This window comes from Antechinus flavipes, chromosome 2 (genome assembly GCF_016432865.1).
Source record: "Antechinus flavipes isolate AdamAnt ecotype Samford, QLD, Australia chromosome 2, AdamAnt_v2, whole genome shotgun sequence".
Taxonomy (NCBI): Eukaryota; Metazoa; Chordata; class Mammalia; order Dasyuromorphia; family Dasyuridae; genus Antechinus; species Antechinus flavipes.
In genome coordinates, this window is record NC_067399.1 from 82,306,912 (window position 1) to 82,425,599 (window position 118,688).

Consider the following 118,688-nt stretch of genomic DNA (forward strand, 5'->3'; position numbering starts at 1 on the left):
ATAAATTCCCATGATGGGTTCTTATTCCTTACCAGGACTTTCTTTAAAAATTTTTCAATTAATGAAAATCTGTCTTTTTTTTTCTTCTTATCTCCCTACACCCAACTGAGAAGGAAAGAGGAAACAAAACATATATATTATATATATATGAAATCAAGAAAAAACTCATTTCTATTTTTATATTATACTGGTTATATGCTCCAAAAATCATCTCTATACCAGGAGATGGATAGCATGATTCATAAGAAGTTCTCTAGAATGTAGTTTGTCATTGTATTGATCAGAATATTATTGTGCTGCAAGTATTCTATTACTTTTATATACCATGACTTGTTCAGCCATTCCCCTATTGATTGATATTTCCTCCATTTCTAATTCTTTGCCACTACAAAAAGAACTACTATAGAATCAAGATTTTTAGTGCTTTGAAATATTAGCATTTTAAGTTATTATTAATAATTCAATATTGGTCATCTCTATCAAGTTTATTAATCCTTTGATTATCATTATCCAGTAAGGCATAAAAAGGGATGCATATGTTCTTTAAAGGTATCCATCACTTTTATGAAGAATATATTGTGTAAAATTTAAATAAAAGACCATAATTTTGTTTAGCCATTCTCCCGTTGAACAAATTATGGTCTTTAATCACATGGGAAATTTGTTGAATAAATTATGGCACACAAACATAGTAGAATACAATTATGCCATTAAAAAATGATAGAAGGGATAGTTTCAGAGGAACTTGGGAAGATTTGTTTGATCTGAAGCAGAGACAAGTGAGCAAAACCAGGAAATCAATTTATACCATAATTAACAACAAACAACTTGACTATGCATGTTTGCTACAAGGATTTTGTTTTTCTTTCTTCCTTTTTGTCCAAAGGAAAGGGTTTGCTAAGAGAGAAAAGAAATGTTTTTTAATTGAAAATAAAATGATATTTTGAAAGAAGAAAAAAAGAATTCAAGCCGAAGAGAGATTTCCTAAGTATGACAATGCTATATGCAAATAAGCTCAGTACTGATGACCTTGCTCTAGCTGAATCTAGCATCAGAATACTACAGGACCTCTTTAATGATTTCCATGGCCATTCCAAAGAGATCGGCCTAGAAAACCACACAGGAATACCTAAGAGAGTTGAAAAATGTGCATTGCTTCGATTATAGTAATTAAGTGAACGGACAGCCCATTGAACTAATCCATCAGTCCAAATGTATTTCTTAGACAAGCACTGCAGATGGAATGGAAGCAAGGGAAAAGCTAAAATGTTTCCAAGCCAGTCTCTGACACCAAAGTCCATCTTTTCCACAAAATATTCTCCTCGTGATGCTGTTTGGCTCTGGTTCCTGGCACACTACAATATCCAAAGGATCAAAGTTGCAAATAACCCAAAGAGTAATAGAGTTGCATAGTGATTATAAGTAGGTTACACAACATTACTAATGATGATTTGTGTCCAGGATTTTCTGTAAAAAAAAAAAAAAAATCAAGGACAAATATGATTGGGATAGAAGATGGGCTGCTCACTATTAACACATGAAAAAACAGACTGACCATCCCAATGTTACACTGGGTATTGATGAAATGTTAAAAGACTTGTAGAAAGGTTTTGTTGAAAGTTAGACTGACTTGGTAACCCATTGTTCTCAGGCTTACTTGTCAATCAGTATTGGGAAGAGATGTCACCTAGTCTATAGCTTTGTACTGCTCTCCATTTTTCACATATCAAATTACCATCTATCTGTTTGTATCTATTGAACATCACATAGCCCTCATGTACCTGTTACCTTGGGGAGGTTCTGAGAAGTAATGGTCCATTCCCTTTACTAACAGAAACCTATCCCAACTGGCTATATCTCATTAACAAAGTTATCAGTAAAAGCTGGCTCTATCTTGAATCCCTTTCTGATCTCCAGTTGCTACCTTGACATGCCTTTAATAATCTTCTTTTAATTCTATTTGTCCTGAATTTGGGTGAAAGCCCAAAGAATTTTCCTTTTAACAGTTTCCAGCACATTGGGTGAATCATCTATGGAAAGACCCCAAGGTCTTTCCCAAGAAGAATCACAGAGATTGAAAAAGCATGGTTGGGTTGAAATGTGTGCCTATGAAAGGAAAACCTGCATTGATGAGATCATGGAATGGAATAAATACACATTTATTAAGCACCTACTATGTGCCAGAGACTGTGTTAATTATTTTATAAATATTCTTATTTGATTATAGGATGGGTTTAATAATAGCACCAACTTCCCAGAATTGTTATGAGGATCAAATGAAATAATATTTGTAAAGTGGTATGCATTTCTTAAAACACTAGATAAATGTTACCTAGTAGCAGAAGAAAAACCACTACAACAACAAAAAGCTTTATCAAGTGGTTTGAAAAGGTGAAGAAAAAAAGGAGAAATTCAGCTGCAATCTAGATACTGAAGATGAATATACAAAATGACTCACTAAACACTGAGCCTAATTCTATAAAATGTCCCTTGGGGCAGATTCAAGTTCTAGGTTGCCACTGACTTCAAAGTGACATGTACTCATTTCTGGGAAATAAGTAACAAAGGGAGAAATTAGCTCAAAACAATTTCATCTCAGCCACCTACACTAAGATATAAGTAGGCAGAAACCCAGAGTATGTTTGGTTTCACTGTGGAAACAGCATTAAATATTTTGTCAATGCCCATCTTGGGGGCACTGTATGAATTCAGTGTTAGGCGTAAGAACTGAAACTCAGTGATGACTTTAGCATCAAGCAATGATGCCATATAAAAAGAGATTTTTATCTATTTTGGTAAGATATGGTGGGAGGACAGATATTAAAATCTATGTCCAAATATTTTAGTAATTCAATACTTTGGCTATTCAATAGTTTTCCCCATTAGATAGATGATTAAAAGCTATTTTGACTTGCCCAAGGTCACAAGTCAGCAAGTACCTAAGGCAAGATTTGATCTCCAGTCCTCTGGACTCCACTTCCTGAGCCTATCCATAAATTGTGCTGCCTACAAGTTCTTGAGTTCCTGACTTGAAACCATTTAAAGTGGACAGCTAGCTAGCAGCACTCTTATTTTTTATTTTTTTCCCAATCTTGGATTTCCAATTTCTTTTCGGCTGTGTGTGTCCTATTTTTTCTAGTCTAAAGATTCTTGACAGTGATTTATGAGTGAAGTAATTCTATCATCATTACTATTATATCTCCCCAAGCAATGGACTATTCCTTTCTTAGTTTGCTCTTACTCCTAATGTGACCCAATAAAGTCTCTTTTGGGAATTTGGCCTTTTACACAAGTGTCAATCCATTCTGGACCTTAGCTTCCTGACATTCTTTTTACAGGTTCAGCTCCTGTCCATTTTTTTTTTTTTTTTTTACAGCCAGCCCTGGTTAGCCCATGGTCCTCCTTCCATCCTCTGAAAGGTTATTTTTTTCTTTTTTTTTAATTTTTATTTTATTATAACTTTTTATTGACAGTACATATGCATGGGTAATTTTTTATAACATTATCCTTTGCACTCACTTCTGTTCCGATTTTTCCCCTCCCTCTCTCCACCCTCTCCCCTAGATGGCAGGCAGTCTTATACATGTTAAATATGTCACAGTATATCCTAGATACAATGTATGTGTGCAGAACCGAACAGTTCTCTTGTTGCACAGGGAGAATTGGATTCAGAAGACAAAAATAACCTGGGAAGAAAAACAAAAATGCAAACAGTTTACATTCATCTGAAGGGTTATTTTAAAATCCAAGGTCATTACAGAAGTTTCTGCTATACCACATCATAATTTCTACAGTTGCTTCATCTTTTCTTCCTCATCCTGACCATTTGTGGCTTTCTTGTGAAACTGGTATGTTTTAGGACCTTCTCAGCCCCCTTTCAAGATCACCAATCACATCTCTGAACGTTTTAAAATATGCCTTCCTAAAAGTCGAAAGGTTGGCGACGATAGTATTTCACATTTCCTTCCTTCATTAATACAAACTCTGAGATCACAAGGTCACTTTCATTCAAGATGCCAGTTCCTGTTTGCTGTTCAGATTTTATTTCAGAATTGGCAGCTGCCCTTGGGTTTTTGCCAACTTTCTTAAAGATAAAAGTATCAGCAAGGCAAGAATTTATCATAGAATGGACATTCAATAGCAATGTCTATTCAATGAATGACAGATACAGAAAGGGACCTTAGAGATGATCTAGTCATAGCCCACCTCATTTTACAGATGGTAAGCTAAGGACCATGGAGGGTACCTGTCCCAAGATGACTCAATAATTAGGAACAAAACTGGGAAAATAATTCCTGTGCCTTTTCAGCTACCTCACACTGTGTCTTGGATGTTCAGTTTTCAACAAAACAAGACTAATCAAGTCTAAGTCCTAACAGTTGAGGTTTTTCCCAGAATATACTATCTTATCATTTTTGACCAGGTGGAGAAAAGGATGATGTAATATGTATTTCAAAAGCAGCATTAAAGATAAGATAGTATAGTTTGGGGGAGCCTCAACTGTTGGAACATAGAATTGATTAGTCTTGTTTTGCTAAAAACTGAACATTCAAGAGGTAGTCAGTGTGGTGTAGTTAGGTAGTGCAGTGGGTACAGTATTGAGCCAAGAGACAGAAAGACCTGAGTTCAAATCTAGTCTTAGACACTTAGAAATTTTCTTACTACCCCTATTTGCTTCAGCTTTCTCATCTGCAAAATGAGCTGGACAAGGAAGTGGCAAACTACTCTAGAGCTCTGCCCAAAAAGTCCAAATAGGGTCATGAAGAACAGGACATGACTGAAAGAATTGAACTGAAAGAACAAATTGAATTATTTTAGGGGAAATTATTCAGAATTTTCAGTGGTTTCAAGCTGTGCCTTAACACAAAATTGATCTTTTCAAAGCACTTATTTATTAAGTGCTCACTATGTGCTAGACATTGTTGTAAGTTCTTTACAAATATCTTACTTGATCCTTAAAACAAATTTGGGAGGCAAGTCCTATTATTATCCTCATTTTATAATTGAGGAAACTGAGGCAGACAAGGAGTAAATGACTTGTTCAAGGTGACACAAACTCTTTAAGTATTTAAAGCCAGATTTGGACTCAGATGGAATGCTCTATCTCAACATCTTTTCAACATAAATATTCTCCCAGTGATAATTTATGACTGTGATTCAAGGAACAACAAAGTCTCCAAGCGAACAATCATTGCTGCTGCTGGACACCAGGAATACAAGGACAAAGGTGACAACTGCTAGAATTCGTTATCTTACTTCATCCTCACAACAGCCTCCTATGATGGATGGTACAAATATTATTATCCCCATTTTACAGATTTAAAAACTGAGGCTCAGAGAAATCAAATGACTTGCCTCAAGTCACAAAACTAATAAGTAGTAAAAACTTCCTCCTGACCCTAAGTGATCTGATTTTAAATCTAGTGCTCTTTGACATGTATGATTTTGATGTATTGGTGATCTCACTGATGTGGAACTCCCTCAAATAAAGACAGATTTTAATCCAGCCACATCTTCTTAGGCTCCATACTAGGAAGATTTCTTTAAATGTTTTTCCATTATATGGATGCTAGTTGTTTTTGTTGAATTGTGTCTGTTTCTTCCTGACCCCATTTGAGATTTTCTTGGCAAAGATACTGGAGAGATTTGCCATTTCTTTCTCCAGCTCATTTGACAGATGGGAAAACTAAGGTAAACAGGGTTAAGTGATCTGCCTAGAGTCACATATCTAATAAATGTCTGAGGTTATATTTGAACAGGCCTTCCTAACTCCAGGCCCGGACTTTTTCCCTTTGTACCATCTAACCACTCCACAAAATGATAGACCTTTCCATTGGGGCAAATATGCAGCATCTCCTAGAATGAGACTACCTTCAAAGCAAGGAGGTGGGAGGTCAGGCAGGTGTGATGGAATCAAACCCACTGGCATTTCCATAGAGCCTGTAAAGAGTGTGACCACAGATGATTCCACTGTACTAGCCAAAAAATGGTAGAAATTCTCCAGGTAACTAATATCTATTTTTTTTGGGGGGGGGAGGGGTGAGGCAATTGAGGTTAAGTGACTCGCCCTGGGTCACACAGCTTGAAGTGTTAAGTGTCTGAGATCAGATTTGAATTCAGGTCCTACTGACTTCAGGGCTGGTGCTCTATCTACTGCACTATCTACTAATAGTTTTTTTAAGTGGTAGAATTTAGTATATCTATTGAACCAGAAAATTAAATTAATACCATGAGTGAACATAATCCTCATGCTTCTGAATTTGGTATGGGGAGACAGAGGGAGAAACGGGAGGAGGAAAAAAATGTGGAAGAGGAGGAAGAAGAGGAGGATGAGGAAGAGAAGGAGGAAAAGAAGGACAAGGAGGAGAAGGAAGAAAAGAAAGAGGAGGAAGATGAAAAAGAAGAAGAGGAAAAAGAGGAGAAAGAGAAAAAGGAGGAGGAAAGGGGGATCAGGGGAGGGTTAGGTGTCATTAAATTAAACTATGGAATACCTGGAAACACTAAACTCTCTACCTTTGCCTTGAAAGCTTACAAGAGTCTAGATCCTATGATTTGCTCCTTTAAGAGTGATGTGAAGGAAATTGTATCTTTGCTCTAAGATTTTCCTCTTCCCAATACAAAGGATGTGTTATTGCTAAACAAGAATCTGTCAAGGTCATGTGTTCTGATTTTATGTGCTACAAAACTTGGGCCAAAATTATGTGACAAAGATGCCAGCAATGCTGAATAAAGGCTTGGCACTAGAATTTGTTTAGATTGGTGCTCTAGGAACAGAAGGAAGATTGCAACCAGAGGAGACTGGGGAAGGAAGGGGAAGAGAGGGAGGTGCAGGTTACTTTCTTTCCTGTAGGAAAACCCTGACACAGAACAGATGCAGACCTATCTTAAAGGAAAGTCATGCAGAAAGTTTCCATGATGGAAAGGCAAGAAGGATTTTCTCCATCTCTGTTACCAAGGAGACACTGAAAGTCAGAGCTAGAAGAAACCTGAGTGATCACCTAATACCAGGGCTTTTTAACTTGGGGGCCATGAACTTGCTTTTTAAAAATATCTTGATAACTGCATCTCAGTACATTTGATTTCTTTGGTAATCTGGTGTATTTGCATTTAAAAACATCTCTTTGAGGAGGAGATCCACAGATTTCAGTAGACTGCCAGAGGCGTCTGGCATTTTAAAGAAGCTAATTGGGGGCAGGTAGATGGTACAATGGACAGAGAACCAGCCCTGGAGTCTGAAGGACCTGAGTTCAAATATGATTTCAGACACTTAACCCTTATTAGTTATGTGACTCTGGGCAAGTCACTTAACTCCAATTGCCTCACAAAAAAGTTAATTAAACCCTTGATCTAGTTTGATAGATTAATTTTAAAGGTGAGGAAAGTAAAGCCATTTATATTGCCTTTCATGGAGGAGAACATGTTTGAATTCTAGATTTAGAGAATAAAGCAAGTGGTAATTTGTTATGGGCCAGAACTCTGAAACAAGGATTCTTACAAGGTATTAAATCAGTGGAATTGATGAGACAATTGTTATCTAGTCTAGCATGGTGATTAATAATTCTCTAAGTTCAGTATGATTGATTTGATCTTAACAACAAATAATAGTTTCCTAGTAATATAATGATTGGTTTATACTCAGTGTAGAGTATATAAGCTGGTTTGCAGAGCCAGAGAAGAGAAGCGGACTGGAGGCGGGAGCTCAACCTCTCAGAGCCAAGGAGAGAGATTCATTCCATCATCCACCTTTCTGGTAGCTGGAGGCTGAAGCACAAACCCTCAGACTCAGAGATTCCTTCTATCTTCAACAGCCTCATGGTGGCTGACCTGTCCTCCTGCTCCCCTCACTGAGACCAAGGCCCATCTGAAGGGTCTCAAGAAAGCTAACCTGGACCCAGGCAAGGAGACAATAAAGAATTTGGACTTTGGACTTTAATACCTGGCTATTCTTGTGGTGATTAATCTACTGAAAAGAAAGCTGCTCCAAAGACCTCCAGAAAACCAAATGAGAACATTACAGTAATTTAAGAAAAAGTTTTTAAATCATGCAAAAGCTTCCTGATAATCTTAAAGTTTATGAGACAGAATTTAAAATTATCCCATTCCACAAGAATCACAAATAACTTTGAATGTGAATGGTGTGTGTATAGAGGCTCTCTTTGTGTTGGCAAAGAACTGGAAATGTAGAAATCCCCATCAGTTGGGGAATGGCTGAAAAAGTTGTGGTGGAATACCACCGTGCTAAGAAATGATGAGTTCAATGACCTTAGAAAGGCTTGCATGAAATGATGAAGAGCAAGGTGGACAGAACCAGAAGAACACTGTGTACAGTAACAATATTATTTTAAGACTTGACTTTGAGTGAATAAGTCATTTTAATTATTCTAAATACACAAATTAAAAATAAAAGGTAAATGAAGAAAGTAACTATCTGCAATCCAGAAAAAATGACAAATAGAAATATGTGTAAAATAATTTTACTTTTATTTCTATTTGTGTCTAATAGTAGCTAAATCTAGGACAGAGTTGGGGGGGCAGAGAAGAAAAAAGTGAAAAAAAAAAGGAAATTTTTATGATAACTTTGTTATTATATAGATTTGCAGTTTCATGTACAATCATCTTTTTTTTATTGAACTGTGTTAAGGAAATATTTCTTTTGTTCCATGAATTGAGAATTGCACACACACACACACACACACACACATAAACACACATACATACATATATACAGATATACATATGTATTTATATATATAATAAATTCAATCATTCATGACTGCAAATTGGCTTCTAAGGTATCATATGATATATTGGCACACAGACAAAGAATCTTGCCCATACACTAGATAACTCATTGGGAAGAACAAGGCTTTGTTCTTATTCTAAGGCCTTGGGTAATCCCTTTATATAAAGATATTAATTGTAAAGAACTTATAGTATCATTCCTCCAAAGGTAGTTTTTTTTTTTTAATATGGTCTTCAGAAGATCAAAAAGCCTTCAAAATCAGAAGGAAAGACTCTATGATACTAGAATTTTTAGAAAATATGACTATCTGAGAAAGGAAATTTGGAGAACAAGAGCTTTTCTAGAACTTTTAAAATAAGAATACATAGATAGATGCAAATACTCCCTTACTTGTAATTCTATTCTATTTTGTCTGCATTGCCACAAAAAAAATTAGCCAACAACTGGGGGGATTTTTATCCTTTGTATATGGCTATTAAAAAGTATCCTCAAGCTACCAAGAAATTACTTTACAGAACTAGAAAAAATAACAAAAGGTCAAGAATTTCAAGGGAACTAATAAAAAAATTGCAAATAAAGGTGGCCTAGCTGTACCAGACCTAAAACTATATTATAAAACAGAGCTCATTAAAATCATGGTACTGGCTAAGAAATAGAGTAGCTGATCAGTGGAATTGATTGGGTTCACAATACACAATAGTCAAGGACTACAATAATCTGATGTTTGATAAATCCAAGACTACAGCTTCTGGAATAAGAATTCACTATTTGATAAAAATTGCTGAGAAAATTGGAAAATAGTATGGCAGAAACTAGACACTGACCAATACCTAATCTCCTATACCAGAGTAAGGTCAAAATGGATTCATGATTTAGACATAAAAGGATGATACCATAAGCAAATTAAGAGAACAAGAAATAGTCTGCCTCTCAGTTCTATAGAGAAGAAAAGAATTTATGACCAAAAAAGAATTAAAGAACATTATGCAATGCAAAATGGATAATTTTGGTTATATTAAATTAAAAAGGTTTTGTACAAACAAAACCAATACAGTCAAGATTAGAAGGGAAGCAGAAAACTGGGAAATTTTTCCCATACAAGGATTCTGATAAAAGTCTCATTTCTAAGATATATAGAGAATTGACTCAAATTTATAAGAGTACAAGACAGTCTCCAATTGATAAATTGTGAAAGGATATGAACAGACAATTTTCAGATGAAGAAATTAAAACCATTTCTTCTCATATGAAAAAATGCTCTAAATCATTATTGATTAAAGAAATGCAAATTAAGACAGCTCTGAGATACCACTACACACCTCTCAGATTGGCTAAAATGACAGGAAAAGATAATGATAAATCTTGAAGGGGATGTGGGAAAACTGGGATACTAATATATTATTGGTGGAGTTGTGAACTGATCCAACTATTCTGGAGAGCAATTGGAACTCTGCCCAAAAGGCTATGAAATAGAGCATACCCTTTGATTTAGCAGTGTTTCTACTGGGTCTGTATCCCAAAGAGATCATAAAAAAGGGAAAAGGATCCACGTGTACAAAAATGCTTGTAGCAGCCTTGCTTGTAGTAGCAAGGAACTGGAAACTGAATGGATGCTCTTCAGTTGGGGAATGGCTGAATAAGTTATGATATATGTATGTTATGGAATATTACTGTTCTATAAGAAATACCCAGCAGGATGACTTCAGAAAGGCCTGGAGAGACTTATATGAACATGAACATGCTAAGTGAAGTGAGTAGAACCAGAATATTGTACAGAGTGGCAACAAAATTATGAGATGATCAATTGTGATGGACTTGGCTCTTTTCAACAATGAGATGATTCAGGCCAATTTCAAAAAACTTGTGATGGAGAAAACCATCTGCATCCAGAGAGAGGACTAGGGGAATTAAATGTGGATCAAAACATAATATTTTTACCTTTTTTGTTGTTGTTTGCTGGCTTTTTTTTCTTTCTTTCTCTTTTCTTCCCTTTTTCATCTGATTTTTCTTGTGCAGCATGATAAATGTGGAAATTTGTATAGCAGAATTGCACATTAACATATATTGGATTACTTGCTGTCTAGAGAAGAGGGTGGGGAAAAATTATGTAAATTTTGTTCCCTTTAGCCTTTTGGGGGGCCCTGAAAGAGGACAGGATTTTTCTCAGCTCCTTAAGTGATCTCCCTAAGTTTGTCATAATTAATCTACTTCTTAATTCCTCTCTTCATACCTCCAGTGAGGCAGGTTAAAAAGTGATCCCTTTTCTTTCTATCACTATTCCCCTCCTGGTAGTTCCACCCGGGGATTGAGACAGGCACAGCAACAGTCCCTGGGAGGTATCTACCAGAAGAAGAGGAAGGAGCCATGTCATCCCCATCATCCCCAAACTTTTGGGTCAGAGGAGGAGATAATGATATTAACATCTCCCCAGGAACAGTCGAATTGGAAGGCAATGGCTTTAAACCCCTCAATATACTTCATGGAGTCCTCAGAAAGACCAGCCCAGTCTTTCCTTAATTTGAGAAAGATTTGACATTGAGAAGGGCATTTGTACTCTCAGTGTCCCTCCCTGAGAGTCTATTACTTCCCTCAAGGGCAGAGGTTAGAAGGGGTGGCTGAATCAGGCTCCTGAGGAGGAGAAAGAGGGTTTCCACTCTCTGTATGAGAAGGGAGCGGGCAGCCTCAGAATCTGGTTCAAGACATGAGGGGGATTGGGTATTGTGGGACTCAAGGTCCTGTTTTTGATAAGGGGGTGATTTTGGAAGGGATTTGCAGGCCTTCTGATAAGGGCTGCAATGGGGAGCAGAAGAAGGATCTCGTGCCCCCAACAGAGTGAAAAGGAGGGGGTCATCTAGAAGGTCATTATTTACCTTCAGTTCCCCTGCAGTAAATCTTACCATCAGCATTCTTCAATGCTGTCTTAATTCAGGAGCTTGAGATAAGGCCATAAAGGCTTGGACATTGGGAACTTCAGTCCACTTGCTTTGCATTTGGCAAAACAAATCAAGCTTCTAGATAGTGCTGTAGTTAATTGAGTCATTAATGAGCCATTTTTCCTGGTTCTCCAAGATATATTGAGACCATGTAGCATCGCAAAAGTAAATGAGTTTTTTTAGTCTTGAAATCTTTCAAGCCAAATTTGTCTTTTTTAAAGAGGCAGCTTAAAGGAGAATCTTTAGAAATGGAGATGGACTGCCCCATTTTGCCACAAGCCCCAGATTTCCTGATTCTATAGCTCCTTATTCTCCCAATCTTCCCTAGAGAGAGAGAGAGGTGACAGAAACGTTCCCTGATTAAGGGACTTTTTGTGGAAGCATAGGAATTCTAGCCTAAGCATCCTCAAACAGATATTCTCCTGGGGGTGGAGCCCCAGACAACCCAAATTTTCCCCAGAATTTGGGCCTTCCTAGCTATAGAATAGACCATCAGCAAAAAGGGGCTTACCTGTAAAGAACCAGAACTCTGGAGAAGAATACTTGAAACAAGGTGTTAACTCAGTGGAATTGATGAGATCATGATTCTCTAGTTCACATATATACTCAGCACTTAGTACGGTGATGCAATGTTCTCTATTTCACACATGTTCAGTATGCTGTAATGATGTTATTATACTAAGGTATATAAGGGCTGAGAAGGACTGGAAATGAGACATTTCATCTTTGACCAGCCTCTTGGTGACTCTCCTGCCTCCTGCAATAAAATCAAAACTGGGCTAGAATAAAGACTCTAGACTCTATTCCTGACTATTCTTGCGGTGTCTAGATCAAGGCCCTTCCAGAGGACCTCCAGAAAGCTAGCCCAGACATTACGCTTACCTTAATCAGGCTCTCAGGGATCCCCGTAAGAACCACCAAATGATGAGGTGCGAGAACAAGGGATAAGAGATCCCCTCTGATCAGAGCCACAGGTTTTTTGTGAAAGAATTCACAACCAGATGTCAATGTGGCAAAAGGGAATTTTTATTTAATCACTAAGAAGAAAGCTTTCTTAGTGTTGGCAAAGGTGGGTTAACAGACCTTATATCAGGTAAATCTTGGTCAGGAGGCTGGGGATCAGTTTGAGCCACTCAATAAAGAATTATTAACTGGGCCTCTGGATGAGATCTCTAATTGAATGAGACCACTTAACTTGGGAAGGGTTTGTCTGGGACCACTTAACTTGGGAAGGGTATTGTCTAGGAAAGATATGCTTTTCCCAGGGTTTGAGAGTCTCCCCCAAGGGGACACAGTTTACATCCAGTCCCACCCCAAAGGTTACATCATTTTCCCCAAAAAAGATCTGTTTACATCAAAAGGAAGGGAGAAAAAACTGGAACACAAGGTTTTGCAAAGGTAACTATCTTTAAAAATATTTTGAAAATAGCTACTATATATATGGATATTGTGTTTAAATTTAGACACACTTGGAAGTAGAGTTACATTGATAAGGAAGCCAGAAAGAAAAATAGCTGTGTGAGCAGATACTTTGCCTGCAAGTTTACCTTCTGCTGTGGGGACATAATACATTCAAGGTACAGCTAGGTGATGCAATGGATAGAGCACAGGAACCAAAATAAGAAAAAACTGACTTCACAGGTCACAGATACTTACCAGCTGTGTGAGCCTGGGCACTAGTTGTGTAACTGTTTGCCTCAATTTCTGTATCTAGAAAAGGAGCTAGAAAAAGAAATGGCAATCCACTCCAATATCTTTGCCAAGAAAATTGGGGGAGGATTCTGGGAAGATGGTGTAGTAAATTTCAAGCTCTCCCAATTTTCCCCACAAACAGTACAAATTTGCACCTCAGGGAGAATATAGACTAGAGAAAAATCATGACTTGAGGCAGAACAGGGAGCTGAAGAAAGACCCCAGGTTGGGATTAACCTGTCCAAAGTGCAAATGCCTCTGGGTTAGCTCTGCAGAGACATCAAGTGGGTAACCCCTTGTGTGTGACTGGAGCTTCAGCCGGATCACAGAGACTCTCACCTCCCCGACTGTTTGTTGAGTGGGAATTTGAGTCCAGGAAGACAAAGTAGGCCTTGGCTGATTGGGTATGCCAGGTCCAGGTGTGCTGCTAAGATGGGGCCCTGGGCAGAAGGAACCAGTCCTAGGTGGGACACTGTTGGCTTGGGCACTTGTAGGAGGGTGGATCTCTTGGTTTGGGGTTCCTGCTCAGAGTGGAGAAGAGATGGAAAAGAAGGAAGAAGTGAAGCTTGAGGCATCATCCCTCCACCCCACAATAAGAGGTGCTTACATTAATACTTCTTATTAAAAAAACAAACAAACAAACAATGAACCAGCAAAGAAGAAAGAACCCTACCTTTGAAACATATTTTGAGAACAGAGAAGACTAGGATTCATCTTCAGAAGAGGACACTTTAGCTTCTACTCAAAGAGTAATATGAAATGGTTCCCTGCCCACAGAGAATTTATAGAACTCAAAAAAGAATTCAAAAATCAAATAAGAGACATTAAGGAAAAACTAAAGATAAAAATTAAAACCATCCAAGAAAAACAAGAAGATTATCAAAAAAAGTTAACTAGAAAAGGAGGTACAGAGTCTCAAAGATGAAAAAACTCTTAAAAAATTAGAATCCGGCAAGGGGAAACCAATGAAGACATGAGACCAAAAAATAATGAAGCCTTATAAAGAGAAAATAGAACAGAATGTGAAACATCTCATAAGAAAAACAACAGATCTGGAAAACAAATCAAAAAGAGAAAATATAAGAATAATTGTACTGCCAGAAATTTGTGACCAAAAAGAGAACCTTAATACAATAATGTAGGAAATAATCCTAGAAAATTGTTCTGGAGTGATAGAACATGAGGGGAAAGTAGAAATAAAAAAAATCCACCAGTTACCACCTCAAAGACATCCTTTGTGGAAAACACATAGAAATATTATTGACAAATTTTGAAACCCCAAAGTTAAATAGAAAATTTTTCAAGAAACAAGGAAAAAATAATTCAAATATGCTGGAGCTACAACCAGAATTGTATAAGACTTCTCAGCAGCTACAACAAAAGACGGCAGGTCTTGAAATCATATCTATAGACAATCAAAAGAACTAGACCTGCAGCCAAAAATATCATATCCACCAAAATTATCTGTAATTTTGAAGGAGGAAAAACAGACATTCAACAAATTTGCAGACTTTCAGGACTTTCTATCAACTAAACCCAAACTTAATGGAAAATTTAGCATATAAGATCCAATATCAAAGAGTAATTTTAAGAAATTCAACATAGACAAACTGTTTAAACATGGACAAATTGTTTTGTTTGTTTTTTAAGGAAATGTATACTTTATGTTTAAGATTTATATCAACAATAGGGTAAGTTCAAAAGAAAGACTTGTAAAAATAGTAGCCATGTTATACAAATGAGGTGCAAAGGAAGAATAGACACAGAGGCATTAGAAGAGGGAGAAGGGCTCATGGTTCTGAAAACCTACTCATATTGGAAATGGGTTCATATATATATCACGAAGAATATAGTACCCTCCAAAATCTATAAAGAAATAAGGGAGGAGACGGTGAATGGGGAAGGAAAGGGTGAGGGAAGAAGACGAGGAAGAGATCTCTGGGTGGGAAGAGAGTAGTAATAAGCCAAGTTATGGATCAGAATTTAATGAAAGAGTCATCAGGGATAGGAAAGACATGTGTGTATGTGTGGTATGTATGTGTGTTAGCACATGTATATATTTATATAGCTACATATGTATCCATAAATAATATCTTTTCTTAACTGCAGCTTGCTTAGGGAGTGGAGGATGAAAGAGAGGTGTGTGTGCGTGTGTGTGTGTGTGTGTGTGTGTGTGTCTGTATATATCTACATATGTATATATAAATATATCCTTTCTTAACTATAGTCTGCTTGGGAGTTAGGAGGGATTGACGGGAAAAAAGAATAAAGTAAATAAGGTGCACATTCATGAATATAGTTTCTTCTTCTAATATACATATTTTCTTAAATTGGTATTTATTATATATTTTGAATCCTCCCTGATGTTCTGCTGGGCACATGATAATGTTCTCTTTTGCTTTGTTTCATTTTATTTTTTATTGTTTTTCTATTTTACTGTCTGCTTATTCTGTTTCTTCAAATAAAATAAATTTGGGGGGAAAAAAGAAAATTTTAAATAGGGAGATGGAGAGTCAAACTTGAATGAAACAACTGAACAACAACATATATATTCAAAGCAACAAATAAAGATAATGTGCAAAATAAGTGATTTTTAAAGATCTCTCTAACAAAAGAGGAAAATCTGAAAAATTTCTGGAAGGCTTGGAATAATTCCTGAAGGGAGCTAGAGTTTCCAAAAGGAGGAGATAAGTAAGGAAAGCATTTCCAAGAATGACAAACAGCCTGTTCACATGCACAGAGATAGAATAACAAGGTTGAGGAATAATGAGAAAGTCAATGTTTTCTGGAACAGACTACACATAAAAGGAAGTAATGTGCAATTATCTTGTAAAGAGACTGGAACCAAATTGTGGAATACTTTAAATGTCAAATAAAGGAGATTAATTTTTTTGAATGTTAGAATTGTATTATTGTTTGTTTTAATAGTATTTTATTTTTCCAAATACAAGCAAAGGTAGCTTTCAATATTCAATATTTGAAAGAGATACTACATTAGTAATATTAGCTCAGATTTGCCTAGCATTTAGGGGCATTGAGGATGCACAATGAAAAACCCTGAGTTCAAATTCTGCCTCAGACAGTTACTAACTGTGTGATCCTGGACAAGTCATTTAAAAGCCCCTGTTTCCTCATCTCTAAAATGGGAATAATAATAGTACCTACCTCCCAGGACGGTTGAAAAGATTAAATGAATTAACATACATAAAGCATTTTTCAAATCTTAAAGTGGTAGATAAGGTGTTATTGTTAATAAGTATACAAAGCACTTTCCTTATAAAAAATCTCTAGAGAGTTGGGTATTTTTCTCTATATTTTAAAGCTGAAGAAACTAAAGCATAGAAAGATCATGTGACTTGCCCAGCTACTAAGTGTCAGAATCAAGAATTAAGAATTAAGGTTTTTTCACTCTGGGTTCAGCATGCTCTCCACTAAATCATGATGACTATCTTCAGTTTGCAGCATAACTATACATCGGATAAATCATGTCAAGAAAATATAGATGTGGGAAATTAAATCAGCAAGTATCTTTTTCAAATTAATTTTCTTTCAATCAATAAAAACTCACTTTTTCTGCCTCTCTACCCCATCTCTCCACGTGTTAAAAAATTTTTTGTTTATTTATTGCTTTTTTTAGCATTCATTTTGAAAATTTTGAATTCCATATTCTTTTCTTCCCTCCAGACTTTCCTCCACTCATTGAGAAGGCAAGTTAATATACCCATTATACATATGGAGTTATGCAAAGCATATTTCCATATTAGCTATCTTGCAAAAAAAAGAATTAAGAAAAATAAAGATAGTATGCTTTAATCTGCCTTCAGAATTTATCAGTTTTTTCTCTGACGTTATATATTTTTTTCATCATAAGTGTTTTGGAATTGTCATTATCTGTATGAGAATAACTAAGTTCCAGTTGATCAATGTTACAATTTTTTCTATTACTGTATACAATGTTCTCCTGGTTCTGCTCCTTTCACTTTGCGCCAGTTAATAAAAGTTCCCAGGTTTTTCTGAAACCAAACCCTTTATCATTTCTAATAGCACAATTGTATTCCATCACAGTCATATGTAATGGGGCAGAATTTTGGAGAAATGTACTTGAAACAGGAATTTGTACAAAATGTTAACTCAGTGGAATTGATAAGACAATGGTTACCTAGTTTAACATGTGAGTTATCTAATTCAGTATGATTGATTTAATCCTACAACAAGGTGTAACTCAGTAAAATTAAGAAAATGATTCTCTAGTACTTAGTGTAGTTCTACAAGTTGATTTTACAAGATTGACCCTTATGATGATGTACTTATAATAGTGTATATAAGAGCCAACAAGGACTGGGAAATTTTCATCAGCCTCATGGTGGCTCTCCTGCCTCCTGCACTGAAATCAAGACCCATTCCAGAGGGCCTCCAGAAAGCTAGTTGGGCTGGGTGAAGGAGACAGAAGAAGATAATAAAGACTTTGGACTTTATTCCTGATATTCTCGTGATGAGTATTCTACTGAAACAAAGCCTGGTCCCAAGACCTCCAGAAAGCTAACCAGAACATTACAGTCATGTACCACAACCTGTTCGGTATTTTCCACCAGATAGGCATCTCCTCAGTTTCCAATCTTTGACACTACAAAAAGAGTGCTATAAATATTTGTGTATGTACAATTCCTTCTCCTCAGATACCAGACCCTGAGGTTCTTTCTTTAGCTAAATTGTCAAGCATTTAAACTCTACTACAACTCCAATGGGTTGGCCCTATTGTTTGAATGTTAAACATCTGTTTTCCCAAAAGACTATTTTATGGAGACTTACACAAGGCAAGAGCTCACGTGGGTATCAGGAGAAATGATACAAGGACACTCTCGAAAACTCTCTGAAGAACTCTGGAATTGATGTGAAACATGGACACTGGCACCATGCCTGCATCAAAAAAAGGTGCTGTGCTCTCTGAGTGAAGTAAAATTATAGAAACTCAAAGGAAATGTGATTTGTACAAATTTAGAGACATCCCTATGCCAAATGTCCACGTAGATTATTTGTGACCAACCTGTGATAGAACCTTCCAAGCTTATATTGGACATATCAGCTGCAATCAGACAAATTGTCCTTTGGCTCCAGCATATTGATGTGATTTTGGTCCTTTCTGAGGATGAAGACAACAATCACCATAATTTCTTTGCCACTCCTCCACAGTGAGAAAGAAAAAAAAAAAAACTAAAACTCTCGTTGGGATATGTATTGTCAAAAAATTAGCTTCTTGCCTTGGCCATGAACCCCCTCAGCCTTCAATCTGAATCTGTCAATTCTCTTCCAGTAGGCGTTTATAGTTCATCATGAGTCATCTGGAATCATGGAGCAAGTATCCAATATAGATGGAATATTGTGCTAAATACTGTGATGAGGTGGAGATGGAGAGAAAAGCATAGGACAAAAAACTGGAAGGGACTTTAAGGATCATTTGATCTAATCCCCTCACTTTAGAGAAGAAACTGAAGCCTCAGAAATGAAGGGATTGCCTAATGTCATGGAATAATAAGTAGAGTCAGGATTTGAAGACAAAATTTCTAATTCCAAATCCAGTGCTCTTTCCATTGTACTGCACAGCAGAAAAGTGTTGTGGTGAGGATTAAGGGAGGAAATGGAAACAGGATATCAGGCTTTTACTCCAGATCAGCCAGGCAAGTCAGAAGAAAGAGATAAGCTTCAAATATGTAAACTCTACTGGAACAGAGGCTAGGGATAATTGTGATGGAGGTCTTTATAATACTGAATGAGCAACTAAAAATTTCTCCTTACCTTTCCAAGTAGAACCTCTGATAAATTCTTGACTTGTTTCATTAATAATTTCATCATTTAGAAACCAGAATTGTAAATGCAATTCTGACCCTGATCCAGAACCTTTAAGATCAAAGTAGTCTTGAAGTAATAATCATAATTTTCCTAAGTTCATGATAGATAAGGAAGGAAAAGTTCTTGATAGATAAGGAAGGGAAATTATATGACTGCTAAGGAATGGAACATTGAGTTTGATGAATTCCTTTGACTTTAGGAGAGCAGATTTCAGAGTTCCAAGATGAGTTTTATATAATGTAAACTTATTCCAAAGGAGGATGTGCAATGTACAATGCCAAGGCCTGAGATTCTAAAAAGCAGTATATTACTGTCTTGTGTTTTGTTCTGGGCACCACAGTTAAAAAGGACATTATCAAGATTGGAACATACAAAAGCAGTATGAGATAACTTGAAACAATGCCATTCCTAAGTACAAGCCTAATTGTCTGGAAATGACTACCCTAAATAAGAAAAGACAATTCAACAAATCCAAAACACAGTTTATTAAGTAAGAATCTGCTTTGAAATTCACTGTGCTAAGAATTAGTAATACACAATGACCAAAATAAAACTTCTTGACCTCATGGACTTTATATTCTTCTTAAGGGATGCAGGCTATCTATGTTAAAGAGTCTGAAGGACTATGATATGGAAGGGGAGGTGAAACTTGTTCTAATTGGCCAAAAAAGGCCAATAAGACTACTGAGTAGTAACTACATGGAGACAGATTTTGACTCAATATTAAGTTATTTGTTCCCAGATCAATTGATCAAATGGGTTAATTTACTTATTGCATTATAAATTAATAAAACTACCAAAGAATTAAGTCTGTTGGAATTTCCTTGGATCACCTCATTATTGAAAAGAGCAAAGTCCATCACAGTTGATCATCACATAATTTTCTTTTTACAATATACAGTATTTTCTTGTTTGCTTAGCATCAGTTCAGAATTCTATTTTTAAATTCATAAAATAAAATCCATATGGTTACAAAAGAAACTCATTTTATTGAATGGGTTGCCTTAGTAGGTAATAAGTTTTTTATCATAATTCATCAAATGGCACTTTTCAGGGTTGCTATAGAAATAAAACATTCCTTAGATAGTGGTTGGTCTAAACTAAAGGTTTTTAATTGTGTGTGTGTGTGTGTGTGTGTGTGTGTGTGTGTGTGTGTATGTGTGTGTGTGTGTGTGTGGTTTTGGCAGTTTGGGAATCTATAGATTCCCTTCTCAGAATAATACTTTATTTTTCCAAATATATGCAATATATACAAAGACAGTCAACATCCACCTTTGCAAAACTTTGTTTTACACATTTTCCTTCCTCTCTTCCCCTTCCCTACCCCCCAAGACATCAAGCAATGCAATATAGGTTAAATTTGTGCAATTCTTCTAAACATATTTCCATATTCATCATGCTGCATAAGTAAAATCAGATCAAAAGGGAAAGAGAGGAAAAAACAAGCAAGCAAACAAACAAACAAACAACAACAAAAGATGAAAATATTATGCTTTGATTCACATTTAGTCTCCATAGTTCTCTCTCTGGATGTGGATGGCATTTTCCATCACAAGCCTATTGGAATTATGTTTAACATATTTTGGATTACTTGCCATCTAGGAGAGGAAAGGAGGGAAAGAAGAGGAAATTAGAACACAAGGTTTTGCAAGAGTCAATGGTGGAAAATTATCCTTGCATATGTTTTGAAAATAAAATGCTTCAATTAAAAAATAACAACAGGCAATATAAAATATTTAGGAGTCTCCCTGTCAAGACAAACTAAGGAATTGTATTAATAGAATTATAAAACACTTTTCATATAGGTAAAAACACAACTAAACAGTTCAAGAAATAGTAATTGCTTATGGGTAGAATGAACCAATATTACAAAATGAAAATTCTGCAAAAATTAATTTATTTATTTAATAATAAAACTACCAAAGAATTTTTTAAAAAACCAAGTCCATTAGAATTGCCTTGAATCACTTCGTTGTTGAAAAGAGCAAAGTCCATCACAATTGATAATCACATAATTTTCTTGTTATAGTGTACAGTGTTTTCTTGTTTACTTAGCATCAGTTCAGAATATTTTTAAATTCGTAAAATAAAATCCATATGATTACAAAGGAAACCCATTTTACTGAAATACAATCATCAAAAAAAAACTTTCTCCCCTAACTTTCTGGGTCCCAGGTTAAGAATCCCTGGAATAAATGATCTCTGAGATTCCTTCCAACTCTGAGATTCAATGATTTCATGAAGGCATTAAAAATATTCTCCCAAATAAATTTATTGGAGATTATATTATAACCCCTATTTAAATGTGTACCAAAAAAATTTCTTTCAGAGAGTTTGTAAGCTAAACTCAGAGTTGATTGATAGACAAGAGGATAAGACTAACACCTTGGCCATCTATGTGGGCTGATGACCTAGAGTAGAAAAGAAAGATAAGGAAAAAAGGAAACATTCTGGGAAATGTTCGGTTTCAGTTCAGACAACAAGATGATTGGATGCAAGCTGGAAGACTACAGACATATATAGAAATACATTAATTGACAGAAGTTAGTTAGGAAAAGCTGGAGGTTTAGGAAACAAAAAACAACTATACAGGAGAAATTATCTAGGCAAGCAGAAAAGACTTAGGGACATGAAATCAATTAAAGAGGCACTGGACCAAATAGGGGATTGAGAAAAACTAGGAGGATCTGTCTAAAGTAGCCAATATGGATATACAAGATCCTCGATGCAGACATATATAGAAGCTGGAAGAAAGGGTAAATAACCTAAGACGAATACAAAAATATAGACTTTAATAATGGCATCAGGCATGCAAAATGTCAGAGTTGAGGAAGATTAAAAAAGAAAGCTAAGAAGAACATTAAAGGATTATTGTTATAGCTATATTGGAGAAAAGATGATCAAAAGGGAAAGCACTACCACTTAGGGTGAATGGGAATGATGATAACTTATATGAAAGAACAAATAGATTGACTTTTCTTGTGCAGCATGATAAATGTGAAAATATGTATAGAAGAATTGCACATGAATATATATTGGATTACTTGCTATCTAAGGGGAGGAGGGTGAGGGAAAGGGAGGAAGAAAAATTTAGAATACAAGGTTTTGTAAGAATGAATGCTGAAAATTATCTTTGTATGTATTTTGAAAATTAAAAAGCTATTATGAATAATAATTTTAAAAACAGATAGAGCTGCTTATCTTTTATTTTGCTTCTATTTGATGATCCTGGGATTAAAAAAAAATGACAATGAAAATGGTGAATGGGGAGCTGATGCCTAAGGTAAGGAATGATATGATCACAGAACACTGGCATTTTCCTCATGAGTTCAGGTCACCTCCTGGACTAGGTGAACTTTATCCAAGGGTAAAAGTCTTAATAATCTTTACAAAATTGTGGAAATTTGGAAATGTACCACAGGATTGGAAAAGGCAAATGTCTGCAAACTATAAGACAATGGATTTTACATCAATTCCTGTCAAGATTTGAGTTCATATTATTAAAGGGATGGTTAGTGAGCACCTAGAAAAAGAAATGGTGATCACAAAGAAACAGCATGATTTTATCAAGAATAGATGATGTCACCTTGATGATTTTTTAAGCCAAAAAAAGCTTCCCTTTTTTTTGGCAATATTCCTAAACTGTAAGCTCTCCTCAGAGCTAAGAATGTCTTTTTAATCTTTCTCAATATCACCAATGCTTAGCATAGTGCTTAAAAAATGCTTGTTGACTGATTGACACACTGGTATGTCAAGGGCTGTAGCCAGTCAGTCAACAAGCATTTATTAAGTACTTATTATGTGTCAGACATTGTGCTAAGTACAAAGAAAATCCAACAAATAAAATGAATGAAAAAAACACCCAGTCCCTGCTCCCAGGGAAAAGGCGAAGGAGGTGAATATGAAAACTAATATGGATATATATACATATATATATATATATATATATATATATATATATATATATATACATACATACAAAACAAGATATAGACTGAATACATTGAAGATAATCAATCAAGGGAAGGCACTTGCCCTGAGGGACCAGATAACGCTTCTAGTAGAAGATGGGATTTTATCTAGGACTAATCAGCAAGTGAAGATAAGGATGGAGAGTATTCCAGACAGTTATAACAGAGCACTAGACAAAATTTTTCATACTATTCTTATGAAAAAGACAAAGATGGGACTACTTGCTAGTACAATTGCTTGAATTCTGCAATGGTTGAATGGGGTGTTTAAAATGTCACAGCTCAATGTAAACTTAGAAGCAGATCTCTAGTATAGTGCCCCAGAGCTCTTGACTTGGTGCAAATTAATGTCTTTGTTAATGACTTGTGAATGGCTTATTCATCAAAACAGAGATTAAGATAAAGTTGGGAGGGATAAGTAGTCAACAAAGTAGATAAAAGAGTGAGGTTCAGAAAATGCCTTGAAAATAAACTTTGAAAGACTTAGAACTCTGCATAGTTCATAGAGAATGGACTTGAGTTCAAATCCAGACTCAGGTATTTAATACTTTACCAACTGTGATCTTGGGCAGGTTATTTAACCCCAATTGCCTTGCTAAAAGAAAAAGAAAAGAAAAAAAAAAAGACTTGGAATTCTGATCAACACAATTACCCACCAGTTCCAAAGCATTCATCAGGAAATATGCTGTCCATCTGCAGATAAAGAAATGATAGACTCATTTTTTTCCCCTTTCTTGCTCTTTTCCCCCTAGAACATGACTAATGAGGAAATTTGTTTTGTCTAACTAAATGTATTGCTAATAGGTCTTGTTTTTCTTGTCTTTTCATTGGAAAAGGGGAAGGGAAGGGCCAGAATCTACAACTGAAAAAATAAAAATAAGAAAGTTTCTCTATTTTAAAAAAGAAAAGGGGAAAAGAGAAAATACTTTGACAGCTCAAACATTAGGCAATATCTAATAAGGTGAAATTGAATGGAGATGATGGAAGGCATCATAATTAGGTTATAAAAATATCTCCCTGATGAGAGAAGTAGGTGAACAGCATCCAAGGACACTAAATTAGCTGTCCAACCTGTGATTGTGGCAACATTATTAGTGATTTTTGCAAAATCATGGAAAACTGAAAAGTTAGGTGACTTCAAACTTCCAAAAACTGATGCAGGTGAAAGTTAGGTAGCAGAGGTGCTGCTAGAGAGCAATATATCTGAAAGATCTAAATGAATGAGTTAGTGGCTTGTAAACTCAATAGAACATCAACAGTGTGACATGACAGTCACCCTAGGAAGAAGTTCACCCCAACACACCATCAGGTAACTAACTTTCTATTTTAACTACTTATTCTTGTATCTTCGTACTAAACTCATTTCTTTGTTGTGGATGGTAGCCGAGTGTAGTCAGAGAGCTCTAAATTCAGCTCCCTGGCCAAAAGCTCTAGTCACCCTGGCCTAGTTATAGCTTAGAGGCTCAAAAAATAATTAATTAATTAAAAGATACCAAATCATACCCCAAAGGCCATGGTTTTTAAAGCAGCAGACCTTGTATCCTTGCAGAGGGTTTATCTTTGGCAGAATACTATTTGCCTCTTTATATCAAAATGGAAAAGCAGCACAGGGGCTGTTTCATAGAAAGTGTTACATAAATGTTGGGTCTTATCATCATTATCATCATCATTATTATCAAGAAATTGATAATTTCTAAAAAAGACAATTGAGGAGACAATTGGAGTCCACAGCCATATATAATCAAGATCAAGTTAGTTTGGTCTAGATCTAAAAGGCAGTAATAAATTGTTTTGATGAATAATTGGTAACTTCTCAACCTCATCTGCACCACCTCCATACTCCCCATTCCTCTGCCACTGAGCATTATCAGGACCATAGGGATGGTTCCCTTGGAATAAGAGTACTTAACCATTTTGTGTCATGAATTCCTTAAGCGACTATCTGGTGAAATCTATGATCTCTCTTCTCAGCACAGTGTTTTAAAATGCATAAGATAAAATACATAGGATTGTAAAGAAAATCTTAATGAACTGAAATATAATTATTCAAATATAAAAAGTTCCAAGCTAATTAACTCTATCCACAAATTCCCTTGGGGATACCTAGGTTAAGAATCATTCTTCTAGGAGGTAGCAAGATTGTCTTAAGCTAAAAAATAAAATAAAACAAAGGCTTCATTCTCTAAGTGGCTCAGCAAGAAGGAGAAAGAAGCCCAGAAGTGGATCAATTTTGTTGTTGTCATTTCAATCATGTCCAACTCATCATAATCCCTTTGGGAGAGGGGGGGAGGGGTTCTTGATAAAGATAATAGAATTGTTTGCCACTCCCTTCTCCAGCTCATTTTACAGATGAGGCACTAAGGTAAACAGGATTAAATGATGTGCCAAGGGTCACAAAGCTAGTTGTGTCCAGATAAATATTTTCAACAAAGAGAAATTGAGGCACAAAATAAAAATCTGCAATAAAGGGAAACTGAGATACAAAATTTCAACCACAATCAATTTATTACTATGGAGAGCAAATATCAATAAATTAGATCCAATATACTTTAGTAGTCAAGAATCTGTCTGATAGTTGGACCAGCTCTTTTGTATAGTTGAAAAGGTAGCAGATTATATAGGTACAAAAATATCTCAATGATGGAAATTGCATCTGCCACTGTGATTGAACTGACCCCAAAATGGAGAGCAGGCTATACTTGGCTTAATTTGGGAGGGAGATTTCCATAACTATTCCATAGTCCAGAGCAACAGGAAAAAACAGAGTTGACTAACATACTCTCAAAAGTCTCATGGGGAACAAATATCTAGTGACCAGACTGACTCATCTCCTCCCATGTCCAGAAAGAGCTCACAGATTTGAATCTTGGTGGCTGCACTTCTGCCCATAGAAACAGGGAAGTTTATTTTGACTATTATAAATACACAAATTACCTACAAAGAACATACAAAGGAAGACCCTATTTGTATTCAGAGAAAAAAACTGATAAATAGTATATATAGAATGGTTATGTATAAATTATATGTGAATGTGTCTAATGGTAGCCATCTCTATAGAGAGAGGGGAAAAAAGAAAAAAAAGACATTTCCATGATAACTTTTTATATATTTGAAAGAAATAGCATGTTCTACATAACAGATTTGTAGTTTCATGTGCAGTCATCTTTTTTATTATGCTATATTATAAAAATGCTTGTTTTATTCCACAAATTAAAAATAAAATAAATAAAATACATATGCATTTTAAAAATATTTGTTATTTAATTTAATGATAAGAGTAAACCCATTATTTGTCCAAATACTAACACATGAAAGATAATAACAAATCATGAAATATCAACTTTCAAATTTCACAATAGGCAACAAAAATTATAGGCACAAGGGAACTCAAACTCATATAATGATGGGACCAATTAAGACATAGTGAACTGATCATTAATACATCATAAAATGAAAATAATACAAAATAAATAGGGTAGCAACTTTCAATTTCATAATAACATTAAAGATCTTCATGTCTGTTTCTCTTCATTTTTCCTAAGTTAGAAAAGCAAGGTGCTACTAATTAGGTAAGTGAATCAAATTTCTAGTTCAGAAAACAAACAAAAAAAGATAAAGGCGATCTACAAAGGTATGCCCACCAAGATAAAAATCTAACTAAAGATTTTTGAGTTTATGGGTCAGGGTTTTTTTGGGTTTGGGGTTTTTTTTAAAGTGTGGTTTCCACAGAAATCCTCTGACATATAGTTTAGTTTGTGTCCAAATAACCACTGGTTTGCCATCTTTCTAGGTGTCTACAAAGGTGTCCAAAGGGTGTCCTGGGTGGGAGGAGATAGGGACATGATCTATTGTTCATGGACTCATAGCAATGGCTGTTGCAGCCCACTTTAAAGACACCAACCATTTTTTTTTTTTTTTTGTCAATGTAGTATAATGGGTGGAGAGGTGGTCTCAGAGCCAGAAACACCTGGGTTCAAGTCACCATTTTGGACACATGTGTAATTCTGAACTGGGTAACCCTGAGCTCAGTATTCTAAACAATTTGCATTGTAAATTGAAAAAAAAAATGCTGAACTGCATTGGTAAAGAGAATTTTCTCCTCTGTGTTTTCCATATGTCAATGAAATCATCATTTCAGTCCCTGTTTCCTACCCCTATTGATCCATAATAAATGGGAAAAGGAACAATTCTTTTGAGAGTAATAAGACTCATTAGCCCCTTTTCCCTGAACTTTTAAAGCTTGATGTCTATTGTTTGTTTCAATTCAACTCCCTAAAGTATAGCCAATGATTTAAAACCTTACAGAGAAAAAAAATGTTACCCCAATTTTTTTTTCATTTATATTTACTCCCTTTTGTCCTTCCTTTGGATTCTGCAATCAGATGCATCCTTTCCACAGAAAATGAGGAAATTCTGACATAGTTGAAATTTTTTTGAAAGAAGGGAGAAAAATGAGGCCATTCAAATTTCATGGAGCCTATATAATGGTAAGTGATAACAGCTTCCAGCAATTATTTTACTCTTAAGAAAAGTAATTACCATAGCAACGGCTTTCTGCATCGAGTGTTTCCTAAAAGCTCTTTCTAAGCTCAGTGCAAAAAGCAGTGAGGGAAAACAGTTATCAGAGATCTCATGTGCTCTGCCTGGAGGTAAGGAGTATGGGGCTAAGAGCAATAGTAACTAACATCTGGCAATATGAAATAGCTTACCTGTCAGGTCTACAGATAAGGGAAGAATTTACGACAAAACAAAAGGTAGAGAGCATTATGAGAAGTAAAATGGATAATTTTGATTACATTAAATTAAAAAGGTTTTGTACAAACAAATTCAAATTCAAGATTAGAAGTAAAGCAGAAAATGGGGTGGGGGGAGGGAAGGTGAGGAAACATGCACAAGGGAGGGGGAGAGGAATTTTACAGAAAGTTGTAAAAGCTCTGATAAAGACCCCATTGCTCAAATATAGAGAGAACTGATTCAAATCTATCAGAATATGAGTCATTCCCCAATTGAGAAATGATCAAAGGACATGAACAAGGCAGTTTTCAGAAGAAGAAATCAAAGGTATTTATACTCATACAAGAAAAAAATGCTTGATTAAATCACTATCATAGAAATACAAATTAAAACAGCTCTGAGGTACACTCATATCTATCAGATTGGATAATAGGACAGAAAAGAGAAATGATAAATGTTGGAGGGGATGTGGAAAAATGGGGACACTAAATGTACTGTTGGTAAAGTGGTAAACTGGTCCAATTATTCTGGAGAACAATTTGGAACTATGCCTAAGGGGGCTATAAAACTGTGTGTTACCCTTTGACCCAACATTACTTTTACCAGGTTTACTCAAAGGGGTCAAAGAAAAAGGAAAGGGACCTAACATACAATAATATATATAGCAATTTTTTTATGGTAGAAAAGAATTGGAAACTGAAAGGATATCCAGCAATATGACTGAACAAATTGTGTTATATAACTATTATGGAAAATTATTGTGCTATAAGAAATGAAGGAAATGGTTTCAGAAAAACCTGATAGGACCTGTATAAACTAATGCAAAGTAAAGTGAGCAAAACCAGGAGAACATCTTATATAGTAACAGCAAAATTGTAATGATAATCAATTGTGAAAGATTACATGGTAACATGATATAGCTTACCTGTTAGATCTACAGGTAAGGGAAGAATTTGTGACAAAACAAAAAGTAGAGAGCATTATGAGAAGTAAAGTGGATAAAATGGATAATTTTGATTACATTAAATTAAAAAGGTTTTATAAAATAAATCCAAAAAAGTCAAGATTAAAAGTAAAGCAGAAAATGGAGGTGAGGTGGGGAAAGAGTGAGGAAAGGAGCACAAGGGAGGGGGATACAATACAATGGTCTACAACAATTTTAAAAGACTCATGAGGAAATATGGTATGCACCTCCTGAGAAAGAACTCATGAACACTTTTTTTTTTACTTTATTTTTTCTTGAGTTTTTTTTCCTGTGTTTTCTTTCATCAATTGGCAAATATGGAAATACTGTTTCACATGACTGCACATGTATAATCTAGATCAAATTGGTTGCCTTCTTAAGAAGGGGGAAAGGGCTTGAGAGGGTGGAAGAGAGTCTAGAGCTCAAAACTTTAAAAAAAGTTTAAATTGTTTTTACATATAATTGGGAAATAAAATGTTTAAATTTAAAAAATTAAATAACAACATCTCATATTTATATACTACAGGATGATTTTATAAAATGCTTTACATATTAGATTCAAAATTAGATACACCTTTGGCAACATCATAAGCTTTAAGAGTCAATAGAACAGAGTGGATGGTGTGGTAGGAATTTGGAACTATGCCTTAAGGGGACAATAAAACTGTGTATTACTCTTTTACTCAACATTTCTTCTACCAGATTTACTCAAAGGGGTCAAAGAAAAAGGAAAGGGACCTAACATACAATAATATATATAGCAATTTTTTTTATGGCAGAAAAGAATTGGAAAATGAGAGGATATCCAGCAATATGATTGAACAAATTGTGTTATATAATTATTATGGAAAATTATTGTGCTATAAGAAATGAAGGAAATAGTTTCAGAAATCAAGCTTAGGAATCAAGAAGTTTTGAGAATTTTAACACTTAGTACCTCTGGGATTCAGGACAAGTCAATTAACCTCTTACCCTTGGTTTCCTTACCTGTAAATGTGCAACTATAGCAAATGCTTTACAAGTTTGTTCTGAAAATAAAATAAGATGACGTATTAAAGCTCTAGATAGGACCACCATGACTAAGTTTAAATACTAAGGCCCCAAGCTAACATTTCAGAATGGATGTGACCTTTGATGACTAGGATCTGTTTTAAGAGGGAAAGTTGGTTGGGGATGAGGAGAGTGAATGATAAATTTTCTTTTGGACATACTGTGCTTGAGATAGTGTGACATCCAAATTTCTGCTTGACTGAGTGTCCAAAAAGTAGTTGAATATAATAATGTTACAATTACATCAGACTTTAAGGTTTAAAAATCACTTTCTTCCCAACAAAATTTCAAAGCAGATAGGATAGGTATTATTATTCCTATTTTGCAGTAGGGGAAACTGAGGCCCATTGCAGTTAACAACAACAATAATAATAATAATAATAACTGACTCATAGGTTTATAAAATGTTTTTATATATTTTATTAGCTCAATCCTATATTTGAAGGAAATGCTCCATACTCCATTGATCTGACCATTGGGCTTATTAATTACAAAGCATCATGGTACATGCAATTAAAAGATATAAGGAGATTTGTGAATCTGCTCTGCTTCTTTTTGGGCCATTTCAGTCCCAAAAGCACTAGCAATAATTCCAAAAAGCTGTCCCTACCCAGAATTTCAGACTAATTCTGACAGCCTATGAGTTAGGGATAGTTTTGCCCATCTAGAAGGACAAAGAGAAAAAATCTTTATAAATATTCCATTACAGAAGAAGCTGATCTTGGTGGTAGGGAATAGAGAACCTCAGAAAGTCTCATCTTGTCGAATTCAAATTTGGCTTCAGGCACTAACTATGTGACCCTGAGTAAATCATTTAACCCTTTTTGGCTCAATTTGCTCATTTGTAAAATGAGCTAGAGAAGGAAATGACAAAGCACTCCAACATCTTTGCCAAGAAAATCCCAAATGAAACATACCTAAAATGACTGAAAAACAACAATCTAACCCACCTAAAAATGTACCAATCCTGAATAAGTTAGATAAGCACAAACACAATATTGAATAAAATTCTTTTGGAATTCTATGTCTATACTTAGATTATTCTATCTCTTCTGCCTTCATCTCCCATCTTCCTCAGGTAAAGAAATTAGTCTGATCACGCTGATCATTCTATCTTATTATTTTATCTGATCCTCACAACTCTATGGAGGCATTGGTTCCATTTTACAGATAAAAAAAACTAACATAAAGATATGACTTGCCCAGTGTTGTTTAGCTAGAAAATGTCAGATGCACATTCACATGCCATATTTCCTAGCTCCGAATTCAGAATTTTTTCCATTCTATCATGCTGTCACTGGGACTAAAGGACAGAAGCTCAAGTGAGAGGATTAGAAACTGAAAAAGCAGAAGGAAAGGAGAACAGATAAATCCCCAACTTAAATAAATGAGAATGCTGCTAAGCTCTTGTTGACCAAGAATTAAACATTTATAAAGTTTGATTTATAAAGTTTCCAGGCGCTGTGCTGAGCACTGGGGATGCAAAGAAAGGGAAAAGATAGACACTTCCCTATTCTGAAAAGATCATAATCTAATAAGAAAGGAAGAAGATAAGGAAGAGAGGAATGGAGGGATGAAGGGAGAGAGGAAAAGGAGGGAAAGGAAAGAGTTGAAGAAAGGAAGGAAAAGAGGAAAGAAGGAAGGAAGAAAAAGAAAAGAAGGAAGGAAGGAAGGAAGGAAGGAAGGAAGGAAAGAAAAAGGGATAAAGAAATGGTTATTTGTTACGTCTTTAAAGATGAAATGAATAGTCAATTTACCTATCAAATTAGCATCTATATTTACATAATTATAGTTTTGAGATAAGAGATGAATATTCAGTGATACAGACTCTATTATTAATTGATCTTGCTCCTAAAATAGAACAGAAAATCTTCAAAGTTAAAATATCTGGCGTAACATCATATAACTTCTATCTGCACATTAGTTGTTGCTTATTTATTTCAGCCATGTCGGAACCTTTGTGACCTCATTTGGGGTTTTCTTGGCAAAAATACTGAAGTTTGCCATTTTCTTCTCCAGCTCATTTTACAGATTGAGGAAACTGAGGCAAACAGGAAAAGTGACTTGCCCAAGTTCACACAGTTATTAAGTTTCTGAGGCCAGATTTGAAGTCAAGGACTCCTGACTGCAGTCCTAGTGCTCTATCCATTGGTCCATCAGCTGTTTATATTTGCACATTAAAAGGTTCCCTAGAATTGGCAAGCTTCCTCACAACATTCCAAGTACAGATTTTCTCAAAGATGTTTGCTCTGCCCATAACTTCTTGAACCTTGAAATCAGAAAAAAACAGGCAGAAAGACAGCTTTTGTTAACTACCAATTTTTGATGTCTTGATGATAACTATAGTTTCCTGTTTTCTGCTCTTATCTAAGAGACAGGTATTAAAACAAAGCAGGATGTGACAACTAAATGAACTATTACAAGGTATGCATGAAAGTATGAGTTGTGAATATCAGCTTTTGTTTTGACTCAGAAGGTTAAAAAAAAAAAAAAACAACATTCATGGGGCAACTTAGTTCTTCTGTTCTCTCATGCTTGAAAACAGAGGATCCTTGATATTTAAATCAAAAAGTCAGCAGGTCACAAGCTTAAAAAAATGAGCTCCTGAGTAGATATTCCAATTAGAATATATCATAAAATGTATTAAATTTTATAATAAAAATCTTTTTTGAATAAATCATTCAGGTTTCTCTACAATGAAAGCATAGTCTACTTTCCCCTGGTGGATGGCACATTTTTTAAACTATTGCTACACTTTTATTAGTATTTTATTTTTTTCCAATTACATGTAAAGACAATTTTTAACATTCATTTTTTATAAAATATTGAGTTCCAATATACAATCCAATAAAACATATTTCCGGATTAGTCAGATTGTGAAAGAAGAAATAGTTTTCAAAAGGGGAAAAAAATTTTTTTTAAAAGAGAATGAAAATAGTATGTTTCCATCTGCATTCAGAGTGCATTGGTTCTTTCTCTGGATGTGAATAACATTTTCCATTATGAGTCTTTTGGAATTGTTTTGGATCACTGTTACTAAGAAGACCTAAGTCAATCATAGCTGATCATCACAAAATGTTACTGTTACTGTGTACAACTGGTTCTGCTCTCTTCACTTCATATAAACATGATGACACTTCTTTTAATATTTTAGAAAATGTAATGTTTTCATTGTTATGGGCACTCCCTTCACTACCTCAAATCTAGCAGAGATTGAGAAGAGAAATTGACTTTCATGATCACCTAATCCATGGAAATCAAGAAAGAGGAAAAGGTCCTACAAAGGTAGAGTAAAACCCTTACCTTTTTAGTAAAAACTGACATTATTAAGAAATATTTTTTTCTTTTTTCAGAACAAAAAAAAGCCCATTGGAAAAATAGATAATAGGTTAAGAACAAAAAGGCTTTTCTTAGGGAAATGGATTGAGTGATATAAAATTTCATAACAGAATAACTTATGTCTTATTTAAATCATTGTCTTCCCCGTTCCAGAAATGGTTTTTATCATTGATCCATCTAAAGACAGTCTCCTCTTTATATGCTGACCTAAAATGATTGGCACACTAGAGCCCATCTTTCTTTAAGATATCAAGAAAAGAAAGGATGTCCTTTTATTTAACCTCAGAAATGAGGAGATAATCAACAATTCTAGAATATTAATCCAGAATGTATCTTACCACATCTTTTCCTTGTTCAAAAATCCTGCAAATGTTAACTGAAATGTTGGGCGGAGAGTCGCGTCAGAGAGCAAGGAAGATTACGTAGTTTGGACTTCTCTCCAAGAAAGAGATGGCATAGATATTAGAATAATGTTGCATTAAATGAAAAGTTGTTTCTGGCAGACCTGTGCAAATATTATTAATTTTTCTTCAACAGTCCTATAGGTACTAAAATATTTATGGCAGCTCTTTTGTGGCAAGAAAAAGCCTAAGGCCATCAATTGTGGAATGACTGAACAAATTATGGTATATGAATATAATGGAATAATATTATATTATAAGATATGATGAAAGAGATGGTTTCAGAGAAATCTGGGAAGACTTGAATGAAATGATGTGAAGTGAAATCAAGTCAACAAGCATATATTGTTGTTATTTATTTTAATCATATCCGTTTCTTCATGACCCCATTCAGGATTCTCTTGACAAAGATAGTGGAATGGTTTGCTATTTTCTTCTCTATCTTATAGATAAGGAAACTCAGGCAAACAGGATTAAATGACTTGTTCAGGGTCATACTAATGTCTGAGGCTGAATTTGAATTTAGGAAGATGAGTCTTCCTACTCCAGGTCCAACACCACCCAGCTGCCAAGCATACATTAAGTACCTCCTATGTGTCAGGCACTGTGCTAAGGCTCCCCCCCCCCAAAAAAAAACAAAATCTAAATAATCCCTGCTCTCAAATAGCTTACAGTCTAATGGGAGAAGAACTAGGAAAATAATTTATACTGTAACATCAACATTATAAAAAGAAACAATTTTGAAAGACTTAAGAACTCTGATCAATGCAATCATCAACTTGATTCCAAAAGAATGATGATGAAAAATGCAACAGAGAAGAAGGTAAAGTACTATTATACAAGAAGCACATTTTTGGACATAGTTAGTATGGGGAATTTCATATATATATATATGTGTGTGTGTGTGTGTGTGTGTGTATACATATATATACACACACATATATACGTATATGTATCTTGACTATACGTATTAATTACAAAGATTTTGCTTTGCTTTTCCTTTTTTACCCATTTGGAGGGAGAAAAAATAAATGCTTGACAATTTGAAAATATGTAATTTAGGTTTTTTTAAAAGTCATCCAGTCCACCCCTCTCATTTTACAGTTGAGGAAATTAAAACCCAAAGAATTTACTTATTTATTTATTTTCTAAGGAAATGTTTGTTTGATTGTTTTTTTTTTTTAATAATTATAACTTTTTATTGACAGAACATATGCATGGGTAATTTTTACAACATTATCCCTTGCACTCACTTCTGTTCCGACTTTTTCCTTCCCTCCCTCCATCCCCTCCCCTAGATGGCAAGCAGTCTTATACATGTTAAATATGTCACAATATATCCTAGATACAATACATGTGTGCAGAATCGAACAGTTCTCTTGTTACACAGGGAGAATTGGATTCAGAAGGTAAAAATAACCTGGGAAGAAAAACAAAAATGCAAACAGTTTATACTCATTTCCCAGTGTTCTTTTTCTGGGTGTAGCTGATTATGTCCATCATTGATCAATTGGAACTGAATTGGATCTTCTCTTTGTTGAAGATACCCATTTCCATCAGAATACATCCTCATACAGTATCGTTGTTAAAGTATATAATGATCTCCTGGTTCTGCTCATTTTACTCAGCATCAGTTCATGTAAGTCTCTCCAGACCTCTCTGTATTCCTCCCGCTGGTCATTTCTTACAGAACAATAATATTCCATAACATTCATATACCACAATTTACCCAGCCATTCTCCAATTAATGGGCTCCATTCATTTTCCAGTTTTTGCCACTACAAGTAGGGCTGCCACAAACATTTTGGCACACACAGGTCCCTTTCCCTTCTTTAATATCTCTTTGGGGTATAAATGCAGTAGTAACACTGCTGGATCAAAGAAAGGCACAGTTTGATAACTTTTTGGGCATAATTCCAGATTGCTCTCCAGAATGGTTAGATTCGCTCACAACTCCACCAACAATGCATCAGTGTCCCAGTTTTCCCACATCCCTTCCAACATTCATCATTATTTTTTCCTTCATCTTAGCCAATCTGACAGGTGTGTAGTGGTATCTCAGAGTTGTCTTAATTTGCATTTCCCTGATCAATAGTGATTTGGAACACTCTTTCATATGAGTGGTAATAGTTTCAATTTCTTCATCTGAAAATTGTCTGTTCATATCCTTTGACCATTTATCAATTGGAGAATGGCTTGATTTCTTATAAATTAGAGTCAATTCTCTATATATTTTGGAAATGAGGACTTTATCAAAACCTTTGACTGTAAAAATGTTTTCCCAGTTTATTGCATCCCTTCTAATCTTGTTTGCATTAGTTTTGTTTGTACAAAGGCTTTTTAATTTGATGTAATCAAAATTTTCTATTTTGTGATCAATGATGATCTCTAGTTCTTCTTTGATCACAAATTCTTTCCTCCTCCACAAGTCTGGGAGATAAACTATCCTATGTTCCTCTAATTTATTTATGCTCTTGTTCTTTATGCCTAAATCATGGACCCATTTTGATCTTATCTTGGTATATGGTGTTAAGTGTGGATTCATGCCTAATTTCTGCCATACTAATTTCCAGTTTTCCCAGCAGTTTTTGTCAGATAGTGAATTCTTATCCCCAAAATTGGGATCTTTGGGTTTGTCAAACACTAGATTTCTATAGTTATTGACTATTTTATCTTGTGAGCCTAACTTATTCCACTGATCAATTAATCTGTTAGATCAGGTACAGCTAGGCTACCTTCATTTGATTTTTTTTCATTAGTTCTCTTGAAATTCTTGACCTTTTGTTCCTCCATATGAATTTTGTTGTTATTTTTTCTAGGTCATTAAAATAGTTTCTTGGGAATCTGATTGTCATAGCACTAAATAAATAGATTAGTTTCATCTTTATTATATTCACTCAGCCTATCCAAGAGAACTTAATATTTTTCCAATTATTTAAATCTGATTTTTGTATTTTGTAATTTTGTGCATGAAATTCCTGACTTTCCTTTGGTAGATAGATTTCCAAATATTTTATGCTATCGACAGTTATTTTGAATGGAATTTTTCTTTGTATCTCTTGCTGTTGGATTTTGTTGGTGATGTATAAAAATGCAAATGACTTATGTGGGTTTATTTTGTATCCTGCAACTTTGCTAAAGTTGTGAATTATTTCTAATAGCTTTTTAATAGAATCTCTGGAGTTCTCTAAGTATACCATCATATCATCTCAAAGAGTGATAAGTTGGTTTCCTCATTACCTACTCTAATTACTTAAATCTCTTTCTCGACTCTGATTACTGAGGCTAAAATCCAAAGAATTTAAATGACTTGCCCAGCATCAATATGTTTCAGAGACAGGCCTTGAACCCAAATCTTGACTCCAAAGACTTGACTTAGTCTTTTAACTTCACTATAATATACTGACTCATCTTGTCCACGGTGCTTTACAACATGCGCTTTACAAATGCTTGTTCAATTGAACTCACTGAAATCCAGAGTGTTGGTTTTTCTCTCATTTGTCTAATTATAACAATTACACAGAATGTACTAGTGCCTAGCAAAATGCCTCCCACATAGTAATAGTTTATGGATTTTTAAACTTTCTCCCTTTCATTGCTCTTCTGTTCCCCACTGCCCCATCCCAGGGGCTTTCCACATTGATGCCAAACTTAGCGTCAATGTCTAATCAATGTTAGCCCCACAGCTCAGATCTCCCAGAACCAAGCAATCAATCAGCCTTAGCCTCCCTAACAGCAGGGATCATAGTTGTGTACCATAATCACTCTTAGTTATGCCATTGTGAATTAATAATAGTAAAAAGACCTTTGGACCCCAAAGAGAAGAACATCCCTGACAAGGCTAAGAGATGATGCTCCATAAAGCAGGTGCAAAGCATGTAATGTCTTATCTCCAGCTTCCCCCAGGACAAGCTGACCATCTGAAATCTCATCACCATCCAGACTGACTCAGTTTTTGATATACAAGGCCCTTTCCACTTCTCCAGTAGCCTCTCCCCTCAGATTGGAGATATGAGAATAAACTCATAAAATAAAATATAGAGAATAAACCCCTTCCAGTCCTTCTTTTTATAGAGAAGTCTGACCTTATCAGGTAACTCTCTGTTTTCCATTAGCAGTTCTGTTTGGTTTCAACTCCATGGAAAATTATGCTCTTGGATTGGGATACTTCCTGATGATGACCTCCATTCTCCTTTTTAACTTTCTTTTGTGTTTTCTTTAGGTTAGATTCTTTAAGGGCAAAAATTAATATTCTTTTTCTTATTTGTATGCTCAGAATTTAGCACAGTGCCTGGCACATAGTAGACAGTTAATAAATGTTTATTGACTGAAATTGAATTTAATTTTAAGTTTATATTTATGATAGGCTTTGTGGAACCCAAATTGAATTCATCTCACATTGAAGATATTAACCACAAATACCAAAGTTGTATCCAGAAGAATGAATCCACATTCTTTGATATAAATTATCTTCTACTTCCCTAGCTTTGTATAATTATCTATTGGAAACTAGAATTGGGTTAAAAATGGGGAAGAATGTGACTCAATTAGGAAGTATGGAATTTTCTTCAGCATTAAAACACAGCTGCCTGAAACACACATTCTAATGTTATTTTATCAAGTGTTTCTATGCTGAGAAACATAGCAACACTATTTTGTGTTAGCAGCAGTTGTGGTGTCAGGAAATTATTTCTGGGGTATCTGGAATTTTTAATAAGAATTTTAAGAAACACTATTGTCGGCTTTGCTTCAAGAGAGACAAGCACATGTCTTTCATTAAAAATATACCCCAGCTGGGGTATGGGAGGAAGAATAATCAGCAGTTGAGGGAGAAGAAGCTATGCTCAAAATGGGAGGAAAACAGGCCTTTGATAAAATACAATACCCATCCTTATTTAAAACACTAGAAAATATAGGAGATTTTCCCAAAAGAACAAATACTATCTATCCAAAATCCAAAGCAAACATTATCTGTAAGAGTGATAAACTTGAAGCCTTCCCAATAAGATTAGGAATGAAGCAAGAATGTTCATTATTACCACGTTACTCAGTATTGTTTTAGAAATGTTAGTTATAGAAAAAAGACAAAGAAAAGAAATTGAAGGTTTTAGAATAGACAATGAGGAAACAAAACTGTCACTCTTTGTGGATATGATGGTATACTTAGAGAAACCTAGAGAACCAACTAAAGAAGTAGTTGAAATGACTAACAACCTCAGCAAGGTTACAGGATAAAAAACAAATCTACATAAATCATCAGCATTTCTATATATTCTCAACAAAACTCAGCAGCAGGAGATGGAAAGAGGTGCATTCACAAAAACACAGTGGTGATATTTATTTACATACTTATATACATAAATATTTTAGTATAGGACTGTTGAAGAAAAATTAATATTACTACTATACTCTGTAAGTGATGTTCAGATCTGCCAGAAACAACTTTTCATTTAATTCAACACTAATATCTATGCCATCTCTTTCTTGGAGAGAAGTCCAAACTACATAATCCCCCTTGCTCTCTGACAAGACTCTCACCCAAGATTTTAGTTAACATTTGCAGGATTCTTGAACAAGGAAAAGAAATGGTAAAATATATTCTGGATTATATTATAGAATCACTGAATATCCCCTCATTTCTGAAGTACATGTGAACTTAGTTACAAAATACTTTTCACAAAAATAAAGATAGATTTAAATAATTGGGAAAATGTTAATTGCTCAAGGTTAGGCTAAGCCAATATAATAAAATGACAATTAAGTAGATCCATGAAAATACCAAACAATAATTTTTATAGAGCTAGAAAAAAGAGAAACAAATTTATCTGGAAGAACATCAAGGGAATCAATAAAAACAATGTTGATGAGGAAACCTAGCAGTTCTACATTTCAGATTATCTAACAAAGAAATATAAATCATCAAAACAAACAAATACAATGGGTAATTAGTAGAATATAAATAAATATAATTAAATTTAAAAGATATAAGGAAAGCAGACATATTCCATTCAGTTTGCAAAGTCTCTACCACTACCCATTGCCTTTGTTCTACATACTGAATCAAGCTAGAGAAAATCACAAAACTGAGTCTACTACAAATGTATGTTACATAACCTCACCTGGGCGCTTGCTGATGTAAAGCAATCTTTTTGTACTTTCCTAGTTAATGCACTACTCCACTCATGGCAGTACTTTTCCAAATTTTTTCATCCCTCCTCAAACTTCCCATGGCTCTCCCTCTCTCAATTCTCTCAGTTCAGGCTTGCCCATCTTTTATTGAAAAAAAAAAAACACCAAAAAACTGAAATCATTTGTTGAGAGGTCTCCTTTCTTCCCTAATCCTCATCTGTTCTCCAGAAAAGTAGACTCAGCTTTAGCAGTTTTAACATAATATTAGTACCACTAAGTTCATATCCAAATGCCAGATTAATCCTTGTTTCAGCTACTGGGAGGGAAGAAGGCGGTGGCAGCCAGGAGGAAATGGGGAGGACAGATCTCCTACCTCCTTAGAATTAGCTGGAAAATCTGTCATAGACTCAGACTCTTAAAATCCTAAACCCTGGGACTTTCCTGATGTTTTGAACCTCAAAAAATCAGAACTTCTAGGTAAATCTCCTTTACTTAAAACCAAAAAATAAATGCAATGACCAAAAACCTAGGTCCATTTTCATGGCACAGTGTGCTGCCCACTCAAAGGACCCAAGGTTTTTCCTTCTACATTGGTACTCTTAGTGAACAAGCGAAATTTACCATGAAAAAGCAGCCAAAGAGAAATAAATATTCAAGGCTAAGGCTTTTAGTCAACCAAAGATTCTGCCATCTACTATATAGTTAGAATGCTTACCCATGCACCACAGTCCCTCTCCAAACACAACCCCATTACATGTTACCCCAATTCATTCTGAAGCAGGCTCCCCATCCTCTTCAACAATTTGCATCACCTGAGCACACTGAAGCATTCTGCCTGGAACACTTCAAAAAGGAGACACACCACAGTTGAATAAGTCGTGGACACTTACTTATGATCCTCTAAGGATCCATGGCTTCCTAAGGAAATGCCCATCTTCCTTTAATGGCACAAGTATGTCAGAGCTCCCAGAACAGATCACTGAAGGAAAAAAAAATACATAATCCTCCTCTTCAAAGAAGAATACTGGAATATGAGGCATCTTTGTCAACAAAGCATTGCTGCCATCCCTCCCCCATCAGAAAAAGGTTCTGTATATCAGAGTTATGGGTGTAAAAGAGGAAGACAGACATTTTTCACAGTTTATGGGAGTTTTTCATAGAAAGCAGCAAACGTTGGCACTCGGTGCTGCCTGAGTACCATATGCAATGCCATTTGTTGTATTTTGATCCCAGAATCGCTGTGTTTTTATTTCACTGGAGACACTTATGAGCTCCCTTTTCCCTTTGCTTTCAGATCTTTGCTTCAAAAGGGAAAGTCAGAGCTTATGGCTGAAATCCTAAACAGACTGTAAAACTGCTCAGATTCTTTGGAAAGGGCAGAGGAGATTGATGCATCCCATTCTGGGAATGCAGTTGTATTTGTCCTAATTCACCGGTTCTACATGTATTTCAGTACTCTTGACAGCTCTCTACATATACCTAGACTAGTGGTTCTCAAACTTTTGTTTTCTGTATCTTTATCCTATTAAAAATTATTGAGGATCTCTCCAAAGCGTATTTGTTTATCTGGATTATATTTATAGACATTTACCATATTGGAAATAAAAACTATTTTTGAATTTGTAGACCCTCTAAAAGGGTTTCAGAGATCCCCAGGATTCTCTAGACCATACTTTGAGAACCACTGACCTAGAGGATTAACTGGAAAACAAAGACTGATTGATTTTGGTCATTGTTGTTTGTCCTTCACTCTGGAAGTTGACCATGACTTTAGGGAGGTGAAACCATGATATGAAAGTGAATTGAATTTAAGTGAGGGAGAACTGTGCAAAGTTGCCAGCCTTAGCTTCTTCTCAGAATCCTAGTGATTTTGGTGCAGAATTGCAGAATGCCCTTCCTTCTGGTCAGCCCCTGAGAAAAGTGGGAAGGAAGTGAAATCTGTCTAGGTGGAGATCTAGCACTTCCTTGGGAGACCTTACTAATGGGTCAGAGCCAAGGGTCTACTTAAAGCTGCAATACCTAGCTAAGGAATGTGGAGGAATAAAACTTCTTATCTTTTGCTCCTTATTTATCTTCTGGGTTGGGGAGGGAACTCATCCTGTCTGATTGACAATATCCTGCTAAAAGACATTCTGTCTCCTTACCAGGATGAAAAGATATCCAGGCTTCTTTCTTACCTCTCTTTTATAATTTCCAACCTTGTAGGTTGTTAGCCTGCTGGGTGAGTCCCAAATTTTCAGTATATAAGACTCCTCAAACTCTCTCTAACTGCTAGACTTCCTTTAGAAACTAGTCTGTCAACTATGGCATAAATAAACTCTTTTGTGACTTTAAGAGAATTTTTAAAAATTCTTTCAAACAAACTTTCACACATTTCATTATTGCTTCATATTCAGGCTTTGTAGGGATCGTTATTTCTCTTCCTAGGTCTCTATCTTACACTTTGTCTATTTATTTCATGCTAACAATGCACAGAAAAGAGAGATCATAAGAGTCAGAGAGAGGACTAGAACTGGAAGTCCTATGTTCACATTTTGCCTCTGACCCATAATAGCTGTATGACTAAGGGTAAGTTACTTAATCTTATTTTTTATATACTCCATATCTCAGCCTTTTTTTGAATTGTCCCCATTTCTTCCTCCCCATTTCTATATTTTGGAATTAAAAGCACCAACTTTTTCTTCTTTTGTATAATATTTTATTTTTTTCCCAATGACATATAAAGGCAATTTTTAAAAATTCATTTTTTAAGTTTTGCATTTTAAATGTTCTCTCTTCTTCCCTCACTGCCCCCTCCCAGAGAAGCAATTTGATATAGACTATGCATATTCAGTCATGAAAAACCTATTACCATATTAATCATGTTGTTAAAAAATGCATAGATTCACACCCCTCCCCCCCAAAAAAGAAAAACACAAGAAGAATACAGAAAGTGAAAAATAGTAGTCTCTGATCTGCATTCAGATTCCATCACTTTTTTCCCTGGGGGTGGATAGCATTTTTCAGCATAGTCCTTTGGATTGTTATGGATCATTGTATTGCTAAGAATAGTTAAGTCATTCACAGTTAATCATTATGCAGTATTTCTGTTACTATGCACAATGTTCTCCTAGCTCTGTTCACTTCATTTTGCATCAGTTCATATAAATGTTTCCAGGTTTTTCTGAAATCATCGTGCACATCCTTTCTTATAGCACAGTAATATTTCATTGCAATCAAATACTACAAGTTGTTTAGCTATTCTCCAACTGATAGTGTAATGCCCCAGAGAAACTGAGGCAAGATAGAGAATAGAGAATTTTTAATATTTTATTTGGATTTCTTAGAGGGAGAGATTTTCTGGGAGTAAAGGATCCATTTTGGTCCCAAGGCTGATGTCTTACAGCATTCAGCATCAATATCAGCATCAAATGTGAGATTCCAATGATTTTTTATGTGGCTCCAAGATCCGGGAGAAAAAGGCAGGGGTGTAGTCCGAGCATTGGTAAATTCTGGAATTTCCAGAAATGGATCATCAGTCCGTTTCTGACAGGGTGGAGGGTGAGAACCATAAATTCTGATAAACTGGGAGTAAAGGGAGTAGTCACTAGAGATAGAAAGTTTGGAACTTGGAGATAGAGGATGCCAACTAGATATCTGATATAGGACATCTGGAGTTTTATCTTTTAGAATGCCAGAGTGGCCAGATTTCTAGAGCCCTAATTATCTCAGCCCTAATGAACAGGAAAGGGGGTTGCAACCAGGGGGATTGAAGCAGAACAATTCAAGAAACTGAGGCAGAACAATTTAGGGAAACGGAGGCAGGACAATAAAAGGAAATTATGGCACAACATGGAGATCCCCTCAATTTCCACTTCTTTCCTACTAAAACTATAAAGATTTTTGTATAAATAGATCTTTTTCCCTTTGATCTCTTTGGGATATAAATCTAATAGTAGTATTGCTGGATCAAAGGGTAGACAGCCTATATTGGACAATATACAAACAATTATATACAAACAAAATTTATGCAAGATAAATAAGAGCTAGTTTCAGAGAGAAAACGATTAAGGAAGGGTGGGAAAGGCTTCTTACATAAGGGGGAACTTTAGCAACAGATTGAATGTGTGGGGTAAGAAAAGAAGGTGTTGAGCATGACTTTGAACTTGGATGATTTGGGAGGATGGTAGTATCCCTGTCAAGAAGAGATAGAAATTAAGAGGGGAGGCTTTGATGAGAGGGAACAACAGTGAACTCAGTTTTGGATATGTTGATTGGAAGATGCTTGTGGGATATCTGAGCAGCCCAAATATGAGACTGGAGGTCTGGAAAGGGATTAGGGATGTATAGATCCGAGAATCATTTCATAGTTATGATAATTGAATCCAAGGGACAGGATAATATAATCAGAGAAGAGAATAGAACCCAAAACAGCCTTGGGGGATACCAAAGGTTAATAAAATTGCCTTTTCTGTGTTCACTCATCTACTCAGTATCCAAGACAGGATTCAAACATAGGTCATCTTCCTCCAGATATACATGATCCTTGAAAGAGAGAGAGAGGGAATTAACAACTGGGAAGTAGAAAAGAGGATATGAGGAAAAGTTTCTCAAAAGAGCTGATACCTAAACTGAGCATTAAAAGCAAGCAAAATTTATAAATGTGGAAAGAGAGTATATAATAATAATAATAATAGTTAGCATTTACATAGCACCTTAAGATTTGCCTCACAAATATTATCTTATTCTATCCTTACAACAATCCTGGAATATAAGTATTATTGTTTTCTCCCATTTACAAAGGAGCAAACAGAGGCAAACAGAAATTAAACAATTTGCCTAGAGTCATATAGCTAGTATGTCTCTGAGGGTAGATTGGAACAGATTTTCCTGACTCCAAGTCCATCCATTTAACGCAACAGTTAGTGTATTTCAGACATTTTAAAAAAAAATCAACCTGGTCAAATCCCAACAACAGAATGGGCAAGTGGATCAATTTGTCTGGAATCTGGAGCATGTAAATAGGCATGGAAGGGCAGGTTGGAGACAAACTGGGAAGGGCTTTAAATGCTAAAGATAGGAGATTCTGTGTGATCCTCAAAATAATAAGGGCCTCTGAAGTTTTCCAAACAAGGGTGTAATGCCAGAGAAACTGAGGCAGGAGAGAGATTAGAGAGTTTTTAATATTTTATTAATGGGAGAGTAAGATTGACTGGACAGAACTCTCGTCTCAAATTATCCAGTCAGACAGAGATAAAGATATACTGGCACCAAGGAATTCATGTTGGTCCCAGGGCTGGAGGAGTCCAGCATACAACTGCCAGCCACCATACTCCAGCAATGAATGGAGGAACCCCAACTTCTTAAATACCTTTTTGGAGACAAAGAAGAGGGAAAGAGCGGGAAAGCCCAGTGGAAAAGGCTGTGAATCAAAGAGGAACCCAGAGACAGGATGTCTGAATACCCAGAGATAAGTTAGTCAAATACCTTGGAATGTTTTAGAGGGATGTTGACAGAAGATAATCAGGAAGTCTACTCTCTTGTTTATCTTGCTTGGGCTAACAATTTATAACCTTAGACTAACTGGTCCTCAGCCTTCATGGACCAGAAGGAGATTTATAGCTTAGGGGAGTAATTAGGGAGACTGGGACAAGGGAAACTTATACAAGGAAACTGAGTCAGGACAGTTAAAGAGAACTGTGGCATAACAGGGAAGAATATAATCAGAGTTGTTCTTTTAGGAAGGTTGCTGCAGCAGCTCTTGCTTCAATTCCTCCTTTTTTATGTTGTTAAAAAAAAGTTCTTAAGAAGAAATATCATTAACTTCTTTCATTTGATTATGCTATCTCCTTAACAAAGGCTTTTCTGATGCTCAAGGACTTTAGAAACTATCCCCACTACTTGTGGTAACCTACCCCATTGGGAATGCTCTTTTCACTAAATTCCTTCAGCACCTATTGGAAGCTTTTTTTCCCCTCATTTTCTTTTATTTTCAATAATATTTTATCTTTCCAAATACACTTAAAGCTAGTATTCAACATTCACCTTTGCAAAACTTTGTGTTCCAAATTTTTCTCTTTCCTTCCCTTCCCTCTCTGTATACAGGCAATCTGATATAGATTAAGTATATGCAATTCTTTTAAACATATTTCCATATTTGTCATGCTGTGTAAGAAAAGGGGAAAAAAACACAAGAAAGAAAAAACAAACAAACAATAACAAGGTGAAAATACTATGCTTCAACCCACATTTAGTTCCCATGGTTCTCTCTTTGTATGTGGATGACATTTTCCATCCCAAGTCTATTGGAATCACCTCATTGTTGAAAAAAGTCAAGTCCAATATAGTTGATCAACACAATCTTCTTGCTACTGTATACAATGTTTTCTTGGTTCTGCTCTCTTTACTCAGCATCAGTTCATAGAAATCTTTCTAGGCTTTTCTGAAATGAGCTTGCTCATCATTTCTTATAGAACAATAGTATTCCCTAATGAAGATTTTTTAACGTCTTTTTCATGTGCTATGCACCTCTCCAACAATCTGGTGAAGTCCATAGATCCTGACAGGGACCGCTGGATGGTAAAAGACATCTACTACTAGCCTTGTAACTAAGGTCAAGTCTCAACCTCTGTTTGCCTCAGCTTCCTCAATTGTAAAATGTAGATAATAATAGGATCTCCTAGTAGAAAAGGAGTCTAAGAGACCACCATCACGTACTTAGCACCAACTCTGAATGAAATAAGAATTGTAAATTGCTTAGCATCTCTCCAAATTTAAATAGTTGATGTTTGTAAAGTGCTTTGCACCTCCCAGATTAATAAGATTGCATTTCCTCGGGATGTAGAGAAGATCCCATTAGATAGCTGTAACGATTGTTGTGGAAACATGTATAGAAGAACTGCACATGTTTAACATATATTGAATTACTTGCCATCTAGAGGAGGACTTGAGGGAAAGAGAGAGAAAAAAATTGGAACACAAGGTTTTGCAAGAGTAGATGTTAAAAATTATCCACGCCTATGTTTTGAAAATAAAAAACTTTAATTTAAAAAAGATATTCGCTGTAAACCACAGCACATCTCCGGACACATAATAAGTTAGCCATTTTTATAGTTTTTAAATAAAAAAATTTTAATTTAAAAAAGATATTAGCTGTAAACCACAGCACATCTCCGGACACACAGTAAGTTAGCCATTTTTATAGTTTTTAAATATCTAAAATCAAATCAATGATATTAGCTGTAACTATTAGTGTGGAAACATGTATAGAAGAATTGCGTATCTTTAACATATATTGAATTACTTGCCATCTAGGGGAGGAGGTGAGGGAAAGAGAGGGGAAAAAATTGGAACATAAGGTTTCGCAAGAGTGGATGTTAAAAATTATGCACGCCTATGTTTTGAAAATAAAAAACTTTAATTTAAAAAAGATATTAGCTGTAAACCACAGCATATCTCTAGATACGTAATAAGTTAGCCATTTTTATAGTTTTTAAATATCTAAAATCAAATCAATGAGCTAACAAAGAAAAACCAATTTTATGGAAATAACTATTATTAAAACGTCATAGTTATCAATAAAACAGTTTAAGGACCCCAGGTTAAGACTCCCCACATAAAGTCTGTGTAACTTGTGACCGCAAAGCCCACTCTACGGGACTCTCTCCTTATTGGTGGAAATGAACGCCCGCCCCCGCGCCAAGTGTTTTCATTTGTTCACTAGGATTGCTCGGACTTGGGACTTCCACTAAACTCTGGTCTTTCTACTCCACCTACGTTGCCAGTGTTTTTCCATCACTCCAGAAACCACCTGGGCGTGGAACGTCCAAAGTCCAAGGCTCACTCTCCGGCCGGAGGGTTCCACCTCCCCGATTAGTTTTGAGCTAGGGGTGGGAAAATCCCCGTTTCTTGGCGTACTCCCAGAAAGCAGTCTCGCCTTTAGAAGACTACCACTCCCAAAATGCAATGCAAGAAAAATTGCAGAAAAGAAGGAAAGCTCGTGCCGCGCCGCTCCTTTGTCTACAAAGTCATCCTAAATCGAGGAGCCGGCCAGATGAAGTGATTTGAGGGCTTTCCCTCCAATCCAGGAGATAGACCAGGCAGCGGGGAGGAGGAGTTTAGCCTCTTTTATAAGGGAACCTCTGCCCTCTTTCCCTCGTGGTGGCTCTGTTCCTAGGTGTTCACCTTACCTGTCTGTCAGCTCGGGCTTTGCAGCTTAGGGACCGTTTCCCTCCGCCCATGGCTTCGGTGACCCGGAGTGTGTTTGGGGAGCTCCCCGACGGAGCGGGGATTGTAGAAAAGTTCCATCTACGGTCAGACCAGCTGAGAGTGGAGATTATCTCCCTGGGCTGCACCGTCACAGCTTTGGAGGTGAAAGACCGAGATGGCAAGTTCTCAGATGTGGTGCTGGGCTTTGCCGAGCTGGAAGGTGGGTCGGAATGCGCTCAGAGGGCTGAGAGCTGGAAGGGACCCGGTGTCCCTAAAGCGCCCCTTTCCCTCGTTCCTTTATTTTAGACTGGGAAACTGGCCTAGAGCGTCCAAAGCACAGGTTCAAAGTCACAAGGAGAGTAGGAAGTGTTGGACGGGGGAATGGAAGCCAAGGTTCCTCGACTCAAGTTCCACACCTCATGGGAAAGATTCAGGGTGGGTTCCATCTCTTTACTCTGGGTCTGATGACCCAACCTAATTTAACTAAGACAAAGATTGCCCTGGCCTTGAGAACCACATGAATATAGGCTTCCAGTTACCCATTCCGCTCACCTAACTGGTCCAGAGTCCACTGAGCGTGAGCTGGAGATTTAAAACATACACAGAACCTGAAAGGGGTCTTTGAACTGTTTAACACTGGGAAAGTTCCATTCTGGAAGGAATACAGGCTAGGAGAAACTGGCTTAGAGGTTCTCTCATGCACAAGGGAAAAAATGATGGTTACTTCCTTCCCCCCCTCCCTCTTTCTTAGTTTTTCTGTAAGAACTGGGCCTATGAATCCAAAATATCGTTTTGGCTGGAATTCTCTGGCACAAGAGTTAGACAGACGCCTTTTTTTTCCTCTGGAAATATCTCTTTTCCACTGTATTGTAAGTCAGTTTGTGGAGTTGGTGGGGGAAGGGGGAATAACTGGGCTAAGTGAATGGGGGAGGGAAGACACCCTTGAGACGGAATTAATTCAGCCTTCTCTGTGGGGATTTGGACCTGAGCTGTCTGCTACTATTTGAGATTTACTCTTTAAATCTATGAATTTTTTTTTTTTTACTTAACAGCTTGGTCTTCCGCCCACCCCACCCACTTCCCTTCACCTCCACTCCTAAAGACCTGATGATAAGAGGTCCAAAAAAAATAAAAAAAATAACGACCTCAGATACTTTATTCTGTGATCCTGTGCAAGTCATTCAAATTATGTATGCCTTAGATTCCTCATTTATAAAATGGGAATAATAATAACAACATCTACTTTCCAGGTTTGAGGATCAAAGAAGTTAATAATTGTAAAGCACTTTGCAGGTAGTAAGTGCTACATAAATGTTAAAAATTATTACTATTACTATTATAATAAAGAGTGTTCAAAAGGACTTCTCTAATGGAGCAAGTTCTTAATGGTTCAGTGAAAAGATACTCTGGAATATTAAGTTGTTGTTAGATCATTAGTAGTGACCTTATTTGGGATTTCCTCTGGTGCTTATTACTTGTGTAACCTTGGTTGGAAAACGTATCTAATTTCTCCAGGCCTCAGTTCCCCAGTGGTAATGGGAGAAGTAGCTTACAAGCTGTCTAGAATATCAGGGGTCCTCAAACTTTTTAAATAAACTTCATAGCCCTGGGTGAGGGGGATAAACGGTCCTCAGCCGCTGCATCTGGCCCAAGGGCCGTAGTTTCAGGATCCCTGCTTGAGGGCTGGCAAGTAGGAGAAATGGTATAAAATGGAGAGGAGGAAAGAACAATAAGATTTTATCGATGGTAATTTGGGAAAAGAGAGAGAGAGAGAGAGAGGAAAACAACGGCCTGCGGGCCTGATGCAGCAGTTAAGGACCGTTTATCTTCCTCACCCAGGGCAATGAAGTTTATTTAAAGGCCCACAAAACAAAGTTTTTGTTTTTATTATAGTCCAGCCCTCCCACAGTCTGAGGGACAGTGAACTGGCCCCCTATTTAAAAAGTTTGAGGACCCCTGAGTCCTACATATACTTCCCAGCCCCTTCTTAAATTCAGTTTAATTAGCCAAAAATATTGAAAAATCTCTTGTGAAACCTTTATATTGTACTCCTTGGTTTTCTCCTATCTCCTCTTATGTTCCATGGTTTGCTATTGTGCTTGTTTATTTTGAAAAAGGTAAATTCCTTTACCATGAATTATTATATTTAGTCTTTTTGTCTAATTTCCCTGGTAGGAAAGTGTACCAAGGTAATTGTACACTTCCTTACTCCTTATCCCCACCCCTACCATATCTGGGTTTCCCCCCTGGGTTCTAGTGAGTGGTGGTGTTGAGGTGAGCGAAGAACTGTTAGTTGATTGGGTTCTGCTTCCTACTGAATCAGAAAGTAAGAATAAGGATTTTCAAAATAATCTTTACCCAGGGACTTGAAGACATCTTCCAACCCTCTCTTTATCTCTGTCTTTATCTGTATGTGTGTGTCTTTCGGTCACTTTCTCTTCCTTCTTTCTCCCTCCCTCTCTCTTTTTCTTCTTTTTTCTTTCCCCCTTTCTCCCTCCTACCCTTTCTATGCCCTCCCCATCCTTCTCTCACTCCCTCCACAATCCTTGGTATGACCAAATGTTTACAAACTGAGTTTTCTTCTTAAACCACAGAAAGGTTAAGTGACTAGTATAAAAAGCATCCAGTGGAGTCAGAAGATTTCTCCAGACTCCAGTGATACAAAGAGGTGATTTCCTCTATTAGTATTTCTCTTCTTCATCCTTAATTGATTTGAATAAGGTTGCATCTTATGGTTTATCTGCCCATTCCCATCATTACCTAATGGTAAGAAAATTATAATATCTGGTATTTACTTGATTATTTTAACACTTTTAGGTTTTCTAAGTGCTTTACAAAGAATGTTTCATTTGTTCCTCTCAATGACCTCGGAAAGATGGAGGCTAGTATAATCCCCATTATATAAAAAGGAAAATTGAGACAGAAAAAAAAAAAAATCAATCGAGTTGCTTAGGTCTGAACAATCAGTGTTATTGTTGTCCTTCATTGTGGAAAAGAATCTTTTGACATCAAGAAGGTGATGCCATCACATGTAAGTGAATTGGATTTAAGTGAGGGAGGGCAGGAAGGTCCCCTATCTCACTTTCCCCCGCCCAGAGCCACTTGAGTGCAGTGGCAAGATATAGATCTGGCGGACCGGAGATGACCTTGGATGCAGTAGGAGACCTGGGCCTTTTTAAACTCGATTCCGGATGCATTCATTCAGTGATTAAGGGTGGATTGCGATAAACACAAAGAATTTCCTCTTTTATCTAATACAAAGAAATCTAAATAAATGAATAAATGCATGTGGGAAGGAAAGGGCCTCAGGGTTTCTGTCCCGAAGCAGAAATTACTGTTACTGACTGAAGTTGAACTCAGGTCTTGCTCCAAGTTGAGCATTTTATGCACTGTGACAGTTGTCCCGCATTTATGTAATTTGAGCCATGTGTAACTTAAAATATATAAATGTCTTAGACATGCTTAATGGGCTTACATTGTCACAGTGTGACAGCTGGAAATAAGCCAGTTTCTTGGACTGGGCTTCCTTCTCTGTCAGAACCAAAGTAGAAATCAGTTGATCTCTTAACATTCTATGGCAAACATCTCTTATTATGCTGCTGATCCTTAGGGGACCTCAGTTGAAGAAACGATTACGGGAAAGAATATCAGAAGGAAAAAGAAATAAAACCAGGCTGTATTGTAACAGATCAGACAGTCTGTGGAACTTTCCATTCTGAGAGTTCATAAGGGAAGTCAATGATAAAACTTTTCCTCCGGGGAGAATTGCTCAGTATTGAGTCATGATATTTAAAATATTTATCTAGGTGCTGGATTGATATTGACATGACTTTAAAAATATTAACCTGCATAATTTAATATACTATAATAATTTAATTTCCTTTTCCTTTTTACTTAAAGATTGATAGGTAGGAGGAGGAGAACTACTTTTAAAGGAGTGGAATTTCAAAAACAAGCTCTGAATACCAAGCCTCTACAGACACTCTCAATACTCTTCATGGATTATAAGTGGACTCCTGTTTCCCTTTTATGATGCAGTCTTTCTATTCAGAGTCTTGCCTGAAATAGAAGGGGCTTCTAATTCTTAGGAATAGCCACTGTGGCCAGCTGTTAACAGGAATTGCATTAACAAACTCTGCTATTATATTGCTGAATTCTAGTTTATTAATAACCTTTAGTAAGCAAGTTTCAGTAGTGAAGATTGACAGAGGAGGAAATGGTTACTTTGAGTTAATAAAATCCTCAAGATTGTCCTCGTGCACCATAGGGAACAGCTGAGAATGTCTAATCCTTTGACTCCCGGCCCCTCTAGACTGAATGTTAGCTATCTCCCAATTTCACAGGGAGATGAAATAAGCTGCTCAGATGTCTTGAGGTGACAGATGAGGTCATAGTGATTCAAATGTCTCCAGGAAAATAAGATCTGTCCTCTACAGCATGCTGAGGAGATAATCTGAATGTTCTTTTAGTTACAGAAAAATGTCAGCAGTCTTAAGTAAAAAAATAATTTTGCTGTTTTTTACCTTTTGAAAATTGGCCCCAATCCATCACCACCATAGATCAAGTAAGCAAGTCCCAGATACTCACTGTACTTGGGTTTCTTTCTTAACATGTCATTTTTGCCATTTTTTCCCCCCATTGTGGTACAAATCCCCTTTGTTAAGACTGATTTGTGAAAGTATTTTCACAAAAGAAAGTGGGAGCAGTCAGTCTTTAATGACCAGACTGAATTTTGTACCGCTCATGCAGATGAAGGGGATGGCAGCTGTTTTATATGTGAAACATGTCCTGAATATAGACCATCAGAACTTTCAGCTGCTTGGGGGAAGGGGGGAAGGAGGGGAAAGGTGTCATAGATGAATAAAATATAGAGATTTATGGTTCCAGTAGTATGGTTCATATTATCCTCATTTATTCTCATCTTATAGAAGAGTAAATAGCAAGACCTAGAAAAATGAAATCATTGCCTAGAGGCACACTAAAACAAAGCTTCTTAAACTGTGGGTGGAAGAACTGAATGTGGGAGTTGTGAAATTATGGTTTATTATCAGTAAATCTTTGATTTGCATACCTATTTTATATGCTCAGAGTAGCTTCAAAATTTCTCAAGTGAAAGAGGTCATGAGTGGGAAAAAGTATAAGAAGCCTTGCACTAGAACTAGTAAAGATTGGAATCACAGATCAAATACCATTCTCTTAGTACCAGATATAGTCCCTGTATTGTATGGCAGTCCTCTCAGGAACTGAGCTGCATATAAAGTTATAGGGCTATCTAGTAATCAGTAGAGCAAGGGTAGCCAGCACCTGTTGGGAAAAGGGTACTCTCTCCCATTGATTATTGGCATGAGAACATAGCTGTGTTTCACATCCCCTCCAGGTTTTAAAAGGAAATTTAGCCAGCTTTCCAGATCCTTATCTTCTCTGCTTTTTTTTTTTTTTTTTTTTTTTTTTTATTGAGGGAGTTAGTTCACACTCTTCTGCCTGCTTCCCATCCCACTCCTCTGGATTGATCCCTTTTTGCAGCCTTTAGCCCATCTTAGGTATTGGATTAAACCATATGCCAACTACCTTCACTCAGTTATCTTTTTTCTCTGGCTGATTGAATGATTTTGTTTTGTTTTGTTTTGTTTTGTTTTTGCTGATGCAATTGGGATTAAATGACTTGCTCAGCGTTACACAGCTAAGAAGTGTTAAGTGTCTGAGACCAGATTTGAGGTCCTCCTAACTTCAGTGCTAGTGCTCTATCCATTGCACCACCTAGCTCATTTTAAGCGCTGTAGGGCAGGAACTTTAATTTTTGTGTTAGCATTTCTGGGACCTGACACATAGTAGATGATTAAAAAATGCTTGTAGGTTTGTTGATAAGTGATTGATTGCTAATCCTAGATGGAAATCAGCTCTCCTGTCTTCCCATCTCAGAAGAACCCCCCCCAAATCAGCTGTTTTAACCTTTATTTCATCATTTTTTTAAAAATACATCGTTAAAATTGGAAATTCGTATGGCAGAAATTAGGCATTGACCCACACTTAACACCATACACCAAGATAAGGTCAAAATGGGTTCATGATCTAGGCATAAAGAATGAGATTATAAATAAACATAGAATACTTTGCCTCTCAGACCTGTGGAAGAGGAAGGAATTTATGACCAAAGAAGAACTAGAGATCATTATTGATCACAAAATAGAAAATTTTGATTATATCAAATTGAAAAGTTTTTGTACAAACAAAACTAATGCAGACAAGATTAGAAGGGAAGCAATAAACTGGGAAAACATTTTTACAGTCCTGATAAAGGCCTCACTTCCAAAATATATAGAGAATTGACTTGAATTTATAAGAAATCAAGCCATTCTCCAGTTGATAAATGGTCAAAGGATATGAACAGACAATTCTTAGACAAAGAAATTGAAACTATGTCTAGCTATATGAAAAGATGTTCCAAGTCATTATTAATCAGAGAAATGCAAATTAAGTGGTGAGATACCACTACACATCTGTCAGATTGGCTAGAATGACAGGGAAAGTTAATGCAGAATGTTGGAGGAGATGTGGGAAAACTGGGACACTGATACATTGTTGGTGGAATTGTGAATACATCCAACCATTCTGGAGAGCAATTTGGAACTATGTTCAAAAAGTTATCAAACTGTGCATACCCTTTGATCCAGCAATGTTATTACTGGGCTTATATCCCAAAGAGATACTAAAGAATGGAAAGGGACCTGTATGTGTACGAATGTGGCAGCCCTCTTTGTAGTGGCCAGAAACTGGAAACTGAGTGGATGCCCATCAATTGGAGAATGGCTGAATAAATTGTGGTATATGAATATTATGGAATATTATTGTTCTGTAAGAAACAACCAGCAGGAGGATTTCAGAAAGACCTGGAGAGACTTATATGAACTGATGCTGAGTGAAATGAGCAGGACCAGGAGATCATTATATACTTCAACAACAATACTATATGATGATCAATTCTGATGGGTGGCCCTCTTCAGCAATGAGATGAACCAAATCAGTTCATAAAGCAGTAATGAACTGAACCAGTTACACCCAGGGAAAAGAACTCTGGGAAATGAGTATGAACCACTTCATAGAATTCCCAATCCCTCTATTTTTGTCCGTCTGCATTTTTGATTTCCTTCACAGGTTAATAGTACACTATTTCAAAGTCCGATTCTTTTTGTATAGCAAAATAACTGTATGGACATGTTTACATATATTGTATTTAACTTGTACTTTAACATATTTAATATGTATTGGTCAACCTGCCATCCCGGGGCGGGGTGGGAGGAAAGAGGGGAAAATTTGGAACAAAAGGTTTTGCAATTATCAATGCTGAAAAATTACCCATGCATATATCTTGTAAATAAAAAGCTATAATAAAAAAAAGTACCCCCCCAAAATAGTTAAAATAGCCACCTAAATCCTTTTTTAATTAGCATTCTTCAGCTCAATAATCAATCAATAAACATTTATTAAGCACCTAAATATGTTCCAGGGTACTGTGCTAATCTCAATTTGAGCTTTAGGACTCCTGATACCATTTTTTTCCCCAATAGTATTTTATTTTCCAAATATATGCAAAGATAGTTTTCAGTGTTCACCTTTGGAAAACCTTGCATTCCAAATTTTTCTCCTTCCCTCTCTCCTTTTTCCTCCCCAAGATAGGAATCAATACAATATAGCTTAAAAATGTGCAATTTTCAAAACATTTTCATATTCATCATGCTGTATAATAAAAATCAGATCAAAAGGGGAAAAAAACTATGAGAAAAAAAAAAAACAAGCAAACCAATAACAACAAAAAAGATGAAAATACGACACTTGAAGCCACATTCAGTCCTCCATAGTTTTCTCTCTGGTTGTAGATGGCACTTTCTATCCCAAGTATTGGACTTGCCTTGAATTACCTCATTGTTGAAAAAGAGCTAAGTCTGTCACAGTTGACATCATATAATCTTCTTGTTATTATGTACAAATTTCTCCTGGATTTGCTCATTTCACTCTCCATGGAGTTCATGTAATTGACCCTTTTTTTTTTTTTTTTTAACCAAATTGTACCACACTTATGTATTCATTTTATCTGTTCTTGCTTCCATTTTTGGTACACATCTTTTAAACAAAAATCTAACTTGTTCTTTGAAGCCTCAAAAATATCTATGTCCAATTTGTCTCCTCTAGGTCACCTTGCTTTTCTTACTCATGCATGTATGTATGGTGAATATCTAAGGTTAAAATTTTATTACTGATTCTAAGCATTGTCTTCTGTGAATTTCTAGAGAACATTGTAACTGCTCTTTGGTACCTAGTTTTATGAATATACATGAATGGTTTTCTCCCTCCTTGTTTCCTATTTGAAATTTTTTTGATGATTATAGTTTTAGGACTCCCAGCAAATATACCAGTTCTTTTTAGGCATACTTCAACTCTGGCCAGGTTTTAAGCATATATATATATATATATATATATATATATATATATATATATATACACACACATACACACACACATATATATACATACATACACACACATATATATATACATACATACACACACACACACACACACACATATATATATATATATATATATTTTTTTTTTTTTTTAAATAACTTTTTATTGACAGAACCCATGCCAGGGTAATTTTTTACAACACTATCCCTTGCATTCACTTCTGTTCCAATTTTTCCCCTCCCTCCCTCCATCTCCTCCCCCAGATGGCAAGCAGTCCTTTACATGTTAAATAGGTTACAGTATATCCTAGATACAATATATGTGTGCAGAACCGAACAGTTCTCTTGTTGCACAGGGAGAATTGGATTCAGAAGGTATAAATAACCCGGGAAGAAAAACAAAAATGCAAGCAGTTTATATTCATTTCCCAGTGTTCTTTCTTTGGTTATAGCTGCTTCTGTCCATTCTTGAACAATTGAAACTGAATTATAAGCTCCCTTATATTTTAAGCTAGCCTTTAGAAATCCAAATTATGTTTTCTATGCATATCTCATTTTTTAAATCCTTTTTTTACTTCTCCAATCTGCCTCCTAAAGTCTTGATCTTTGATGAAAAGCAGTAATCAACCTGTGTGTATGTTAATGGTCTGCAGTTTCCCTGACAATCATTATTTATTTGATTGCTTCTGATGATATCATTTCTGCCCCCTTGCATTTCCAAAAATAAATAGTATTTGTCTTTGCCCTGGTTAGATGATGGGTTCCTCATGAGCAATTTTAGTCTTATCTTTGTGTACCCCAAGGTACATGCTTTCATAGAGTAGGCATTTAATCAATTTGCTCACAGGAATTGATTGCTTCTTCTTGGATTATGCTACAAGGAGGAGAAAAATTTAAGCTTCAAGGTTAGTTTGCAGAGTTGTAAAAATTCATTGCTGTTATTGACATCATGAAAAATACTTCTAATCAATGTTTATGTGAACAGTAGATTCTTTGACAATATACCATGTAATCCTTACAATCCTTCAAAAATCAGTCATAAACAGGACTTGTTATCCTTATTCTTGTTTAGAAAATTAAAGAAATGATTGTTTGTCTTATAGGGTATCTCAAGAAGCATCCCTACTTTGGAGCAGTAGTCGGAAGAGTGGCTAACAGAATTGCCAAAGGAACATTCACCGTGGATGGGAAAGAATACAAGTTGGCCATTAACAACGGACCTAATAGTTTACATGGAGGACTTAAAGGCTTTGACAAGGTAAATGAGGATGCTTGGTAGAGTTCTCACTAAACCATGTTTGTGGCTCACTCTGCTCATCGTAGAATGGTCTTCCTATCATCCCTCACACCTTCTGTTCCTGCCACACAATCCAAGACTCCTACATCTTCGCAAAAGCCAACTCACTGCATAAGATAAACAGTGTCAGGGAAGGAGGAGGAGGAGAAGACTATTCTCAGATACAAGGGTGCAAAAATAGGATTTATTTGCTATTCATAGAAAGAAATTGGATGTAATAATAGTTAGCATTTTTATAGTGTCTTAAGATTTGCAAAATACTTTACAAATATTATCTTATTTGACCCTCAAAATAACCTTCAGAGAAAAGTGCTATTATTATTTCCATTTTCTGGATGAGGAGCCCAAGGCAGAAAGAATGACAAATAGAGTCCCTTGACTTCCTGGACTGGACTAAAGTCAAGAAAACTTGGGTTAAAGCCAGCCTCAGAAAGTTACTAGCCCTGTGATCCTGGACAGTCAAATCTCTATTCACTGTAACACCTGTAAGCAATCCTAGTGCATCTTGGCTATGTCCTTTGTGTAACTTTTTCATGAGAATGTGCCTGCAGTTATCTGATAGAATGCCAGGGAGTATAGGAAGGAAAGATCACCCTCCCTGTGCATTGATTAATAAGCTTCCTTTATTGCTGACCCGTATTTGCTCTGAAAACCTGGCCAGTTCCCTGAGTAAACTCAATCATCCTAAAGGAATGAACAAATGTTTTCCTTGGTGGGTTCTTTGAGACAGAGTACCCCAAAATGGGAGACTGCTTTGTCTCAAAAGTCATATTTCAAATGAGAATACCTAGCATAGTGTCTTTTGTTCTCAGCCTATTGAAACTCCATAGTGGGGTAGACACTTTGGAATCTTATCCAGGAAGGGATTCTCGCTTTAGGTATGAACAGGATTCCCCAGCCAAGAAACTCGGGTGTTGGTGCTTCGCTGGAGTAGTGATGCTGTGTTTGTTTGCTTCTTATATTGTCTTAATTGTTATAGTGATCACAGCATTTGTTGATGGTGTATTACTTTTGTTATGTTTCCTCTTCCCCTATGTCTTGTTTGAACCAAGGTTCTGAGCAGTAATAAACTTCTGAACCTAGATTAACCTTATACTACCCAGCTACTATGTCTCTTTAAGGAGGAGAGAAGGGAGGGCTAATAGTTATAGTCAAAATTGCAAAGTAAATGAAATCTTTGAGCAAGTCCTTATTCTTCCCCCTAACTTTCATATAAATGTTGTGGAAATTTTTGGACCTGTGATAGAGAGAGAAAAATCAATAATACATAGAGGTTGTAATGGTTTAGTGATATAGAAAAGCTGACTTTTTTTTTTTCAAAAACAAAACAAAACAATTTCTCTCCTTTGTTGTTAGAAATTATTTGGTGAAGGGAATAGAAGTTGGGTATCCATATATGAAAACCTTATCCTAACTTTGTAGGCCTGTCTACCCCCAACTATCCTATGTTCAAAAGTAACACTTCTGAAAATTTGCGATTTTCTCAGGGGATTTCAGCCAAGCATTTGAAAAGGAATCTGATTAAATGAATTCCTGTTAATTATGGTTGATAGTCTGATCATATCCTTCCCATAAGTCAAAAGCTGCTGGATTTAAAAGCAGAGAACCCAAGTTTGAATCTCATTATCACTTACTACCCATATGATCTTGAACACATCACTTTACTGGTCTAAATTTCTTTTCCTCATCTGTAAAATGAAGGGGTTGGGCTTAAATAATTACTTAGATTCCTTCATTTTCTATATTTATGAGCCAAATATAGTGTTTGATTATTATATAATTTATGAACCAAAAATATTATATTTCATAGTATATATAACAATATTATCACATCATATATAATTTGTGGACCAAATATATTATATTTAATAATATATACACTATTATTACATTATATTATCTATGAACCAAAGATAATCCCTTTCAGTTCTATAATCCTGTGAAGCAAATTAATCCCTAATTGGTAAAAATTTCAGATAGTGTGATGGGAAGGAATGAATAGGCTTAACTATAGTCATAGCATTCCATTTACTCCCACACATAAAGTCTGACCTACAAAATAGAAAATAGAAAAGGCAAGAAGAATTTGAAAATTCTAGGAATGATGAACTTTCCTTTTCCTTAACCCTTAACAATACTGGAAAGAAGAATAATTACTTTGCTTTGTCACTCCTACAACTTCTTCCTTTGCTTTGAGGGACTCAAATTTGCTCTGTCTGACCTCCCTTCCTTACTTCCTTACTCACTGGGCAAGGTCCAGTGCAGAGTCCAGCTGCAGAGGGGAGAAGGCTGCCCCACCTTAAATAGGGATCCTGGGTACTTCAGTGCCTAGCTTCTGGCCGCTCCTAACTCCTGAGGGATGATGGAACTAAAAACAAGATTCTCAGCCATCCAGCTCCTTCTTCAGCTGACTCTCCCAAATGCTTAATTGATCTGTGGAAAAGTAATAATTACATTCATTGGTGGGACCTGCTTATCATTTATACTTCATTGCCATATACCACAGTGATGATTATGTATCCCATTAATTATGGTCAGGTTAGCTTACTACAAAAAATGCATGCTGGATTTCTGCATTGAGCTTTGTTCATGTATTCTCACTTTTCATAATTTGTGGCTCAAGTGACATTATCTGTCTACTCAATGAATTTTTTAAAAATCAAAGGATATTATAGTTGGGTGCTCATTTCTGGGGGTATTTTTAAAATTTGTGATATTGATATATATTTTTTAAAACCTAGTTCTTCTTAGAAGCCTCTCAGAATCAGAAATGCTCAATGTAGACCAGGGCATGCTGACATATTTTTTCCAGAAAAAACAAAACTCTTTCCCTTCTTTGTTTTTAGAAATTGTTTTGGTGTAGGGAATTAAGTTTGAGTATCCATATTTGAATATCTTACTCTAAATATTCTATTTACCATATTTTAAAAATGGTTTCATAATCTAAAGTTTATGAAAAACATATACATGCATAGAAAAGACTATTTGGGGAAAATATAAAAGCATTTAACTAATAACAATACACATATTTTAAATTAAATAATTATATGTAATTATTTTAATTTTGTGATGTGATTTATTATTATGATATTATTCTATGTTGCTGATATTTTCCTTTGCTTTCACATTTTTAATTTAGAATCCAGATTTTTAATTTATTTAAAGTTCAAAGTTTCTGCTTAATGATTTGATTATGAGACTGATTTCACTAAAGTCTGTTATAATTTCAAATTTCAATTGTTTTTCCTGTAGTTGAGGATGTAAATCTTTCCCCAAATTGTGTGTTCTAAAATCTTGTGACAGAACAACTCAGGTCTTAGTACCAATTGATCAAATCCCATAAGTATAAGATGGAAGAGCTGTGGCCAGACAGCAGTTGATCTGAAAAAAAAGTATGACAAGTTCTGTAAACTGTAATCTCAACCTGAGTCAGCAATGTGACAGGAGAAACACATTTTTTTTTTGACAGTCAAGACATTTGAGATCAAAACTAAATTAAGAGAGTCAGTGGAAAAAAAAAAGAGAGAGAGAGAAGCAGGCATTCTGAACAACAGTAACAATAGTTCTGTTATACTATAATGATAATGGAGCATTATATAGCACTTATCATGGATCAAGAATTGAGCTAAGTGCTTTACAATTATTATCTCATTTTATCCCCATAACGACCCTCTTATTATTCCCATTTTATAGATGAGAAAACTGAGGTAAACAGGATTTAAACCAATAACACACAGCTGATAAGTCTCTGAGACTGGATTTAAATTCAGATCTTCCTGAGATTCAGTGTCCAGCACTCTATTCACAGACCTGTCTAACCTCCTCTTGGGCTGCAGAAGGAGTTGTAAATTCAGTTCTGAATGCTCTGTTTTTGGAAGGACATTGATAAATTGGAGAGTACCTAGAGGAGGGCAGCTAGGAGAGTGAAGGGCTTTGTAATTCATGTTCAACAGGATTGATTAATGAACTAAAAACATTCTGAAGCAAGAGTGTACTGGAGCCAGCTCTAACCAGCTCTGCAAATTGTTAAATTTTTATTCTGAGCATTTGCAACCCCAAAATCTGTTAATACTACAAATCAGGCCTTGATTTATTGTTTTGTTGATTATCTAGATTTAAGTGATAGAGAAAATGCTAATCATAGGGGTCAAACTTTAAAGTTGTTTTTTTTTTAAGAAAGTGGGGAACTGGTTGTTAAACATTTACCACCATACCCACTTATAAATAAAACTACCTTGTCCAGCGTTCCCCATTCTTCTCCTCCTGTTTCATAGATAAGGAAAATGAGGCCCAAAGAAATTTAAGGGATGCAACTAATAAGTGCCAGAGGAGGGATTTGAACCCAGATCCTCTGGCTTCAGAGTCAATTCTTTAACCTAAAAAAGAGGAAATTGGGACTTAGGGTAAATGTGATCATTGTTTTCCAGTATTTAAAGGGATTGCTATGAGGCAAAGGAACTTTATTTCTGGTTCTTAGTCCCAGAAGGTAGAATTCAGAGCAAGTGTTGAAAGATGCAGAAAGACAGTTTCCACAGAATCTGATTAACACTCAGACCAGAGGTTATCTAGTCTGGCTCCACTTCCTCCTTTTATAGATAAGAAAACTGAGACCCAGAGAAATTCCAAGTCCAAACTGTATAACAAGCTTTAACTTCATTTTCTGCTCCCCATTGGTAGAGGAGCCCAGAGAAGAATTAATTTTTTTAAACCAAAGTCTAAGATAGTCATGCCAGTTTCCAGTCACCATATGTTAAAGCAATTATTTCAGTATTGGAACAGAATGTGAGTAAGGCTCTAGGAGAAATAAAGGAAAATGAATTTTTTTTTTTAAATTAAGAATTCAGAAGAGGAAAAAGAAATAGTACATTATATGCCTTTTTGCAAGGAAAAAATAAAAGAAATAAAGACAATGTTCTGCATAATTTTTCCCATATTAAATAAACAACAGAAAGATTAAAGAATACTGTTTTCAAAAAAATAGAGAATTGTTGTAATCATTTTTATATTTCTGAGTTTAGATTTCCTTGAATATTTTGCAGGGCATATTTACTTTGTGTTTTGATTTATTTTAATAATATCTTCCTCTAGGTCCTTTGGACCCCTCAAGTGCTGCCAAATGGCGTTCAGTTCTCCCGGACCAGTCCAGATGGTGAGGAAGGCTATCCTGGCGAGTTGAAAGTTTGGGTCACATACACGCTCGATGGGGGGCAATTAATAGTGAATTACAAAGCCCAAACCAGCAGTACCACGCCAGTCAGTCTGACCAACCACTCGTATTTCAACCTGGCAGGCCATGTAAGTGTGACCCATTCTTCTGAACTACATGCGTGCTTTGTGGGGTAGCTCCCTGAAGAATAGAAGCACCAACCTGGAAATAGTTAAATAACGATAATCCTGATGAGAATGATACGTGTTGGGGAAGGATATCGGACTGACATATTAATGCTCTTTCCCACGTGTTAGTCACTAACTATTTCTGTATCTTGGCTAAATTCCAGCTCTCTTTCTCCATCTCCCTCTTGGGGCTGACCTACAAATATCCATTTATATAAACAACATGATGGAGTAAAGAGTGTCTTGGAGACTACTTGTAGGACTACGGGATAAACATGTAATCTCTTTGAGGCTATTTTTTCTCACTTGTAAAATGGATATAATAATATATGTGTCACTTAGTTTACAAGGCTGTTGTGGGAATCAAATTAAAAAATATATGTATGCATGCATATACATATACATACATATATTTATTTATTTATGTATATATATATACATACATACCTAGACTTGGTCAATCTTAAAGCACTCTTTAAATGTCAACTTTTATTATACTCTGCATCCATTCTAATTTCCGCTCTGATCTTTGTTGTATACTTACCTTCCCCAATCTCATAGACTTTTTGCTACAGGAGATTGATCAGACACTATTTCTAGGTTGGGAGGCATCCTCTGTTTCCTTTTAAGGGCTGTGCCCAGGTCAGTTACTTGCCCCTCCTTGATTTTATCTTAGTTATCTTACCCATCTTTGTGGTCTCTCACTACATGGTATGCTTTAACTCTTTGGAGATTATCTGGGGGTATGGTCATTTAATGCTCCAGTAATTTACCAAAGAGAATCCTGGTTTCTTTCTTTTAAAAAAAGAATTAATCTCATGTTGTTAATATTTATTGAGCACCTGTAGTATGTTAGATATTGTCTAAGACATTTGAGAGTAGACTGGTTTTGCATGGGAACAGTCCTATCTTTGAAAAAAAAAAAAGAATAAATAAATGAATGAATGAGACATTTAGATGTCATAGAATTTAGATTCCCAAAAGAAGAGCTTTACCCGAAGTCTGAAAGAGGGTCGGGAGTCAGGACTTGAGCATCCCAGCTCTCTGTTCATTTTTCTTGTAGATCAGTGTTTCTCTCTGTGTGTCTATCTCTTTTTGTCTCTCTGTCTCTTTTTCTCCTTCCATCCTCTTTCAGCATCCTATTGACATGCTAACAGGCAGTCAGATAGTACAGTGCATAGATTAGTGGAATTTGATTAGGAAAACCCAGGTTCAAATTCCATCTTAGACACACTTACTTCATGGTTCCTAGGCAAGTCACTTAACCTCTTTATACAATCTCAGTTTTTTCCTCCATAAAAGGGGGATAATACTAGTACCTTCCTCACAGAGTTGTTATGAGGATCAGTGAACTAATATGTATAAAATGCTTTGCAAAACCTGTATAAAATGCCGATTGTTACTGTTACCACTAACATAAAGTGTATAGCTAGAATATAAGAAATATCAGGATCAGCTTTAAACTGGACAAGTAGCAACTTCTATTCTGTCAGTGGTTTTCTATGACTTCTGAGATCTCTTTCTGCTGTGCTTGCATTTTCCTACTCATTTCTTATCTTGTGCTCTTTGAGGAGTTTTTATAATCCCTTCTACATATCTCAGTTGTACCTTATCTATATACTAGCAATCTCAATTTATTAAGTCTTCAGAATCAGTAGGGCAGAGGGGAGTATTAAATTGCATCTACTGAAAAATAATTTTCTATGAGTCCCAATGGCCTCTCAGTGCTCTAGGATCTTTTTGTCTAGTGAGTTCAAATCAGGCCTCAGATGAAAGTCACTTATTCTGTTCACTTCAGTTTTTTCAATGTAAAATGGCTATAATAATGGCACCTATCACCTAGGGTTGTTTTGAGGACAAAACAAGGTGATATTTTAAAGTATTGTAAATATAAGGACAAGCTATTATCATTCCTAATATCAAACCAAAAATAATAGTTTGTTAAAACTCCCCCAATGTTAGTAGTCCTGAAATCATTGCAACATGAATTATGAAGGCTAAAAGGCAGGTGTCCCTCTGAGCCCCCCATTTGTTTCCTCTTTCACCTGCACTGTCGTATCTGCAGCTGGGAAGGCTTCATAAAAATGGCCAACACAATTGTCTTTCTGTTGTAGATTCCCCATGCTGTAACTTAAGTCCTGGATTTTCCTTTCTAAGGTTTCTAGCTATACTTTCCCAGCTCTTTGGGTTAGATTTCAATAAAACATGTTCTCCCACTTTTGTGTAATACCCAGGTGGGAACCATACACAGCTTTTAAGAGTCTTTGAAAAACTTTTCATTCTTTTTCTTTTTCCTTTTCAAGACATAAGGCGCTCACAACTGGTTTTTGTGGGCCTGAGTTTATTAATAGCCAGGCCGCAGTGTAATAGCCAGGCCATATTGAGCTGGGTTTTCAGTTTCCTCAAAGCTTTTTCTGCAGCTGAGGTCCCTCAAAAGACCTTTTGAATGCTGAAGAAGACCTTTGAGAGGTTCAGGTCAAGCCAAGTCAGACATGAGAGAAAGAAATACTCTTTGCAAATCCCACAGATCTCTGCAGGTCTTTTATGTTCTTGGGTGTCTCCCACTCCATCCGCTGCAGCACCTTCTCCACCTTTTGCAAATCTATTTAGACCTTACTCTCTGCCCAGCCCTTCCCCACCTCCCTCCCCTAGCTTCACTAATGATTCTGGCTTATATACTGATGAGTAGTATTTACTTGGTATATAAGGCCCTCTATAATTGAGCCCAAGCCAGTTCTTCTATCTAGTTCTTCCTTTAGGGGGTTATGCTTTAGCTAAAATGGATTTTTTATCATACCTGAAACTTTAATGTTCCTTCTGCCTAAAAAGCATCCCTATAGTAATGATAATAATAAATATATATATGTACACATTATACATATATATATGTATCACTTTAAGGTTCACTAAATGCTTTACAAATATTATCTCATTTGATGTTCACAACAACCCTGACAAGTAGTTGCTGTTATTGTCCCCATTTTACTGATAAGAAAATTAAGGCAGAAATCTAAGAAAACTTACTTAGGTGCTTCTTCATAATTTCCATAGTGTAGAAGTAATTTCCACAGGTAGCACCAAGTTGATTCAAACACCAAATATGGGCACCCTAGTTCCATCCATATCTCAAGGATTGGATTAGAATTGTCTTAGAGAAGCTATTTGAATTTTTGTAAACTGTCAAATGAGGTACTAACTTCCTTCTGAGGACAAAGAATGTTGGAGCTGGAAGGGACACGAATCCATTTTCTAGAAGAAAAAACTGAGGCTCTGTGAGCTGACATGACTTGTCTTGAAATCACATAGCAATGATTGGAATTTGAACTGAGGTCTCCTGATGCTGTGTTCATTTCTCCTCTCTCCTTTCCTCCACTTTTGAATCTATATGAGGAGTAAAAATTTAGTACCATGGAACTAGGGATGGCTAGCCAAATCAAATACTCATAAACCCAGAGATAACAGACTGTCAAAGTCTGTTTATGCAGTCACTCCTCTTGCCAAGTATTTTATGATCATCCTTTAAAAAAGGAATAAACACATGCAGGTCATAGGACACTGTATAAAATCACAAACATGATTGCTTCAGTTGTGTTGACAGCCAGATCTGTCTGCTCTCACCAAGGGCAATGCAGCTTGGTTCACCAGGCATTTAGGAATGAATGAGTGAGTGAAAGAAAGAGCATTTAAAACTGCTTATTTTGTGTTAATGAACAGCATCGGGCAAGGTGCTTCTCGTGTATCCCTTCCCTCTTTTTACCCACTTGGCCCTAATCCTACTTAAAGTCCCATCACCTTCCATCCAAACTATTGCAAAAGCTTCCTAACTGGACTCCCTCTCTCAAGTATTTTCTCCCCTTTAATTCTTCACACAAAAATATCTGACCACAGTATCCGGTGCTCAAGAAGCTTCGATGATTTTCTGTTCTCTTTAGGACAAAATGTAAACTCCTCTGGCATTCAGAGCTTGTCTGTCTCCATCCTTCCTTTCCAGGCTAATCACCTACCATCTCTCTTTATGCTTTCCTACCTTTCAGTGAAACTGAGACGTGCTTCAGTGTCCACACATCCTTCATCTTCTGTCTCCATAATTTTCCCCATGCTTAGACTTCTTCTCATCTCCAATCTTTGCAATCTCTACCCCTTTCAGGGCTCACCTCAAGTGACATATTCTACTCCCTAACCTCCCAAATCTTTCACCATTGAGACCAGAGTCTTCTCACCTTCCTCCTCCTAATTATTTTTTGGTAGCTGTGAACATATTTTGAATTTGTTTACATATTTGTGTGTGTATATGTGTACCTTTCCTCCAAAAGACCTGTTTTAATTTTGTCCGTTTTGCCGGGGATATTATAAGTCCTTAAAAAAATGCTTTAAAATTGATTCCATTCTAGCCTGCAGGCTGCTATTGAGAAATGAGGCCATGTGGGGTATTTCATCATAGGTTCTGACCCTGCTCTTCAGTTCATGGGTGGCCTCTGAGAAAAGGGAACAAAGTCAGTTATATCTTTACCCAACCAGCAGTCAGAAATACTTTAAAACCACTCTGTTTTCTGACCTCTTGGTAGCATAGTTTTATGTAGGCAGGAAAATTAGTTCTGTGGCTGATGGTATCTAAAAGCATTTTCTAATCTGGTTGGTTACTCTATTTATGGGATGACCACATTGTAAGGTGGGCTTTCTGTAGCACTTAAAGAATGTAAAGATGATCATTGCTTCATACATTGTGAATCCCTGGTTGCTGTCACATTTTCTCTTTCAAGTTTATAAATATAAAGGCAAATATAAAGTCAGATAAAATGTTAAATCCCTTTCTCTACGATCTTTCCTCAATTTTCTCTTTTTTCTAGGGTTCTCCGAATATATATGATCATGAAATCTGTATAGATGCTGAAGCTTTTTTGCCTGTTGATGATAACCTGATCACTACTGGTTAGTAAATTCAAAGGTAGTTTTTTTTTGGGGGGGAGGGTGAGGAAAGTAAATGAGTGTGTGTGTGTGCACGTACATGTTTCTGCGCCTCATGGTAGTGTGATGTAAAGATAAACAAAAAGCTCTCCCTGTCTCAAAGTATTTTGCCCAGTCCCCTAGCAGAGTACCTAAACTTTGCATCGTGATAGGATTGTGGGATTTTAGAGCTGAAAGAATCTTGGAAGTCATCAGATCCAGCTGCCTCATCATCCAGGGTGTTAAAATAGGATAAATATGCTTATTACAAGTAAGGACTGTTTTATTCTTTGTCCTTTTATCTCCAGCACCTAACACAATACCCAGCGCATAGTAGGCATTTAATAATTGTTCATTAACTAATTACCCAGTCAAACCAGGTGGCAAGAAATCTTTCCTATTTCAAATCCTATGTTCCATATTTAATTAATATCAAATTACTTGCTGTCTTGAGGAGGGGGGAGGTAGAGAAGGAAGGAGAAAAATTTGGAGCAAAAAAGTCTTACAAAAATGAATGTTGAAAATTATCTTTACATGTATTTAGAAAAATACTGTTTTAAAAAAATCCTTTGCTCTTTTCATTATACTAGAAGGTTTTATTTTCATAAGACCCCTGAAAAAAGAATAGTGGAAAAAATGCTAAATTTGAAGTCAGAGGAACCGCAGCCCTGTCATGTATAGGACTCTGAATAAGTGATTTTGACTCTGAGGGCCTCAGTTTTCTCATCTGTGAAATTGGGGCATTGGAAGCCCTTTGAGGTCTTTAGCAGGTTAAAGTCATGATTCTATGATCCTTTATTAGAGAGGTATAGCCCATTCTCCTTTTTAGCACTGATCAAATATATGGGGGAAAAGGGAAAGGAAAACTCATTTATTTAGCCCCTACTCTGTGCTAGACATTGTGCTAAGTTAGAGTTTTTACAAATATTATCTCATTTATCCTGACAGCCATTCTGTGAGGTAGGTACTCAGTTATCCTTATTAGCAGAGACTTGTTCAGTATTACAACCTGATAAAGGACATGATTTGCAAAAGAACAGGATATAGGACAAGTATTGATGGACAAAAAGGAAAGCTCTTGAGGTTAGGTTTTACTTAGAGACTTTATTTAGGCAAGAGCCAGCAGGCCCCTTTTATTACTGAATAATAATATAAATGGTGACGTAGATAAATAGTGAAAGTCATACTTCCCAGCCTTAGAATTTTGCTTATGATTGTTCTATTATAGTCCTCAGTATCTGTCTATTAAAAATTATTAAGTATCTCTGTTCAAAGACCCCTCAAGAGTCTCTGGACCACATTTTGAGAACCTCTGGTTTAATATAGTAATGTCAAACCAAAATGGAAAAAGCTCCCTTCAGGGGGCCACAAGAAAACCACAAGTCAGTATTATGTTGTATTATATTTTTACCTATTTTGTTAAACATTTTCTAATTACAGTTTAACCTGGATTGTATTGCATTTGGGGAATTTTGTGGAATGTAGGTTTTGACACTTTTGGTCTGATATATACCAAAGGCACTTAGATAATAAGATATCGTTAATGCTTTAAAAAAAGATGATTTGGGTGCCATTTTGGTGAAAAGAGAGTTAATTTTCCAAGATAATAGAGGCAAGAGGCAGTGTATATGATGTGGTAGAATTGGCTGGACTTGGAATAATAAGATAACTTGGGCTCAGTTTATCACATTGTAGCTATGTGATTCTGTGCAGATCAATCTTTTAACAAACATTTATTATGCACTTACTGGCACCATACTAGCTCCTAAAAGGAGATCTAGAAAGCAGGAGGAAGGAGATACCAAAGGAAGGATGGCTGATCTGTACTCTTCCTCTAAATGGTATTCCTGGGAAGAGCTTAACAATGGGAGATTAAATACAAAGAACTAAGAGAAATGGCGGCTAAAATATTTGACATGTTTTTTCTGAGTCTCAGTGTCCTTTCCTGTAAAATAGAATAATAATACTTACCTTACAGAATCGTTGTCTTCAGGAAATTTCTGTGTAAATCACAAAATTCTATCTGTATGAGCCAGGATGATTATGTCAGCCCATGTGTTCACAAGGGATGCTGTTGATACTGCTCCAGCCAATGTTGAGGCTTTTCTCTGATCAGCCAGATTTGATTCAGACAGTCCCACTGAAGTGGCTCAGACAGAACCATTCACACTTCCATCTTGCCCCCACTATCAAGTGATTTGTGTAGTAAGATGGTTGGCAGGCATTAGGGTGTAAGCTCTAGCTGCTAATTGATGTCACTTTAAAGTAGTTCCCATCAAAGCAGGAGAGTAAATGCTCTTTTTTTTTTTAATTTCATTGAAATAAGGTCATAGATTTGAAGCTGTAAAGGACCAGACTGTTGTCTTACAAATGAGAAGTGTGGAGATTCTAAAATGTAGGCAGTTGTTTTGTTTTGTTTTACGGGTTGGTTTGTTTTTGTTTTTTTTTTTTTTTTTTTTTGGTGATTTCTTGAACTGTGACGTACAACCTTTTTGTTTGCTAGTGGTTTTCAGGAAATTCTATGATACTTTTTAAAATACTATTTTATTTTTCCAATTACATGTAAAGATGATTTTCAACATTCATTTTTATAAGATTTTGAGTTCCAAGATTTTTTTTCTGCCTCCCTCACTTACCCCTTTTCCCCAAGACAGCAAGTAATCAGATACAGGTTATACATGTATAATCTATTAAAACATATTTCCATATTAGTTATGTTGGAAAACAAGAATCAGAACAAAAGGGGAAAACTTATAAGAAAGAAGAAAACAAAACAAAAAGTGAAAATAGTTTGCTTCAATCCATGTTTAGTCTCCATAATTCTTTCTCTGAATGTGGATGGCTTTTTCCATTTCAAGTCTATTGGAATTTTCTTGGAATTCTATGATTATCAAGTTATCACCTAACCTATTTTCTAAGTTTTTGATAAAAGATACTGCACATTTTTTAAAAATATTCAGACTTTTGATTTTGTTCTAATTCTTCCTGTTGTTTTCTGGAGACATTGTGTTATATTTGCTTCATCTATTTTTAGTTTGCTACTTGGATAATAATAATATTAATAGCTGACATGTAGCACTTGTTATGTGTAAGCAAGTGCTTTATAATCATCTTCCTGTTTGATCCTCACAGTAATCCTCAGAGAAAGGTGCTAAGAAAACTTAATTGAGGAAACTAAAGCAAATAGAGATTAGGGTACTTGCCCAGGATCACACAGCTAATAAGTGGTTGAGGTCAAATTTGAACTCACGTCCTCCTGACTCCAGTGTTCTATCCACTGTATCACCTAATTGCCCCAATTTCTAACCTATTTTCTAAACTATTTCCCTTTTACTTTTTCCTCCTAAGTTAACATGTCATTTTTTTAAATTTAATTTTATTTAATAATAACTTTGTATTGACAGAATCCATGCCAGGATAATTTTTACACAGCATTATCCCTTGCAATCACTTATAGTTAACATGTCATTTTAAAAAAAAAAACATTCTTCTGTTTCATCCACACATCCTGGTAGTTCTTGTAGCCATTTTTTTCCTCTGAGTCTACTTTTGGTGAGATTAATCTTTGGGGCTTTCCTTAAGCCACAATATTTCTTAATTATGTTAACTTATATTCAGCTTTTTGGTTTTGATTTGGGATTTTGTGTTTAGGAAAATCCCCTGTACAACGTGGAGAAGTAGGGGAAGCTTTGGTTTTCTCCTTTCTGTAAGAAGGCCATTACCTCTGCCAGTCTAGATAAAGCAGCTTTCTATCCATCAATAAACATCATAAACATTTAGGGAGTGTTTCCTGTGTGTCAGGAACTGTTCCTGGGGATAAATATTATAAAGTACCTACTGTATGTCAGAAATTGTGCCTGGAGATACAAAGAAAGGCAGAAGACATTTCCTGCCCATAAAGAATTTATAATGTAATGGTCACATCCAACTCTACTGTCTGCTTAAAATCCTGACTCCTCTCCATCTCCTATTACCCCACCATGATTTCCAGATTTGGCTCCCTTCTTTCCTTCTCACATAATCCTCATTTGAGAATTGTTTCTGCCCTCCTTTGACTCAACAGGCCCCAGTGGGATGTTGGAAATGATAGCTCTTAGGCCTTTTATATAGTCATTCCTCCCCTGGAGTTCCGCTATTGAGTGGGTCCGGCTTCCTACCATTGCTTCCAGTGTTTTGATGAATGCACTGATGAGTTATGACATATCCCTGTACAGTGACCCAAGGAGTCTGATTCTCTCCCCTGCTTCTGATACGGCAGGAGTTGGGGAACCTGTATAAAGCCTGCAAAATCATTTGCATAATCAACCACAGGATGATGAGCTGAAAGCTGAGTAGAACAGCCTCCTGCTATTTGAGTTCTGTAAGTTGACAATTTTGTATGGCCTGCGAATGATGTTATAAACATCCAAATGGCTTTTGGCAGAAAAAAAGGTCTCCACCCCTGTGATATGGGATCTGGCTTCAGCCCCTTGTTTAATGGCAGTGGTTCAAATCACCCTTGCTCAAAGGGCTTTTCTGTTTGAAGGAGTTTGGGATGACTTCCCTCTTTTCTGCCTTTATTCACTTCCAGCTTGCTCTCTGGAGTGTGCATAATTTCCCCTTGTGGTCTTTTCTTTCTCTATTGCTAGTTTAGCTGAGCTGACACTGACTTCCTCAATTCTCCCCCTCTATCAGCTTCCACCCTCCACACAGCTCCAGACTGGATGAAATAGCTTCTGTATTTTTCAGATTTTTCTATCATTGATTTTTTTTTGAAGCTGTATAGAAATATTTGCTAATTTTTTATAAGGCTGTCATAACTAGAAATCCAGAAGAGTAATTAGGAATCATCTTTTTCTTTAAAATTTTCAGCTTAAAATTCTCTACCCCTTTCTCTAATCCCTCTCCATCCATTGAAAAGTCAAGAAATAAAACAACCATTTTATATTTATGAAGTCATATAAAACATTTCTACCTTAGCATTGTTGGGAAAAAAAAGAAAGAAAAATAAAGGGGAAAAAAATGCTTCACTTTACACTCAGTCCAGAAGGTAGCTTGTATTTTTTTTTCTATCATGATCTCTTTGGAATTGTTGTGTATCATTTTGTAGATCGGAATAGTGAAGTCTTTCATGGTAGATTATCATTTTACAATGTTGCGGTTACTGTCTATACTGGTCTCCTGGTTCTACTTTCTTGACTTTGTATCAGTTCAAATAGGTCTTCCCAGATTTTTGTGAAACTGCCCCCTTTATCATTTCTTAGAGAGCAATAGTATTTCTTCACAGTCATATTCCACAACTTATACACAATCTCTCACTGCTATTCTATTTCTGCTCAGTATCATATACAATGAATAAATAATATTGACTGACTTTTTCTGTTAGTCACATTAGAACCATCATCTTTTAGTTTTTTGAGCTCTAAAAGATATTAAAGGAGAAAGCCTAGAATTTATGTACCCAACAACAATCAGAATTTGAGCATTGTCTACTCAGCCCAACAACTGAGATGAGGAGAGCATATACTACCATTTCAGTCACTGTCAACGTGGTGTTTGTCAAAGCTGATAGGATAATTGTGAGAAACAGAGATGAATGGACTTCATTTGGCAGCTTAGTGGAACTGGAAGTTCTCCCAGTTTTCAAGAACTGATTTAGAGGCTTTTCTGTTTGTCTCAGTGATGTGTGTCTTCCTTTGATGATTCCTTTTTGTGATGATTAAGTATTAACTGGGGCAAACTTCCTTTGCCAAAGAAGTTATCACATTATTAGTGACATATCAGAAAAAAACAGAAATAGAAGATTGTTATCAGCCATTTTATGGCTAATGGATAAGAACAAAAATGAACCAAACATGTTTATGACATATACACACACACGTGTATGTGTATATCTGTCTCTTAATCTATTACTTCATTGCTGAACTTTGTAACTCACATTTTTTATAGTATCTTAGTTTTATGGTGATGCAGGGCAAGATTAATTTCATTATCATAGCAGATGAGGAAATTAAGTGACGTTGACTTGCTTAGAATGGCAGATTTTTAAAAAAAATTCTAATAGTATTTTCCCAAATACATGTAAAGATAGTTTTCAACATTCATTTTTGTAAGATTTTGAGTTTCAAATTTTTCTTCCTTTCTTCCTTACCTTCCCCCTCTCCAAGACAACAAGCAACCTGAAAAAGGTTAAATATGTGTAATTCTTTTAAACATATTTCCATATTTTTTATGTTATGCAAGAAAAATGAGACCAAAAGGGAAAAACCATGAGAAAAAAAAAATAAACAAACAACCACAATAAAAGGTGAAAACATTATGCTTCGATCCACATTCAATCTCCATAGTTTTCTCTCTGGGTGTGCATAGAACTTTCCATTACTGGAATTGCTTTGAATCGCCTTACTGGTCAAAAGAGCCAAATCCATCACAGTTGATCATCACATAATCTTATTATTGTTGTGTACAATGTTCTCTTGGTTTTGCTTGCTTCCTTCAGCATTAGTTCATATTAAGTCTTTTCAGGCTTTTCCAAAATAAGCCTGCTCATCATTTCTTATTATTGAAGCATACATATACCATAATTTATTTAACCATTCCCCAACTGAGAGATATCCATAAAAGGGGCAGATTTAAATCAGCCCAAATTCAAACCTACATTTTCTGACTGCATGAAAGGAAAAGGAGGAGGAGAGATTGAAGAACATTATAATCTTTGAACAGTTTTTTTTTTAATATAAATAACTTTTTATTGACAGAACCCATGCCAGGGTAATTTTTTACAGCATTATCCCTTGCACTCACTTCTGTTCCTATTTTTCCCCTCTCTCCCTCCACCCCAGATGGCAAACAGTCCTTTACTGAACAAAGTTTTCAGAAACTAAAGTGTCAACATTTTGTAATATCCCTCAGTGTCATATGGAAAGTCATTAGCTGTGTTCAGCTAAATCTCTATTCTCATCCTAAATGAAGTCATATTTTGTTCAGATGTTTGGGCTGTATGGTAGAATATGATGTCGTGGCTAGGCATTTTATGCTGGTCGGAAATCAAACAAGAGGACAAGGTCCCACTTAGCTGTGACTTCATTCTAAGCTTCTATTCAACAAGCTGACTGATGGTATGGTCATATTTAGGGGCTTATTCTTAGATGGCTGTTTAATTGAAGCTGGGTAAAACATGACCTTGTATAGGATAGTATATTAGTGGAACCATACAACAACATGGTGCATACAACTTGATAAGCCCTTGGTCTCTTCTAATAAGAATTGCTCTAAAAATTCAAGAATTTCATTGTTTTCTGTTATGTCTGGCTCTTTGTGCTTAACAGTAATCCTGAATGATTTGTCCTTCCTTTCTTCAGCTCATTTTACAGTTGAGGAAACTGAGGTAGATAAGATTAGTAACTTTCCTACCGTCACACTGGTGTCTGAGCCTGGATTTGAACTCGGGAATTTGAGCTTTGCTGAGTCCAGACCTTGTACTCTATCCACTACACCACCTGGCTGCCCTTACTTCATCAATCAATAAGATTTGCTTTTTTTCTCACAAAAAGCTTTCATAGCTCAGGACAACCTGTCCCCTACCATTTCATAGTTTAGGACTTACCTGTCTGGAGAATTGAAGTTCCTTATTCATCTCACACCTCCAAAGGGAGAACATTATTTTCGTATAAATGAATGCACCAAAGTGCTGGGGATTCTGAAAAGTGAGTGGCTAAGCTTAACCTGAAGCCACATTGCACTGAGAAATAAAAAGTACTTTGAGTATGTGTGGGTGCTCATAAAATGAGGCCCTTTCAAGTTTCCAAGGTGCAACATTTTAATGAATTCTTGTGCCTCTTCCCAGCATCAAGACCATCAAGACCCTATTGGTTATTTTCATGTGGTCATTTTAGATTTGGGAATTGCCTTGACCAAAAAAGCACATTTCTATACAGTGTCCTTTCTTAATGATTGACTTCATGTTCCTCAACAGCCCTTCTATTTTCGACCAACCACATCATGTACCTTCTAATCTGACATCCCTCTCCCATATTTATTTTAATAGTCATCTTTTTATGGCCCTGGGTGTATCTGTCACTGGATGCTTACATTCGTTCTCTAAATGCCATTCCTATCCGTTGCTCTTCTCAAAAAGCCCATCAGATGAGCCATTCTTACGAGAAAATGCTGACGTAGAACTAAACGTTGGGGTGGTTTCCACCATCACTGTAGGTAGTCAGTAGTTCTTTAAGATAATATGGGGGGGAAAAAACAGTTACAGTGAGAACATAGTGGATCCTTTCTTGCATTGACTGTATATAGTCTTTTTTTCCATCCGTTGGTGATGTATAAATCTCAGTAACTCAGGCATTTGGTTAAAGTAAAGCTTTGGTGCATTGCCCTTATAAAAGGAACATAAGCTTAAATTTGGAACTGAAAGGATCATAGAATCATATATGTAGAGTTGAAAGAGAGACCTCAGGGGCCACCTTAATCAGCATCCTCTTTCTTTTTTTTTGTTTTGTTTTGTTTCATTTTAGAAAACCGAGGCAAGCATGATTAAAAAATGAAGTGTCTTCAATGACTTGAACTCATTTCCTCTGACTATAGAGCCTTAACCTTTCTCCAAGAGACCTCAGAGTTCATCTAGTCAGCCTCTCCCTTCATTTTACAGATAAGGAAACTGAAGTGAGAAGTGACTGGCCCAGGATCTCACAGCTGTTTAAATGTCTTAGGCTAGCCCCTCCGCTGTTCGACCCAGACCACCCCTTATTTTATAGATGAGGAAATTGACACAACTATTAGTGTCAGGGGTGAGATTTGAACCCAGGTCCTTTGACACCAAATCTAGCATTCTTTCCCATTATAGTATTTTGTCTCAGAGAAGACATGTAAAGCTAAAATGGTTTTATCCTTTGTCCATTACCTACTACTGAGCCAGAGTAAACAAAAAATAAGGGCAGTTGTGTGGTGTAGTGAACAGAGCACTGGGACTGGAGTCAGGAAGATTGACTTCAATTAGACATTTACTAGCTGTGTCACCCTGGGCAAGACACTTTATCCTGTTTGCCTCAGTTTCCTCATCTGTAAAATGAACTGGAAAAGGAAAGGGCAAACCATTTGGGTATCTTTGCCAAGAAAACCCTAAACAGGGGCAGCTAGATGGCATGGTGGCTACAGCCTGGAGTCTGAAGAATCCAAGTTCGAATCTGGCCCTAGACATTTAATACTTAGTAGTTGTGTGACCTTGGCAAGTCACTTAACCCAATTGCCTAAACCCCCCCCCCAAAAAAAAAAAACCAAAAACGGAAAGAAAACCTAAATGGAGTCACAGAGTCAGAAACAAGTGAGAAGCAACTGAACAACAAAAAGAAAACAAAATAAAACTTTCTCAGGCTTGATAAGAATCAGTGTTTTAAGGACCTACTTTCTGTCCTATTGGCTGTTTCTTAAGTGCATCTGATAAGTGCTTCAATGCTTGTGGTGCTTTTATAATTCTAGGGAAGTTATTCATAGGATCGTAGTTTGTCAGAGATATTTGGAAAGCCCTAAAAGGCTGTGTGACATTTTTCTCTCCCTTTCCAGGGAGTCTCTTTGATTGTCTTTTTCTGAGTCACCAGCAAAGGTCTGGTGGGATCCGATTTCTAAAGCAGTAAAGCTTCCTGGCAACCTTAGCTTCTATGGAGCTCCCTGCTTTCCTGGCCAGCTGGCGGGCGCCAGATATAGCTAACGCGCCCTTTTCCCTCCAGCCAAACTGGACTAGAAGGTTGCTATGTGGATGTGATTATTTTCACTCTCTGTTCTTTTAGAAGCTAAATCTATATAGGTAATGTCCCTTCCTCACAGCTCAGTCGGGAAGCCGCAAAGTAAACCCTCCAAAGCGCTATTCAGGTGGGTTTCATGTCATTGGATCTGATACAGGCTATTCCTGACTGTCTTGTTAGTTGTGGCAGGGATGTACAGGCTGACCAAGAAGAATCAGGCCAAAGTACACATGAGGGAACAAAGGCTTTCTTCCTGTGCTGAAGTTAGGTACTGCGGATATCAAAGATTTGTGTCCAGTAGGAATGAGGCAGCCGTGTCACAATGGCTCGGGTCTGACAGACTGAGATAGACCACTCACCCCTGATGAGACTACCTGTGGGATCTTACAGAATTTACTTAGCCTCCCAAGGCCTCAGTTTTCTCATTTGTAAAGTGAGGGGATTGGACTAGATGCTATACATCTCTCCTAATCGGCAGGTCTACCCTCCCACCAGTAGTGTAGAAGAGCCTTCCTCTTAAGAAAAACCAGTAATCAAATACTTCTGCCCACAAGTTAGATGATGGCACCTAGAAAAATGAAATTTTCCTTTCCTGTTCTGAAGATCCATTAATGAATGGCTTCTGCTCTGAAGTTTGGTTTCCTCATTTATAAAATAAGTGAGTTATACCCTCAGGTCTATTCCAATTCTAGATCCAGGATCTTTTACCCTCCCACCAGTAATATAAAAGAGAGCTAGAGGATTATGGGATCCTTAATTAGGAGCTGTAACCCAACCCCCATCTCCTTTTCCAGGGGAAGAAACTAAGGCAAGGGTCCTCAAACTTTTTAAATAGGGGGCCAGTTCACTGTCCCTCAGACTGTTGGAGGGCCGGACTATAGTAAAAACAAAAGCTTTGATTTGTGGGCCTTTAAATAAAGAAACTTCATAGCCCTGGGTGAGGGGGATAAACATCCTCAGCTGCCACATCTGGCCCGCGGACCATAGTTTGAGGACCCCTGAATTAAGGTCTAAAGAGGTGTTTTGACCAAGGATACTCAGGAAGTTGTCTCTTCTGTTCCCCTACCTCCAGTTAAGGAGTAGCAAGGTAATACTCTATGGGTTCTGGACAAGTCACTTAACGTCTTACCAGCCACAGTTTCCTTGACTGTAAAATGGTGATAATAACACATCTCTCTGGGATTGTTGTAAGGATTAAATAATATATGTCAAGTGTTTTTCAGACCATAAGGCAGCATACAAATGCTGGCTCTCGTTTATTATTATTATTATTATTATTATTCACAAATAACATGGTAGTAATCTTTCTCTTCAGAGAATCTGTGATTCTCTAGATTCTGTTTTACTCATGCAGTAAGCTCATTCTAAAATGACATTTAGGCAAACCGGTTTTAGACCAATTAGTATTCTGGTTGAGAGCAGAATGTCATTGCAGAGAGGGACAAAGAGATATAGCATCTGTAGTTTATCCCAGTTTGCAGTTCTTGTTCTTATAATTGTTGCCCCAGGCTGCCACATGCTTTTCTCTCTGTTCTAGAGTCAAAACAGATACCTCCAAAGTCTCCAACCTCAGAGCAGTTTAGACTATTCTAGTCAATATGCATTAATTATTGTTTTAATCAATATAGTATTTAATCTCTCCATGGAGTTGTCCATTTTTAATCTGTTTGGAGGCTTCTGTAGTGTTTTATGTCTGAAATATCCAGCAAAATTTTAGAATCAAGTATCAGGAGTTTACTGTCCACTTCCTCCTTCACCCTCTTCCCAAATTCAGTCACATAAAATAATACTAAATGGACCTTTCCTCTCCCCAACTGTCACCCCCTTTCCTCCCCTCAAGCTGACCCTCACCCTCTCTTGGGTGTTAACTATTGGTTTGCTGTGATTCTTTTTGGATAGACCTTCTGACTGAGGCTACATCTGAGTTCCATTCACATTTATTGGGCAGCTGGTGCTAATACTGTGGGAGCGAGATTAAAATGAGATGGGCTCTGCCTTCACTAATAAGCCACCAAACTCAGATGTTTGAGACTATCTGTGTTCATTCTCTTGGCTCTGAGACCCCATCTAGGAAATCTTGGCTAATAAATACATGGAAACAGTCTCCCCCCATCCCAAAGTAGGTAACTTCATCTCTGTCTTCCTTGGTTTCTTCTATCCTAAAATGGAGCTAATAACTGGACAGGATTGTTCTGTGGCACATCGAAGGCACATAAATATAAATATGTATTCCTTATGTCCCTGTCCCCTAATCCTGTAGCTGATTTTCTGGATCAAAGGGACACCTGTGCCCATCCTACCTTCTTTTCCCCTCTGCTCCCCTCATTGCTTCCTAGCACACTGTGCCAGTTTCTCAGGTGATGATATCAGCCAGGCTTTAGTGGGCTTTTGATACTTGATCCTCGGAGCTAAATAAGAAAAACCCTCAAGAGTTTTTCTTCTCTCCACTCCTGCCCTCATTCTCTCTTTCTCCTTGTTACCAGCCCCTACCCAAGGTGAAGAAAAAGCTTTGTTCACATCTCCCAAGTGTATACACTTCCCATTCCCTGGGAGATGGGAAACAAGGCACAGTCTCTTTACTAGTCTGAAACCAGAATTACACAATATTGCCTTAAGCAGAGGACAAGAGGGGTGCAAAATAAAATACTCTGAGAATAAGTTAGGTCCTTATCTAGGGAGGCTGGAGGAAGGGCATAAGATGCTATTGATTCAAGAAGGGAACATTCCTATTAGATTTTAAAGACTAAAGATGGTAAAGAAGGTATCAGAGGACATCCCACAAACAGGGAATAGCTAAATTGTGGAGAGATTAAAAATTAAAATGAGATGGGAATGGTCCCTACCCTTATTATGGGGGCTAAAGTGGGACATGGGATAAACTTTGTTAACTATGTTACTTTGTGTCAGAGACTTAGAACACATTTACTCTTGAAGATTTTCTAATTTTCCTGGCATGTTCTTCCTGATTGGAGGCATTAAAGTTCAGAGTGTTTCAGGGGCTAAGAATAGTTCCTTTTATTCCCTGTTTTTTTTTTGGGGGGGAGGAGGGGGAAGAGATTTGGGATTATGTGGTTTACCCAGGGTCACACTGCTAGAAGTGTCATCTAGCTGGATGAGTTTATCCATTGTCCAATCACTACCTGCCCCAGAATAGCCCCTTTTAAAAAAGTAGGAAGAAGATAAAAAAATCAATAAAGGCCTCCAATCAAACTTCTTCAAAGAAGGTATTAAAAATATACTACCCCAAGAGGCACAGTGGATTGAGTTCCAAGCCTGAAATCAGGAAGAATCACTTCATGAATTCAAATTCAGCCTTAGACACTTAGTAGTTATGTGACCCTGGGCAAGTCCCTTAATCCTGGATTACCTCAGTTTCCTCATTTTTAAAATGAGTGGAGAAGGAAAAGGCACACCACTCTAAACAGGATCATCAAGAATCAGATATAACTCAAATGACTGAATTACAACAGTCCACTACCTTGATCTTGAGCAAAGAGTTCACATCAAGGAATAATATGAAATAAATTGGGAACGATGATAGCATATTATGAAGATTAATTCTAAAGCAAAAAGGCTTAAATTTTTCTTGATAGAAAAACTGTAGATTTTTGACATAAATGAATACAATGTGTTTGAGAGAGACAGAGACAGAGGAAGGAGTACATATATGGGAGCATTCGTTGTACCGGGCCATGTATGTATGTATGTATGTATGTATTAAAAACAACAACAACAGGGGCAGCTAGTTTTGGTGTAATGGATAGAGCACCAGCCCTGAAGTCAGGAGGACCTGCGTTCAAATCTAGTCTCAGACACTTAACACTTCCTAGCTGTGTGACCCTGGGGCAAGTCACTTAACCCCAATTGCCTCAGCCAAAAAACAACAAAAACAAGAGCTTCCATTCTAATAAATGGAATTTTAATGAATGAATAAAATAAAGAATACCTAGTCAGAGTATAAATTTTTGGAGGAGTAGAGACCAGCTTCTGGGTGAGATAAGAGGAAGACTCAAGAGTTCAGTGCCTCAGTGATAACAATTCTATGGTCCTGGGGCTGAGGGGCAGGAATGATGGTCAAGGTGCAGGCAGCCCATGGTAGAAATGGCACAAAGGAGCTTGTCCTTGCAGCATGGAGAATTGAGTTATACGTCTTATATAATATTATATCAAGCTGAATCTTGGCAAGGATCCAAAGGAGAAACACAGAATTTATTCTAAAGGGAGTAGATAATATATTTTTAATGCTTTCTTTGAAGAAGTTTGATTGGAGAGCTTTGTTTTTTAATCCCAGCAGTTTATACAGCCAATTCACCATTACCTTCTCTTCTAAATTTTCTCAGACTTAGAAATGGAGTTTAGCCCTTTGCTCAGAAACACTAACTAGAAAACAGATGTTTCTACCTTCAGTAGCTAAAAAGATTTTTTAAAAATACCATTTATCCTCATGCAAGGAATTTGCAATATGATCTTTTCCACCCTGACCCCAATGCTAAGGAAATTTAAATGAAAGCAAGTTTTGCCCATGTTTGAGGTCATTTAGCATTTCTCATTTAAGGCTCACAACAACCCTATGACAAAGATATTACTATTATCCCTGTTGATTGGAGATTGAGATTGAGGACTAAGACTCTAGAGTGTTATGTCTCCAAATCTTTTTGTCTCTGCCAGCCCAATTAAGCTGAATTGTCTTTACAAGCTTTCAGGTCAGCCAGGGAGAAGGAAGATGTCATTGAGCAGGATATCCCCTCTAGGCCCTTCTCTCAAACCTAGCCTAGCATTCAGTTAACTGCCATCCATCTGCCCTATCTCTAGAAGGATTGAAATAAGCCATTATAAATCATTCCATCTTCCCTCCTGTCCACCAAGCTCCCTTTCTGCCCCTACTCCTAATTGTTCCAGGTTTTTTCCCATCCATGTTTTCAAGATATAGTCACATATATAAAACATAGATCCTGTCCTAAAATAAACAAGGATATTGCCCAAAGAGAAGTGCTTTAGAGAAATGAACAATTCAACCCATGACCTTGAGACCTTGCCATAATACCGTTTGATGGAGAGTAGGAGCTAGTATAAGATGAGCTCATCTTGGTCTATATTCATAGGTGTTCTGTTAAAAGTAGAATGAGAAGAGTAAGAAATTCAGAATTGGAAGATCCTAGCCTAGACACCTGCTACTTGTATGACTATGGAGAAGTCACCTTGAGTTTTTATTGTCTTTACATGGTGAGATTGTAGTGTAAAGAGCTTTGTAGACCCATAATGCGGTCTGCTGTGATTATTCATCTATAAAGTGGCAATAATAATATTTGCACAGGATTGTTTTGAAGTGAATGTTTTGAAAGTCTTAAAACACTATAGAAACATGGCCGTTTACTAGTTATTAAAGTACTCCAGGCCAATCTTTTAAGAATGAAATGTCTCCAAGGGAGTTTAGCTACAGAACTATTAAATATAAAACAGTTTCACAGCGTGAACCTTGAAGATGCTTTTATAATGATTCTCCAGAATATTTTCTAAAGATAACTGATACTACCCACTAGATGTATCATTGCTGGAAGACAACTAAAGCAGAGATGACTAAAAATATAGAGTGGGAGGAAATATATATAAATATAAGTTTAAGCAAGATAATACTATCCTTATGACAACTGCAGTCCAAAGATAAGTAGATTTTTAATAAGCATTTTTTAAATCTAATGCCTTAACCCTCTATGTTCTCTCATTCCTTCATCATCTTCCTTTCCTCTGGTTCAAGACTTAGCTCAGATTTAAACAAGGGTTGACTTGAAAATAATTCATCAAGGTCAACCCTGCCCAGGGTAATATTTACAAATCTTTCTCTCCTTCAGGTGAGCCAGTTAAATAAACTCACATAATAAGTACCTGCTGTGTGCTGAGACAGATTGAAAGCAGGCGTTTTTAACCAGGATTTGTTAGGTTTCCTGGAGGTCCATGAACTTTGTTGGGAAATAGTTTACATATTTATTTTAATACAATTGGCTTCCTTCATAGTCCTCTTTATTTTATTAATTTAAAAGCATTATTGTGAGATGAGGTCCAAAGGCTATACCCCATTGCATGAGAGGTCTGTGAAATAGAAAGATATTTAAGAAACTCTGTCTAAAGGACCTTAGAAAAAACAAGAATGGTTTTCAGGACCTCAGATTATGGAATATCCTAGGTTATCTATGAAGCCTTTTTGGTGATTTTCAAATAACCCATAGTTGGAACCAAAGTGGCAGAGGCTGCCCAGCTCTGAACCAGCACCACTTTCTGGGGAAATTAAGCAAATACTTTTTCTGTAACACAGTCTACTTGTGCTTGAGCAGTGTGGAAAGGTTGTAGTTCCCTTCTCTCTATAGGGTAACTGACCCGAGATTGTGCCCAATCTGTCCCTTGACCTTACAGAGTTCTGGGAGCGAGCACAGCAGAGGAGACATTCATCTCAAGCTCTCAGCATACTGCCTGGCTGTATTAGGCCCTTAATCAATATTGATTGGTGATGCACTGAATGGAGAGTTTGCTCCATTGGGCACAACTCTTTCTTTCGTCCATGTGACTACTGGGAGGACTTTTAAAAGAAGGCAATAGGAGAAGAGAAATTCAGAAAATGGTACCCTATTAGTTGAGCCTTTACATTCTCCCTATTTTCTTGCATGAACATGAGTGTGATATCTAGATAATTTATTCCCATTGGAGGAAATACCATCTTCTTCCCTTCTTCCAGATAGGTCCTGTGTGAAAAGGACCAGAGATCCAGAGGCAGTGAGCGTTTGATCATCCTGGATACTTAACAGCAATAACTAAGCTTATGAGAGAAAAAAGAGACATTAACTAGAAAGACATGTAGCAAAGCAGGAATGACAGCCGGCCTTCTGAGAGCCAGAGAATTAGAAGTATCTTGTGGCTACTCCAGATCTCCACTTTGTCTTGGGTAGGTGGTACCCATAACACTTGAGATTGATTTCCCACAGAACTCCAATCCTAAGTGCTAAACAGGACTAACCACTGATCACAGCTTCCTCATAATATACCAGTAGGTATTATGAGGTAACAGTAGGTAATTATGTGTAATATCAAGAAATATATTTCCTCTCTCAGTACAGGTTGAATGAAATCAGCAGTTACTTAGTGAGGAAACAAATAAAGATAGTTTAGGGAATAAAACTGCAAGCCAGAAGAATACATAAAATCAGGGGAGAAATTTTAGCAAAGATAATGCATATGGGATGGGTGGAATTTGTGAAATATGATGTTGCCTATAAAAGAAATCAGAGATGCTTCTTCTGCCAACCATTAAATGATATCAAAATCCCTCCCCAGATATGTCCCAGAGAATGTCATTTTGAATTAGCATTCTGTTTATGTTATTTCCCTAAAATAATGATAGGCATTTTAGAAATTATTTACTGAGATGGTTTAATTAGGTAGCAGATTGGTACCTGTGCCCAAGAGTGTGATTATAATCCCCGACATCCTTCTATAGATGCTTTTGGCTGCTTTTGGTTGAAACAGAAAAAAAAGGTTAGACATAATGGGAACAGATGTGACTGGGAGCACAGCTGTGCCATCCCCATGGAGATAAGACTCCCAGCCCAGGAAAAGTATGCCCATTTGTCCTAGAAATTCTGCTTCCATTGTCATCTCTAAAATGAGGATGTCATGCTAGGTGATTTTGAGAGTCTCTTTCATCGCTAAAATTCTGTAATTCTGGGTATGCAGCAGTGCCACATCTGAAAGGGCCTTCACATGTAGTTCAGATCCGTGTAAAAATAGCACATATTTGCATAGGAAATTGTGGTTACAGACCACTTTTCTCACTGTAGCCTTGTAAGGTATTATCCCCACTTTCCAACTGAAGAAAGGGGATTCATAGGATGGTAAGCTGGCTTTGCTGACAAAATTTGCCAAGTGTTGTGGAATGGAAATTTGAACTTTGTCCTTTTTTTACTGCCTTGAATTTTTCCCTGCTCCCGTCCTTTGACTAGCCTGGGGAGAGATTGAGAGTTTGAAAGTTTGCCTTCAGGCCCTTCTACTTTTCTAGCCCCATTTTGCTTTCCTTCTCAGCCTTCATATAAGTGTCCACCTCCTTCGTGCTGCCTCTTGGCTACTGGAAGACCAACTACTGATGCTTTCTATTTAATCCTGTGCTTGAAGTTCTGAGCCTAATTATCCACCCTGTCCACAGCCAGAATTTTATGTTATTTTGAGAGAACTTCCCTAGTCAGTTATTAAAACCAAAGTGTAATTTCTTAATATGGTTTCCTTCCCAAGGAAGTTTGCAATTTTAACATACTTTAAAACAGAGGAGTAGGAAGAATACTAACTTGAACACCTGGCTTCTAGTCTTGGCATTCTTAGCCTGTGTGACCTTTGCCACATCAATTAAGCCTCCTGTGCCTTGGTTTTGTCATTTGTAAAATGGAGAGGTTGGATTGGATGATTCCTAAGGTTCTTTTTGGTTCTGATAGGATCATAGATACAATGATAGAAGGGGCTATGGAAGCCAGATAGTTCACACACACACATACACCCCCCTTCATTTTATAGATAAGGAACTTGGAGCCTCTGGCTGCAGAGCTAGGGAGTTTTCAGCTGTTCCATGCTGAATATTTTGTGAGCCTAATAGCGGTATTTCAGGCATCTTTGGATGAAATAACTTTTAGACAAAAAGAGCCCTTCTTGTTGATCCTCAAATCCTGTCACATGAGACTCTGATTGCTTAGTTGTAAAGCTAGTTCACACACACACATCCACGAGTGTCCTCTGGCAAGCTGCTGGAGGTTTTCAGCACACATCGCTGACTGAAAATTGTGTGTGTGTGTGTGTGTGTGTGTGTGTGTGTGTGTGCGCTCTCCCAAGCATGATCTCTATGCTCACTTCCCTCATCCATCAGCTGAAGGGACTAGAATAGAGAATGGCTAAGATTTCTTCCAGTTCTAAGTGCTTTTAACCTAAAAGCCCAGAAAGAGTCAGGTTTTTTGTTCTGGTAATCATTTAGTTGTAGCTGACTCTTTGTGATCCCATTTGGGGTCTTTCTGGACAAAGATACTGGATGGGTTAGCTATTTCCCTCTTTAAATCATTTTTCAGATGAGGAAATTGAGGCAAAAAGAGGTAGTGACTTGCCCAGAATCCCACAGCTGGGAAGTGTCTGAATCTAGATTTGAACTCAGGGAGATTCCAGACCCAGCACTCTTTTCTACTCTGTTCCCCAGCTGAGTCAAATAGCAATAGACACACATATAAATTAAATGCCATCAATGCAGAAAAGTCAAAGCGTTTGCCGGGCATAAGACAGAAGAGAGGATATTTGCAAAATAGACACGTGGCATTGTAGTCTCAGTAACCTTGTTTGAAAGTGATCCAGGAGAGGCAAAACTATATATTCAAAAGTTGTCTGATCTCGGTAGCATTATATTTAGAAATGCCGGATCTTCTAAAGGCGAGCTGCTAACTTGCAAGGATTGCTGTATGGTTACTAACACTGAAATCCCACTTGCCACCATATTGCATTTAACTTCTCCTCTCATTTGACACTGCCTAGAAATAAACCCCTGTATTTTCCGTCTCAGCAGCCTCTGCCCACTCATTTACAGTTTCTTCCAATTAAGTTAAGCAAGCTCTGATGAATGCGGCAGCATTGTCAGTCAAATGTAAGACAGTCTGCTTCTTGGCACAGTTTCCAGGAATGTGTCTCATCAAAAGAGGGACTTTCTGTAATTTGGTGGGAAGACTTGATTTGACAAACCCTTATTAAGCATCTACCAAATAAAAGTCACTGTGGTAGGCGTTGGATAGAAAAAGATTAAAAAACAACATTGTTCTTCTCTTCAAGGAATTTAAAAAGAAATGTGCACATAAATAACTATAATAGATTAGAATCCAACTTTTTAAATTGTGGATCATGACCCCATGTGTATCTCATAACTGAATGTGAGGGTCACAAAGTGATATTTATTACCGGTAAACATTTTGATTTGTATACCTAATTTATACATCTATATACCCAGGGTCACAAAAATTTCTCAGGTAAAAAGGGAGTGGAAAAAGTTTAAGAAGCCTTGGATTATAACAAGATTGGGTGTAGAAAAGAGGTCAAATGAAAAGGACCTGAGTGGTGTAGATAGCAGGAATTATTTTTAGGGGAGAAAATGATAGAGGAAGTGGTCCCTGGGCTGTGGCTTGACGAAACCAGGAAGAATCTGTTCAAGGGAATTCTGCGCCAATGTAGAGATTGGAAATGGCGTCAACCAAGCAAGTAACCTAGCTTGGTGGGGACACAGAGTTAAAGGGGATCTCAGAAACCACCAGTTTAATTCAAGAAGCATTTATTGAGACAATTGTTATTATTTTGCACAGTATAAATACAAAGTTATTGGAAGGTGAGGGTGAGGGCATGAATACCTAAGGGGATCAGAAAAGATGGTTCCTGAGCTCTGTTTGACTTGAGGTGAGGGAATTCTATGAGGTAGAAGTATAGATAATGTTCAGGCACAAGGACATAGGTAGAGTGGGGGTGGGCAAAGGTTTGGATGTAGGAAGGAGATTAGTCACCCATCCCGTACCTGAAGACCTAGAAGGAGAACTTTTGAGGCAGCCATTCCTTTTGGACCTCTTGAATTGTAAGGAATTTTTTCCTTCCATCAAACTTGAATCTACTTCTTGGTACCTTCCACCCATGGCACCTGGTCCTGCCCTGGAGTCAATCAAAACAAATGTAGTCCTTTTACATAAAAGCTGCTCATCCCCCACTGAGCTACGCATCCTAATGCATCAGGTGCATTTGTCACAGATGAAGGGCTGGAGTTTGGAACCGGGGATTCGGGGAATAGAGCAATAGCCCTTTCTGGAGCATATCTGGCATCTTTTGTTATTGCTCTTCTCAGCCCATTCATTTACATAGTAAAACTCAAAGAATCTTCTTGCAAGATTGAAACCACCAGGCTTCATGACCCCAGAGAATTTTGTTTTTGATGGTGGTAGATAGTTTGAAGGTGAAGGTAAGTCGGTATTCAGGAACTGATGGTCAGAAAAAGGGAAATACCCAACCCTGGGGCAAAGACTTGCGGTGCTTCCAGAAGGAAGAAATAAAGTTCAAAAGGCAGACTAAAATCTGGGGGCTCTAATTAATTAGGAGGAACGTCAGAGATAGCTTAGTATCTAGGGCATAACACTTTCTCCCTCCCCTTTCTATGAAGAGAAAGCCTAGACCAGTGTATGAGGTACCTAGCTCTCCAGAAGAGCTAAACTTGGCTTCTGAACCCAGAAAGTTGGCCAAACTCAAACCCAGTGTTTAGAGGTTACAGAGAAGGATCTCCCAATTTTGGAAGAGTACATACTATAGACCAACGAGCTTGATTTTCATTCTTGGGCAAATTAAAAAACAGATCATTACAGAAAGGATTGATGAACATCTAGAAAACTTAGTATCCTTACAGTAAGCCAGCCTAACATGTCAAACTAACTTGAACTTCTTTTTTTTTTTTCCCCCACAAGAGTTAACAGGCTGGTTGATGAGAGGGATGCAGGAGACATAGTTCATCCTGACTTTAACAAAGCATTTGATAAAGTATCCTAGGCTATTATGATAGAAAAAAATGGAGAAATGTGGGCTAGATAGTAATGCTGCCAGATGAATTCAAAACTAGTTGAATAGTAAGAGTCAAAGAGTAATTGATAAAGGGTCAATGTCATTTGTCTCCAGAGCAGTAACTTGGGAATTTGTACTTGGTTCTGTATTATACAGAATTTTTTTTTAATTGGTGAACTAGTGACTTAAAAACATAAATATTATGCTTGTCAAATTTACAGGTGACACAAACCTAGTTTAAAACATTGGCAAATAGGTCAGAAAATCAAATAAGATGAAAATCATCAGGGACAAAAATACATCTCAGTATCTGAGACTAGATTTGAACTCAGGTTTTCCTGACTCCAGGCCCAGCACTCTATCCACTGCCACCTAAGCTACCTGATGAAATCATATACTTGGTTTCAAAAATCAGCTTCACAAATAAACGATGGGCTTGGAATATTAAGTTTAGATGTTCACCAAGGTCACACAGCTACTATTGTCAGAATTAGGATTTGACCCATCTTTCTGATTCGGAAGCTGACTCTGAGGTCATGCTGTCTATTGCTGGAATATTAGTATTTTCCAAAGACTTTTTTATTTGTTTCATGGAATACCTTGGGATCATTGAAAACAAATGAAACATTGAAAAGCAAAGTAATTTCTTTGAGGTGTAAGTGGATAGAGGGAGCTCTGCATCTGGGGTCAGGAAGGCCTGAGTTTGAATCCTGCCCCTGGCACCTAGGTATTTGATTGTGGACGAGTCACTCAGACTGTCTGACTTGTTTCTTCACCTGTAAATGGAGGGAATTAATCATGATGACCCCACAGTTTCATCCAGCTCCTAATCAATGATCCATGACCCTATATTTAGCGTCCCTAATAGTATAAACAATGCAGAAAACACATTTTTGGGAAAAGGAGCTAGGGAAAGAAAAGTTTAAAAGGTATTGATAGAGGGATACCATATTTATTGAGCATTTAATATTACTAGTAAATTAAGTGTAGGATAGCTAGGTAGCACAGTGGATTTGGAATCCTGAAGGTCAGCTACTTTGTTGTACAGAAAAGGAAGCTAGCCTAAAAACATTAAGTGACTTTGTCCAAGGTGACATGGGTGACAAGTAGCAGATCTAGTATTTGGACTGGGTACTCTAAGTTAAGATCTAGTCCTCCTTCCCCTATACCTTCCTGTCTTCCATGTATAGAAACTGTATTGATCTAACATTGAAATACACAGATGGTCCAAGGCAATCCCAATAGACTTAAGATAGAAAATGCCATCTGCATCCAGAAAAGAACTGTGGAAAATAGAATGTAAATCAACACATGCTATGTTCCCTTTTTTCTGTTTTTGTTTTCTCTCCCATGGTTTTTCCCTTTTGTTCTGATTTTTCTCTCCCAACATGATTCATAAAGCAATATGTGCTAAAATTAATTAATTAATTAAAAAATAAAAGAAATACACAGATGGTTTCATTATTGGAGAGTATTTCTTCTAGTGATGTTTATCTTAACCCATCCACATAGGTCCTTCCCTTGCAATTCTTGTCTATATCTTTTAAGTTTGCCATTGAGGGACTTCCCTCTCCCCCATTATAGAAGTCTTTCTCCTATTTTCTTAACATTATAAGAATACCAGTGGAGCATATGGGCTGTCATGTGGTAGTTATCTCTTTACCTCGTGCTCTCTCTTTCTTCAGGTAAGCAACTCATCTTCTTTTTCACTCGTAAATTTGTTTGATAGTATACTTTATGCTGCTTTCTCTTTGTAATTCCATATTTATAAGAGCAATGAAGAGGTGCCTGGTCCATCAATACTCATTTATCAAATTCAAATATCAAAAGTCCTGTGCTAGGCTCTGGTGATAAAAAGACAACTGAGCCAGTTCCTGTCTTCATTGAATTGAAGAAGAATAGATAATGGCACATAAAATCTTCTAATTGCATTGTTCATTAGGAACAGTTTTGTGGAAGTAAGAACTAGCAATATATTAACCTGTCAATCAGTAAGCATTCATTAAGCACCCACTATGTGCCAGGCCTTGTACTATGAACAATAGATGAGAAACGTTTTATTCATTATTCTAATAAAATTATAATCCAACATTTTCTAGATTTTTCTCTTTAGGGAACAATGCCCTTGAAAAATGTTGGTGCCTAGTTATTTTTCCTTTTTTTCTCTCATTCTTTTTCCTTTTAGTTCCCTTTCTTTCCTATTTGTTATTTGTTTAATTATGCAGTGCTTGGCAGGAGACTGTTGTCTTTGTGTTGAACTGGCATTGCCATGCCAGTGGCCCATGGGTAATTAAGAAGTCTGGCTATGCTCAAAAAGCTGGCTTTATAATTTCTAACACCTGGTCTCATGATAGCCACCTGTTCATTTTCTCTATTCCTTTTTTTAGGGCACTCAGCATTAGAAATTGCTCCTTTCTTTTTCACAGAAGCTAAGTAGATTGGCTAGGGGAATGCTATAGACTTAGTGTGTCTAACCTTTGACCAATTCTTTCATAAGAATTTTATGCACTAGATGAAGAAATGTGGATTAGCTGACAGTAAAGTTAAATAAATTTGGAACTGCTTGAATAATCAGAGCCAAAAATATAGTGATAAGCATATTAATATCAGCCTGGGGAGGAAAGCCCTAGCAAATGTTATCCCTGTTCTATTTAATATTTTGACCTAGAGTGACCACGAGACAGGTATAAATGGCATGCTTCTAGCTATGCAGTAGAGCATGGGCCCATACTTAATAAGGAGAAAAACACTTCACATAGTATGAAGTAGAGAGAGTTTGTGATCTACCTGAATGAAGGGAAATACCCACAGTGGAAAAAACCATAGAGCTTTCAAAATAATCATATGATAAAGACCAACCCATGAGTTCCAAGATTCATTATCAGCTATATATATTCATTCATATCCAAGATTCTTGAATTGCAAAATTACCAACTATATAAATACAGAATAGGGGTTATAGGGAAAAATAATTTATTAAGTGCTTACAATGTGCCAAGCACAGGAAATATAAACATAAGTAAAAACAAAGAAAATCCCTGCCCATAAGATGCTTCCACTCTAATGGTGGATGACAATTTATAAAAGGAGGCTGAAAGGTATTATTGGGAGGTGAAGGTCCGGGGCTGGAGGCATTGTAGAGAAAGTTCAGCAGAGTCTATCGTGAGCCCTGGAGAGTTAAGAACATTGCTGGCCCAGGAATCCTCCTTATAGGAGATTCCAACCTATGAGGTGGAGAGACCGCAGAGGTGGGGAGTCCTTCCATTGTATCAAGGCCTGGAAGGGAGAGAGCTACTGGAGGGAACAGGTTCCACTTAACAGCAATGCACATGAAAAAGGTCTGAGGTTTTTAATAGATTCCAAAGTGGGTATGAGTCAGCAGTTTAAGGAGACTGCTAGGATGTAATAAAAGAACAATTAAACCTGAGTGAAAATTTAAGGTCTTACTACTCTTGTAATCTTACCTCACTCACTTCTCTAAGTCTGTTTCCTCATCTATAAGATGGGGATCTTAATTTATGTTTTATGTTTTGCATTTATTTATACTACATTTATACAACATATATCAAAGTCTTTACCTTCTCAAGAAGTGGGGAGGGAGAGAATTTGGAACTCAGAATTTAAAAAAAAAATAGTTTTCACATGTAATTGTAAAAAATAAAATCTTTTTTTAAAAAATAACAAATATACATATATCTTCTGCTTATATATGAAAGAGGCCAAATGTCTTGGTAGAAGAGATTGGGAAAACTATAACTTCAAACCATCGCTTCTGACATTCATTTTCTTCATTTCAAATTATTTGATTTTTCCGAGCCTCAGTTTCTCTAACTGCAAAAAGTAGATAGTAATACCTTCCTTATGAGGTTGTAATGAGAATCAACTGAGATAATACATGTAAAGTGCTTTGCAAACTTAAAACTACTAAATAACTTTTTTTTTCCTTTACTGGTCCAAACCCCTATTATCATTGGAATTCCTAGTGAGAATTTCCTCTGCCAAAACAAATAGGCATCTATTCCTCAAGTTAGTCATGCAGAGTTGCCCAGGATCCTGAAAAGTTAAATGATTTGTCTGGTGCCTTACAGCCAATAGTATATGAGAAGCAGGATTTGAACACAAATTTTCCTAACTCTAAGGCCAGTTCTTTAATATCATGCCATATCATCTTTATATGCCAGTAATTTTTCTCATTCTAAACATAACTTTTTTTTTAAAGCCTCTTTTATTGCCTGTTGCGTTTTTCAAGAGCCTCAATTTTTAGACTTCTCTTTAGAATTTTGGTATTACCATTTTTATCATTCTATTCCAATTCCATGCCAGACTTCTGTATTCATCTTTGAGATGTTTGTTCTTTTAAAAGTCTAATTGTATCTGCCAGCAAGAGTTCAGAAATTTTACTTAGAAAACCATAGCTAAAACTTTCTTTTTTTTTTCCTGAGAAAAATCACAGAAATTGAAGAAAAGGGATTGTGCCTTAAGCAGCTTCTTTGTACTGGAATTGCCATCCTGTTTCTTTAGAATGAAGTCTAATCAGTTGGCATCTCACTACTCGGGCCAAAATGCCTGATGAAGCACTAAGAAGACAGGAAATGCTCCTCAGAAAACAGTTTATTTCCAAATAACCCAAAGCTTTCTGGTGTGTGAATAACCCAATGAGTCAACTGTTTGAGGCTACCATTCTATCTCTTAGTTTCCTGTGTTCTGAGGCTTTCTAAGAGAACAACTTTGACACCTAGTTCTGTTCTTAACATCAGAGGCACAGTCTTATTTTTTGCAGACAACCTAAGTTCATTCTCCTGATCTTTGGCGAGTGACAAAAATAAGTTTTAAAAAAACCAACAATCAAAAAACATCAAAACCTTTTTGGCACCCCAAACCCACCAAAGCTTTAGGGTAATAATAGTAGCTGATATTTATTTATATAGCTCTTTAAAGTTTACAGACTGCTTTATATAAGCCATTTCTTTAATCTTCAACAACCTCTAGCTATTATTATCCTGAGTTTCTGAAACTCAGTGATGTTAAGAGTCATAACAACTAGTATTTTTTTGAAGCAAGAAGATTCCAACTTGTCATCTGCTGCTCCTGTGGTTTCCAGAATCCAGACACCAGTATCTGGAATTGTTATCTCTTCTTGTGAGCAGATGAGGATGATACAAGGAGACTGAAAGGCCATTGAGTTCTCTGATCTCTCATCTCTTCCCTCTGCCTCCACTTTATCTCATTCCCAGTCTACAACACCTGTGTCAGCAAAGGCTGCCCCACAGCTCCTTCAGGTGTCACAATCCACAGCTGCAGAAGCTCCTGGAGAATGGACCTGCCCCCAGGCATGGTCCTTAACACCAACTCAAGTTTTCCTGATTCTAGGTGGGACACTCCCTGTGCTTGGGCCTCCTAGCTACTTTCCCCTTTTCCCTTTCTACTCTCTTTTCTCTTGTTCAACAAAACCATAAACTATTTCAGCTTCTAATTTTGAGGAGAATTTCCCAGCCAATCTTGTCTGCTTTTCTGTGTGGATCTTACTCTTTCCCTCCAGCATGATCATATCACACTGAAATGTGCTCATTTTTTCTCTTCTGTGTCTCCTTTTCTCAACTCAACTCATTGCTCAGTCCTTGTCATCTGCTTTGTGATTTCTTATGCTGAATCCCAAAGACTTTTCTTAATCCTCATCCTCCTTGATCCCCCTGCTGCTTTTGATGCTGTGGTTCACCCCTTCTTTTTAGATATCTTTTATCTTTTACTGGTTTCATGACCTTTTCTCCATGTCCTTTTTCTATTTGCCTGACCCCTCTTTGTCAATCTCTTTGATGCTCCATCTTTTTCATTAGTTCAAATGGCTCTCAAGACTGTCATGAGGCTTTTCTCTGCTCTGTGTACACTTTCTCCTTGGTGATCTCATAACCTCTTAAGAGATTGGACTTCTGTCACTAGTTCAGGCTGATTGTCTCTTGCTTCTACTGCCATTGAAGCAATATGAGATCTCAGGGTGCTTGTTTTTTGGGGACCAGCACTGGGTCCATAAAATCTGCAGAGACTCCTCAGTCCGGCATATCTGTGACTGGCAATTCTCAGATAGTTCAAGGGGAATCAAAGATGAATTGGGGAACTGTAGGGTTCAAAGCTGGATGGTGATCAAAGAGTCTTGCTGCCCCTTGGGCATGATGACATGCAGGGTAGTTTGAGTGGTTTTTGGCCTCTGGGATCAAAGTAAAGGTGGGTTAATTGTCACTTTATACCCTGTCAAACTCTTTGTTCCCTAGGGCAGAGCTGGGAGAGTGCTGGAGGAGCTGACACATTCTGGCCATAAGCAAAGGCAGGACTAGATCCTCAGATGCCCCTTGATAACTTCTGAGTGATCAATAGCTACATCTTCCTAGATTGAAAAGGAGTGGAACTGAGCTTCCTCCAAAACTCAAAGATGATAGAAAGAAAGAGAAAGAGGGAGGAGAGTAGGAAGAAAAGGATGAAGGATGAGAAATGGATTTTCTATGCATCAGGCACTGCACTAAATACTAAGGTTATCAATACAAGCAAGCAAAATCCCTGCTCTCAAGAAACTTGTTTTCTAATGAGAGCTAGAAAGAAAGGAACAGAAGGGAAGGGGACTTCACCTGTAGTGTGGTGTGGAGTTGGCAAGAAGTAGATCTACCAGACGGGAGTATTCCTTGCCTAGTCCTAAGTAAGGATCTAAAAAGAGCTTTCTCATAGTCCTTTTCTTCTCCTAATGGCACCAATCAGTCTCCTGTATGAGGCAGCCAAGGAGGCTGGTTGTTGTCCTTTGTTCTCAAGGACCACCAAAAGGACATCGCTATGTTAGAGTTGAATTGCAGTGTGTCTGACTATGGCTGACGAGACCAATACGAGCTCAGAGTGCTCTGCCACAGGCTGGACACAAGTAGTCCATGTGAACATCTGGGGGCTCCTCTAATCGTTCGCATCTCACATTTCTTTTGGGCTAATTCAATTCTGCTTTGTTCACAGAACACAGCCCCTTCTCTGATGAGGGCACACATTCTGGGCAGTCCTGTGCCAGTGTCTCCCTTGTTACATAATTGATTCTAAAGTTCTTAAGAGAGACCTTGAGTAAATCGTTTTGGGGGTCATTTTTTTCTGACCACCTTGTGAGCACCTTCCCTGTGTGAGTTGTCCATAAAATAATTTTTGGGTGAAGTTATATTTGGCATTCGTACAGTTGTGCCAGCCCAATGGAGTTGTGGTCTCTGCAGTAGAGCTGCAATGTTTGGCAGCTAAGTTCAAGAAAGGACCTCAGTTCTGGTATCATAATCCGGTAAGTGATCTTCAGAATCTTCCTAAGACAATTCACATGGAAGCAGCCAAGTAGGCAGTACACCTCAGCTTAACCATCCTGAAGACCATTTGGGGCAGTCAGTGGAAAAATCCTCTGGGAATGGAGCTGCATAAACCACTTGAACTGGACCAGAACCCCAGCCCACTTGACCGAAAGGGTTTGGCAACTCTTGTTCTGAGGGGCATGATGTAATCTGCATGAATGAATTTAATCATGAGCGCCAAAATACATTTATTATAATCTACATTAAGGATGAACCAGATGAATGTGTTCACATTAGGGGAAAGGAATTCATTATTCTGCATTCAAAAACCTTGTGCAGTCAGACTGAAGATTCAGTCCACATTTAACTGCTAGAATCCTGCTTCTTTCTTTTTTTGTCTTATTTTCCTTTCCCCTCTCTCATTTTCTCTTACTTTCTCTCTTCCTCTCTCCTTTCCTCTCTCTCTCCCTTCTTTTTCAGTGGAAACACATGGAATCCATTTTTGAAGTTCAATGAGTTGTGTTTCACAGGAAGTGAATGTGTATAACATCATCATGGGCTTATTCTTTCTCATAACTTTTGTCAATTTAACTAACATTGAAAGAGGCAGTGTCATAGAGTAGTTTCATTATGTAGTTTTAAGTGTCTCTAGAAAGACACGTGCCTCCTACTTAATTTCTAACCTCAGACATCTGAAATTTCCACTGTAGCATGTGGTGTAATGGAAAGAACATAGCATGTTGTAATAGAAAGAGCGCCGTGCTTGAGATTCCAGAGATTCCAGAGCCCTGAATGCTAGTCCTGACCTGTCATGAATTAATGTGTTATCTTGGGCAAATCACTCCCTTCTCACATCTCCTGTTCCTTCTCTTCTGAAGAGATTGGATAAGATGATCTCTTCAGGTCCTAGCTATAAAATTATATTACTCATATTTCTGAGAATTATATTTCTGGGAAAGGTAACAGTTAAGACATTAATATATATTAATAATATTAGCATTGATGAATTTATTGAATGATGAGAGGAACCTAGGAGAATAGCCAAGGGCTTGCCTTAGGATTGGGAATACTTGGGCTCAGCTCCTGCCTATCAGATATATTAATTTTATGACTATGGGCAACCCATTTGACTTCTCAGTTCCCATAGGAATCCCTCTTTGATTTAAAGTTAAAGATGAATTGAAAATGCAGAGATGAAGGGAATTTCCACACTGGAAATTCACACACACACAGATTCCAGCTAGTTTTTCTTAAAAGGTTATTTGTTGTCTGTAGTTCTTGAATGGAGGGAAGGTTTTAAAGGGAAGGGACATATATTAGATGGGACAAATTCACTTTGATAAGGGTAAAGGCTATAAATTGGGATAAGTAAATTGGCAAGGTCCGGAAGATGGAAGTTCTAGAGGCTAGGGGGGAAATAAAGGACCTATTGAGTAGCCCCAACTTCCCCAAGATACCCATATCCCTTGGCTTTAATAGGGAATACTCAGTCTCCTTAATAATATTAGTAAGAAGACTATGTCACCATTACTGTAAGATTTACAGTAAGAAATCAAATTACTATATGCAACTTTGAAGGTGCCGGTCAAGACAAACTAACATTACAACATTTCTAAAATTCTTAAAGGAAGAGCGGATCTCTCTGTAGAAAAGGGGAGGCTTATTCTTTGACTCAGAGTAACAGATATAGGAGTGTCTGTCTCGTTTTGTCTTCTCATTTAGGGACCTACAAAAAGCAGAAGTGGATGGAGCAGGATACCAGTCATTTCTTTCTTCCCCATATTGTCAGATAGAAGTTCCTAATTTTTCCTTGTCTCTTTGAGGTGTCAAGTCATTTCTCATTTTTAGCCTTGCTACTATTAGCCAAATCCAACTATCTGGAACTAGTATTACAGAATTTGGTGTTGGGACTCTTTATGAGCAGCTTGGGTAGCTGTTGAGACCTTGTTCAAGATGTTCAATTGCTTTTCTAGTCTTTCAAACCTTACGTAGTTAGTTATAACTTCATTAAAGAGGGACTAGTGTCATTTTGCACAGCTGTTCAGCCAGCCTCTCCTCTTCCTTTTTCCTGTTACATATCAATATTTGGAGAGAAATGGAGAATGTGTTCTCTTCTGTGTGTATGTGTATGTTTGTGCGTGTGATGTTGGCGCTTGTTAACAAATTTTTTTCTTTTTTTGGGTTACCTCTCATTAGGAATAGTGGAATCTGTGCAAGGAACTGCTTTTGACCTGAGGAAGCCAGTGGAACTTGGAAAGCACATAGAGAAGTTCCAGATTAATGGTTTTGACCACAACTTCTGTCTGAAAGATACAAAAGAGAAGCATTTTTGTGTGAGGTCAGACATCTTTCATTTGCTCTGGGAAAGATCGTCACTTCCTATTTTACTGAATTATTCCCCCACCATTCTAGATACAAGACACTAGCCTACAGGAGACTAACGGAACCATCCCTCCCTTTGGAAATCATGTTGGATTTGGATTGAGCAAATCACTATATTTTACTGGGCTTCAGTATCCTGAATTGATACTTAAGATCTCAGATTTAAAATCTAGAATTTGAATCTCAATTAGTTTTATGCTCTCTGGTTTCCCAACACTTACAGAAGATAAGGTAGCATTTTTAACTCAGAAATCTCTACCTTTCTATTGTTTCTCCAAGTCCTTGAATCTTTCTGAGAAGTGTTTCCAACCCAGCCAATGCTCTGTCTCATTCCTCCAAGTTTATTGTACGTGATTAGGATGATTCTACAATCCTGGGTGAATGACCTAGAGCCACTCCTCAAAACCACCTTCATTTAGGGGCTGTTCTGTCCTCTCACAGGAGACTGGGCAGGGTAGGGAAAAAGATGCCCCAAATTACTTTTTATTTTTCATTCATTCTATTTGTATCTATATATATTACACAGTTTCTTCTGACTTAAATTGTAAGCTCTTTGAAGTTAGGTTTTCACTTTTGTCACCCCAGTGTGCCTAGCATATCATAGGAACATGAATGTTTATTTACTGATCAATTAATAATTCTTCCAATATATGAAAACTTTTTTCATTTTTCTGCCTGTTGCCTGTATGTCTCCATTAACTCTTATCTTTGTTCACTGCCCAATTCCTTGTCTCCCCTGTTCCTCCTCCCTCTTCCCAATAAATTGACTCTTCCCCCCACTTTTACTAATCTAATACATGTTTTCTATATATGTGTATGTGTGTGTGTGTGTGTGTATATATGCATATATTTTTTTTAATTTTTTTTTTCCTCCCTAGGGTCTATCATCCTCCCAGTGGACGGAAACTAGAAATATACACAACCCAGCCTGGGGTTCAGTTTTATACAGCCAATTTCCTAGATGGAACACTGAAGGGAAAGGGGGGTGCTGTGTACCCCAAACATTCAGCTTTTTGCCTTGAGACCCAGAACTGGCCAGATGCCGTCAATAAGGTACAATCAAGTCCATAGTTGGCTCCTTCACAGCTCTGTCGTTTGATTTTGTAACTTTTTTTTATTTTGCTTTATACAGTTATTAAGTTGCAGAGCAGCTACTGACCTGCATTAGTATAAGGAATTTACTCTATACCAATGAAATTGCCAGTCTGCTCCAAAAGAGTATTATCATTACTGCTGTACCCCCTGGGTTTGGGTCTCTAACTGGTCTCGTTTCTTTATACAGCCCCATTTTCCTCGGATACTCCTCTGTCCAGGGGAAGAGTACAACCACACTACATGGTTCAGTTTTTCTGTGGCTTAAGGAAGTTCATGTCAGCCCTACTGGATGAAGACCGTGAACAGTGGAAATCCATCTAACGCCTTTTTGGTGACCAAGGTCCTAGGCTTCCTCTTTGTAAAATGGGAAGTGTACATTTCAAGGATATAAAAGTAATCGGCTGGATTGAAGTAATCAAAGTGCTTGTTGCTAGATTAATTAGTCAGATTCTTAAATACTGGTGATCTTCTAAAATGACTAATTTCAGGCTATGCTTAAAAGTCAGCTCTGTTCCCTGTGCTAATGAAAGTAGCAGGAAATAAGGAACACCATTCACTGTAATCCAAATCTCTTCCCCTACACTAGGAATAAGTAAGTAGGGATGTTAGTACTCTGAGGGCCAAAGAGAGCTAAGGCTATTATTGTTAGTAGCCCATCAAGCTTTAGATCTTGACTTTATATGTCTTTGTTCTCCCTGTCTTTTCCCTCTCTTTTTTCCTTCTCTCCCAAAGTCTATTGTGGAATTCTAAGTGAAAAGTTTCTGACTCCTTTTCTGGCTATGGTTTCCTTTTTTTCTTCACTTGTCCTTTGTAAAAATTAGCAGAGAGCGCTGAGCAAGGGACATGAGATACTTGTACTTTTTATTATCTGCCTTTAATATGGTGGAGATAATTGGTTTAACATCAACCACTAAAAGCCAGCAAAACTTGAAATTGTAGTCTCTGTAGTCTACTTTAGTGTGAGGGAATTACACTAAACTAAAAACTTAATAGAGATGACCTGTTGGAAGTAGACTAAGATTTTAGTTACTTCCTATAAGTCTGGCTGCCAGAAACCTTATTTTCTAGAACAACAGAATTGCCAGTATTTGCATTGTGTTAATGATTTAGTATGATAGAAATATCAAATGACTTTGTTATACCCTATTGCTCATTCTGAATAAAATAAAATTCTGCACATGAAAAGGAATGGATTCATTTTTTCAGTCAGTGGATCATTGTCCTAGGAAGAATTAGCCAAGTCAAAAGCATGTGGTTGGTTTCGGTCCTCCCATCTCTGTCCAAGTGCCAGTATTTTTCTAAAGAAAAGAAATCCTATTAGAATATGCTTCAGTGAATCACAGTCTCCCTATATTCACTTTCTATCACCTGTTCTGTTGAAATTAGAAAATAGTCCTCTCTTAAAATTCAGTTCTGTATATAATGTTTTCAGTAACTGGACTAGAAACTGGATGATGAGATGATCTAGAAGATGTAGAGTCTGCCTTAAAGGAGATATTATCTTTTGGGGGAGGCTAGACTAACACTTAAAGAAATGAGAAAATTTTTCATCTATTTTTTTTAACGGGCATTTTTTTTCCCTCCCAGCCTCCTACATTGAATAAAGAAAAGAAAAAAAAAGCTTCTAATACATATGCATAGTAGAGAAAAACAAATTCCTATATTGTCCTTGTCTAAAAATATACAATTGTAAGACAGCATATGATTAAGAACTAAACTATGAAATGCAAACAATGTGCCTAAGGCTCATGGTATAACCCTATTTTGTTCTCTATTCTAGGGTCTTGGCAAAAGATTAAAAAAAAAACCTCATGTCATTCCTCTTTATAAAAAACAAACCAGAGTAGTGCATCCAAAACAAAAAAAAAAAACTCATGTCGTTCCTCTTTATAGAAAACCGGAGTAGTGCATCCAAAACATAGGAGTTGTGTATTGCCTCCCCAAACCTTGCTCCCAGATGGTGGCAGAAGTAATTCTCACCCATTTTCATCTTACTTCAATATCCTTCCTGTTATCGATTCATTCTCACCTCCTGCTTTTTATTACACTACTGTGTATGATCCCTGAGTCCCAATATTATGAAAATTATCAGACCCTAACCTGAGTGACAATCTACTCACTTCATTGCTCATTTGGAGACTTGCAAATTCAGTTATGATTTCTCCTTTTCTCTAAGGAACTACTATCATGAATATTTGCAGGAGTTCACAAGAGTTCTTAAAGGGAAGAAATTTGGGAATCACTAAGTGGGAATAGTAGATAGCCTTCCAAGTAGATAATATTCCAATAAGATAGTACTTAGTACTCAGGAGCTTTACCAACACTTTCCACAGAGACAGAAGTTTTGCTACGATGTTTTCCCTACCCATGTTTTAAGATCACTTGAACTTTTATCTCAAGTGATGAAATGCCAGAAAACTGACCACGGGGAGCATATGTTGTGTGAAGATTTCTTATGATACTGGAACCTCAAAATAGAAATCAAGCAAAAGGGAATATTCTCAAATAGCACTGGGAAACAATACTTTGTTCTCTGCCTCAGATTAGGAACCTATAAGGAACAGGTGCAACTCAGAACTCAGCTTTTAAAACTCAGCTGCCACCAGATAGCTGTTGTGACATAAATACCAGCACCCCACCACTAAAAGTCAGGGTACTCACCCTCTGCCCAAACTAGGCAGGATAGGGGTTTCTCTGTAGCATGGTTGGATTTTTAACTGTTAGAACATTCCCACCCACACAAAATGCTTTTAGCTACTGAATATTACATGATGTCCAGTTACCACTCAAACAGGTGGTAGGTTGACTATTGAACTAAGCCCAGATTTTAGACCCACCTTGCTCTTCCATAAGTTTGAGGCTGATGCAGTGGAGTTAGTATGGACCCTAGAACAAATTAGCTTTTCCTCTAAAAATATGTGAATGTTTAACAATGCAAATTCAGTCTTTGGCTCACTTGGCCCTGAGTATTTTCTCATTTCTTCCATCAGTATAGAATGCTCGAGTTGAGGATATCTATATAATTTGCTAAAACATGAATTAGCTGTAACTGTCCAGAATTCAGGTAGCTAAAGCAGCTACTAATAGAAGAAAAGTTTTAATTTAGTAATATTCAAATATAACCATGTTGCATGATTTTTTGGGGAAAAAAAAAACAAACAAACTCCAAACTGCAAATCTAGAGTCCATGTTGAGGAGGGATTCCCAGTTGGTAAGGTCCTTCAGATACTCCTGTTTGTGGATGACATTGTGTTGTGCATCAATCCCCAAGATCTTCCTAAGCATCCAGAAAAAGATCTGTGATCATTCAAAGTCTGAGAGTTGACCTGTCCATCCACACAGAAAAGATCAAATGGATGAAGAATTTCCATTGTCCATATTTCAACATGCATTAGAGGAGACATCCTGCAGAGTTTGTCTGTATGTGTATCTGGGACAGACAATACAGATGGACAATAAGCTGGGCCCAGGATTGAAAAGGAGAACAAGCTGGAATGCTTTGGGGAAATTGAAGAACACTTAGTGACCAACTTCTCTCACTCCTACTCCAAGTTATTATGGAACGGCAAAGGTCCATCTTTTCAATTTGCCTTTGTTGTTGTATGGCAGTGAGACCTAGGACACCATTGCCTCTGAAAAACTAAAGGTGACTCTCTCAGAGGTCAGTGAAAAGGCATATGGTGGATGTGAGTGAGTAGACTACAATCAATAAGGAATAATTGAAAAAAAAAAAAAAACAAGAAGAAAGGATGTCATCAAAGATTGTATTCCAGAAAGAAGATGGTCTGGTCTCATGATGATAGCAAGAGATGATAGATGAACAGCCACAGTGCTCCACTGGTACTCTTGTGATTGCAGCAGAAAGGGAGGAAAGCCTCCAACATTTGAGGGGACATCCGAAGTGAACTTTTGGAAGATGGTCAGGAGTTGCACAAGCTTGAATTGATGACATTGTAGAGCCATGTAGGTGTTCTTTTTAAGGAAGTGATATCTTACCATATCGCCTGTTGAACAGAACATTAAGGCACATACACAAATGGTTTTAGTGAAGCAAAACTTCAGCATCATGAATATATATTTTTTTCCCTTTGGTATATCTACAGAGAGAAATCAAGCTTTTCTTGTTTATTTTTTTACCTCCTCTAAAGCCATGGGTAAAATCCCTTAAAGCTAAAGTACAGCTTATGTCTAGGGTCTTTCTGAAAAGGATAAGAGTTCTTTTTAGAAAGGTTTTCAGTAATTTATATATTAAGTATATATTAAGTAAATTATGTATTTTATTCTGTTGCTTCAGTCTTGTCTGACTCTACATGACCCCATTTGGAATGAAACACTAGAATGGTTTGCCATTTCCTTTCACAGCTCATTTTACAGAGGTGGAAACTGAGGCAAATAGAGTTAAGTGACAGGCCCAGGGTCACATAGTAAGCGGGTGAGGCTGGATTTTGAACTCACATAGGTGACTCTTCCTGACTTCAGACCTGGCATTATGTTGCCAGCGAGCTATCTATACGCTTTACCACCACCATCACCATCAGGAGGACAAAGGAATCAATCAAGAGATTGCTTTGTCTGTCAAAGGGAAGAGTCTTCCCCACTGAGTCACATATGTCATTGGATGTAACTGGGCAGGCAAGCTTTGTGGGATGTCCCTAGACCTATTGACTTGTCTATATCTTACAGACCTATTGACTTCCCTACATCCTACTCTTTTCTCAACTTTTCTTCCTCTCGCCTCTTTTTGTTAGTCAAATATAAGGAAAAACTGGGTTCCTTACCTTCACTTTCCTATCATTCACTACTCAGCTCTTTGCTATCTGGCTTCTGTCCTCATCATACAATTGAAATTGCTATCTCCAAAGCACTGGTGATCTCTTAATTGCTGAACCTGAATACTCAGACTTTTTTACCTGACTACTGCATTTGGTACTATTGAATGTACTCTTCTTGTTGATACTCTTTTTTAGGTTTTTGGGACTTTTCTATTTCTTGAATTTCTTCCTATCTTACGCTTTCTTCTTTGCTATATCATCATCTACATCACATCTCCTCCTTCTCCTCTTACTCCCTCTTTTCTCTCTCACTCATCGGCTCTCAGATATTTAACTATTAATTCCAAACACCTGATTCATATATGTACATATCCAGCCCCACTTTCTTCCCTGAGCTTTGTTCCTGCATTTCAAATTGCCTATTAGACATTTTAAACGGGGTGTCCTCAAATTCAAAATGCCCAAAATTAAATTCATTCTTTATCTTCAACCTCTTTCTTCTTCTAGATTCAGTTAAGAACACCACTATCTGTGCTGAGTTACAAGTTCATAATAACATCATTTTCCTTGACATCTCACTCTTCCTCATTCCATGTATCTGTTATTGTTGTTTTGTCTTTTGTTCTTAAAGAAGACCCTGAGATTAGAGAGATGATACCATCACATGCCAGTGAATTGGATTTAAATGAGGAAGGGCTCACTTTCTCCTCCCAAATCACCTGGATCCAGTGCTAAAAATATAGATCAGGATGAGTGGAGATGGTCCTGGATGCAGTGGGAGACCTTGGCCTTTTTAAGCCTCTCAGTTTGACTGATGAGGCAAAGAATGGCCTCTTTTACCTAATCAAAAAACCAAAAACCAGAACCCTATCTATCTGGGAGAGGAAGAATTCTCAGGGTTTCTGTCCCAAACTGAAACAAATGCTATTTACATTCCTTCTGAGGTGACTAAGTGGGACTTAATCTGGGAATTATTGTTGGCCAATCAGTGAGAGCTTGAGTGATTCGGGTTTAAGGTTTAATGACTAGATTTTCACACACAAACACACACACACACACACACACACACATCTAATTAGGTGTCAAAACTTAGCATTTCTACCCAATCTCTCATGTCTTCTACTTACTTGATTTCCACTTCTTTGCAATCTCCTCGGGGTTGGTCTCTCCACTTCAGGTGTCTCACTCCTCCAGATCACACTACACACTATTACCAAAGTTTCTTTCCTTAAATGCAGATTACTGTTATTTGCCTGCTCAATCAACTTCGGTGGTTCCTTTTTGCCTGTAAGATTAAGTCGCCTATTTAGCTTTCAAAGTCCTATACAACATAATCCGAACCTAGTTTTCTAGCCACATTGAACCCTAGTCCCCCTTCTTACATTCTGAGATCCAGCCAAACTGGTTTATCTGCTATTCCTGACCCAAAGTACCCAGAAACCTGGACAGTATATTAATGTGCCATGCCAGGAAACTGAATTGTTTCCATTTGAATTAAGATTCTAAAGATCACATGGCAGGATAAGATACCAGACACTAAGTTCCTTTCATGAATTAAAGGGCCAAGCATTCAAACTCCACTGCAGCAAATCCAAGGGACTGGCAACTCTGAAAGCCAGAGATACCCATGCCAAAAACACTATTTTATGGAGAACTTGCACTAGGCAGGTGCTCACATATGGTGGTCAGAAAAAAAGCAATATAAGAACACTCTCAAGTTCTCTCTTTGGAACTGACATGGGATGCTCTGGCACAAGATCACCCAACATGGTGTGCCCTCATCAGAGAAGGTGCTGTGCTCTATGAGCAAAGCAGAATTGAATTAGCCCAGAACAAACATGAGTAGTCTTCATATGGACCATTTGTGCATGACCTATGGCAGAAATGGGCACACTGTAGCTGGACTCAACATCGTGATGTCATTTTGGTTCCCTTTGAGAACAAGGGACAATCATTTAAATTTTTTAAATTTAAATTCCCTCTTCCCTTTTTCTTGAAAGTCCTTCCTTATTACTACCTCACAGAATCTTTTTCTTCAAGCTGTAGCTTAAATACTGCCATATACATGAAGTCTTTCTTTATTCTCACTGACCCCCAACTGCTACTGTCTTCTCTCCAAAACTACTTTGATTTCAACTATTTTATATTTGTATATACATGTTCTCTTATTATGTATTCTGTACATACTTAGAAAGGTACCATTTTTGTCTTTTGGTTAGACCATTAAGTTCCTTGCAAATAAAGATTATTTCCTTCTTTATACTTGTTGGAGCCTGACTCAAATTAAGTCTTAATAAATGTTTGTTGATTGACTGAGTGTTGCGTCCTTATTGATGTCTCTGCTCACTACTGGACGTAGCACTTTTCTGGTGTTTATCCCATCTACAAACTTCTAGGCTTCATCTCTTCAGGACCATCTGCTGGCCAGTCTGCCAAGGTGTAGTAACTTAGAAAGCCTCTCTTGGCTAAGGCAGCTTGGAAGCTCTTTTAGTCATAGCCAGAAGTTATGAGCTAAAGCCTCACTTAACAAAAATTAAGTAGAGTACGGGTAGATAAAGATTGCCCTTAAAAAACAAAATGTCCTCTCTGTGTCTGAGGCTAAATTTTAGTTCTTTGTTCCAGATTAAAATAGAATAATAGATTTAGAACTAGCCAATTAGTCCATAAATTTGACAAAAAAGAAAACAGACACAGAGAGATTAAACAATTTGGCCAAGATTACAGAGTTATATAAACAATGACAGGTCATCAGACTTCAAAGTAAGTGTTTGTTTGTTTTTTTAAAACTGTAACTCTTTTTTGGAGAAACTTTCACCTTGGAGTTCCCCTTCCTGATTGGTGACTGCCTCTCCCCAAAATCCTGGCTTCTTTACACAATTTTGTGTCAAAAGCTAAGCAAAGAAATTCACTCACCTGTTTCCTATTCATGAATTTATGTATTAGTTAACAGAAAAGTTATTGTCTGGCCGTTGAAAAATAAATTACCTTAATATTCAAAGCCTTTTATAACCTGTTCTCTTCTACTTTGGGGGCAGAAAATATATTAGGGTTATGAGCCGATATGATGTGTCTCCAAATCAAGAAGCAAAAATTTTATCACACTGCTAATAGTGAGCTAAATCTAGATTTTTAGTAAGGGGGCATAGATAAAAATATTTCTCTTTTATATGGAAAACATTTTCTTTTTATAAGGGAAAAATAACCTGGGGGAAAGGGTTGGTATCCTATCTTGACTTTTTGACTGGATACAGTAACTGTAAAGTCATGATGATTTTGTCAGTGTAAAAAATTCTGCTAACAATTCTGCCAGAGACCTAATCCAGGGTGCAGAACTGTGATAAAAATCCACTTACCCAATTAAGGTCAAGATAATCAGTGCTCCTTCCTACATGGTTCTGGGAGTAACTTAGGTTGTAAAAATTAAGGCTTTCTCCCTAGTAATTTGCTGAATATCAAAGAGCTGGGGATAGACTTTCATCACTATCTTTCTAGTCTTCTACCTGGGTATTCCCTCTGAAGCATTCTGAATCCAGGGGCACTGGCTTCCTATCCACACGATCAACACTACATTTTCTGTCCCCCTTCTTGAAAAAACTCTTCCCTCATCTCTATCTCTTGGCTACTATGAACTCCTTCAAATTTTAACTAAAATCCACTCCTCCCCCATTTTACTTATTTTTTGCACCTTCTCTTTTTTGTTTACCTCAAGTTTATCCTGTCTATATTTCATTTTTACATAATTGTTTATATATTGTCTCTCCCATTAGACTGTGAGCTCTTTGAAAGAAGGGACTGGTTTTTGTTTCTGCCTTTCTTGCATCTTCAGTGCTTAACACAGTGTCCAGCACATAGTAGGTCTTTAATAAATGCTTCTTGACTTGATTTGATTTAGTAGTATCCCCTGGACATGAAAATTTACTTTCTCCATTAAAATTAGTTGAAGAAAATGGGAATTTTTAGTCTGAAGAAAAAAAAGCTTAAGAGGAATGTGGTATCTGTCTTTAAGTATTTGAAGAGATTTTATGTGGCAAAGGATTGACTTGTTCTGCCGAGTCCCAGAGGATAAAATTAGGAGCAGTGGATTGAAGTTGCAGAAAAGAAGCATATTTTGTCTCAATAGAAGGGAAAACTTCCCCAATCCTTTTAGCTATTTAGAAGTGGACTGACTCAGCACAAGAAACAGTGGGCATCCCCTTTGGAGGGGTCTTCACACAAAGGCAAGATAACTTATACAATGTTTGTCCCTTCTGCCTGACAGACTGATAATTGTCATTGTCAAAGTGCTAGACAGTCTTTGTTCTGGAAGAAAAGATTGTGTTCCCTCTTAAAGGTCATCGGGGACAGTGAAATGTCCTTTAAGAAAATGAAAGAAGAGTTTCAACAAAGGAAAAAGATCTGAAGAGGCAGTGAAAGAGAGAAAAGAAAGAAGAACCATTGAGCCTTTAGAGTTAAGCAGCAAGAGTTTCATTCCTGATTGATAAATGGTCAAAGGAGAGAAACAAGCAGTTTTCAAAATAAGAAATCAAATCTATCAATAGTTATTTGAAAAAGGGTTGTAAATTACTAATAATCAGGGAAATGCAAATTAAAACTCTTAAGTATTGCTTCACTCCTCTCAGATTGGTTAAGCCTAAAAAAAAGGAAAATGACAAATGCTGAGGGGATATGGAAAAATAGACACTTAATGTGCTGTTCATGCAGTGGTGAAGTAGTCCAACTATTCTGAAGATTAATTTGGAACTATGACCAAAGGGCTATAAAAATGTGCATATCTGTTGACTTAGCAATACCACTTTATTTTGTTCCAAAGAGGTCAAAGAAAAATAGGAAGGATGTAATGTATAATAGTATTTATAATAATTTTTTTGTGGTTCAAAGAACTGGAAACTGAGAGAATACCCAGCAATATGATTGAACAAATTATGACTTATGAATGTGATGGAATACAGTTGGGCTGTAAGAAAGGATGAAAATGGTTTCAGAAAAACTTGGTAAGACTGCATGAACTGATGCAAAGTGAAGTGAGTAGACCTGGAACATTAGACATAGTGACAGCAATATCACAATGACAATGAATTGGGATCCAATTGTTCAGTAAAGAAGAGAATCAGCTACACCCCGAAAGAGAACACTGGGAAATGACCACAACATAGCTCTTCTACTCTTTCTGTTACTATTTACTTGCATTTTTGTTTTTCTTCTCAGGTTATTTTTACATTCTTTATAGATCCGATTTTTCTTGTGCAGCAAGATAACTGTATATTGCATTTAACATATACTTTAACATATTTAGCATGTATTGGACTTTCTGCCATCTAGGAGAGAGGGTGAGGGGAAGAGGGGAAAAGTTGGAACAGAAGGTTTTGCAATGTTAAAAAAAAAAAATTACCCCTGCATATGTTTTGTAACTAAAAAGCTATAATAAAAAAATTTTTTTTAATTTAAAAATTAAAAAAAAATGAAACTGGGAAAGACTTAGCTACTCTATCAGTACAATTGTCCACAGCAATACCAAAGAATTCATAAAAAAAAAAAATGCTTTCCACCTCCAGATAAAGAACTGATGAACTTGGAGTGCTAATTGAAACACAATTACTTTCAACTTATTTTTCTTGTTTCCCTCCATTATGGCTAACATTAAATGTTTTGCATGACTTTATATGAATGAGTAATGTATTTTGTGCCTTGTCAATGGGTGAGGGAGGGGATTAGGGAAAGAATTCAAAACTGGAATAAAAATAAATGAATAAATTGTTTAAAGCTCACTAAACAACGTCAGACTCTTTTCAAGGAGGATGGCAATAGATCTTCTGAGGAAGAAAAAGATGTTCATCCTTACACAAATGATCATAGGGACCTATTGATGCCATCAGAGTTAAGGGTGCCTATTATAAGCCAGGCACTGTGCCAAATATTGGTAATACAAAGGCAGACATGACAATCCCTATCCTCAAGAAGCTTACAATTTAATGAACAAAGACAACACATTTTTTATTTTTTGAATAAATATGGCTTGTAGGATTGATTTCATGTTTCGAGATGATAATTTTTCTGAAGATTATGAAGTTTAGGAGAGCGACCAAGTGGGAGATGATGAAGTGAGTGAATGTTCTTGGATACCTTCTTGAAACAGAAGGTATGGGGGAAAACTCCCAGATATCTGAGCTCTACCTTCTCCAATTAGAAGGGAGTGTCTCAGGGGCATGGGGTGATGAGATGTGAGGTTAACAGTTGATATTTTCTCACAGAATGATGAAGATTTGGAGATCATGAAGTACAGGAGTGCAGCTGGGTGGGAAATGGTGAGGTGAATGCCCTAATTGCCCTCTTTAAATGATAGATTAGGAGGAGCTCATGGATGATTTCATTCCATCAGGAGGAGAGAGGGATCCCTCAGAAGGTGAGAGATCATCCAGTCAAGTTCAGAAAAGAGGAATAGTAATTGATTCCCAGTCAAGGACTAAGGAGACAGTAATTTGTCCACCTGACATTTAAAAGAGATATTTACTGTCTTCCTATATAATGTAACCCAAACATAAAAAGAGGCCCCCAAGACTTGTCAAATCTTAATATTGGTAATTCATCTGAAGATAAAAGATGCCCCTAGAAAGAGGCTACAATACTTTACTAAGGATTAAGAAGTCTTGGGCAAGAAACATAAGATTTGAGGAGCACAAGAGATGTAATCTTCATAGCTGCCAATTAAAAACAAAGGCTTTTAAAAAAAGAGAGATTTGATTAATCAAAAGAGAAAAATAGGGAACTATCCCATATGTCAGCTATATTAATATTGTTTTAGACTATTTAAAATAACTAGAGAATATGAGCTTGGAATATTGCTGTAATGTAGGAAATGCGTTGGTAAATTTAGAAAAATATGGAAAGATGGATTTAAGGAGGGTTTTTTTCATTAAATAAATTTTAATTACTAGTACTTTGAGACCAACCTTACAATGAACTTTTATAGAAAACATTTTTAAAGTATTAATTGAACATGTTAGAATACTCTTAAGTCAATTTTATAGTTTTTCTAATAGCCATTTTTTTCATTTTGCAGTGTTTTAAATTTAGCATTTAATTTCCAATATATAATATATAGAGAATGATATTAACTACCTTCAGAGAAACAGACAACAAACAAGCATAGTGAGTGCTAATTAGATGTATATGAATGTATGGGATATATTTGTATATGATTATAAGTACTTATGCAGATGCATGTGTACATAAGGGGTGGGTGTGTGTATATATATGTGAATATACTCATGCTTATTTATAGCCTTCTTAGGGAGAGGAAAGGGGAAAAAGAATAAAAAGTACACATCAGAGAACAAAAGAAAGCAAAGAACACATACTTCACAAAGGAGGAAGCAAAGAAAAGATGGACAGTTGTAAATACAATGTATTATAAAGGCTTTCTTGAAATGGAAATTTATGTCATTCTGAATCGTGTTCTGCTGTGCATATCACAATTTTTTCTTTTTCTGTTTTCTATTTCTTTTTTGTATTTAATTTAAAAAAAGGAAAATTTGTATTTGCTTTATATTTCTGCTTTATGCATTTCTATATGTACTTGTCTCATCCATTAAAATGTAAGTTCCTTTTGAGTAGAGATTGTTTCATTCTTTGTACTTATGTCCCTAACACCTAGCATAGGGGCTGGAATATAGTAGGCACAGAGTTGCACAAAGTCATCAAGCTTCACTCTGTCTTCCAGAGTGAGTTCAATGACAAGACAAAAATCAAGAGGGCTAGCAATGACCTAAGACACAGTGGATGACCCTGGCATCTCCATGTCTGACTGAGCTCCAGTGCTTCACAGTGTGGCCTTCGTGGTCATTGCAACAAATTGTTCTCATCTTCTCATTCTGCGAGGGGAAGTTGGGGTAGACATCCCCCTATTCACTGAAGGATTTGAAGTCTATCAGTTATTCTCAACCTGTTTAGATCATCTCCCGAGTTGGTTTTATTGGACTTTAGCTGCTGAGCATGCAACAGCTTCTTGAAGCCATAGGTAAAAGATGGAGACCAAAAAATGAAAGCCCTGAAAAGAGCTCAGCAAGCCCTCACACCTAAGACACTAGTCCTCTGAATACCTTCCTAATACATGCTTATTGATTTTTGACTATTTTCAATGATCCTGAGCTAATTTTTGATACACAAATTAAAATAAACAAAACAACTTTTTCTTCCAAATGTATAACACACTATGTTTAATATGCTTAATAATATTTCTTGACTTTAGCTGTAATAGCCATCTGGTAATATATAGCTGTGAAACTATGTACTTCAAAGAACAAAATTAATATGGTCCAAAGTGGAATATAGGGATAATGTGTATAAGAAATCTGACAATGATGTTGACATGATACTTTAAAAAGTTGTCCCCAAGCACATAAATGCTCAGAAAAGGGAGTGGGTCAGCCATATATCATGCACAAGAAGTTACTAATGAACAGGCCATTTACTACACCTACACCCATAAAATAGGAAAAGACCCAGAGTAAAGTCTCCAATGCATTGGGTAAATCCATTATAGGAAATTTATAGATGAATGAAGACAAAAACAGAAGTTAATAAAAAGGAATAGATGCATTGCAGGCTGTACTGATTGTGCTTAAAACTAAAAAGTTTGGCTTTTATTTAGTTGGGAGACATTAAAATCTAAATTAAAATTTAGTTAGGAGAAATAAAAAAGGTAAGTTATTTGTTCAAGATTGCACAGCTAATATGGGATATAATGCAGACCTTCCACTTTCTAATTCATTTCACTGTGCTTTATACAAGGTATTTCATGTTTCTTAACTTCAAATGAATTGTTCTAATATGTCTCACAGGCATATAGTGATAGTTGCTTTTGAAATAATATGATTGAAGCCCAATGTTCAGCTCATTCTAAATTAATTTGGTCAACCTTTATTATTAAACTTTTTTTTAAATTTATTTTTTTAAAATAACTTTTTATTGATAGAACTCATGCCAGGGTAATTTTTTACAGCATTATCCCTTGCATTCACTTCTGTTCCGATTTTTCCCCTCCCTCCCTCCACCCCTCCCCCAAATGGCAAGCAGTCCTTTACATGTTGAATAGGTTACAGTATATCCTAGATACAATATATGTGTGCAGAACCGAACAGTTTTCTTGTTGCACAGAGAGAATTGGATTCAGAAGATATTATTAAACTTTCAAAGAGAAAACTAGAAAAATTTTTCTCTACATATATTCAATTAATGTTATCTTGGGCCTAAAACATAGAAAAAATTGAAAGTTGAATAATTATCCTGATCTGTAATGTAAAACTGACATAATATATTTACCAATTTTAATAACACCTAGTCATTTAACATTCAAAACCAATGGATCTGAAAATGTACTTTCTTTTTTCCTTGTTTTTCAAAACAATTAATTTCAATACAATATTTTTTCCTCAGTAGTCCACATCTAAGTGCTCCTTTAGGGCACTTGAAAGGAGTTTCTGCTTTTATAATTAGGTTCATAAAAATTAGAAAAAGTCACATTAAACATATGATTAAGAATAAAAATGAACTTGGAGAAATAAATGTTTTTGTAGCAACTAGGTTTTCCTTAACTCTGAAAGAGAACAGAAACAATAAACAGAAAGCTATCAAATAATTTCCATTTATTCTCAGAATAAGCTTTTCCAAAATAGTTCATGGAGAACCTTAGGGAAATGCTGCTAATGAGAATTTTCAGTTGATAGGTATTAATTCTGCTTCCTAAAGACACATAAAGAAATAGAGTTCAAAATGACTAATACTACTACTTAATATCTGCATAGGCTATTATGATTTGCAAAATGCTTTACATATTTCATTTGATTTTCTCCATAGCCCTGTAAGGTTCATGCTTTTATTATTCCCATTTCACAAATAAGGAAAATGAGAATGAAAGAGATTAAATGGTTTGCCCAGGATTTTCCAGTTATAAGTATCTGACTTTCAGGTCTTCTTGACTTTCCCTCTATCTACTCCATCAAGCTGCCTCTTTAAGGAAGTTCAGCCATGTCCATGCAGGCCCTTGAAAAGATTAAATATGGGCTGTCTCATTATGGTGCTGTAGCATAGGACTTACAGAGCTCTAAAACTCCAATGTTTCACTCCCTATCTCCAGCTTCAGTTTGGGTTAATTATTTGATAAATATGACTCATTGACATTTCCTGCCTGTCCCATGCCACCCCCCTGCCCCCCTCCCATCCCCTAGTGCACTATTCAAATAGAAAAGCTTTTAATTAAGAGAGAATAACAAAATTAATCATAAGGGAAAATCAAATTGAAGAATCATCTCCCGTTTCCCTCAGGATACAAAGGGAGATGTATTCATGCCACTGAGATGGAGGGACACTTTCTATCTGGGTGCCCAGGGCTGTGTGGGGTTGTGTTGTATTTTGTTGTGCTATAAGCTATATTAGATTGTACTGTATAGTGTTGTATTTCATTGTACTCTGTGTTGTGTTGTACTGTATTTTGTGGTGCTGTGTATTGTGGTGTGTTTTGCTGTTTCTCATGCTTTGTGTTGTGCTGTGTGTTACTTTGCTGTGGTATGCTGTATTGTGTTTGCTTGCTGTGTTGTTTGCTATATGTTAGGCTGCGCTCTGTTGTAGTATATTCTTTGTGTTGTTTGTTGTGCTGTGTGTTGTATTTTGTGTGTTGTGTTGTGCCATGTTATTCCCGGACCATCTTTCACGGCCCTGGCTTGCAGCCTCCCTCCTGCTGCCTTCTGCCTGGGCATCTGCCTAAAAAAGCTTCTGTTTCTTAGCTACCTCTGCTGGGTGGCTGCTGCCACCTGCAGGGGCTGGAAATGGTGGCTTGGCTTTTTCCTACTTTCTAGGATCCTATAGGATTCATGCCCATTAGCTAACCTTGTCTTCAGTTCTTTTGTTAAGTCAGGCCTGGAGGACACTCCAATTCAAACAAAAGAGCCCCTTGGGTAGCAAAGACTTTTTCTCAGGCTAGCTATTCTTCACTTACCTGGAGATCTTCCAAGTCTTCCTGATAGATTTAAGTGAATGAATTCTTTTCACCTCCAGATCTGACTCTGAAAACTGCTACCAAAATCATTCCAATCACCTTTAATTTTAACTAAACTGAACAACAAGAGATGGAGGAAGAAGAAAAAAGGCTTTTTCTCAGGCTGACTATTCTTCACTTACCTGGAGATCTTCCAAGTCTTCGTGATAGGTTTAAGTGAATGAATTCTTTTCACTTCCAGGTATGACCCTAAAAACTTGCTACCAAAATCATTCCAATAACCTTTAGTTTTAACTAGACTGAACAACAAGAGATGGAGGAGGAAGAAGAAATATAGCTCAGCTCCTCCAAAAACTACAGGAACAATAGTCTAAGAATGCTCGGCCAGGTAGAGATTAGAAAATCAGAAAAAAAATTATAGTGGCCTAAAATTAGAAACTCAATCTATAGGTAAATGACCAGGACAGACACTAGGAACAGGAATAAGACCAAGATCACAGACTCCAAGCCCCATCAGCAGCATAGGGACCACCAGAGTGAACCATGCAAATTGGTCAGCGGCTCAAATCTAGGAGCAAGAATCCCATGCTCATCGCTCTTGGGTAGGCCAGCAGTAGAGGGACACACACAGCTGATCTCAGACTCAGTCCTCTGCCTAGTCCAGACCCTGCAGTGTCAGCTCAGGACAGGTAATTCAGAGCAGATCCTGGACTCAGTTGCCCATCCAGGAAATCAAAGGAAAGGAAGCATGTCTTCACGAAAGGATGGGATCACAGCCCCAACCCCAGCAGCTCTCAGTTAGGCCAGCAACATCATGTTAAGCCAGAGCAAGTCACTGGAAGAATGACAACACAAAAAGATAAAAAGTTATTACAAGATGAGGAATGTCCAAGACATTCAAAGAAAAACACAGCTTTTCCATAAGATGAATTAGAATTCTTAAGAGAAATGATGCAAAAGTTTAAAAAACAAATATTTTAAAATTGTTTTAACATATAATTTGCATTAAGTGAGCTTAAATGGCATTATAAATGACATAAAAATAGAGAGTATTGAAAAAGAAATGAGAATTACAAAGAATAAACTTCTAAAGAGAATTAACAGCTTGGTATAAAATCTTATTCAGGTAACCAACTCCTTGCAAATTCAAATGTACCACACAAAAGTTAAGAGACAAAAAGAAAAATCAAAGCAAAGTCAAAAGATAAATAGAAGAAAATAGAAGGTGTATCATTAAAAAAAAAAAAGCTAGCCAAGAAAATAGATCAAGGGGACAAAACATCAGAATCACTAGACAACCTAAAAGCCCTGCCCAAAAAATGGGCCTAGATATTGTACTTCAAGAATTCATGCAAAAAAGTCTTAGAACCAGAAAACAAAATAATACAGAAAGAACCCACCAGTCATTTCTCAAAGAAATCCCCAAATTAAAACTTTTAGGAACATCATAACTAAAACCCAGAACTTCCAAGTCAAAGAAAAAATACCGAAACGTTCAAAAAAGAAACAGCTCAACCACTAAAGAGCCAGTCAACATCACACAAAATTTATCACCTAACACCATATCAAAAAGTAGAGATTTTAATGATATTCCCAACGTCAAAGATATAAGCTTACAAAAAATATTTACCCAGAAAAACTGAGTATAAACTTATGAGGAAAAAAAGAGGGGTCTTTTAATAAAGTAGGCATGTCTGTTGAAAAGACCATAGCTAAATAGAAATTTTGAAATACAAAGAGTAAAGAGAAACCATAAAAATGGAAAGGATAAAAAACATTCATCATTATTCATCTATAATATATATGTTGGCTTTTTTTTTTCTCTCTACCCATCACATTATTTTCTTTCCAATTTAATCACAACTACCCACTTGGAACTCAAAGGTGATGTTAGGAAAAGATAGGGTTTTGCATTAATCATCTAATCATTTTCCTCATCTATTTACTCCTTCCTAATATGTGATACCTTTTCTTTATTCAGCATATTAGAAGGTAACACAGGGTAGAGCTGCATTTGATGGATTGGAACTGTGTTCAATGCTTTTTGAAACCAATGTTTGCCCTGGATAATATTTTCAAGATCTTGGTATGATTTCTATCTTCTCAGTCCTGGTCATGTTAAAAATCTTTTACATACATGCATGAATACCTGAAAAAAATAAAAATAAAATTTGCTAAGGCTAAAAAAAAGGGAGAAACATAAAAAGATAGATACAAATAAACCATTGGGGAGAAAAACTTCATAAGGATGAAGCATTTGCATTCCAGTGAAGAAGAGAATGATAAAAACATACTTAAGAAGAGTGACATCTTAGAGGTCAGGAAGGAATTAAATTATAAGGATACTGATCTTCTTGTTGTTCCTTGGACATTATGCTACATCTCTAAACTCCAAGAGTTTTCACTGGCTATTCTTTAGGACTGGAACTTTTTTCCTATCTTCCTCTCTTGGCTTTTTGTCTCAGCTAAAGTCCCACCTTCTAAATAGCAAGATGATTTCAGAGAGACCTGGAAAGACTGATAGGAATTGATGCTAAGTGAAATGAGCAGAAGCAGGAGATCATTGTACACATCAACAGCAAGATTATAGGATGATTAACTCTGATGGACATGGCTCTTCAACAATAAGATGATTCAGGCTGGTTCCAATGATCTTGTGATGAGAGCCATCTACACCCAGAGTGGGGACTGAGTGTGGATCACAACACAGCTTTTTCACTTCTTTTGTTGTTTGATTGAGTTTTATTTTCTCATTTTTCTTCCCTTTTGATCAGATTTTTCTTGTGCAGCAAAATAATTGTGTAAAT

At 36.7% G+C, this 118,688-nt stretch overlaps 1 protein-coding gene across 1 annotated transcript; it reads left to right on the forward strand.

Annotated features, from left to right (window-relative positions):
• The first annotated feature begins 47,756 nt into the window (after positions 1-47,756).
• GALM (galactose mutarotase) lies at positions 47,757-101,304 on the forward strand. The gene is made up of 7 exons (XM_051975147.1): positions 47,757-48,210; positions 57,556-57,710; positions 62,838-63,044; positions 67,931-68,012; positions 98,839-98,980; positions 99,903-100,077; positions 100,307-101,304. The coding sequence occupies exons 1-7, from the start codon at positions 48,021-48,023 to the stop codon at positions 100,382-100,384; spliced, it is 1,029 nt and encodes a 342-aa protein (XP_051831107.1). The 5' UTR covers positions 47,757-48,020; the 3' UTR covers positions 100,385-101,304.
• The last annotated feature ends 17,384 nt before the right edge of the window (positions 101,305-118,688 follow it).

Bases quoted from the DNA above. Each gene is read 5' to 3' on its own strand.
- GALM (XM_051975147.1), top strand. From the start codon at position 48,021: ATGGCTTCGGTGACCCGGAGTGTGTTTGGGGAGCTCCCCGACGGAGCG. The intron at 57,711-62,837 runs GTAAATGAGGAT...ATCTTCCTCTAG, and splicing joins GACTTAAAGGCTTTGACAAG to GTCCTTTGGACCCCTCAAGT. The intron at 68,013-98,838 runs GTTAGTAAATTC...ACCTCTCATTAG, and splicing joins TGATAACCTGATCACTACTG to GAATAGTGGAATCTGTGCAA.